At 40.9% G+C, this 132,490-nt stretch overlaps 1 protein-coding gene across 1 annotated transcript; it reads right to left on the bottom strand.

Moving 5' to 3' along the window:
* Positions 1-25,061: 25,061 nt before the first annotated feature.
* Positions 25,062-121,778, bottom strand: HOMER1 (homer scaffold protein 1). The gene is made up of 9 exons (XM_065406548.1): positions 121,768-121,778; positions 118,641-118,797; positions 107,514-107,645; positions 100,014-100,106; positions 92,400-92,542; positions 49,890-50,046; positions 34,946-35,056; positions 32,978-33,058; positions 25,062-25,250 (listed from the first exon to the last, which is right to left on the bottom strand). The coding sequence occupies exons 3-9, from the start codon at positions 107,613-107,615 to the stop codon at positions 25,062-25,064; spliced, it is 876 nt and encodes a 291-aa protein (XP_065262620.1). The 5' UTR covers positions 107,616-107,645; positions 118,641-118,797; positions 121,768-121,778.
* Positions 121,779-132,490: the final 10,712 nt, after the last annotated feature.

Here is a 132,490-nt window from a genome sequence, read left to right as displayed (position 1 = left end):
TGAGAGCTTTTGGGACACTGCCACAGCTGGGAAACAAAATTTAGTGCAAGTACCACAGGTATTAAAAAGGGATGGTAGCCCAGCAAAACAAACAACCTGTAGTATTTTACTGTGATTACAAATCTTTACTAAATTAAAGCTATTAAATAAATTGTTATGCCAATTTAATATCCTATTCTAAATTAAAAAAAAGGAAAATAAACAGTTACCTCACTGGTAGATTAGCCACTAGAGAGCCATATCAGTTGATCTGTTTGATTTAGTTTTACTGTATTTCTCCTGATCCAGCTTTATTGCTAGGAAGTGTGAAACTGTCTTAAATCCAAAGGCGCAGATATGCTTGCATGCTGATGGAATGCACAGTCAAAAGCTGGTATGATCTGCAGGGCTGTCTGGCTCTCACTACAGTTGTTGATCACTCAGGATCTGACACCTGCCTCAAAACTATTATTAACTTCACAATGATTGCAGGTTTGGGTCCCTCATGATTTCCTATGGCCATTGTTATAATCAAACAAGATGATGTGGGCTGAATTACTTTTTTAGCATGTTCATTCTTCTGTCACTCTTCCTAGACATTTTACCAAACCTATTTCAGTGATTTGGTTTTATGTAATAGATTTGTAAACCTAATTTCGTCTTTTTGAATCTTGTTTTCCTCTTGGGAAGAATACTCTTTAAACCTCTGGATATTGTAAACTGCTTTCCTCAAAATCCTTCCCTTTTTTTTAATCTGAGGTATTGATAGGGCACCAGTTGCCATCTTCTTTTGTAAGCTAAACGTTACCTGAACCTTAAATACTCTCACTGTAAGTAAGTTGAAGGTGTTTAAGAGTCCAAATTCCATAAGATTCTAAGTTCCGCAGAGACTTATACACACATTTGGCATTTGCATTCTACCCCCTCCACACTCTGTTACCATGAAAATACTTCAGTGGGATGTAATTATAACTGACAGGTTTTTGATAGATTTGTAATGGTTTGTGTTTAAAAACAAACAAACCTTACAAAAACTAGGCTATGCTGAGGAATTGTATGAAATAATCTGATTTTAGGAGCAATAGACTGAAACATATGTAACACTATTCTGCTGAATTACTATTATTTTCACAGACATGACCCTACTTGATTGAATGTATAAATTGATTTAACAGAATTAATTACCTAGTACTTTAAATAATGGTCTACTGCAGAAATTTCAGAGCATGTTTTCTAGTACAAGGAAATCAGTTTAATGCCAGGACCTGTTAAAAGGATGACATTGTTGATTAAAATTACATCTCTGGGGCAAAATACATTACAAGAAGGTATTTTATACTGTAAATGGGCATACATTGTATACTGGCAGATATTATGAAACAATCATCTTCACTTAAATCTGTATAAGCTAAATTTTATACTGTAATTAATACTTCAAAAGCCTTAAGGCTAAATCTGATAGTTTATATGTTTGAAATAGAGAAAGTATCTTTAAATTAATACAATACATGGTAAAGAAAAGAATTAACTAAAAGGGAAAATAAGCAATGAATGAATGAGTAACAGTTTAAGGGATTTCCCTTTATAACTGCAGTCTGAGGATAAAACAATTTTAAAAGAATCGCCCTCACTAAGAAAAATTCTGTCCATGATCAATTAGAATAAAATCTGAGCTGACTTGGTAGAAAGGTGTCCCTTTGGTTGATCTTGGATACGTCTCTTCCTTATAAGGAAGATGGTAAAATGGTTTGTAAATGCTTTCTTTCCTCGAATACGGATAACTTAGTTATAACTCCAAATAGCAGTAAAGGTTTGGGGGGAAAAAAGTATAGTGGATGTGTAACAATTAGGGCTATCGATTAATCACAGTTAACTTGCGCAATTAACTCAAAAAATTAATCACGATTAATCACACTGTTAAACAATAGAATACCAATTGAAATTTATTAAATATTTTTGGATGTCTTCTACATTTTCCAATATATTGATTTCAGTTACAGAATACAAAGTGTACAGTGACCACTTTATATTATTTTTGATTATAAATATTTGCATTGTAAAAATGAAACAAAAGAAATAGTATTTTTCAGTTCACCTCATAGTACTGTAGTGCAATCTCTTTATCATGAAAGAGCAACTTACAAATGTTACATAACTGCACCCAAAAACAAAACAATGTAAAACTTTAGAGCCTACAAGTCCACCTAGTCCTACTTCTTGTTCAGCCAATTGTTTACATTTATGGGAGATAATGCTGCCCACTTCTTAATTACAATTTCACCTGAAAGTGAGAACAGGCATTTGCATGGCACTGTTATAGCTGGCATCGCAAGATATTTACATGCCAGATGCACTAAAGATTCATATGCCTCTTCATGCTTTGGCCATCGTTGTTTGGACATGCTTCCACGTTGATGATGCTTGTTAAAAAAAAAAATGCTCCATGGTTTTACCCGCATTCTGTCATATATTTCATGTTATAGCAGTCTCAGATGATGACCTAGCACATGTTGTTCATTTTAAGAACACTTTCACTGCAAATTTGACAAAATGCAAAGAAGATATCCATGTGAAATTTCTAAAGATAGCTACAGTACTTGACCCAAGATTTAAGAATCTGAAGTGCCTCCCAAAATCTGAGAGGGACGAGGTGTGGAGCATGCTTTCAGAAGTCTTAAAAGAGCAACACTGATGTGGAAACTACAGAATCCAAACCACCAAAAAAGAAAATCAACCTTCTGCTGGTGGCATCTGACTTAGATGATGAAAACGAACATGCGTCGGTCCGTACTGCTTTGGATTGTTGTTATGCAGAACCCGTCATCAGCATGGACGCATGTCTTCTGGAATGATGGTTGAAGCATCAAGGGATATATGAATCTTTATCCCATCTGGCATGTAAATATCTTGCAACGCCGGCTACAATAGTGCTATCCAAATACCTGTTTTCATTTTCAGGTGACATTGTAAACAAGAAGCAGGCAGCATTATCTTCTGCAAATGTAAACAAAGTTGTTTGTCTGAGTGATTGGCTGAACAAGAAGTAGGACTGATTGGACTTGTAGGGTGTAAGTTCAATTTTCATCATAAAGAGATTGCATTACAGTACTTGGATTAGGTGAATTAAAAATACTATTTCTTTTGTCTTTTATGGTGCAAATATTTGTAATAAAAATAAATATAAATTGATCACTTACACTTCATATTTTGTGTTATAATTGAAATCAATATATTTGAAAACGTAGAAAACCTCCACAAATATTTAAATAAAAGGTATTCTATTATTAACAGTGTGATTAATCACGATTAATTTTTTTAAATGCTTGACAGCCCTAGTAACAATGTTTATAAGTACTTCATAGGGTGCCCTGAGATAGATATATATATATATATATATATATATATATATATATATATATATATATATATATATTATCCTAATTTATTACTCATAGAGTCTTAAAAATGCATGTGTTTTCAAACAAAGACTAAGTCCTTGTCCCGGGGGCTTATAAAATAGGGTATGATAAAAAAGAAGGGTGACCTATTTGGGAGCTGTGGAGAGGGTGGAGTGAAAGGAGTATTGCTTTTTTCTTGAATTTTGAGGGGAAATTAGCATTTATACAAGTTTTAAGAGAAGGTGTGTGAATTGTAAAACTGAGAATTTAAAGTGGAATGTTTGGTTTCTCTACTAGTTTTAAAATGTAGTGTTCGCCTCAGACTAACTCACTAAGAGGGGAGTTGAAACTTCCATTTCTCATTCATATTTTCTTTGTCTTCAAATAATTACCTGTTTCTAAGACCTTAAATCACACAAACTGTCCCTTTAAAACAAAATGTCCCCCTCTTGCACTTTCTGAAGCATTTAATTTATACTTCCTTGCATGGAGTATAATCCTCTGTTAATTGTATGCTTATGCCATAATGAAATGCAAAAGTGGAATATCCATTCACTATTTTAAGCATTTTAGCAACCCTTGTATACTTTCTCAAGAACTTATTTTAGGAGTCCTATAGATGAGATTGTAATTTGAAAAATAGTTATAAATATTCAGAGTGAAACAACAAATGAAAGATTAAATCTGGTCTGTCACAGAGGTTCCAACTACCTGTTATATGGGTTAGCTTCTGAAACTAAATTTTTTCCATTGATGTCTTCCCTATAATTTCTAAATCTCACAAGACAATACATGAGTCAGCTGCATTCATTTGAATCACTACCAGAAGATGCAGTGGCGCACAGAAAATTGTTGATGCTCAGAAAATAGCCAGTTGGAAGTTTTAGATCCTTTACACTTTTCATTTTAAGATTGCATAGTCTCTGTTAAAGAAGTTTGTGTTGACTTGAGTCATCAATCAAATGCTGTAATAACATAAGAGCCCAGATTCTCAGCTGAGACCAAGGAATGCCCAGAGCAACTCAGGGATGGGGTGACTAAGATTTTTCTAGACTACCTTGATTTGGGGCCAGCTATGTGACAGTGCAGTCCCCTGTAGCAATTTAGAGCAGCCTGACTGTGCTCTAACTTGTGTTGGCTGCTAATAACCCCAAGAGGGCACAGTGAAGCCCTGGCTGTGCCCCATACACTTGTTGCTGGGATTGTTAGGAGCCACTATGATGGCTCTAAAACACTGGAATTAGGGAGAATCTAAGGGTATGTCTATACTTACCCGCTGGTTCGGCGGCCAGCAATCGATCTTCTGGGATCGATTTATCGCGTCTTGTCTAGACACGATAAATCGATCCCGGAAGTGCTCGCCGTCGACGCCGGTAATCCTGCTCTGCGAGAGGAGTAGGCGGGGGGAGCCTGCCTGCCGCATGTGGACCCACAGTAAGTACTTTTAAGTTCGAACTAAGGTACTTCGACTTCAGCTACGTTATTCACGTAGCTGAAGTTGCGTATCTTAGTTCGAACTGGGGGCTTAGTGTGGACCAGGCCTAAGTATTTAAAAATGCTGCTTAATGTATTTAATGGAGGGGATTTGTACAGTTGAGATTAAATTGTTTTTCAGTTATTCTTTGTTTTGTTTTTACACAGGTGACTAGCAGCCACTGAAGAAAGGAAAAAAACAACAACAAAAAAATACCCCACAGCTGGAGATCAATCTTCCTCTTCATTTCAGAAAATTCAAAGCCAGCAATTTTGACCATCAGCTGCATAGTAGAAAAAGGCTTCCTTTGGCAAATGATTGAGTATGTGAAAAAATGTGAAACATTGATTTTTTTCAGATTTTTTTTATTCATTCCACGAGTGCAAGGTTGGACAAAAAGCTAAGTTGTTTAGATACGCATTTTATATAACTGTAATGAGAAAAGGGTCTTCAGGATGTTTTCTCAATTCTTTAAGCACTTTTTACATTTGCATTAGTATATATGGCCAGTTAAGTGAGGGAACATTTTAAGTGGGAAGAATGCTGCATTGATAAAGCTACTGGGGGATGCAGTTGAAACATCAGGACAGCTAGGAAACCTACTTTTCAGTGCACTGAAAATATCATCTGCTTGAAAAACAAATTTAATAGCTGTACCACAATAGCTAAAATTCAGATAGAGGTGCAACTAAGATCTCTTTAGTTATTCTTCTCACTGCAAAGAAATGTATGTTAGTATGAAAAATAACAACAGATGGCTGTACAGTCTAAGTACCATAACAGTGGAATACATGTATTTAAGAATGTATGTGTTTACAATATGGTACACTTAACATGGCATATTGCAGCACCTTTTTAGAAGGTCATATATAATCTTACACCCTACATTTTAAAAGTAGATTTTCCATGCTCTTTTAAACAGTAATATTTAGGTGAGATGAACTGAGTTAATAGTTATACCATACATACAAATTTGTTATAAGAAGCAATATTTTGTAATTTGATAATACTTAAAATTATTTTTCTCTGTTAGCTTGAACTGTTCTTGTTTGATTACTGTAAGCAACCTTCTTTACTTTCTTATTTAAGGAGAATGCAGGACTTAAACATATTAACACCAGTTATGGAAGTTATGCTTCTCTGTTAGTTGTTAATATTTCCTTTAGTAGCTACAAAAAATTGTACATCATACCTAACAGCCTGTTTGGCTGAAAACTACACTTCCATTTAATGCTGGCTGTATGTGGCTCTAAAAGAGGGGAGGGTACAGTTTTCAATACAGTGAGAACTTAAAAAGAAATAATCCTAAACTGCGTGACTAATAGCTGCAGGCAGCTAGTTTTATAATGCCAGAGTACTTAGAGGTACATCGTATACAGAGTTCTAAGTAATCTTGTACTATGTTAAAGGCTCCATGTAATGTTTGTTAGTTGAGAAACGCTCAAGTTATATGAAAGTCTTGACCAGCGTTTTATTTTTATTAAAATTTTACGTACTGTTTGAGACACACCCCACCCCTTTCCTTTTACAAAATTGTATTTTTGTTCAGTATTCATTTTATGAAGGACAAATGACTGTACTCATTTTCATTTAGAAGCAGATTCATGAACTGCTACTGTTGTGTAATGGAGTACATATTCCTCTTTAACTTTTATAACAGTTCTTCTTAAAATAGTTGTGGGAGCAAGAATACGTACCTTGGCAATAGGTTATATAACCAAAATGAACCTCAGATCTTGGAACCTTTAGGCTGTTCTACAATTCTTGTCCTGAATAATAAAGATCTGTCATGTTTTGAAAGATAATTTGCCACTCTATACTTGGCATTGATAGGCATTTTTCTTGATTTTTTTTTTTTTTTGCCTTATTTATAATGTTTAGTGAAACATTTTCAAAAGGAATGCTTATGAGCAGCATTTTTCAGAAATGATACCAGTTTTGCTCCAGGTATCAGCTTTTGGGGCAGCATCTTTCTTGGACAGAGCATCAGTTCTATGATACATCCATCATTAGCTTGTCAAGGACCTGACAACCTAAGTTTCTTCCCAGTTTATTTCTATGGTTTTACATCTAACTAATCATTTCAAAATTTATCATGTGTAATCATTTAGCATAGATCATAAATGTAAGTAGTTTGTGTGCCGATGGTGTACAGGCATCCATATTCCAGATTACATTACACTATAAACTGGGTCCAGTGTATGAATTTTTAGCTGTAGCACAAAACAGAAGTATCTGCAAATTAGGATGATATACTATATGTGAAGCTGAGTGCTAGACCAACAGCAATGGTGTGACATCAAGTATGTCCAGTTTTTCTTGCTGAAAGAAACAAAAGTGCAAATTGGACAGTGTGCATAAAACACTGGCAAAACTTTTGAGTGGGGGGGGGGTGAATAGTGTAATTTGAAAAACAGGAATAATGTTCCTTCCCCTTACACTAAATTTATTATCCACAAATTTATAGGGAGATATTTAAATAGCTCTATACTGTGTTGTACTACAGAGTTCTCAGGTTTATCTACATATGATTTGTCAACTTTGCCTTGAAAACTTGTTCATGATTAAAAATAAACCTGTCCTTGATAGACTTATATTTAGTTAAAATATTAGATTCCTGACTGAGTCTGTATACATTGCTTATTCATAGGAATATCATATTTTATGCACATGCACACAAAAGATAGCTGCTGTGCTGAGCATAACCGTTTATATCAAATTCAAACTGCAACTTTAAAAAGGAAAGAAGGTGTGTGTTTTCTAGAGAATATTAAAAATCAGATTTGAATCTAAAGTAGTTACTGGATGTCACAGTTTCAAACAGTTCTTCAATTTAATAGCCATTTACAATTCCATGCATAAAAATACTCCCAGTGCTTTTAGATGATGATTTATACTGGTATTGCAATAGAAGTTATATGGGGAAAGTCCAACTACTTTCACAAGAGTTAGAGAAATTTACAATCCTTGCTAGTTTGGCACATCTGTAACTGACAGTAGATTTATTGAACAGCTCTGCACTTGAGAGACCATGGCAACCATCACTATGGGGATGGCATTAATACTTACTTGTGTACAAGAGGAAAAAAAGCTTGCACATAAAATGATCACTAGAGATTTTCAGTATTTGCTCTTCATGGATGCACTACATCAGATTCGCTGAATTGTTCTGTTCCTAGCCACTGATCTTCAACAATTGCTCATCTTTTGCGCATTCTACATGCCAGGAAAACTTGCTTGTTTATTCAAAATAGAGCTGTTTGGTAGTGAAATGGGTTCACTGAGGTAAGGAATTGGAATTTCCCAATCTGAAATACATATAAATTCAAGAAGCATGAGTATATACTGTACTTTGGGGACTGAGAATTTATCAGTGAGAAAAAGGAATTAAAATGGTTTATTTCTATTAGCAACCAAAAATGAAAGGTAAACAACAATAGTCTTTTGATCAGGAATGGGATTAGCATTTATTTGAATTTCTGTACCTCCCTCACTGTGGTCCCAAAATCCATTAAAAATGACTAACATTCTTATTTTATTCACTTTTGCATATTATGTTTGCGTATTTTGAGTGTGATTTAGTTTTAAAGCATAGATTAAAGTTTTGTTTCTCTTTTTTAAATGTTACTTTAAAGATTTCTTTAAAAAGTTTAGCAGCCTGTATTCTACAACACATAGCTGTAAAATAAGTAAACTTGATCAGATATTGTGTTGTTCAATGGCTGCATCAGGGACTTTGGGTTCAATAGACTTCATCAGATTCTTTGTAAAGAATCACTTTGCCTTTCAGCATCGTGTTCTGTAAAGTCAAAAATCTTCAAGCTCTGAGTGGTTCTTTATTGAAATGCAACCAATTGAGACGAGGAAGCAGAAACTTTCATTAGTTAATGTTCTCTTTTATTCCCTTTGTTGCACTGAATTTAAAGACTATAACTGTAAATTAAGGTTACTTGCAGTTTAAGCAGCTGTTTTCATTGTAATGCTTATGTACTTACTTTACCGGTGTTATTTCTGGTAATGATCCCATAAGCATGAAGCAAGATACTATGTATAATGTTAGAGAATCAATATGCTACAGAGAAGCAGTAAGAACTGGAAGCGTCTTATTGAGAGAGCATGTTGTATTTACTGAACGCTAATGGAGTATATCGGACAGTAGGTTCATTCTAAAAAGTGCTCTTTGGTATAGTGAAGCACATTGACCTGTATTGCTATCTAATGCTGTGTAAAATACAGCAGTGGCTGTTTTTATCCTATAAATATACTGTAATTTAAAGTTTTCCTACAAAATGAATTTATATTTAGTTGCTGCCTAAAACATCATGTATTAAAGGTTAGAATTTTTAGGAGGGGGCTGGGTATGCCAATGTATTTTGGGGTGGGTGGTGTTGTGTATATATTATGCTTTGCACTGCCCATTCAGTTACGACTTCGTCCAAAATTCCTGGCTTTGACCATGGTGAATCTGCAACTTGGGATTTACAGAACTTTATTGTAATTCACGTCTCCTAAAACCTGTGCCCTTGGGCCTCATAATATTACCCAAATGGTCTTCCTTCCATTCGCCCATGTGGATTCTCAGATATCTTTAAATATGGAATATGACCAATTTGTGACTTTATTGGACCTATAATTATGTGAATGAGGAAAGACTGCCTACAGCTGATAGAAAAGACCAACCGAGGGGGTGTCTGTTAAAAGAAAAACCTTGACTGGGAGCATATTGCTCGTTTATTGTCTCAGTGGGTAGGGCCCCAACAAATATGAAGCACAGCATCAAGTTTTTAAATAATTCATCATGGTTTTTATTCAGGTTCTGCTTGGTAATTCAAAGGTTCCACAGTAATTAATTTACTGGTAGAGTGGCTTGATTTTCAAGTCTTCACATCCATGAATTGTGGAGAGGTATGTGATTAGAGACAGACCCCCTGTGACCTCTCCATACATGTTTCTGTGGTTGCTGCCTACTTTACAAGTTATCTTGTGTTTCTAAGTGCAGAGCCTCAAAGTAGGTGAAATGCAGAAAGCTGCAGATTTGCATGAATAAAGGGTTAATAAAACTGACACTTTCTAGCTTGGTTGAATAAACAAGAAATAATCAAATGGAAAACTGATTCACCATCCACTAGCTTTGTGCAATATTATGAATAGAATCAAACACTAGCACATTGTGGTTGGCTTTAAGAAAGTCTTTAACACAATTATATTTAAATGGACATTTTAAATGCACATTGTATTATAAAACTTCTCCTGCAAATTTACAATACCTAATAATGCTCAATGTTCTAAAGTATTAAGCAACAAGTGTAAAAAATAAAAACTAAGTGAGCATTTCTAGCAATACCTGAAAACTAAAAAGAAAAAAAATATTGGTTTGACTGTTTGCCTTTTGCTCTCTTTCTTTAGTGCAACTTTTCTGTAATTATAATTATTCTGTGTATTTCATGTTTTTACTATCATGACTTCAAAGTTAAACCTGTACACAAAGTACTGAAATCACCTTTTTCTTGTACATGCGATGTAACAACATACTCACAGTTTTGGTGCTTAAAAATGATTTTTTTCTTTAATAAAGGATATTTATTTGAACACTTGTTTTATCTGAGATTGTTTTAAAAAGTGGAGGAGATACAATCAACACCGTTTAGTTCCTAAGATAATATTTATGTACCATTAGCCTTCTAGTTCTATCATATTCTCAACCGCTGATGGCAAAATTTAACTCTTACACCTGTGCTTCAGTTAGGCGCTGCTGAGATGCTAAATTCCTGAGTGTTTGTATTATCACTACACTGTTGCATCCGTGGATAATTAAAGAGAGACTGAAAAAATTCTGCATTTATTTTTTTCATCCCTTTATGGAACTAGGTAGCATCTACATCTTATTGTGGAACCAGAACAAGCCTCCAGCTGCCATTACTTGGTTTAAAAAGACCTGAGTTAGAATTAAAATAGACTAAAATACAAAAATGAGTTTTTGTGATTTCTATTGTACATATTCCAATAAGCAAAGGCAATCTTCCAGAAACAATTAAGAGACCAGATAGGTCTGTATTATATGAGTATGGATTCCTCCCAAATTAGTAGACACTAGAGATAGGTAGGCAGTTTTTGTTATTCCCTTATATTATTACAAAAAATAAATCTGCATTAAAAGGGTGTTATACAGGTTGCAAGGTCAAGCACTCAAATGTTAGGAAATCCCCATTCCGTCTTCTTTTGTATATATGTTATGATTGATCATATTTCAGCCACAGTATCCATGCCTAATTTCCAGTGCAGCATGTCTTGTTGATGTTTTTGCTTGTGCTTACATTAGAATGAAATTTGTGGTTTTGGCATGATTCAAAATTTTGCTGACAATGCAAGTGCCAGATGGAAAAGGTGATGTCTAACAGTTTGTGTCACCCAAACCTGAACAGAATTTCATGGGACAAAGAAAAGGCCTAAGGATCTTCTCCCTGCCCAATTTTGAAAGCAACAGTGGTGTGAGTACTTAGGTATCTTAAAATGGAAAGAGTCAGGCAGCCAAAATCTAGGGCTGGTTACCAGCTCCTATAGTACTGTATGTACAAAATGCTCTTATGGGTGAATCTTTTCAAAACAACCATTTGTTTTCTGGGGCGGGGGAAGGGGAGAGTGTGTGTAGTTTTTTAGCTAGAAACCCAGAAATAGGTACCGGGGTGAAATTTCCAGAGAAACTATTACCTTTTGTGCCAACTGGCTGATTTAAGTACCTCCACAAAATGGACAAAGATAATTTCTATGTATCTATTTTACAAAAATATTAAATTACTACATTACTGAATATGGCCATATACCATTTACTTATATATTGAGCCATTTTCCATTATACTTCTGTTTTGATATTTAGGATCCTACACCTATGTGAATCCACTTGCAGGAATCTGCTATTAAATTGTTAGCTTGTGGGGGTAGGAACTCTGCCTTTTTATATTTGCAAAATGCATAGCAGATTGTTGTTGGAAGCACCACAAAGATTGCTCAATTATTCCCACTTAAAAAAAAGGTGCAGTAAGGTTACATTGGATGTGCAGTTATACTTTGCAAAGTGTCTTTGTAAAAATACGGTATTCTTGAGTTCCTCTGTTGTCTCAACTTTCATATTAAATTAGCTCAGTTTACACTGAGATTTTGGAGGGCATGTCTGGTACTGTGGATTGTGCCTGGGATTTACTCAACAGATGCAATCATCTCTATATCATTTTTTGTGACTGATCTCCATCTGGATCACTCTTTTAACCTTAGGATACATCTCTACATGCTTGTCCCTGACTTGTGCACTAATGTACTTACTCTTTCCTGGTGTTTTGTACTTACTCCTTAGGTTCTACTGACTTTTCAGGCCATTCCATGTGATGAATCAGCAGTTGAGAGCAGCATGTGTAGAGATTGCAGGGTCTCTCTTCTGGAATAGGCTTGAGTGGATGAGCAGCTCCTCTGTGCACACTGTCATCTTAATTGATATGGCCCTATCTCAACAGTGTATTTTTAATTTTTAACAACAGAACCACTGCACCCTAGGAACTGAGCTACTTCTTGCAAGTTAGATTGTGTGAATTAGTGAATAAATCAACAAGCACACTAAGAAATGAAATGATTAGGACAGTGGTGATCTTAGCCACATTTGGTAATAGAGAGATGCTAGATACAAAGGATAACTACTCACTAGAAAGCCACTTTGTCACAGTCCTCTTCTTCCCAAACCTATAGGAATAAAGCATTACATCAGGCTGTCATCTCCACCAAAGGGGAATGTAGGTTAGCCACCTTCACAGCAGAAAATAAAAGAAGGGAAGGAAGTAGGAATGGGAAAGAAGTTTTATGCAAAACCAAACCACTCGGTTCCTTTTCCCAATGCTCCTCTTCCTGTTATTCATCTTGGAGAAAACCTATTCTGTTACACCTACTGCCACAGCAAAAGGAGAGTCTCTGGGAAACAAAGAATTTTTTAGGACACTTCCATACACACAAACTGGTAACATTTCAACTGATCGTGTGGTTGCTCTGCAGTTCCTGTCCACTAAAGCTTCAGCTTTCTGCTTACAATACACTTGTTTCTCTGCTCAGCAAAGTGAGTAGCCCTGCTTCCGTCACAATACTCTAACAGGGCAAGCTTCTATCCACTTTTCTACAGTGGAGGACTGCAGATGTCTTCCTGTCCTCCACTCACACCTAGATTCTCATTGAATCCTGTCACATTTTCTATAACTTGTCCAATTCTGCACCACCATTTCCATCCTAACTGCTAATACTCTCCTCCACACCTTTGATACTATTGTCTACACTGCTCCAGCAGTTCCACCTGCCTGCTCTCTAACCCACTCATGTTGTAGCTAGAATAAAATATTCCTTTCCTGCCATGCCAGTCTGTGTTAGCCCGTGCTCAACTCCCCTCTGGGCTTCCTGGCTCATTCCAGGAATCCCATCAAGGTCAAACATCAGTTTCAGGATCAATATAATTTTTTCACACACTGTAAGTAATCTGACAGCTGAATGAGACTCAGACCCTGGACTGATAATGTCAGAGAGGACATTAACCACTGCTCTGGGACTCGGTGATATTAAAAACTGGGAGTTTAGGATTCCCTAAAAAGCAACAGAGGGTCCTGTGGCACCTTTAAGACTAACAGAAGTATTGGGAGCATAAGCTTTCGTGGGTAAGAACCTCACTACTTCAGATGCAAGTAATGGAAATCTCCAGAGGCAGGTATAAATCAGTATGGAGATAACAAGGTTAGTTCAGTCAGGGAGGGTGAGGTGCTCCGCTAGCAGTTGAGGTGTGAACACCAAGGGAGGAGAAACTGCTTCTGTAGTTGGATAGCCATTCACAGTCTTTGTTTAATCCTGATCTGATGGTGTCAAATTTGCAAATGAACTGGAGCTCAGCAGTTTCTCTTTGGAGTCTGGTCCTGAAGTTTTTTTGCTGTAAGATGGCTACCTTTACATCTGCTATTGTGTGGCCAGGGAGGTTGAAGTGTTCTCCTACAGGTTTTTGTATATTGCCATTCCTGATATCTGACTTGTGTCCATTTATCCTCTTTCGTAGTGACTGTCCAGTTTGGCCAATGTACATAGCAGAGGGGCATTGCTGGCACGTGATGGCATATATAACATTGGTGGACGTGCAGGTGAATGAGCCGGTGATGTTGTAGCTGATCTGGTTAGGTCCTGTGATGGTGTTGCTGGTGTAGATATGTGGGCAGAGTTGGCATCTAGGTTTGTTGCATGGGTTGGTTCCTGAGTTAGAGTTGTTATGGTGCGGTGCGTGGTTGCTGGTGAGAATATGCTTAAGGTTGGCGGGTTGTCTGTGGGCGAGGACTGGCCTGCCTCCCAAGGTCTGTGAAAGTGAGGGATCATTGTCCAGGATGGGTTGTAGATCGCTGATGATGCGTTGGAGAGGTTTAAGCTGAGGACTGTAGGTGATGGCCAGTGGAGTTCTGTTGGTTTCTTTTTTGGGCCTGTCTTGTAGCAGGAGGCTTCTGGGTACATGTCTGGCTCTGTTGATTTGTTTCTTTATTTCCTTGTGTGGGTATTGTAGTTTTGAGAATGCTTGGTGAAGATCTTGTAGGTGTTGGTCTCTGTCTGAGGGGTTGGAGCAGATGCGGTTGTACCTCAGTGCTTGGCTGTAGACGATGGATCGTGTGGTGTGTCCGGGGTGGAAGCTGGAGGCATGAAGGTAGGCATAGCGGTCGGTGGGTTTTCGGTATAAGGTGGTGTTAACGTGGCCATCGCTTATTTGTACAGTGGTGTCTAGGAAGTGGACCTCCCGTGTAGATTGGTCCAGGCTGAGGTTGATGGTGGGGTGGAAGCTGTTGAAATCATGGTGGAATTCTTCCAGGGTCTCCTTCCCATGGGTCCAGATGATGAAGATGTCATCAATGTAGCGTAGGTAGAGAAGGGGCGTGAGTGGACGAGAGCTGAGGAAGCGTTGTTCCAGGTCAGCCATAAAAATGTTGGCATATTGTGGGGCCATGCGGGTGCCCATAGCGGTGCCACTGGTCTGGAGGTATATATTGTCACCAAATTTGAAATAATTGTGCGTGAGGATAAAGTCACAGAGCTCAGCAATAAGTTGTGCTGTGTCATCATCAGGGATACTGTTCCTGACAGCTTGTATTCCATCTGTGTGTGGGATGTTTGTGTAGAGAGCCTCTACATCCATGGTGGCTAGGATGGTGTTTTCTGGGAGGTCACCAATGCATTGTAGTTTTCTCAGGAAATCTGTGGTGTCACGGAGATAGCTGGGAGTGCTGGTGGCGTAGGGTCTGAGTAGGGAGTCCACATATCCAGACAGTCCTTCAGTGAGAGTGCCAATGCCCGAGATGATGGGGCGTCCAGGATTTCCAGGTTTGTGGATCTTGGGTAGTAGATAGAATAACCCCGGTCGGGGCTCTAAGGGTATGTTGATTTGTCCCTGTGTTAGTGTAGGGAGTGTCCTGAGTAGATGGTGCAGTTTCTTAGTGTATTCCTCAGTGGGATCTGAGGAAAGTGGCCTGTAGAATTTGGTATTGGAGAGTTGTCTGGCAGCCTCCTTCTGGTAGTCAGACCTGTTCATGATGACAACAGCACCTCCTTTATCAGCCTCTTTGATGATAATGTCAGGGTGGTTTCTGAGGCTGTGGATGGCATTGCGTTCTGCACGACTTAGGTTATGAGGCAAGCGATGTTGTTTTTCCACAATTTCTGCCTGTGCACGTCGGCGGAAGCATTCTATGTATAGGTCCAGACTGTCATTTCGACCCTCAGGAGGAGTCCATGTGGAGTTCTTCTTCCAACGCATCATCAGTGATCTACAACCCATCCTGGACAATGATCCCTCACTTTCACAGACCTTGGGAGGCAGGCCAGTCCTCGCCCACAGACAACCCGCCAACCTTAAGCATATTCTCACCAGCAACCACACACCGCACCATAACAACTCTAACTCAGGAACCAACCCATGCAACAAACCTCGATGCCAACTCTGCCCACATATCTACACCAGCAACACCATCACAGGACCTAACCAGATCAGCTACAACATCACCGGCTCATTCACCTGCACGTCCACCAATGTTATATATGCCATCACGTGCCAGCAATGCCCCTCTGCTATGTACATTGGCCAAACTGGACAGTCACTACGAAAGAGGATAAATGGACACAAGTCAGATATCAGGAATGGCAATATACAAAAACCTGTAGGAGAACACTTCAACCTCCCTGGCCACACAATAGCAGATGTAAAGGTAGCCATCTTACAGCAAAAAAACTTCAGGACCAGACTCCAAAGAGAAACTGCTGAGCTCCAGTTCATTTGCAAATTTGACACCATCAGATCAGGATTAAACAAAGACTGTGAATGGCTATCCAACTACAGAAGCAGTTTCTCCTCCCTTGGTGTTCACACCTCAACTGCTAGCGGAGCACCTCACCCTCCCTGACTGAACTAACCTCGTTATCTCCATACTGATTTATACCTGCCTCTGGAGATTTCCATTACTTGCATCTGAAGTAGTGAGGTTCTTACCCACGAAAGCTTATGCTCCCAATACTTGGACCCTCTGTTGCTTTTTACAGATTCAGACTAACACAGCTACCCCTCTGATATAGGATTCCCTAGGTGCTGCCCTCATACACTCATAGGCAACAACAGCAATGCAAGAGTAACGGAAGTTGATGAGGCCAGATGTTCTTATATCTATCACTGAGGCCGCGACTAGCATCAATCAAACTTTTTGACAAAAGATTTCCACTAGAAAATAATTTTGTAGAAATCAAAACACTTCATGGGATCATTTCAATTTTAATGAAACTTTCAACAGAAAAGTAAACAAATAGCTTTGACTTGTTTAATGTCAACATTTTACTTGATAAAATACTAACTTTGAAACAAATGTAATCTATAAATATAATCTTCAGGACGATTTGACTTCCTGACTTGATTTTTTTTTTAAACTTTAACTTTCTGTGAAGTTTTGATTTTTTGTTCCAATTTGGAACAAAAACAAATGTTAAGAATTTTCCATGGAATGAAAATTCTCTTTTCCAATCACTTCTGTCTATCCACGAGGCTAGACTATCCATCAGGCTATCAAGACTAACCCAAGAGTTACCTTAAACCAGCATTTCTTCACTCACCACACTGATGCCTGCCTCTAAAGGGAGTAGGACACATGGACCCGTTCATGGAGCCATAAATGCAATCAGGGTGGGGCATGTTCTCACTAACTTTTTCTCATAGTGGTGATGTTCTTCCCAACTTTGCCTGCTAAGTAAAAAATGAGCCAGGTCTGCTGTTCCCTACTCCTCTATCCTAAGAGGACAGCACTAGGAGAAGGAGGTGACTGGAAACATCAGGAGGTAGAGAGGATAAAAGGATTAAGACAGCCTGGGGAAGGGAGAGTATGAGGGTGGGTAAGAAGAGCCTCGGGAATGACACTATGTGGGAATTGGTGGGAGAGCGAAGAGGGTGAGCCTAGGGAGAGGTCCAGAAGGAGAAAGTGAAGAGGAAAGCAAGGAGGCAAAAAGCCTGAGTGGGAGAGTGTTTGGTGAGGGAGGAGAGTGAACCTGTATATGAGAGAGAAAATGAAAGGGGAGAGTACAGAAATTAGAATCAGGGAACACCAAAGAGTGCAAAGGAGAAGAGAGGGAGAGTGCGAAAACTTGAAAGAAGGAGAGACAGAACAAAAGGAAAGAAAGATGGAGGGGAAGAAAAGGAAGGAACAATTATCACACAATACAGAAACATACCGAAGGCTGCATTGATAAAAGATTTTTAAATTCAAATTAGAGTTATTTAAGACATTTAAAAAAACCCAAACCTATTAAATTGGAAATTATGGCAACCTATGTTGAAGCCTAAACTTACTATAATTTTTAAAATAATTTAAATTAAATAAATAATACCATTCAAGTGTTATATGTTTGCTGCCAAAGTTTTCAAGACAGTCAAGCTACTGCACTGGTGGAAGTTACTGGCTAATCACCTGGAAGCAGAGTCTGCTGAACTGCTAAACCAGCTTTTGACAGCAATAGCCTCTTGTAAAGGTGCAGGGAGAATATTTTCTTCATTGAGTTTACTTAACTAGTTCAGTCAAAGTTAATAAACTTACTGGGAACTGAAAAAGCAGGAAAACTTGTTTTCTTCTTGCAATCTATCATCAACAACAACTAGCTGTGAGACCATGAGAGCTGCTAGTTCTAAAATCTTGAAGGCCATGGCGACCAGAAACCATCAGTTCAGTTCACTAACTACGCATAATACTTTCCTTGTTTAGTAATTGTTTGCAGTGTCTTAGCCGTGTTGGTCACAGGATACAACAGTAACAAGATGGGTGACGTAATATCTTTTATTGGACCAACTTCTGTTGGTGGAAGGGACAAGCTTTTGAGCTACACAGAGCTCTGCATGTCTGTGTAGCTCAAAAGCTTGTCCCTTCCACCAACAGAAGTTGGTCCAATAAAGGAAATTAAACAACATAGGTGAGGTAATAAGTTAGTTTCAATGCAAAACATGTTTGGATAAACTGTTTTTCTTATATATCAAATTCAAGGTACTTTTCTTTTTTTTAAAGATTTTATGAAAATTTTAATTGAATTATAATTTTCATCCAAATACACAAATCATGAGTAAAACATGATCAGCTGGTAAATAAATGCATTATTCACCATTTTTCCTAACAATAAACATGTAAAAATTAAGAATCTGAATAAATATAAATTAAGCCCTATAACTGCTTACATTGTATATAGACACACTATATCCTCCTAGTTAGTAAAACCCCCTCCAATTTTAGTGTGAAGGGTATATTCAGTTGCAAATCAACATGTTTTACTGGTTACCTACCAATGGGAATCAACTTCTCTTTAGGAAAATAACTAAAATTAAAAATGCAAAACAAGATTCAAATCAATTATTTAAATCGTGATTAAAATCAGTGATATAAATCTATCCTCTCTGAGGGTAAAATAGACTGAAAAGGGCATAGAAAAAACAAATACAAGGGAGATAAAGTAAAATTTTAAGACATTTAATGTAATAGTGTGATGCAGAAATGATAGAACACAGAAGTCTGTGGTTATTTCTTTTTAAAGGGTGTGATAAAATATGCCGTGGGAAGAGAAATTTGCCTAGCTTGACTCCTGGCTGTCAATTCTGCTTCTCCCTTTTAGCGCTGCTGAACAAAATTCTCCCTCCTGGTCTCTCTCAATTTTTTTCTGTGGCTGCATGTATATGTATATACAAACCACACTAGAGAAGAATGAGGGGACTGAAGTATACAAAAAAACCTTCTCTGGGGGAGCTAACTTAGAACTAGAAACGGATGCCTACAAAAAAAGTAACACAAAACGAAAGTTTTAGAGGGGCAACCCAGAAGAGCAGCTGCTGGAGACAAGAAAAGGACAGCATATCCAGACAGCCAGACCTGCATAGGGGATGGATGTGGTGTGTGTTTGTGGCAGGGGTGGAGCTTGGTTTCTTTGCATCTACATCTGCTGGTTGGAGGATATAATATCCTCTTACTAGGCAGGGATATCAGGAGGATTTTTCCCTCCAAGAGATTTCTCTTATCAGGGGATGAATATCAATTAATGGTCTGAGAATTTTGAAAAAAAAAATTAGCACATTAACTTCTAAATGGCCCTAAATCTTATGGAGGAAAATTTGATTTCCCATCTGGTGACAGATACTTTGTTAATAGTAGATTTTTTTAAATCTTACCTGTTAATTGTGGTTCTATTTCTTCTCTCAACATCTCGGCGCGTCCTTCATTTGTGAAGGTTCTGGAACCTCTGCATTAGCTTCTGAGGAGGCTGGTGTTACCTGACCTACAGGAAGAATTTGTTCCTCATCAAAAATTTCCACATTCACCTAAGTGCAAGTTCTTTTCCACTAAAATATTTAGGCTGTTGGTCTATCGTTTTGTGCCTAGTGGAAGCAGTGCTTAACAGGTATTGGAAATCCTGAATAAACAACTGGAGGAAGTTTCTGCCAGTGGATCATCCTAAACTACCCAAAAATGGAAGGGAAGGGAAAAAATTAATCAATTAAAGAGCAATCTTCTGTCATGCTGATAGTGTAAAGGTGTGAGACAGGGGTGGCCTACAGCTGCTGTGACACCAAAATAGCAGAGAGTATTTAGAGACTATGAATGGCAAGACCACCACAAAAATACTTTCTGGATTTGTGGAAGCAGAAGGCCATGAGAAAATGGGGTTTGCAGGTACCAGGGTTCTCAATGGATTTATAAAATACATTCCATACTGAAGTATGTTTGATACTGCTCTCGGGATCCCTGGCTGTGTGACTCTTCCTCCTGGCACAGTGAGTTTCTCCAGCTAGGTTGGATGCACCCGAAGTTAGAGTGGCATAAGGAATTTGGAAGCGGTGCCTTCTTCATGAACCTGCTGTTGCAGATCCCTACTTCAGAAGTTGTATGTCCTGCCTGGAAAGCTATGAAACTTTGTCAATTTCTAAACTGTGTCATGTGACAGATTCTTGATGAGAAAGCTCTCAGGATTCTTTTACATTCTAAAATATTTTTTAAACCTGTACTTTTTTCCATGTCCACAAACTAACTAATCTAAAATAACATCAAGATCCAGATATAGTGGTCTACCAGAGCTCACCTTTATTCAAGATTGGACTATGAGCTGCAAATGTGGCTTTAAATCACATATATGCTCTCCTAATCCCAGGGCTGGCTGCCCATACCCCAAAGGGTCATTCTGGCAGCTAGGACATATTGGTTCCCCAAGTCTCCTTTGCTTTATGCCAAGACATGAGCAAAGTGGGGAGCACAGGAACCACTATTCCACCTATGGATTGCCCTACACATGTGGAATCCCCATATAGACTATTAGGCCAGCTTTCCAGTTCCTTTACACTGCCAGAGCAGTGGAAAGTAGCTGAACTAGGATCCAAGATCTAGCCCACAGACTCTACTCACTATCTTGTATTTAACATAGTGGGTCAAATTAAACTCTGATGTAAATTGGGTAAATCCAGGGGTTCGTTTTATTAAGCAGGACTAGGAATTTTAAAAATACTATTCAGCGATAAAGTCCCAGCTTTGTATCATTGAGAGTTGGTGCACGGATGTATTATCGTAAGAAAAAGCTCAACCAACCAATCAGGACATTGCTTTGCACAATCCAGGGCCTTGTTTAGAGAAAATGAGTGCATAATTGTGTGTCTAATTGGCATAGTCAGTTACTGACAGTGCACACACCTCTGGCCCAAGTGGGCTTGACTTTTTTAAAATTACTGCTCAATGTTCAGAGCTGTACTCTAATCAGATTCACATTTGGCCCTCTTCTAAGGTAATGACAAGTGAAGCAGTCAATATATTCTTAACGCTAATGGGCCAGATTTTGCAAGATAGAGAATGACAAGGAAGGATTGTAGCCTTTTTCTCCTTTGCTTCCCACCCTGAATTTGTGACAATAGCCTGATGCAGATTTTGCATATGACTCTGTAACTACCTCCCTCAAAGAATATGATGCATACAGGACATTGTTCAATAGCCTTTTCAGCACAGAAACAGAGAACATGAGGATGGAACCAACTGAGGTTCACCCATTTACTCAAATTAAACCTGGATTTAACCCTTAATTGATAGGCTAGAGAAGGAAAAGACGTGGGAAAAGAAAACTTTCCACGGCTGGCAACTGAAGGAGGATATTCAAAAATATTTTCCCTCAATTGATGCATTCTTCTCCACTCTCTTTTATTAAAAATTTACTTAATTAAAAAGGAATTATCTTCTCCAAATGCCACCATCACAATATTAGTCACAACCACCACTTCCTTACATTCAGTTTCAATTATATCTGTGTATTCACTACACTAAACTACTTCTTACCTGAAATGTGCTCTTCTTTGAGATTTTATAACAATTAATTATTCCATATCCTTCCCTGTACCATGTAAAGTCCACTGCTGATGAATTATTTTGTTTTCCTTTCCAGTTTTCTTGGAAGTTTGCTGAGAGCAGGAAATCATGCCTATATTACAGCTGACAGATTTTAATACGTCTGTATAGAAGAATACAACTTCGGGATCATTCCGGCCTATGGATTACGAGAGAGACACTCCAAAAACTAACTTTCCAGACGAGGATGTACTTATAAAACCTTTTATGTCAAAGTCAGGATTTCACAACATGACACGCCAATGCAAAATCCAGTAGCACCTGAAGGATTAAGGTAACTGCTGCCATCACTTGCACACTTTTTAATACTTGAAAAAGTTTTAAGAAAAAAATAAAGAGAAAAAGTACATTCTCCAGAGAACAGCAAGTGTATTTCAAAATAAAAATTATATTTTTGTGTTTTTTTTCCTTTTTCTTGTTGGGTTTTTTTTTTCCCGATTTTTTTTTTTTTTTTACAAGACTCCATAGTTGTCATATAACAAGTTATACACAATGTGATTGCTCTCCTCGCCTGTGTAGATTCTTCACATTTTCAGGCTACAGTACCCAACGTTGTTTTCTGGCATATATATTCCCACAGTTTTATCTAAAGTTAGATACAATGTATAATACCTGTCTCTGGGGAAAAATTAATGTTTCAAATATCTTAATACAGAAGTGGAGAGGCTACAGTAGGTATAACCACCTAATTATGAACTTTAGATTACAATTTCTACACACTCACCTACTGAAAATGAACATTTAAAATACTCTTAACAATAAGATTTTATTTATATGTGCACTTATGTCCACCTTATCCCATATCCATGTTTGACGACTACTTGGGAATTCAAAGGTGCAGCCCTCAGTAGATTGCATTATTTTAAAAAATGAAATCAAGCATCTCTACTTTATGAGAAAAGAAATTTTCAAATATTATTTTCCAATTTTAAATTTCATTTCACTAGGAAAATATTAAAAATGTGCACATCTAAATTTTTCCCATGTACTATATATACATATGTGTATGTATGTATACATAAAAATACTCATGTAACACACATATACAAAAAATTTAAGTGGAAATATTTTTGTAAGCTATTTTCCCACATTTAAATGATGACATTTTTAAAAGTTCTGATAATATAATTTTAAATAATATCACATTTATTATCCTATCAACTTGCTATTGTTTTACCTTTTACTTCCTCCTAATTAAGCCCATCCAGTTTTAATGGGCTTGATTCTCCTGGCACATAAACCAGTTTTAACCAGTGTAACTCCACTGACATGACTGAAGATTCTTCTGTGTGTAATCACTGGTGTAAATCACAAGAGAATCAGCCCCAAATATCTTCATATAAATTAAAACCTGGTGATTTCTGCTCACCTGATGAAGTTATCCATATCATCATCATTTAACATCCACCACATAAAAAATATGTAACTCACCACAGAAAGCTTTCAACCACACGCACGCTGAACTAAGCTTTTCCCCCCCTCTTAATAAATAAAATAGGTGAGAAAATACCCTAAAAATATGGAGGTGTGTACAGTACATACAGTATAATACATGATGGTTTAGTATTTGATCTAAACTGTTCTCCTGACTTGTCAGGGGAACCTGATAAATCACTTGTAAAGAAAAAATGATATTTTATAAACAAACCAGGTATTTTCTCTCTTTCTAATGTAAATTAGAATGTGTGTATTACACATACGGTACACACACACAAACCAGACCTACGTTTTCTAGTTTTGAATATCACTCTGTAAAAGTGGAGAAAATTGTCTGTTATACAAATTTAGTAATCATCTGGATTTTGTATGTAACATTCAAATTAATTTTGGGCGCAAACAAAAACTCAGTGCATCTTGAGACTCTTGAGTCTGATACTCATTCATACATTTAAAAAAAAAAAACCCTCTCCAACATTGCAGGCAATTTATGGCAACAACATACTTTGATGCACTTCCCATTCAATAAGCAAACATATGACACTTGGCTTACCTTTCAATGACTTTTCTTAAAATAAATATATTATATAGCGAAATGCATGTTTGCCAAAAGTCTGTTAAAATTACATCAAAACAACTTTAAAACCCATTCACTGAGGATAAGTGAATTCAGTTCCTCTTTTTAAACAACTATGTAACAGTTCAGAATATTGCCTGGTGTGGTTTTGATAAAGATGTGGTGTGAAGAACTATACAGAGAAAACATGTCTCCATTTCAATTTGCTATGACTACACAGCTTCTAAAAACATTTCTCTTGGCTGGGCAAGTTCAACGTAAAGATAATCTCCTTGTAATAGCGCCATATCCTTAACATGATCAATAAACAGTGTTCTCCACTAGCCATTATCACACAAAACTGAAATGCACTGATCATTCAGAAAAGATTTCTTGCAAAATAGGCTAATAAAACATCTTCAAGTAACTGCACATTCTAATTATATTTGATGTTTAATAAGGCCAGACAATAAATGACTGGCTACCTATATTTAGCTGTGTATGTCAAATTTTAAATTTAAAAATACTTTTTTCTGAGGAACTCACCTGCCTTCATTGGTTGGCTTCAAAATGTGTAATAAAATGGGACACAGTATCTCATTGTAAATATATGGAATTAATATGGAAAGTAAACCATACACTGGACAATATTATAGAACACCAGAGTGAACTTCATAAAGAAATACAGTATCTTCCAGTATAAAAAAAAGGAAGAACTCTATACAAGCAGTTCTATTAACTATGTTTCAATTAAAGATGCAATTCTCTCTCACTCCTGGCAAGAATTAATTGGTAATGGCACTGTTTCTCAACAGTGCAAAATATCCTGAGAAATTATTAAGATTACAACAAAAGACAGGGCTGTCATCACTAAGTTTTTGCACAAAACACATCAATTAGATATCTTAATTAAATAAAAAAGCAGATAATCTACATTGTGTCTAACACAAAAAGGGGATGTGACCTGGGACACTGCTAATTCTTCCACTGGCTAATAATTAGAAAATCATTGCATTTAATTACTGTTAATATCTTTCTTCAAGTTATTTATGGCCAATAATATACATGGAGGTAATTTGTAATTCAAGTGTTTTCTTTTTTAACTAGCTACAAGATGAATTCTAAATTTTACATTGAAATATACTATTCAAATTTAAAATAGGCCCTCTTGGAGGAGCATTTTTCTAATTTTGTGCAACTTTGATGCAGAGCCCAACATAGTCCTATGAAGAGAGACAGTGCATCTTTAAGATGATTGGCACTGAAATCCCATTTCTTTAGCTGCATTCTATTAGCTTGGCCAGGTTATCTCGTAATTCTGTTAGTTCAAAGATTTTTCCATCAAGAATTTCTAAAAGTGTCTTCAAGTTATTGCGAAAAGCTTCTTGCTCGTTCTGACTTTTCTCCAGACGTTGCTCTAGATCAGACAGCTGTCCTTCCAGGTCCTTGTTTCGAATTTCTACTTCCTTCAGAGAAAACATGTAGTATGTTAATGTACTGTTTATAAATAGAATGTAGTTTTCTCTTTCTGCTGTCATTCATGTCTGTCTTAGTTAATACAGGTTTTAAAAGACCACAATTAAATTATTTGCAATCTTTCAGTTACTGCTAACTAAAAAACAGGTTTTTGTTAAAGGCCAATGAGGAGTTTGAAAAAACACTATCTTCCTTTTATCTTCTCAGTAAAACATCCAAGGGACAAGACATTTGGAACAGAGTGATAAAATTATATAGCCACTGAGTGCCATATTGAATGCAAGACATTAACTGAAGTAAATCTGCTATTGTTTCTGATATATAAATATGCCACTTACTGAAAGTGGCTTCTCAAGGGATTATTTTAATCTTAGCCATTCTCCATTTTAGAATACATAGATTACTCAAGGACACACACCCCACTAAATAAAAAGAATGATCTCATATCTTAAACATTACTTCATGTGTGAATGAAAACTATTCCACTGTAAACCCACTGTATATGCTATTTCACACTATACACTGACCTATATAGAGTAAGACTAATATCAAGATCAAGATAACTGTACGAATGTATAAACAACCACAAAATACTAATTACATCTTTTATTTTACTGAAATATATGTTTCAGAGCTTCTCTCTGCTCCTGGGTGCTATTTGAGTAGTTTCTGAGCTGCCGTACATAGAAGCTGTTCCAATAGAACAGTGGGTAGGAGGGGAGACAATGTGTCCGCATCTCAAATGCAGCTCCAGGGGAATTACACCATGGCAAATGTCTTTTCTCATCTTTAAGGCAGAGGAGCAGCCCACAGTTGCTATAGGTCACAGAACATGATGCTGCTCAAATCCGGGCTGTCGGATCAAGATGCAGAACTGTATGCTCGGACCGCTAATCTCTGTGGGTCACGTATTAAAGAGGAGGGCAGCTATAATAAGCTCCATTTTATGCAAATTGCGTGCTGCCCTTGGGCTCCTGACAAGTTATCAACATGAGCCTCATTTGTGTCTGGTGTAGCTTATTGTTATTTGAGTATGTCTCAATTTTAAATTTCAATTATTTAAAAACCTTTTAAAAACAGCACAGGGAGTGTTTATATAATATACCTTCCACTATGAAAAACAGTTTTCAGGAAACGGACAAGAAAAAATATTTATATATTTATCTATAAACATTTTTTCATCATTTTGTGGGCTACTTGGACTTCCCCTCGTTCCTCCCATCTCCCAGAAACCCAGCTGCCCTTTCAGCAGCACTCTGTGACAGAACAGTCACTTTCAACTCAGTTGCATTTTATCAAATTAAATTTGGAATATTTAATAGTTCCCATTTTAGGATTTACGATGACTGGTTTCAAGCTGCTGCCGAAAAGCACTTTGAGACGGGGATAATTTATAGTGGCCACTTTTTCTCCTCCTGTGTGTCCTCCTCTCCCCTGCAGCTGCCTCAATTCACCACCTCCCCTCTCTGCACTGCCTGTTACCATTTCCCCCCCACACACACTCACTTAACCTAACAACTGTACTAATGTTTTCCATTGATATGGGCCCAGCCATACACCAGTGGGAGCTGGACGAGGACAATAAGTACCCACCTATGATGGGGCACCGAGTGGCTCAAAGCTACCCTAAAGTCAATGTAATCAGCTTCTCACTGCACAGGGAAATCCTTGGGTGGTGCAGATAACTGTATTGGCTCCTACACCGTCCCACCTCTTGACTACTGGTCACGGAGTGCAACTTGGGGAAAGGTGATGTGGCCAAAGCCCCTCAAGGCCCAAAGAACAGCCCCTGGAGCATGTGGCAGAAAGCACAGATTTCAGCAGCCCTTATGGGCCAGAAAGCCGCAGGATCAGGGAATCACAAAGGAGGCTTAAAACCACACTTACATGTATGCACAGCAACCCACCCTACGTGAGCATGTGGTCATGGGTTACATTAAAGTTAAACTGGAACCCTGTGCTTGCTTTTCATTTGTAAACAGATATGAGTATTAAAAAATCTTAACAAATCACTGGGTTTTGATTATTGTGTCTTGTACAAAACCCTATGACCCCCTTGCTCTCGGGGTCCACAGCAGAGTGCTTTTAGTCTGTTTATAACTGAATACGATAGTTCTGGAAGTACTTAGAAGGGAGAATTGACTGAAAAAGATGCATTTCAGATTTATTTATACTGAATGGAATTGCTTGGAGCACTTGGCATTGCTTTGTAGGCTCCTATTATTACTAGGTATGTAAGAATTGGCATAACAAAACAGACCAACTGTCCATCTTTGAATCCATATCTGTGCTAAATTCTATTGCCCTGCTCTTTAGTGTTTACACCTGTGCTGTGAAATGTGTAAAACTGTACCAAATTACATGTAAATGATTACACAAATGCAATGTAGTAAAGAATCAGCCCCCCTTTATCCAGATCATCAGTGACATATGCCTAAAAAGAAGGTGTTAACTCTTTAAAATTTTCTTAGCTGCACAATGTCTATTTCTTCTTTCCAAAGTGGAACTGATTGCTGCTCTTTCTCCTCTTGTCTTTCTGACCTCCTGGCAGAGCCCCTTCTCCATTTCCCAATGCTACATGCAGTGGGATGTCTTCCTTAACCCCAAGATCTTAACATGCTGTAAGCAGGGAGGGCAAGAGGATGTACTAGAACATTTTTCATATCTAATGATATTCATATAGATGGATGTGTGAATATCATCTAAATATTAGTAACCCTGAATATGTACATCATCCAGGTCTAAATAATGGCTGATTTGCCTATATCTAATATTGAACACCTTCCTCAATCTAGTCCAAAGTCCAACTGCTCTTACAAAGTTAGGAATTTTTATCTAATATCTAGCATAAACATTCCTTTCCTTACTGTGCCCTTGCTTCTTGTCCTAATATCTTCTGAGAATATGAATACTTACTTTCTTTCATTTAAATTATCTTGTGGGTACTTACAGACTGTATTTAAGTCCCTTTCTTGTCTTCTCTTTTCTAAACTATACACAGTTAGCTCCCCAAATATTTCCTCATATATATTTTCCTTCAATTCTTGCATCATATTTGTTTCCCTTCTTTGTATTTAGTATACTTAATAATCTGCAGGAAACAGAACTGCATGCAATATTCCAGCTCCTGTTGCAGAAGTGTTATGAAAATGTTATCTCCCTAGCTTTACATACAACCTTCCTATATATACACCCCAAAGAATAGCACTAGCATTTTTGGCACAGGTTTGCCTTGCAAGTTCATATTTAGTTTAGTGTCTGCTATTACAACTAGGTCTTTCTCACACTTGTTGCCTTCCAGATAGCTGTGTCTCTCCGTTCCTATCTGTAGGTATGAGATTTAACTTTATTAGTAATGAATCTCATCTTGTTATAATCAACTCACTCTTCTGATCTCTCCAGGTCCATTTGCAGCTATATTCTGTCCTGTGTTTTTGAGCTCCTCCTATAATGGTACTGTGATTAATTTTTTAATACATTTTTATTCTAAATGAAAAAAATATTAACACAACAAATAGTGTTTGTTGTTTTCATCATAATATAGTCCTGTGGCTCTTAGTGCAAGGTATGTAGTAAACAGATCAGAATTAAATAAATATACATGTTTTGAGTAAAAGCTATATTTATGAATCTGCTATTCTAATAAAGGAATACTTACTTATTGTGAGCTTATGTGATCATGGCTGATTGCATATGCTTTCTCTACATTATTAATGAAAATATTAACTAACAAGGCTCCCGATACTTACCCCTCTACTGTGATAGCTTATTTGATACTGTTCCCCATTGGAGTTCTTACCATTAATGGATTACTCTCTTTTTCATTCCTGTTCATCAATAGATTTTTATCTAGTTGATATGCAGGACAATGTGATATACTTTATTTTGTATAGCCTTTTTTATACAAGCTGTATTTCAAAACATTTTAGAGGAACACAATACATTAAATTGAAAATAAAAAATAAAAGAGAGAGGAGAGAAATGAACGGTTATGCAGAAAGGAGAAAACATCTGTTTTTAGACGAGATCTGAAAACAGGTGATGGATCAGAGACTCACAGAAATGTAGGGCTGGAAGGGACCTTGAGAAGTCACCAAGTCCAAACCCCTTTACTGAGGCAGGACCAAGTAAACCTAGACCATCCCTGGCAGATGTTTGTCCAACCTGTTCTTAAAAACTTCTAAAGATGGAGATTCCACAATCTCCCTTGGAAACCTAGTCCAGAGCAGAGCTACATAGTTAAAGCTTTTCCTCCTAACATCTAACCTAAGGGTATGTCTTCACTAGCAATGTTAAAGCGCACCAGCTGTAAAAAAACCACCCCCACAAGGGGAGTGACTACCAGTGCTGGGAGTGTGGCTCCCAGCGCTGGTGCACTGTCTACACTGCCACTTTACAGCACTGAAACTTGCAGCGCTCGGGGGCGGCTACTGGGAGCTGGGGGCAGCCGTGCCTGTGGACAGTCAATAATATGTGGAGATATACCTATCTCATAGAACTGGAAGGGACCCTGAGAGGTCATCAAGTCCAGCCCCTGCCTTCACTAGCAGGACCAAGTACTGATTTTGCCCCAGATCCCTAGGTGGCCCCCACTCAAGGATTGAACTCACAACGCTGGGTTTAGCAGGCCAATGCTCAAACCACTGAGCTATTCCCCCCCCCGCTTAGCCTGACGCGCCACATGTGGTAGGTTGCCAACTACCACGGGTGAAAGTAACTTAAAGGAATTACCGGTATGCCGGAGTCCAGAGCGGGGGTGTGGCCTCAACCGGAAGAGGCAGGGCCGTTCAAGATTTAAAGGCCCTGGGGCTCCCAGCCACAGCTGGAGCCCCAGGGCCTTTAAATCACCCCGGAGCTACCAGCTGCAGAGGCGGCTGGGAGCCCCGGGGCTCAGGGGTGAATTAAAGGGCCCGGGGCTCCGGCCACCGCGGAGCTCTGGGCCCTTTAAATCACCACGGGAGCCCGGCTGCCAGAGCTCGGGCGGGGATTTAAAGGGCCCGGAGCTCCCCGCAGTGGCTGGAGCCCTGGGCCCTTTAAATCCCCACCACAGAAGTCGGTCCAGTCCAGCACAGCGTACTGGCTCTTGCCAGTATGCCGTACCGGACCGTACCGGCTTACTTTCACCTCTGCCAACTACTACACTTGTCTGTTTTGAATTTCATCTTGTTGATTTCAGACTAATTCTCTAATGTGTCAAGGTCATTTTTAATTCTAATCCTGTCTTCAAAGTGCTTGCAACCCTCCCAGGTTGGTGTCATCTCCAAATGTTATAAGCATACTCTCCACTACATTATCCAAGTCATTAATAAAAATATTTAATAATACCAGACCCAGGACTGACTCCTCATAGAATCATACAAGATTAGGGTTGGAAGAGACCTCAGGAGGTCATCTAGTCCAATCCCCTGCTCAAAGCAGGACCAGCCCCAACTAAATCATCCCAGCCAGGGCTTTGTCAAGTCAGGCCTTAAAAACCTCTAAGGATGGAGATTCCACCACCTCCCTAATTAACCCATTCCAGTGCTTCACCACCCTCCTAGTGAAATATTTTTTCGTAATATACAACCTAGACCTCCCCCACTGCAACTTGAGAACTAAAATTCAGAGGGATCTTGATAAATTGGAGAACTGGGCTATAGACAACAAAATGAAATTAAACAAAGACAAACGTAAAGTGCTACACTTAGGAAAGAAAAACCAAATGCACAAATACAAACTGGGGAAGAGGGGGTAACTGGATGGTAGCAGCACTGCTGAGAAGGATCTGGGAGTTGTGGTGGATCACAACATCAACATGAGTCAGAAACGCGACGCTGTTGCAAAAAAAGTAAATGCATTTAGGTTGCATTAATAGATGCATAGCATGCAAGTCACAGGAGGTGATAGTACTGCTCTACTTGGCACTGGTTAGGCCTCAGCTGGAGTAGTGTCCCATTTTGGTCACCAATTTATAGAAAGGATATAGAGAAACTGGAAAGGATCCAGAGGCAAGTGACAAAGATGATCAAAGGGATGAAATGCACGCCATATGAGAGCAAAGGCAGAAGGAATTGGGCATGTTTAGTTTGAAAAAGAGAAGATTAAGGGGGACATGATAGCAGTCTTCAAATACTTGAAAGGCTGCCATAAAAGAGATGGAGAAAAGTTGTTCTCTCTTGCCACACAGGGCAGGACAAGAGGAAATGGGTTCAAACTACAGCATAGCAGATATAGATTAAATCTCAGGAAAAACGTCCTAATTGTAAGAGCAGTAGGACAATGGAACAGACTGCGTAGGGAAGCTCTTTCATTATAAGTTATAAAAAGGAGGCTGGAGAGCCATCTGTCTTGGATGGTTTAGACACAATAAATCCTGCATCTTGGTGGGGGTTAGATTAGATGATCCTTGCAGTCCCTTCTTACCCAATGGTTCTATGATTCTAACAGATACAGAAAAAGGCAATGCAAGCCTCTTCCTTGCCCTGTCTACACATTTCAATCTATATCTGTAGAGACCTATTCTAGGAATTTGATATGGGCCCAAGAGAGACAATTCAGATACGAATTTCAAAGCTCCTAAATTTTGGAGGTGTTTGAACACAGGGTCTTAGTTAATGCCCATCTCTGCTCAAAATAAAAGAATAGTTCAGTCACCAACTACATCTGGGCTTCTGCTGAGTCTGCCATAGGGTTTTCAGTTAAAGGGACAGACCAAGGCCACCGATTCATTTTACACAGGACTACTGAATTGTCATACTAATGATTTTCAAATTGGGGCTAAATTTAAACTGACTGAGAGATGAAAGGCTTCATGTTCCATTTCCAGTTTGCGGAGGCATTCAGCTCTAAAAACAATTTTCACAAACAAAACAAACACACCCCGATAAGACCCCCAACCCAAATCCTGGGTTTAGACACTCCTGAGAGAATGTTAAGAATTGTTGAGCTATTCAAACCAACAAGGAATAAAGAGATACTGTGTATATGGACACTTTAAAATCAGAGTACAGTTGCAATTTGATCTAGATTCATCCCAGTGTGTGCTAAAGAACCTGATGAAGGCACTCAATGGCAGCAGGTCTGCCAGACAGGGCCGGCTCCAGGCACCAACTGAGCAAGCAGGTGCTTGGGGCAGCCAAGGGGAAGGGGCGGCACGTCGGGCTCTTCGGAGGAGGGTCCCTATCCCTCTCGGAGGGAAGGACCTGCCGCCAAATTGCCGCCGAAAAAGAAAGCGGCACAGTGGAGCTGCAGCCGATCGCGATCGAGGCTTTTTTTTTTTTTTTTTTTCCCCCCCGCCACTTGGGGCGGCAAAAACCCTGGAGCCGGCCCTGCTGCCAGAAAGGCCTGAGAGAAGCCAAGAAGTGCTCAAAATGGGAACAGTGTTGACCAGTGAAGGAATGTGGCCAGAGAATGCATTAATGTGGTGCATCTCCTAAGCAGCTTCCACTACAGTGGCTTCTATGGAGCTCCAGCTGCAACTTAAAACTGCTCCCCTATGGAGCAGTTAGGTCAAATGGCCCAAGGGAGGGCAAATGGCAATTTGGTGTGAATTCCCCCTGGAGGACATGGGGTCCAGACTGGTTCATGGAGGCGTAAGTTACACCTCTCTCTGCCAGTTTGGGTGAACCTAGCCAGGAACAAACAAGCTGCACATATGATAAATATAAGTGTCTGCCTATTGCCCATCTTCCTTTTTCTCCTACATCTAAATTAAAATATATATAATACTGATGCTTACCTGGAGCTTCTGGGTCAAAGCATCCCTCTGTGCCTGAAGCTCTCTGGCATTATCAATTTCTTGTTTCAATCTTTCTATTTCCTGAGGGAGCAAAAACAATTCCTTTAACAACACATTACCGGATCTTAACTCAGTGCAAATAAGCCACTTATTCTCTTCCTGGCCAAATCATTCCAATTATACCAAAACTGACACTGAGCAGCTGCTTATCTTGACACTTCACGTGTGGAGTTCAAACCCCCCCCCCCCACACACACACACACTAATAGTATGGAATCAACAACTTCTGTGATTTATTCATCTGCATGTTAGACATTCATACACCAACAATGAGCAATTCCATCTTGAAAAGTGTAATAACTCAAACTACATATTTGCCATCAACGTTTAACCTTTGTGGAGTTTCTCTTACTCTCCCACCCCAGCAAGGCTGGAATATTTTTTCTGGAAAATTGAGGGTCATGGTAATTAAAAGTTCAATCCTGGTCTGTATTTATTTAAAAAAAATATTTTAGTGTACACTACTGTAGTCCTCCTCCTTTTCAAAAGAGAAATCCAGACTTCAGTGGGGAGCTGCTTCCTATATCATTAGCAAGGGATGAAGCCAGCAGCGGCAAGAGAGAGGGAACAGAAATTGCCTGAACACAAAGTTCTGACCACTGACTGCCATATGAAGAGAGACTGATAAGAATGGTGTTTTTAGTTTAGAGAAAGTATGAGGGGATGAAGGTGATAAAGGTATACAAAATAAACGGTACAGAGATTAGATCAGACATTTCTGTTCACTCATTCTCATGATACAAGAACAAGCAGTTAGTCAATGAAATTGAAAGGCAGCAACTTTAAAACTGATAAATATTTCCCCCACAATGCACAATTACCCTGTTGACCAATTTGCCACAAGATATCACTGAGGCCAAGAGCTTAGCAGGAATCAAAGAAGGACTGGATGTTTACATGGCTAACAAGAGCATACAGAATTACAATAGTAAGGATTAAAAAACAACAGGAAAAAAGAAACCAATACACATCCCCACATCTCAGGACACAAGCCGATCTCTTACAGGGGTTAGGAAGAAACTTACCCTGTGGGGAAGTTATTCCATAACTGCCAATGTCCGGGTTTCTTGCACTTTCTCTTAAACATCTGGTGCTGGCCACTGTTGGAGACTACTGGTCTGATCAAGTATGGCAATGCCAATGTTCCTATATACTGCTCGTTATAGAATCTTTGGTAATGGGGGAGCCACAAAAGCCAATTCCCGCCATAGTCAGCTCCCTTCCCCCTTGTATCCTCCCCCTTCAATATAGGGACAGTTAGCTATCCCTTTTGGGGGCAGGTGTGCTTCACTTTGGGGCAGCACAGGTGGCTTCTCTAATTCCCCATACCCTCCTACTGCTGGCCCAGACCCTGGCTGACGGCACAATAAGCAGCACTGAGTAGGGGGTGGAGCTTATTTAGAAGAAAGGGGCAGGGCCCTCAGGACCCCAAAATCAGCTATGTTAAAATAATCTTAACTCATAAAGATTGGTTTGTTTCTCACCACGAACTCACTTCCCCAATAAAGGAAAGCAGTGCTTATAGCTGCTTTTTAAAATAAATACTTGCACTGACATTGCTTGTCTATAAATGGGATTCACAGTGCTTCATTTTGACTGCTGCTGTGAAGAAATGCTGCATGCTTCAGTGCATGCTTCCTTTTGCAAAGAAAGGTACTTGGGAAGAGTGAACAGAAAAATGCAGATTTTTGGCTCAGATACACTAAAATCCACACAATAGCTGTGATTGACAATCTGTAAGAAAATGTATTAGCCTCAAAAAGGCTAAAAAATGGATTCTTCTTACTTTAGTCCATGCAGAAATCACCTCTGTGCTCACAAGCAGATTTAAGATTACATTACAAACTGTTATAAATAATATGATTTTTAAAGCCACTTTAAAATGTTATGAATAACGTTAGCAAATACCTCTTCTTTCTTCTTCAGTGTGGATTCTAATTCCTGTATTGTCTGGTTTAATTCTGTTTTATGTGTATGGACTGCATTTGCTTGACTGCTCACACACTCCAGCTCAGTCACCTGTAGAAATAAATGTCAGCAATAAATATAAAATTAAGTGACAACATGAAGAATTACAAGGTGCTATTGCCTCTTTGCATTAACACTTACATCTGAAATATACATCTGTTGAAATATACTTATTAACTCTAAAAAATATATATACGGATTAAAATGCTGAAAATATTTTTGTAAAACATTAGTATAAAATTCTTTACCCAATTGTTTTGTATAGTATTTCCCTCCTCTGAAATTTTAAATGTTGTTGCAATTTCCGATAACTGAAAAATATTGGTTCTGTAGTCTGAAAAAAGCCCCTTTTGCATGAAAATGTGCACTTAGTAATTTTGAAAATGTTCAGGGAAGAAGAGGCATTATCTCTCTAGAGTCAACATGGTCTAGAGGACTGATCACAGATTTGTCTAATCTGATCTATCTAATCTATCCATTGAAAGTTTTTAATATTGCATCATGTTAATCAATGCCCACCCAGTCCTCCAAAAGGCAACTACAATTTCTCAGACTGAATTTCTGAATTTGCATGCAAGGTGTAGTGCTGCATACTTACCTACCAACACATGGCTGCAGACATTTAACTCCTTTATATTTTCAGATCTCACCTTTAGGCCAGTGGCTAAATGGCACATTTTGGTACTATACAGTTCCCTTTATTAGCAGACAGAGTGCTCTGTCCATCTGTCTTTGGATGAAACGCATAGCAATGGCATGTACAATTTCGATTTGAAGAGATGTCAATATGCCTGTTGCTATACACAGACAAATGATCCTTGAGAGAACAATGGGTAACATTTTGTACATCCATGAATTATATTCTATACTATCATATTCTACTTAGAAACATTGTTGTTCATAAATCATTGAGAACACTGATGGAACCATTATGTTTTCTATCAATCCAGCTCTTGTATGTGTGAAGTAAGCTAAAAATATATTATGAATAATAAATAAAATGTTACTGAAAAATATTACTGCACAAAGCCCAACAACTCAGTTTTCTAAATAAATTATTTCCCTCTGAAGCTTAAGGCTCTAATTTTCTTTAAAGACCATAATTACAAAGAGTCTGCTTAATTACAGATACGATGTGCTCCTGATTTGCATGAAGCATCTTTTAAAAGGGCCAGATTTTCAGCAGTTTAAAATGAAGGTTACTTATTTGTAACCAGAGTTCTTCAAGATGGACTCTGCATATTCACACTCATCGGTTGTGCTGGCTGGTGCAGCCTGAACAGTGGAGCTTTCTCCTAGCAGTCTCCGTTAAAGGGACACTTCCCTCAGTGTTCCTGAATATTCTGACAGAAAGGCTATAAAAAGTGGAAGGAACTGCTGCTGCTTCAGTTCCTTCCACCCCTGTCTCAGAGGTAGATTTTATTAAGACTATGAGGAAGAGTGGGAGGGGGTGGAGATTGTGACTATCCAGAGCCCATCTCAAAGAACTCTGGTTACAGGTAAGAACATAAGAACAGCCATACTGGGTCAGACCAGTGGTCCATCTAGCCCAATATCATGTCTTCTGACAATGGCCAATGTCAGATGCTTCAAGGGGAATGAAAAGAACAGGGCAATTATCAAGTGATCCATACTCTGTTGTCCAGTCCCAGAGGCTTAGGGACACCCAAAGCATGGGGTTGCCTCCCTGACTATCTTGGCTAACAGCCATTGATGTACCTTGTGACAGGTTGGATCACAGAAACCCCCTTGGGGCTGCCAACTGATGTGCCATGACTACTTCTGCCCCTGCTTTCCCTGCCAGCCTGGGACTCCAGCACCCTGCTCCAACACAGACCCAGGGTCTGAATTACTTGCCCCAAAGCTGCAGGCTTAGCTGAAAGCAGCTTTCAGAAGTGTTCCTGTCTTTAACACTCAGATGCCCAACTCCCAATGGGGTCTAAACCTTATACAGTGTAAACTCATGAATTGTTCGCCCTCTATAACACTGATAGAGAGAGATGCACAACTGTTTGCCCCCACCCCAGGTATTAATACATACTCTGGGTTAATTAATAAGTAAAAAGTGATTTTATTAAATACAGAAAGTAGGATTTAAGTGGTTCCAAGTAGTAACAGACAGACCAAAGTGAATTACCAAGTAAAATAAAATAAAACACACAAATCTAAGTCTAATACAGTAATAAAACTGAATACAGATAAAATCTCACCCTCAGAGATGTTTCAATAAGTTTCTTTCACAGAATGGACACCTTCCTAGTCTGGGCACAATCCTTTCCCCTGGTACAGCCCTTGTTCCAGCTCAGGTGGTAGCTAGGGGATTTCTCATGACTGCAGCCCTCACTTTTGTTCTCTTCCATCCACTTATATATCTTTTGAATAAGGCGGGAATCCTTTGTCCCTCTGGGTTCCCACTCCCCCCCGCTTCTCAATGGAAAAGTACCAGGTTAAAGATGGATTCCAGTTCAGGTGACATGATCACATGTCACTGTAAGGCCTTGGCTACACTCGGGACTTCACAGCACTGCTGTGGCAGTGCTGCCTGAGAGAGCTCTCGCAGCGCTGTATGTACTCCACCTCTCCGAGGGGAATAGCTGCGAGCGAGCGTGCAGCGCTGCAGGCTCTGATTACACTGGTGCTTTACAGCGCTGTACTGTTGCGCTCAGGGGGGTGTTTTTTCACCCCCCTGAGCGCAGCAAGTTGCAGCGCTGTACACCGCCAGTGTAGCCAAGTCCTAAGACTTCATTACCCACTTGCCAGCAAACACGTATACAGGAAGATTTACAAGTAAAACAGAGCCATCTACGGACAATTGTCCTGGTTAATGGGAGCCATCAAGATTCCAAACCACCATCAATGGCCCACACTTTGCATAATTACAATAGGCCCTCAGAGTTATATTTTATATTTCTAGTTTCAGATACAAGAGTGATACATTTATACAAATAGGATGACCACACTCAGTAGATTATAAGCTTTGTAATGATACCTTACAAGAGACCTTTTGCTTGAAGCATATTCCAGTTACATTATATTCATACTCACCAGCATACTTTCATAAAATCATATAGAGTGCAACGTCACATACCTATCATCCATTAATTTATCTAATTCTTTTTTGAACCCAGTTATAATTTTGGCCTTCACAACATCCGCTGGCAATGAGTTCCATTGGTTGATTGTACATAACCTTCATTTCTTCTTTGAATGTCCTCTGCATATTTCCACTCATGGCATAGTTTGGAAAGCAGTACTCCATAAATGGGAGGTGGAACTCAGTGTCCTAATTAAATAAGGACTGAAGTACAACTCTACCAAACTGGGTGTCTACTCAAGGTGCCAGAACTAATATGTAATGTTAAGTAAAAGTATGTACAGTGCTCCAAGTGGCAGCCCTACATACCTTCCAAACTGGCACATGTCTAAGACATGCCAAGAATGTAGCCATGCTCTAGCAGAATTTGATATAATCCAGCAGGGGGAGAATAGTTGCTAATCTGTAGCTTTCCTGAATACACTGTCTCAACCCATTTAGATATTGTTTGTGTCGAGACAGCCTGTCTGCATAGGGAAAAAAGAGATTTAGGAAGCCTGTGAAATGCCTTAGTCTTACTCAGATAATAAGCTAGGGTTCTCTGAGCATCCAAAATATGTAACCTCGATTCGCTCTTGTGACTGTGAGGAATAAAACTGGTAAATTTACTGTTTGATTAATGTGAAATTTCAACACTAAGTAAAAATACTGGGTTAGGACAAAGCACCACCCTTATATTTGTGAAAAATAGTGAAAATTGGTCCAGTCACAAGGGTATGTAACTTGCTCACTTGCCCAGCTGAAATTATAGCTGTTATAAAAGCAGTTTTAATAGACAAATAGAATAGAGAGCACTCTGCCTAAGGCTCAAAAGGCAACTTTATGAGTTGCGCTAAGACTTAATTGAGATCCCATGGCGGAATTGAGTCTTTTACAGGTGGTTACAAATTGGAAAGTCCTTTCATATATGTCTTGACCGTACTGTGCGCAAAGTCAGATGTATTGTCTACAAAAATGGTATGCTGATATAGCTGCTACCTGGAGCCATAAAGAGGAAACTGACAGATCTGAAACCTTTAACTGAAATAAGTATTCCAGAATTGGTGTTAATACTGGTTCTGATTTGTTATGCATTCAGTTTACAAACCTCAGTTATTTAAGGCAAAAACATTTTCTGGTAGATTGTTTTATAATTGAGTAGCACCTGTTGCACTTCTGAAGGACAAGATGTTTTAAAGTCTGTTAAAATCCTATAGCCCAGGCAGTCAGATGTAGAGATAGAGTATCCAGATGGTAAATCCCGCCCTATTGTTCCAACAATAAATCTGGTAATGCTAGAATCAGTCTGTGAACTCAATAGCAGCAGTAGGTTGGTGTACCATTGTTGCCCCAGCCATGCTGGAGCAACTAAGATTATTTTGGTTCTATACTGTCTTATCTTTTTCAATAATTTCTGCATTAATGGCAAGTGTACAGCAGGCCTTTTCCACAACTCAGGAGAAACACATCCAATATGGATTGGGTGTCCTTTCTTGCTCTTGAACAGAATTAGTGACACTGTGTTGCGTCTGGTGGCAAATAGGTCTTTATCTGGACATCCCCAGAGTTTGAAGATGTTGCGTATTAGTTTCTTCTTTACTGATCATTTGTGTAATTGCATCATGTCTCTACGTAGCTGATCCACCAGTCATTGTGCTTTCCCATCAGGTGAAAGGGCTATGGGAAAAATGTTGTGCTGGACACACCAATCCTGCAACTTGATTGCCGCCCTGCACAATTGAGATGAATAAACTCTGCCTTGTTTATTGACGTCATACATGACTAACTACCTTCCCTTTGATGTGAGGTAGAAAAATTTGGCAGCCAGACATATCTCTCTCAACTCTAATGTGTTTATGTGTAGACTCTTTTCCTGAGAGTTTTAGTGTCCTCAAACTGACAGAGAGTTGAGATGATCCCCCTTCCACCTGTTGGAAGCATCCAATGTCACAGTCATTGATGGAGCTTAAGACTGAATAATATCCCTCTTACAACATTTGTACTCTGAGTCCAGCACATTAAGGTCAGCACATCTTTTTGTATGGTTAGAAATTTTCACATACTGTCTGTACTTGGTCTGTAATTTACTGCCAACAAGTACTGTAGAGTTCCCATTCTGAGAAGAGAGTATGGTGTGACATAAGTTGCTGAAGCCATTAGAGCCATACATGTGAGAAAAAACCCTCCTATGTGGATAAGTTGGCAATGAAGCCTACATATGGTTGCCTGAAGTTTCAGAAATCTCATCTGGCAGAAAGGGCCTGCCTTCTGGAGCATTTAAAATTGCCCCTATAATTGGGATTTTCTGTGGGAGACATAGACATGTCTTCTTCACATTAATTGAAATGTCCCAGGTCTTTGAAGAGGGAACATGTATACTGAATACCATGGAAAAAAATTTCATGCAATGTCTATTTTAGTAGCCAATCATACAATATTAATACACATAACTAGAGAGAAGCTAATTCATTTGTTTTTAAAAATGGAATGAAGAATAATCAGGGAGAGGGATATTTTGGCATAGTTTCTGTATTAAAAAAGGATGTCGAGATTTAAAATTATTTATTTAATGTAAAATAAATAGAAGACACTAAGGCCATTGTTTAAAGGCAAGGTTAGAAAATATTTATATAAAATAGAAAAAGCTTGAGTTTGAATGAAGTTTGAAATATTTAAAAAAAGGCAAAGGTATCTGTGACAGGTGGGGCTGCTCCACAGTGCCCCCGGTGGAGCCAAGTGTGGTACTGAGTCCACAAGTTTTGGCTGCAAGCTTGGAGAAGGGGGGCTTGTGCCCTATGCTTAGCAACAGTTCTAAACAGTTAAATATAAATAAACTCAGAATTTGGCTGTCTGTGCCTTTTAATAAACAAACAATAACAAAGTAAGCATTTATTTGCAGCACTTGAAGGCAAGGCCCTGACCTGGCATTGGGCTTGTGGGCTAGCACTGAGGAGCACAGTCTCTGCCCAGTCTCACCCAGCTCTTCCCCTGAGAAGAATCAGGGAAACATTCTTAACTGGCCTGCTGGTTCCTGATTGGTCAGTTCTCCTCCTTGCCTTTCTAGGGCTCTGGAGGACTAAGTCTTGTTGGTAGCCCAGCCTGACTGTGTGTGCGGATGTGTGTGTGGGGAGGGGGGTGTCAGGATGCCAACACCTCTAGTAGGGGTTAGAGAAGGCCTGATAGATCCCAAGGGCCCAATCTCCTCCTTCTAGAATATCCACACCACACCAGGAAAAGAAACCTGCATTCTAGCGCTGTGGACCTTGGTATTGCACACAAAAGGCATATGGTTGCAGTGCCAAATAACATTGAGTAATGCGAGGACTAGTGTCCTTCATCACCTGCAAACATTTACAGGGTGGATTGTCCATTATTAGGTCAAAGGGAGACCCTAAAAGATAATAATGTAATTCCCCTACAACCTATTTGATGGTCAGGCATTCTTGCTTGATGATGAAGAATCTAGTCTCTAGTGGCTGCAGCTTCTGAACTGCATATAGTATAAGATCCTCCACAACCTGAAAGTTTTGTGACACTGCTCCCAAATGTACTGCAGAAGCATCCGTTTGCAGTAAGAACTGGCGTGAGAAGAAGTCCAGACTCTGAAGTACAGGCTGCTGACATAGGATACTCTTTATCTTGATATTGGCTTCATCACAGTCAGTTGTCCACTGGACTGCTCTGGGTGCAGTGGCCTTTGTGAGGTCTGTCAATGGTTCTGCAAGGTTTGCGAAGTGGGGCATGAACCTAGTGTAATAGCTGGCCCACTCCCAGGAAAGCACTCCCCCTCCCCAATAGTCACACTATGTCCATCCATACCCTGCTCCAATGCTGTACTTATGAGAGGAAGGAGATCAAGGGAGCCCAGAGGTGTCCTTTAGGTGCTACCTGTTGGCACTGAGGTCAAGCCTCACAAAAATTCACTACTTCTTTGTGGACCCCTGGCTGATAAAATCTGCCCAGAACCCTCTCTAGGGTTTTGTCTCTGCCCAAGTGAGCAATGAAGGGACTGCATCTGCCAGCTGTAGCATTTCTTTCTGAATGTTTCAAAGCACCAGGATCTAGTGGCATACCTCACCTGGGCAGGAGTTCTTCTCCTCGCAATAGAGTAAGTCATTTTGCCACTTGAAATAAGGACATTGGGAGGTTTAAACCTCCTGAGAGATGGTTCCATTAACCACCACAATCTAGGTGTATGCCTCTCCAAGGATGTCATCTCCTTGTTCTTCTCAGACCAAATCAAAGGAACTGGCTAACAGCATTGGGTTGACGTTGGGAAGAGAGTTATCCCAAGGCTGTTCTGCTGAGCTGCCAGCCATCTTGTCAGCTGTCAAGGCTGTTTGCAATCAAGCAAGTTGTCACTGTTTCTGAGTCTTCTTGAATTGCAAGAAGCCATTACAGAGGTTGGAGCCCACAATCGGGAAGATGTCAGACAGATGGTGAGATCTGACGTCTGAGCTCTCTGAGTGGTGCAGTAATAGCAAAGAGAAACATTGCCAGTCCCTCCCAATTATTACTTCCCATGGCAAACTGGGTGTTACACCAACCTGAAGCATTCTGGTTGGTCCAATATGTTCAAATGTTGCCAGGCTATTGGGTAGGTATGAGTATCCCTGTGGACCCAGGTCACATACACTGGATCATCCTTCTGTTGTTCTCCAGAATCCAGTAAGGTCTCCCAGACTAGGGTTCAGAAGCACCTTGAGTTTATTAGCTCTGATACTGTTCAGCCCCATAGGACTACTGGATTTACAAATCCTTAGCAACAGTTCTCATCTGTTTTTCCTGAGAGGCCCTAGCACTCCATGAAACCACACTCTATGAAATCGCATGAGTGACTGATGTACCCCAGCTTTCCACAGTGGAAACAGATGATCATTGGTTTAGGGGAAGCTCCCTGACCTGCTCCCAGGTGCAACTCCATGTACTTCCTCTCTGATGCTCTTTTGGTGGTGTTGTGGGGTGCCTTATGGGGTCCATGAAGAGGGTACCCCTCATTCTGAGACTTCCCCAGGAACCCTCAGCCCTTTCCTGGTAGTTCAGGTCGATTCCTCGGGAGATTGGGGCCAGGCTTTTCTAGGCCTAGGTGGCTCACACTGGTTAGGCCAACCTAACAGCAGAAAGTCCTCTGTGACTAGGATGGCACCTTCAGTGGTGCTGGAGTTATGTCTGCATACAGTAGGTTTGAATGGTGGCTTGCAAAACCTCTAGATACTGTCTGAGCACTACAGACTCTACAATCTCGACTGGAGAGCAGGAAACCAGATGAAGCAAGTGGGTGGCCCAATCCTTTAGTTGCTGGGCCATGGAACAGGGTTGTGTCCCAAAGGAGAAAGTTTCTATCTGGAACCAGTGCTGGTAAGTCTCCAGTGATACCCCTTGTCAGTCAAAGATGGCAGCTTTCAGGGTATCATAGTCCTTTGTGGCTTCATCATTTAAGGCTCAGTAACCTGTCTGAGCTTCCCCAGACAGAAAAGGAGCTAGTCATGCAGCTTAGTAGTCTTTTCCCACTGAGCAGCGTAACATGTATCTCAAGATCATCATCAGGTCCCAGTTTGGTAAGGTCTATGCTTGACCGCAACAGTGTCACTCTGGAACGGGAGCGGCTGGTGATCCACTCATTTATTGCCTCCTGGAACTGTCATTGCTGCTATGGCTGCTGCCTCTACAGTAGCTTGAGGAGCACAGCTTGCTGCTTTTGGGTGGCCTCCTTGGCCTCCTGTTGCACGTCCAGGAAAAGCCTCTGCTGCAGAACCGGGAGTTATACAGTCTCCTCCATGGTTCTCCTTTACAGAAAGGAGGAGTCGATCCCATTGCTAATACCAAGTTGGGATAGGTGTGGCTGCTCCATAGTGCCTCTTGTGGGGCCAAGTGTGGTACTGCAGGTGTTCCCTGCCTTAGACCACAAGTTCTGGCAGCCTACTTGGAGCAGGGTGACCATGTCACAAACTCACCAACAGTCCCTAAAGAGTTAAATAAAAATAAACTCAGATGTTGGCTGTCTGCACCTTTAAATAAACAAACAACATACCTAGTTGCAGCGCTTGAAAACAAGGCCCTGACCTGGCCCTGGGGTTCTGGGCTAGTACTGAGGAGCTCCAACTCTGTCACAGTCCTTATCCGGCCTGCTGGCTCCCAATTGGTCAGTTTCTCCTTTTGGCCCTTCTAGGCCTCTAGAGGACTAAGTCTTGTTGGTAGCCTAGCTGGGCAGGTGGGTTTTAGAGTGCCAACACCTCCAGCAGAGTGAAGAAAAGGCCTGATATCATACTTATGATGTTTTACAGCAAGATAGACAGGCTAGGATTAATGAGAATAATAAAACATGAAAAAAGGGTTATATAGAACTGTAAAGACGAATGCTAATTATAAACATACTACATCAAGGTTCTGGTTGAATATAAAAATATACAGGAAAAAGGCAAGCAGTAACATAATTTTAGCAACAAAAACAATAGGGAAGGACTAAGTACAGAAAAATAAGGTCAAGCTAATAGTATGTAGCCCGTTGTTCAGTACGTGTGGTATGTCGCTTTTGTATTTGATCCACAGAGGATAAGAGTCTGCTACAGCTCCCAGCTTGAGGACTTAGGCCCCCATCCTGCAAACACTCACTTACTTAACTTTACTTAAATGAGTAATTCAATTAAAGTAAATGATCTTACACTTCTAAAATACAAATTATAATGCAGTTTACCAAATTGCATAGAAAATTTAATTTTCAAAACTACACTATGCATCATTAAACAGATGTAAAACAAGTCATTATTTCTAGAAACTCCAATTCATTCTTGTTTCTTTCCTTTCTCGGTAACAAATGTGATTATCCACTAGGGTTCTCCCTCTCACTATGGACACTGGCTTTTTTGTGGTTTTCTAGGACAATCTGATTGGTGTGTGAGCTTCCCAAGAGAACACAGACAGACACAGATATAAAAACCTCCCATGCAGGATGCTCTCACAGAAAAATCTTGTGTACAGAGAACCCATTTAACTACCCTTTAACATGCAAACCCGTACTGGGGTTTTTGCCTCCCCTTGAAATCTATCTTAATATGAATATTTCTAAAAATCAGGACTATTCATTACAGGAGTCTCTTTTCTTGACAAGGCTCTCTTGGGACCAAATAGCATGTTTCTTGGGAGCTTAATGGACAGATTTTTGGTCATGTTTCATCTACATGTCCTCTGAAGAAAGAGTCAGATTTAACAACCGAACCTAATATAATGATAATCCATTTGTCAAAAAAGGCACAGTCACTTAACCTCTGCTTGCCATCATATGCTGTAGCTAAAACATTGCCTCCTTGTCTCCTCCTTATTCCAATGTTTCAGCAGAATTTTAAGCACCAGTTTCTATCTTTATTATAGAGGGAGCTAACTGAGATGCAGTAACTTGTCAAAATTGTGCTTTAAAAAAATATGTCGCTGAATTAACTACCAAATCTAACAGCTTCTCCAGTTCCAAACATGGGACCTGACCCTAAAAGGTACTGACTGATTCTTGTAAAGTGCTGAGGGAAGTGTTGAAAGTGCTCAGAACCTTGCAGGATCAGGACCAGTCTAGATTAATGACCTGCATCCTCATTTGATCCACTTTTGCATCAATCATGCTGACTGCATATTGATGTTTGTTTTTTTTTAAAATGCCGGAACTCCATATACACCTCTACCTCGATATAACGCTGTCCATCTTACCGCGTTATAGGTGAAACCACGTTATATTGAACTTGCTTTGATCCAGTGTGTGCAGCCCTGTCGTCCCGTCCCCCCCACCCCACCCCCCCGGAGCACTGCTTTACCGCGTTAAATCCGAATTCGTGTTATATCGGGTCGCGTTATATCGAGGTAGAGGTGTATTTGCTTAGAGAGCTGGATTTATTGGGTCAGGTCTATCTCCATGCTTAGGAATTCCCAATGAAGACAGCATACTGGGTGAGATTCCACTGTCATTATTTATGACTACATACCTATAGACATCATACCATAACTACCAGCCAGCTGCATAACTGGAGCATCATGATTACAACTAATGTTCATATTCCCAGAAAACAGGTTTAGAAGAGCTAAGGGAGTAGCTCACTAAAAGAGGTAGCAAAGGAAACCTGTACATATACACAAGCAGACTCAACATACATTATTCCATGGAACAGACGGCAATAGGTATTCACATGCCAGTTTATAACACCAAACTAAACTGGAAGGATCTGACTTCTAAAACAGGGGTTCTCAATCTTTTTCTCTCTGAGTCCCCCCCTTCCTCCCCCCCCGCAACATACTATAAAAACTCCACAGCCCACCTCTTCCACAACAACTGTTTTTCTGCATATAAAAGCCAGGGCTGGCATTAGGGGGTAGCAAGCAAGGCAACTGCCCAGGCCACATGCCCCATGGGGCTCAATGAAGCTAAGTTGCTCAGGTTTCAGCTCTGGGTGGCGGAGCTCAGGGCATCAGGCTTCAGCCCCATGTGGTGGGGCTTCAGCTTTCTGCCCTGGGCCCCAGCAAATCTAATGCTGGTCCTGCTTGGCAGCCCCCCAGGGGGTGCCGGGCACCTAGTTGAGAACCACTTTTCTAAAACACCTATCTTTTCCAGTTGTGCTTTTCTTTCAGCATACTCAAGAGGATGGCATTTATGGAAGAAATGTATGGGTTATTTTAAACTGAGGTCACCTTCACAATATTTTCTAAGGTAACAAAAATTAATAAAATAGTAAACAAACCACTAAACAAGACACAGCTCCTTTCTGCAAGTACTGATGCTGCCTTTGCTTTCTAATTTATTCACAAATGTGGAAATATGATTTCATAAGTGCAGAAACACATTCCAGGCTGATCAGAGTGAAACTCCTGTGCCAACTTAATATAAAGAATAAATGATATTAAAATATAAATAATTACAAGAAAAAAGGAGAAATAGCACAATGCATATATTACAAAAACAGATAATTTCATTACTTCAATTTTGTGTCAACTTCATTCCTCTGTCATATCTCCCTATATCAGGCCAGATTCCCTATTCTGTCAAATTCTTTCTGCACTGCTTACATAGGAGGATATTTACTACTGAGCATATAGGTCTATGCATAGTAGTGTAAGAGTATGCAGGATTGGGTCTTCAGTGAGAATGATGGGCTTGATTCTCCAATGAACCCAAGTTTGCTCAGGTGCAGCGGAGAGAAGAGGCTGTCAGGAGGTTGGCTGTGACTCTCTGATTCTCAGCTGCCTCTCCGTGGTGCATGTAAAAGTTGTGGGGTAGGGGAGGGAGCTTTAACTTACACCACAGATGTAAGATACCTCAGGGACCTAACAGCAGTGGAGAGTCAGGCATAGCATTGGGGCAGGTGGGAGGTAAGATCTGTTGCAGAAAGTAGTGGAACTGACACAAAGTGAACCTAAAGCACCTGGAGAATGCCACTGTAGAATTTCTTCCCAGATCAGCTCTACCATTAGCTCCAGCACCTTCTGTGTCACAAACCCCATGTCAGTGGACAATCAAGCTCATCATGTCTAAGGATGCCATCAGGGCCCAGATCATCATCCCTTCCCAATTCCCATAGCAAAACCCTCAGAAGGAGACTATGAGGAGGAAATATCCACAAGGATCTCCTCCCTGAGATTCTCCCCAATTCCAATATCTACCTCACCACCACCTCCATGAAAAGGCTGCACCACCTCCACGCTTGGAAGGCCGCAGGTATCCACAGGAGGGACTGGGCCTCTGCAGCTACTCACAAAGAACCCCTAGCACAGGCTCCTTGGCACTACATTTCCTTTACAATCAAATTACCGGGCACTCCCCTGGTTGCAGCTGCTCAAGGACCCCCAGATGGAGGTTTTGTGGGAAAGATAATATAGGCAGGTGAGAGCAACATGTACCCTCCAAACCCTGCTTCTGACCTAACTACTCTTTTCTCCAGTCTGCCCAGTCTCCACCTCCTCACTGTGGATGCTGAGCACTGAGGAGGCAACCTGAGCCCTCTTCCACACAGCAGGAAGGATACCTGCATGCAAAAGGATATGTGGGGGTGATTTGGGCCCATGTCTTACTTGTCTGTACGCATGGGCGGCAGGTACAATAGGCCAGGGAAGGTTGGGCCTTCCCTTGCGCTGCTGCTGGACCCCAGGTTGCGGGTTTTGGCGGTTTCCATGTCTGGGTTTCTGCTGGAGGAAGTTTTTATTATGTGCCATGCAGTTTCCGGGGTGGCTGAGCAGGCAGTATGTGTTACTCAGCTTCCTGGATTTATCAGTAAACTCTTCGGAATCCAGGGAGATTACTGATGAACCCAGGAAGCTGAGTATCAGATACTGCCTCCTCAGATGCCTAGGAACCTGCATAGCACATACAAAAGCTCAGAGGCAGCTCCAAGCAGCCCGCTGCTGCCTGGCTGCTTCTCTCCTCCCCCTTGACCCCCCACTGCAGGTCCCTCCTCCCCTCTCCCCAGGATCTGGACACCTTTCTATAGAAGTACAATGGCCTCTGTGTACTATGCCCCCTTAATGCGGGGAGAAGCTGCCCGTGCCCAGGGAATGTGGAGCCACCAAGGGGCAGGGTCTGGGGCTGTGGGACTGCAGTGCAATGGAATTGGCTCCTTGTTATGACCCAGGAGGAGCTGGCTAGGAAGAATGGCTGGACTCCCTGCATCCCAGCAGCAGCAGGAAGTGAATTGCACTTCCTGCTGCAGTGACTCTGGGTCCCATGCTCCTTGCAAGGTCCCCGAGCCCTGGGGCTGCTGCTGGGGAGCCTGGAGCACTGGCTGCAGCCGGGAGAGATGAATCTTGAGCAGTATAATGTTCCTTTCTAACACAGTTTTACCACCCCCCCTCCCCCCATCTATTATGAGAGTGGCTTTATTGGGTTAGGTGAAGGAGGAGACTCTTCTAATTGAAGAGATTTTCCTTCCCACTCCTAGGTATCAGAATTTTGCGGACAAGCCTTTATTTCCTCCAACAAACCCCCTTGCTCTGAAGCTAAATGAAAAGTTGCTGCTACTTTTGAAAGAGGTATTCTGGACCTTCTCCATTTATGGAGCTTATATTGCACTCTGTGTGCTCTGAAGCAGGGCAGCTTGGTGTACCTCTTGCAGGGACAATCCGCATATCAGCTGTTCGGGGGTGTGAGCAAGAGGGGATTGAAGGGGAAACAAGGATGTGTGAGGGGGCAAGAGGCGGGCGAAGGGAGATGCAGGGGGCAGGATGGGATGGGGGCAGGGGCAGTGGGTGCATGGCATGGAGGATGGGCCAATGCAGGGAAATCAGGGGTCAGGGGGAGAATTGTGGAGCTCCGGTGGGAGGAGGGATGTGGGCGGGGAGAGCAATGAGGGGGGAAGGAGAGGAGGGATGTGGCAAGTGGGGAGGGGGCAGAGGTGGAGTGTGGGTGGGACCACGGGCAGAAGAGGTGAATGGGGAGCTGGCCTCCCCCAGGGGAATCGTCACCCGCTGCCCATGTCTATAAGGTGCCACACACCTCTACAGCACAGTCTAAGTGATATAAAAATATACACATTTCTTGTGACAATTTACAACTCTTCATGTTACAGAATACTTCGCTCCACCCTGGGGTTTTGAGTAAATTCCTAAGAAGAAAGTCAGTGCACACGTTAAGGTGTATTGCTCTCTCTCTCTCATTCTCTCTCTCACACACACACAGTCTCACAAAACCCTGCTTGGGTGCAGTTTGGCAACTGCAATATGAAAAGATAATCCCTTGAGAGATCACTACACTGTATGTTTGATTTACTTCAAAATAATCAAATATATTCAATAGCTCCTCAGTCTTATGGTTTTCAAGGACCTTAGCTGTTTGTCTGGACTCACCCGCTTATGTAGACGTTCTGCTTCCTCCTGATATGCAGCAAGCTGTTGTTTCCATTGTTTTACATTGGCAGTGGACTCCAGCAGAGCTGCTGTGAGCTTGGCATTGTTACCCTTAAGTGTGGCCAGTTCTGCCTCCCAGTGCTTGCTGATTGTCGAACTACAAACATAGAATAACAACAATCATAATAATGCAAATCACCATAGCATCACGTTTTTTCCCCCCTTTTTGGCTCTTCATTGCTAAAGTGCTGTCTTTCAGAAAACAGTCAACATACAGAAAATCAAAGGGACTAATTAAAAAATCTCACTCCATTGAAAGCTCAAATGAGAAAGGTACCCATGCTGGTTTAGTTGCTCAAATAGTTCAAAGTTCTAATTCTCAAAACACTTAAAATAGATTCCACCATGGAAAAGTATAATTATAAAAAACCTTCAAAGTCCACTTTATCCTACCACAAATAGATGCTGAAGTCCAGGACTGCGTTCTAAAAGTAACTGCATGTGATTTAAAAAACGTATTCAACATAATTCCTAATGATTTAAATATATATGCTTTATATGTAACTGATTTTTTTTAGCTTCAAATTTTTGAAATATATTTTAAAAAAATTCACGCAACATATTGATTTCAGAAAATTAATACAGTGGTTTGGAGCTACAGTTTAGTCAGCCTAATTACGATATCTCTAGTACAGGAGTAAATCAAACCTGAAGAATATACTCAAACATACATTCAAACATCCTGAATTTATTGGGAAGCTTCTTCTAGGAAGTCCATCCCTGACCTCCTCAAGAATAACTTTATGGGGAATTAATATATTTCCATAAATATGCATCCCTATTTCTAATGCTGCAATTCTGCTTTCCTGTCACCTGTAGATAATAAAAATCAGGTACACTTAGGGTGACCAGACAGCAAGTGTGAAAAATCAGGACGCGGGTGGGGGGTAATCGGACTCTATATAAGACAAAGCCCCAAATATCGGGACTGTCCCTATAAAATCGGGATGTCTGGTCACCCTAGGTACACTTCTCATGTATGTAACACTGTTCTCAACAGTATGAAAATCATGCATGTTTCTATAACCTTTTCTTCAGGTGTTAAATGGGATAAAAGATGAGGCCTCAGTTCACATAGTAAAATGTCTCAGCGATTACTTCTCAGATTTCATTACAAGATAAAAAAATCTTGTGTGGAGTCTGATGACCAAAGCTAAACAACCATAAAATTAATTACTATGACATTAGCTACTTTTAAAGGATTATTTTTTCCTGCACCAAGGAAATATTATGCAGCTAAATACTACCTGCAATAAGGACAAGATAGAAATAAAGGTCCCTCTTAGTCTTATTACCTCAGATGGAGATTAAGGCTCTCCTTCACTAAGGGTAAATCTCTCCTGGGATGCAGCTGCCTTCCCTGCACACACACAAGTGAATCAAGACCAAAAGGTTTATCCCACATTGGCTTCCCTGATCTACATTTATGGAGGTTAAATGTTGTCCAAAGGTCTACACAGGATTTTAAAACTTCAATATCATAGTTGTCTAAAACTAGAGTCCTTTTGACTTCTGTGCATCCATATAAAAATGATTTTTATCCAAATTATAAAAAGACCATTAGAAATACCAGTATTTTCTAGCTTTGCTTTTCACAAATGCTCTTCTATTCTAACCAACTAGTTACAGTACTGTGTTTTAACATGACAATATAAAATAATGTAATAGTGACATTAATTATCAAACAGAAAAGAATATTTTAGATATTTCTCTTTGTGCTTCACAGTTAATTCCTGTAGCAAAAAACCAGCCCAGTTAATGGCTTAAATAAAGAATCAATTGCCTCAGTCCATTCCAATGGACAAATTTCCACATCATGAAAACTATCACCATAACAATTACACTTTTGTCAGCAGCATCAGCACAAGAGACCAAAGACTGAATAGGCATGGAGCTTTTATCACTCTACCTCAGCCCTGGTCTACATTACAGAGTTAAGTCGAGGTAAGACAGCTTATGTTGACCTAATTCTGTAAGTGTCTACACTAAAATGCTGCTCCCACCGATGTAACTCACCCACTACACTGACTTAGGCCTGGTCTACGATACAGAGTTAGATTGATGCAAGGCAGCTTATGTCGACCTAACTCTGTAAGCAGCTACACTAAAATGTCACTCCCGCTGATGTAACATGCCCACTATACCGACCTAATAACTCCACATCTGTGAGAGGCGTAGCACTTAGGCTGACATAGTTAGGTCGATACAGTGTCAGAGTGTAAACACTGCATTACTTACATTGACTTTAGTGGCCTCCAGGAGGTTTCCCACAATGCCCTAACATGACCCCTCCGGTCACCATTTTGAACACCAATGCCTGGCGGCCAGGTAGACAGCCCTCCCCTTTAAAGCCCTGCAAACTTTTGGAATTCCATTTCCTATTTGTTCGGCGTGGAGAGTTCACCTAGCAACTGCCCAGCTGACCATGCTGGCTGCACACTGCAGACACATGCCTGCCTGGAGTACACAGGAGGTGGTGGATCTCCTGGGTCTGTGGGGAGAAGAGGCTGTGCAGGCACAGCTCCGATCTGGCCATAGAAACGTCTATATCTACGAGCAGATCGCTTGGGGCATGGGGAGAAGGGCGACAAGAGGGACCTGCAGCAGTGCCACGTGAACAGGGCCGGCTCTAACTTTTTTGCCGCCCCAGGCAAAAAAGAAGAGAGCCGCTCTGCCGTACCCCCCCCTGCGCGAGCGCCACCGAAATCCCCACCCCCCCAGCACCACGCCACCCGAAGCCCTGCCCCCGCAGCGCCGCACCGCCCGAAGCCCCGCCCCCTCCAAGCGCCACACCACGCCAGCCCCCGCCCCCCAAGACCCCGCCCTCCCGAGCACCATGCCACCCGAAGCCCCGCCCCCCAAGACCCCGCCCCCCCTCCGAGCACCACGCCGCCCGAAGTCCCGCCCCCCGAGCACCACACCGCCTGAAGCCCCGCCCCCTGAGCACCGCGCGAAGCCCCCAGCCCCCTCCGAGCACCGCGCCGCCCAAAGCCCCGCCCCCCCTCCGAGCACCACGCCGCCCGAAGCCCCGCCCCTGAGCACCGCCCGAAGCCCCCGCCCCCCTCTGAGCCCTGCCCCACCCGAAGCCCCGCCCCCCGAGCGCCGCCCAAAGCCCCCGCCCCCCTCTGAGCACCGCGCCGCCCGAAGCCCCCACCCCCCTCCGAGCGCTGCGCCGCCGAATAAATAAATAAATAAATAAATAAAAAATCGAGCGCCGCCCTGCCCCAAGGTGCCGCCCCAAGCACGTGCTTGGTCGGCTGGTGCCTGGAGCCGGCCCTGCACGTGAAAGCCAAGGAGCTGAAGCAGGCGTACCAGAAGACAACACAGTCTAACAGTTGCTATGGTGCAGAGCTGCAGACATGCCACTTTTACAAAGAGCTGCATGCCATCTTTGGCGGAGACCCTCCCCCTCCCCCCAGGGCCCCATGCATACTTCGGGGGGGCTGGAATCACAGGCCGCTGGAGTGAACAGTAAGGAGGTGTTGGATGAGTAAGAGGAGGAGTATGGGGGACAGGCGACTGGGGGATCCAGTGGTGCAGTGATCCAGAACATGTTTTTGACTCTAGAACAGTCAAGCCAGTCCCTACAGTCCAGCATGGGCAAGGCTGATGCCTGGAAAGGAACCTCTGGTAAGTTTGCAGTTTGCTTTGATATTGCAGGGACACATCTGTTCATTTACTCTTTATTAATCATGCTAGAAAAGGTAGTGAAATAACCAACAGAGGTAGACACACTATCTGCTTCTTATTCCCCTGTAGAGTTAGGCAGAGGGGGTCCTGCAGAACAGTTTGTTTATGTGCACCAGGATGCACCTTGAATTCAGAGATCTTGAGGAAACTTTTCTGAAGGTACACTGCAATCCTCTGCTGAAGGTTTCTAGGGAGGGCTGCCTTATTTTTTCTGCCGTGGTAGGACACTTTCACATTCCACTCAGCAATTACTTAAGCAGGCATCATTGCAACACACAAGCTAGCAGCATATGGATCCAGTCTACAGCCAGACATGTGCAGGAGCTGTTCCCTTTCAGCCTCCATTACTCTCAGGAGTGAGCTTTCAGCTAAAATCACCACTGGCAGTGGAAAACGGTGCCAGTATTCAGTTTAATTGCCCTATCTGCATATACTCACACCCGTCCCCCTCATTGTCCCAACTCGCTCTCTCCCTCACAGGCTACAGTCACCATGGCTGCTGGGACAGCCTCTGTGCTCTATGAATCCCAAAGAGAAGTGAGAATATAGTGCTTGCAACTTGTGTGGATGAAGGGGAGTGAGTTCAGTATACCACGTTTCCATTTATCTTGTGAATATATTCACAATAGTGCCTCTGTGCATTGTATCTTTTGCAGCTGGAAATGTGGCCTTGAGGGTCTCTCCATCCACACCAGTGGAGCAGCTCAGTCAGATAAGGAGGAGAAGATGCAGGATGACATGTTCTAAGAGATCCTCCAAACCTCTGGTGCGGTGGACACTGAGCACAGGGCGTGGAGGATCACCCTTATGGACAGAATGGACAAGGATAGAGGGGAGAGGAGAAAAGCACAGGAAAAGGAGAGAGACATGCAGCAGGAGATGCTACCGATTTTCAAGTGGCAAACAGACATACTGGAGACTCTTGTTGACCTTCAGGTTCAACAGACCTGTGCTCACCTCCCTCTGCAGCCCATAAAGAACTACATTCCGGGACTTCCTTTTTCCCCCACCCACCCACATTCCACCTGGTGTCTATTATGGAAACTTAATTCATTTTTATTAGTTCACAACATATGCTGGCTGGGGCTGACATAATACACAGAAAATAGCAACAGGCGCATTTACAATGTTATAATACTACACACACAACACTTATTACAAGGTTCATACTGGGGGGCAAAAAAAAAAAAAAAAAAAAAAAAAAATGCCAGGCAGAGCACACTACAGCAACACACATTACTGTGGCTTACTATTAAAATGGTCTTTCAAAGCTTCCCTGAGCTGTATAGCTCCCCATCAAGCTCTTCTTATAGCCCTGGTATCTGGCTGCTCAAAATCAGCAGACAGCTGTTCCATCTCTGCCCTCCACCGTGGCGGAAGCTTTCCCCCTTTTGCTTCACAGATACTATGAAGCATACAGCAGGTACCTATAACCATTGAGATATTTTTTTCAGTGAGGTCTAATCTCATGAGTAGACAGTGCCAGCAGCCTTTCAAACGGCCAAAAAAACATTTAACTGTCCTGCTGAGCCTGTAGTTGAAGCGCTCCTTGCAGCTGTCGAGGTGGCCAGGGTACAGCTTCATGAACCATGGGAGTAAGGGGTAGGTTGTGGGGGTATCCCAGGATCACTATTGGCATTTCAACATTCCCAATGGTCATCTTCTGGTCCGAAAAGAAAGTCTCTCCATGCATCCCTCACCATCCCGCATTGATGTCAGTAAAACATCCCTGGTGATCCACCAGTGCTTGCAATAGCACAGAAAAGTAGCCCTGTCTGTTGATATACTCAGGGACAAGATGGCCTGGTGCCAAAATTGGGATACGCATGCCATCTATCACCCCACCACAGTTTGGGAACCTCATTGCTGCAAAACTATCCATTATGCCCTGCACGTTGCCCAGAGGCACAGTCCTTCACAGCTGGATGTCATTAATGGGCCTGCACACTTGCATCACAGCAACCCCCTCAGTGGATTTCCCAATTGATTCCCAACTGATGGTAGCAATCTAGTGTTGCCAGGTTCCACACAGCGATCGCCACTTGTTTCTTCACTGTCAGTGCAGCTCTCATTCTGGTGTCACTGCGCTGAAGGGCTGTGGCAAGCGCCACACACACATCCAGGAATGTGGTCTTGTGCATCCAAAAGTTCTGCAGCCACTGCTCATTATCCCATACCTGCATAACGACGTGATCTCACCAGTCAGTACTTGTTTCCGGGGCCCAGAATGGTGCTCCACCATCTGCAGCTGCTCCGTGAATGCCAACAACCACCTTGAATTGTTTCTCGTAACACAAGAACTATGCAGCAGGTTTAAAACAAACAAAAGGAAGTATTTCTTCACACAACGCACAGTCAACCTGTGGAACTCCTTGCCAGAGGATGTTGTGAAGGCCAAGACTATAACAGTGTTCAAAAAAGAATTAGATACATTCATAGAGGATAGGTCCATCAATGGCTATTAGCCAGGATGGACAGGGGTGGTGTCCCTAGCCTCTGTTTGTCAGAGTGGGGAATGAGTGACAGGGAATGGATCACTTGAGGATTACCTGTTCTGTTCATTCCCTCTGGGGCACCTGGCATTGGCCACTGTCGGAAGACAGGATACTGGGCTAGATGGACCTTTGGTCTGACCCCGTATGGCTGTTCTTATGTTCTATGTCCCACAGTAAGCTACCCTCCAAGGAATTATAATGTTCCCCCTGGCTCCTCTGGCAGCTCCGCAAATACTGCAGGATCAGGTGTGCCATGCTCACAACGCTCATCACAATAGTGCAGAGCTGTGCAGGATCCATCTCACAGAGATGGCGGACACACAGGCTTGCATGGCTTTTGAAAAGAGGCATGAAACATTATGGGATGCAGATAAAATGGGATGGAGAAAACTGTATCATGGGACATTGAAACCATGTTCCCAGTCACCCGTACGTGACTCATTTGCCCCTATAAGGCACTGCAAACTCTTCCCAAAACACCCTGCGCTAGATGGTGACAAGTTGCACAGTGGGATAACTACCCATGGTGCACTACTCTCTGGATTGATGCAAGCACTGCTAGTGAGAATGCACACCGCTGACATTGGGAGCACAGTGTGGATATGCAAAAGTGACTTAATTGCTGCAGTGGCTGTAAGTTGATGTAACTTAGGTCAACTTAATTTTGTAGTGTAGACTTGCCCTCACATGGAGTAAGTTCATCCAGGTTGGGGTTGAGATATATTGGCAGAGCACTATAGAGAAACTGCCCCTGCCTATCTTGTAGTTTCTCTTTGGATAAATAGAAAGCTTCAGCCTCCGAGAGCAATCAATCTGGTATCATCTACAAGCCCTACATTAATATACAATACATACAAAGGAAGGAAAACAACATCTAAGATAGATACACATAGGTGAATGTATTAATGTACACAGTCGGGTATGTACAGTACCATAAACATACAGCCTTGCACAATGTTGGCATTATACAAATAAATAAAAAAATATGAAAGCATGGATTGAAAAGCATTTATTTTGCTCTGTGAGTATTATGTATTTTGCCTGTTTTGTTTTGTTTTTACAAGAGCAACAGCAACATTTAAAAACAAGTGCTCTCTGCCCAAGAAGAAAAGTGGGTTTGCATGTGGTTTGAACATTGCCTATATAAGCAGTAACTCATTCTGTGTCACTATTAACCTATCAGGTTTCCTTTTCTCATCCTATGCATATATGCAGCCTACACTGCTGCAAAACTTACATATGAACTGGCTGACAGATTTTTAAAAGATGTTTATGCCATTCTAAACCAGCAGCTGAGGGGTGCTTGTGGGCAATCCAGTACATCCTATGCAATACTTCTTAGCTTTAAACCTGCATTTCACTAATTACATATGGGTTCCCCCTACAAAAAGTGAATAGTGTTGTTGTTTTAAATAAATCACCCACCTCCCTTCCTATCAGAATGTAGAAAAAAATCCTCTAGCATGGCATTTCAGGATCTATTCAACTAATTAAAAGCTTACAATTTAGAAATGTCAACCCCCCTCTCCCAAACTGTTAGAGTAAAATGACTAAATTTTAAAACAATGAAAATCCTACTTTCAAAAGTATGAAGATTACAAGGAAAGGTTGTGACTCATTTCTTCCAGGGAAGTCAAGAGAAGTAACTATTGAAAAAGAACGTCTCATTCTTTGCTTCTGTGGGTGATGGTCAGATTTACTTTACAGTGGTGGCAGCATGACAGATGAGCAAAATCTATTAAGAACATGCTTAAGGAAGCCAGATCATTCATTTTAATAGGCATTACTTAATTATACATCATATGCATATTTCCTCCCTTATATCCTGATCCTGCACACACTTATCCAGCTAAGTAACTTAATGCATACAAGCAGTCCCACTGAACTTAACAGGACTAATCACGAGTACAGTTGCTCAAATGTGTGTTTACATTTGAGGCCCTTTCCTCCTTATGAAACAATTATATGTACAAGTTTTTATACGAATGTATTATAGCACATGAAAGCTCTTTTTCCAAATAAATATACAGGCTAATCAAAGACTGGATTGATTATTTTATATTTTAACTTAATGCAGCATAGGTAAGTAGAAATATTTGTTTAATTTTTATATATCCATCTTAATACTAGGTAAACTTATGAATTATTAAGATTTCAGAAGGTAGATTCCAGCTACTATAAATAATGATGCAAGTGTGATCTTTACTGAATGCATTGCAGCTGTACTTTTGTATCATCCCCTCACCACTATGCCAAGTAAACAGCCTTGGCCTGTTTTATTACTGCTTGAACACTAGGATATTGGCATTAAATATTCCTGAAGCATTCATTTTCTAGAAGATTAGATTCAGCATCAATTCTATTACTGCTCTAGCTATGCAGATCTAAAACTTAGACATTGTCCCTAGAACTTTTTATGTATTTAGAATGGGAATTTTCAATAGGACTGCACCAATATGATTTCCCAAGCATATTCTCAGGCAATAGATTTATACAGTGGACTTGAACATTGTTATTTTAATGCAGACTTTCATAATATACTGTTCACAACACACACTGGTATTTCTATAAAGGATTTTACTGTGCCTTCTGCCGATTTTTTATGATTACATAAAATAACTGGCCATATTCTTCCTTAATTTGTCTAGTTTTATTTTTGATGATGCAGAATAACTTCACAACTGTTTTGGTATTAGTATTTCCCCCTAATAAAATTTCACATCCTCTAAGGCCTGGTCTACACTACGGGTTTCATTCGAATTTAGCAGTGTTAAATTGAATTAACCCTGCACCCGTCCACACAACAAAGCTGTTTATTTTGAAATAAAGGGCTCTTAAAATCGATTTCTGTACTCCTCCCTGACGAGCAGAGTAGCGCCGAAATCGATATTGCCATTTCGAATTAGGGTTAGTGTGGCCGCAATTCGATGGCATTGACCTCCGGGAGCTATCCCACAGTGCACCATTGTGACCGCTCTGGACAGCAATCTGAACTCGGATGCACTGGCCAGGTAGACAGGAAAAGCCCCGCGAACATTTGAATTTTATTTCCTGTTTGCCCAGCACAGGAGAGCACAGGTGACCACAGAGAGCTCATCAGCACAGGTAACCATGCAGGCCGATAATCGAAAAAGAGCACCAGCATGGACCATACGGGAGGTACTGGATCTGATCGCTATATGGGGAGAGGATTCAGTGCTAGCAGAACTTCGTTCGAAAAGACGAAATGCCAAAACTTTTGAAAAAATCTCCAAGGGCATGATGGAGAGAGGCCACAATAGGGACTCAGATCAGTGCCGCGTGAAAGTCAAGGAGCTCAGACAAGCCTATCAGAAAACAAAGGAGGCAAACGGTCGCTCCGGGTCAGAGCCGCAGACAAGCCGCTTCTACGCTGAGCTGCATGCAATTCTAGGGGGGGCCGCCACCACTACCCCATCTCTGACCGTGGATTCCGAGGCGGGGGTAATGTCATCAGCCACACCTGAGGATTCTGCGGACGGGGAGGAGGAGGAGGAGGACGAGCTTGCGGAGAGCACACAGCACTCCGTTCTCCCCAACAGCCAGGATCTTTTTCTCAGCCTGACTGAAGTACCCTCCCAAGCCTCCCAAGCCAGTATCCAAGACCATGACCCCATGGAAGGGACCTCAGGTGAGTTTACCTTTTAAAATATAAAACTTGTTTTAAAAGCAAGCGTTTTTTAATGATTACTTTGCCCTGAGGACTTGGGATGCATTCGCGGCCAGTACAGCTACTGGAAAAGTCTGTTAACGTGTCTGGGGATGGAGCGGAAATCCTCCAGGGACATCTCCATGAAGCTCTCCTGGAGGTACTCCAAAAGCCTTTCCACAAGGTTTCTGGGCAGTGCAGCCTTATTCCGTTCTCCATGGTAGGACACTTGACCACGCCATGCTAGTAGCAAGTAATCTGGTATCATTGCATGACAAAGCCTGGCAGCGTATGGTCCTGGTGTTTGCTGGCATTCAAGCAACATCCGTTCTTTATCTCGCTGTGTAATCCTCAGGAGAGTGATATCGCTCATGGTAACCTGGTTGAAATACGGGAATTTAATTAAGGGAACAGAGGTGGCCATTCCTACTGGGCTGTTTGCCTGTGGCTGAAAAGAAATCCTTCCCTGCAGTTAGCCAAGCGCAGGGGTAGGAGGGAATTGGCCCTGAGCTTTTCGCGTTTGGCTAGCAGGGATCTTCCCTGATACAAGCCACGCGGTGGGGGGAGGGGTAAAGCAATCATCCCAGAGAATTGGTTGGGGGGGGGGGTTAGTTTGTTTTCTGCTGCTGAAGGTTAACAGGAAAACCGCAGCACTCAACGGGCTTTGCTTGGTATGTAGGAAAGTAGGGCACAGAAGCCGAAAGACAATGGCTTACCATGGCCGCATGCAAGCCGAATTCTGTTGCCCGGACCTGTGTCTGTGATCTCTAGCAGCAAAGCCACAGGCACTCAATATTAAGAGGCAAAACGTGACCTTGCACAGAAATCACATGTGCTATGTAATGTGAATAGTGTTGTTCACCGTGAAAGAGTATAAGCATTGTTCTGTAAAATGTATCTTTTTTAAAAATTCTCTCCTTTTTTCCCTCCCTCCAGCAGCTGCAAATTTTTCAAGCCTCCCTCCTCCGTCCCGAAGGCTATCTCAGATAAGGCGTCGGAAAAAGAGGACGCGAGACGAGATGTTCGCGGAAATCATGGAATCCACCCGCAATGAAAGAGCTCATCTGAATGAGTGGAAGGACACGATTTCAAAGTATAGGAAAGATGCCAGTGAACGTGAGGACAGGAGGGACCAACGTGAGGACAGAAGGGATGCTCGAGATCAGAGGTGGCGGCAGGAAGATCAGAGGAGGCAGGATGCAACGCTGGGGCTGCTGCGTGAGCAAACAGACATGCTCCGGCGTCTGGTGGAGCTTCAGGAACGGCAGCAGGATCACAAACTGGCGCTACAGCCTCTGTATAACCCCCCCCCTCACCATGTTCCATAGCCTCCTCACCCAGACGTGTAAGAACGTGGGGGGGGGAGGCTCCGTGCACCCTCCCATTCCACCCCAGTGGACAGCCCAAGCAAAAGGCTGTCATTATTTTAACCTTTTTTTATTTTTTAGTAGCCTTTTCCTTCCCTCCGATCCTCCTCCCAAACCCCACCCGGGCTACCTTGTCAGTTCTCTCCCTCTTTTTATAATCAATTAATAAAGAATAAATGATTTTTAAACGATAGTGACTTTATTTCCTTTGAAAGCAAGCTGTGATCGAAGGGGGAGGGTGGGTTGCCTACAGAGAATGAGTCAATAAAGGGGGCGGGTTTTCATCAAGGAGAAACAAACAGAACTTTCACACGGTAGCCTGACGAGTCATGAAACTGGTTTTCAAAGCTTCTCTGATGCACCGCGCTTCCTGGTGTGCTCTTCTAATCGCCCTGGTGTCTGGCTGCACGTAATCAGCAGCCAGGCGATTTGCCTCAGCCTCCCACCCCGCCATAAAGGTCTCCCCCTTACTCTCACAGAGATTGTGGCGCACACAGCAAGCAGCAATAACAATGGGGATATTGGTTTGGCTGAGGTCTGAGCGAGTCAGTAACATGTGCCAGCGACCTTTTAAATGTCCAAATGCACATTCTACCACCATTCTGCACTTGCTCAGCCTGTAGTTGAACAGCTCCTGACTCCTGTCCAGGCTGCCTGTGTATGGCTTCATGAGCCATGGCATTAAGGGGTAGGCTGGGTCCCCAAGGATAACTATAGGCATTTCAACATCCCCAACGGTTATTTTCTGGTCCGGGAAGTAAGTCCCTTGCTGCAGCCGTTTAAACAGAGTAGTGTTCCTGAAGACGCGAGCGTCATGAACCCTTCCCGGCCAGCCCACGTTGATGTTGGTGAAATGTCCCCTGTGATCCACCAGTGCTTGCAGCACCACTGAAAAGTAACCCTTGTGGTTTATGTACTGGGTACCCTGGTGCTCCAGTGCCAAGATAGGGATATGGGTTCCATCTATCGCCCCACCACAGTTAGGGAATCCCATTGCAGCAAAGCCATCCACTATGACCTGCACATTTCCCAGAGTCACTACCTTTCGTAGCAGCAGCTCAATGATTGCTTTGGCTACTTGCATGACAGCAGCCCCCACAGTAGATTTGCCCACTCCAAATTGATTCCCGACTGACCGGTAGCTGTCTGGCGTTGCAAGCTTCCACAGGGCTATCGCCACTCGCTTCTCAACTGTGAGGGCTGCTCTCATCCTAGTATTCTGGCGCTTCAGGGCAGGGGAAAGCAAGTCACAAAGTTCCATGAAAGTGCCCTTACGCATGTGAAAGTTTCGCAGCCACTGGGAATCGTCCCACACCTGCAACACTATGCGGTCCCACCAGTCTGTGCTTGTTTCCCGGGCCCAGAATCAGCGTTCCACGGATAGAACCTGCCCCATCAACAATATGATCTCCAAAGCGCCGGGGCCCACAGTTTGAGAGAATTCTGTGTCCATGTCCATGTCCTCATCACTCTCATCGCCGCGTTGCCATTGCCGCCTCCTCCTTGCCTCGTTTTTCTGGTCCTGGTTCAGCATAAACTGCACGATAATGCGGGAGGTGTTTACAATGTTCATGACTGCTGTCTTGAGCTGAGCGGGCTCCATGCTTTCCTGTTCACCCAGGAAACAAGGCGCGAAATGGTTGTCTGCTGTTGCTTTCATGGAGGGAGGGGTGAGGCTGTACCCAGAACCACCTGCGACAATGTTTTTTGCCCCATCAGGCACTGGGATCTCAACCCAGAATTCCAATGGGCGGGGGAGACTGCGGGAACTATGGGATGGCTATGGGATAACTACCCATAGTGCAACGCTCCGGAATTCGACGCTAGCCCCGGTACATGGACGCACACCGCCGAATTAATGTGCTTAGTGTGGCCACATACATTCGACTTTATACAATCTGTTTCCAAAATTCGAATTCTGTAAATTCGGATTAATCCTGTAGTGTAGACATACCCTAACAAAACTATGACAATATGGTTATTATTTCAAATTTCTTTTCCTTTAGACATTACCAGATTTGAACATATTTGAAGTTATATACCTAATAGAATCAGGACCTGATTAAAATAACCAGCATCAAATTACTTTGTTCATTTTCTTAACAATCACAGTGACATTTTGTGCAAACCTCTCCAGAATAACTTAATTATAGCCCAACAATGTCCTTCGATAGCAGTGCTGCAAATACAGGAATAACATCCACGAAAGAGAGTAAAAATGTCAAACAAGACTCCAATGCAAGCCATTCAGACTTAGGTTTCCCAACTACCAAAAGCAGGCAGATCATATCTACAAGTAAAGCAAACTGGCATTAACTACTTGCTGACTGAACTGAGGACATACCCGGAGAAAACCAAAATTCCAGATTTCCCTTGAAATATAGGGCTTGTCTAAACACAAAGGGGCAGAACCTCACATGGTGCAAACTGCCATAGCTCCACTGAAGTCAAGCTTCCGGGTTGAAGTAAACGAAGCAACAACAATTTACGCAGACTGAAGATCTGCCCCGATATTGCACCAGTTTAACTAAAGGTATTATTTTAAATTGATTGAATCCAAAGCAAAATGCTATTTGGATACTTATTTTGGATAAACCAGATTTATTTTGGATTAGTTTAAACCTGTTAGGAATCAGAGTGTCCACAATGGCATTTACACCAGTTTAACTAAATCAGTCCACATTTGTAGCCAACACCATAGTTAACTAATATCATGTCATTAGTCCCACAGGAAACATACATTCTTTGCATGCTCTGTGTGCACTCTCTGGTAGGATGGTAGGGCGTAAACCAAGGCAGGGGCTACATGGATCTATATACTTGATCATAAGCCGGTTTGTTTATAAGCCAACCCCCCCAAGATGGGTAAGTAAAAATGGAAATTTTTTATGACCCATTCATAAGCCTACTCTATAATTCAGGGGTCAGCAAACTATGGCTCCCGGGCCATCAGGATAAGCCGCTGGTGGGCCGAGACGGTTTGTTTACCTCAAGCGTCTGCAGGCACGGAGGTAAACCTAAGTAAACAAAGTGTCCCAGCGTGCCAGCTGCTTACCCTGACGGGCCGGGACAGCAACTGTTGGGGAAATGTTTTTGGGGGGGAGAAGCTGGGGGTCAGGGGAGTAACCCCTGTGACCACCCCCCACATGACCCCACCCCTAGCCCGGGACCCCCACACTCTCCCCATCCCATCCCTTCCCACCTTATCTGGGGAGGGCCAGGGGAGGATGTCTTTGGCCTGGCTGGAGCTGCTCCGGCAGGCTGGGCAGCGTGAACGCAGCCTGCTCCGGCGGGCCAGACCGGGCGGTGCAGCCACAGTGTGTTCCAGCGGGCTGGGCCGGGCGGCACGGCCACAGCGTGTTCCAGCAGGCCGGGCGGCGTGACCACAGCCTGCTCTGGGGGACGGGGCCGAGCGGCACGGCTGCAGCCTGCCAGCCCCGGAGCTGCAGCTGCTTCGGAGGCTGTGGGGAGAGCAGCGTGGCCAGAAGCGGAGAGACTCTGGCCCCGCCTCTTCCCTTCTGGCTCTGCTGCCTCTCCTTGCTACCTCTGTTGGGTGGAGGGGCTGTGTCCCACCTCTCCCTCTCTATACCCGTTCATAAGCCGACCCCCTTCTCTGGTGCTTCCCTTTTTTATAAAAAAATTCAGCTTATGAAGAGTATATACGGTAACTACATAGGAAATGCAAAGATGTTGCAGCCACAGTTCCAGACCATAGGGTGGAATATTGATCATGGAGGAGATGCACTACAGTCCTCCAGTTGATAACAGATGATAAAGCAGGAAAATTTTCAGCCTAACAGATGGATTTCAGAAAACAGTGAATGCCTGAAAATAGATTATAACGGAAGAGACTTTTCAACCATAACTATAGTAGTGCTACTTAGGGTTGCCACCTTTCTAATTGCTGGTAACTGAATCCCTAAGGCCCTGTCCCCTGCCCTACCTCTCCCCCAAGGTCCTGCCCCCTCTCTGCCTCTTCCCCCAGGCCCCAGTCCTGCTCCTCCTCTTCCCTTGAGGCCCTCCCCTCCTTCTCCCCCTCTCCCTCTTCCCCTAAAGACACGCCTCCATGGCTTGCTCCTCTCCTCTCCTCCCCCCATCGCTTGCTGGATTGTCTCCACTTCCCTCCCCCACTTCTCCCCCCAGCTAGGCTCCCTCTGCTCTGGGGCTGGGATGGGAGCTGCTGCAGCCTGACAAGGAGCCTGCCTGCAGGTAAGAGGCAGCTCCAGCTGAGTAGGGGCTGGCACGGGTTAATGACCTGGCGCCTCCCCCCACCCCGTGGTAACTGGGCTTTCCAGTTGAAAACCGGGCACCTGCAACACTAAATGGAACCCAGACACAGAAGCCAAAAAACGGACTGTCCGGGTAAAACCTGGACGGGTGACAACCCTAGTGCTATAGTAATATGGCCTCCAGGCATGTGGATAAAGAGGAAAACAGACCATAGTACTATGTAATAATAAAATGAGTGCTACTGTACAGAAAACCATGTTTATGCTATCACTTGCCTTTATGATCATAAACACATCCGGGAGAGAAAGAGTTTGAGTGTCCATTAGAAATCTATATGACACTTTCCTGGCTTTCTGGTGTAGATGTAGTGTATCTGCTATCTGGGGAATGAATCTTGCATTTCTCAAGGGGAGGGATTCAGAGTAATAGATTTTCTTCAATCTCAAACTTCTATGATTTATAATAATTTGATTGCAACGGTGTTGTAGCTATGTTGGTCCCAGGATATTAGAGAGACAAGGTGGATGAGGTAACATCTTTCATGGGACCAACTCCTGTTGGTGAGAGGATTTTACTTGGGTCATTAACCTTCCAGGATTGTCTTGGAGTCTCCAGGAATTAAAGATTAATCTTTAATTAAAGATTATGTCATGTGATGAAACCTCCAGGAACATGTCCAGCCAAAATTGGCAACCCTAATTTTAGTGTCTAGCAAAGTTTACTAATTTAAGGATTTTTCACGAAGCAATCACTCTATATCTGACCTCTCAGTCCTCATCCTCAGAGGAAATCAGCATAACACCTTCAAAAGATGGAAGCTTAAATTCATAACTGCTAGACACTAAGGTTATGTCTACACTAGCACGTATATTGGCAAAACTTATGTCACTCAGGGGTGTGAAAAAACACCCCACCAGCAACATAAGTTTCACCGACTTAAGTGGTAGAGTGCACAACGCTATGTCAGCACCCGGCATTGGCCACGGTCAGAAAACAGGATACTGGGCTTGATGGACCTTTTGTCTGACCCGTATGGCCGCTCTTATGAGAGCTTCTCCAATGTAGATAGCTACTGACGCTCATCCCGTCGGTATAGAGTGCCTACACGAGGGATCTTGCAGTGCCACTGTAAGCTGGCTAGTGTAGACATGGTCTAAGAATCATGGACTGACTAGAGACACGATTTATGTCTTATTATAATAATCTATAACCCACTAAATCCCCTCGCACCCTAGCCTTTTTCCCCCTCCTTCCCCCCCTATGACTGGAGAGGTATTACTGTTCACTTCACCTTCAACAGGGTCCCTTAAAATATGCTAACTACTTATGCTAAATACCTTGTATTTAGCTGTGACACTCTGAGTACATTTCTCAGACCTGAAGAAGAGCTCTGTGTAAACTCGAAATCTTGTTTCACAACTTTGCTAGACACTAAAAATCACACACTGATTAGACAGACTGGATTTATGGCTTATTACAACAATATATAGCCCACTAAATCCCCACCTCAGCCATTTTTAAATCACCCAGGCAGGTTGCAAGGCTCCTAGGCATACGTGGGGTGGTACCGGCGATGGTGAAGGCAGCCGGGCATGTGGAAGCCCTAGCCATGCCGGAAGAGCGCCCATTGACTGTTCTGCCCTGGGGTCCGGAATTGCTGTTGGCGGGCCTGGTGTAGATAGCACTGGGTCAACAGAAGAATTCTTCCATTGACCTACGCCTGCTCTACACTACAGAGTTAGGTCGACATAAGCTGCCTTACATCGACCTACTCTGTAAGTGTCAACACTAAAATTTCGCTCCCGGCAATGTAACTCACCTACTACACCGACTTAATAACTCCACCTCTGCGAGAGGCATAGAGCTTAAGTAGATGTAGACACTGCATTGCTTACATTGACTGTTGCTGCCTTTCAGAAACAGTCCCACAATGTTCCACGAGGGGCGAGAGGGGTCCCAGAGCTCGGGCTTCAGTCCGAACTCAAACATCTACACTGCAATTAAACAGCCTCTTTGTACAAGTGCCCCACAAGCCCGAGTCAACTGGCACCAGCCAGCCATGGGTTTTTAATTTAGACATACCCTGTGTAAGCTCAAAAGCTTGCCTCTCTCACAAACAGAAGTTGGTCCAATAAAATATATTACCTCACCTACCTTATCTTTTTCATAATTTGACTGTCAGTACAAAGCATGTAAAAACAACTGCTTACTTACATTGTTTGAAATAACCTTGATTCCCTCGCTTAGTATCAAAGTATATTCCACTGATCTTCTTTTTAGGCAACATGAACAATTAACATTGAGCCTGTCCTCATTCTTGTTGCGTATTAGTATTATAATTTAAGCAAATCACTAAGGAATAGCTTTGCTATCTGTCCATCTGTGACCCGAATACAGCGCCAGAGGCTATAAATGCATGCTTATTTTTTTCTGCAAACTAGGTCACTTAAGAACATTAATCCTGAATGCTCAAATCACCATATTTAGTTGTTTTTGCCTAAATAAAATAAATAAATAAATAAATTTTAAAAAAATGCTGCATTTAGTGTGAAGGATATTCCAATAGATGCCTTCTACATTTCAAGTCACTAGAGGATTATTCATTTGATTTGCTGCACTACGTATATAGCAGGGGTGGCCAAACTGGCTCATTAGCCACATGTGGCTCTTTTACAATTAACGTGCAGCTTGCGGAGCCCTACTCCCCCACTCTCTGCCTACCAGCCCGGGGGAGGGGGTGGGGAGCTCGGAGCTTCTGCCCTGAGGAGGGGTAGGGGGGCTAGGGGCTTCTGCCAGAGACAACTGGTGTCTGCTAAGAGTGGGGGGGGGGGGGACACAATTTAAAGGTTCACACACACACCCCCAACAGCTTGAGTCATGACCTCCCAGGCACATCCCCCCTCTTACTCTCAGCGGCCCCATCCTGCAGCTCCTAGGTGTTAGCTCCACGTGAAGTGGCAGTGGCAAACAGCTGGGAGCTGCAGGTAGGGGCCGCTGCTTTAGGTCCATGAAGAGAGGCAGCAGCAAAGCAGTGGTTCTCCCTGCATTCCCAGCTGTTTGCTGCTGCCTCTCCTCAGGGCCACAGCTCCCAGCTTGCTGGCTCCAGCAGCTGCCATGCAGGGAGGGGGCCTGGCAGCATCATGTGACCGAGTGGGGTCAGCAAACCCTTGCAAAAATCTGGGGGGGCATGTGACACCCCCCTCTATGTCACCTCTGGCTTCTACACAGTGGGCAGGAGGGTTTTGGAATTTCAGCCCGCAGGGCATGCCTGTCAGGGCTAAGGGCTTCAGCAGGAGTAGGGCGGAAGCTCTGAGCCCGGGCAGGTGCCTCCTGTGGGCCTGAAGCCCTGAGCCCTGGCAGGTGCCTCCCATGGGGCTGAAGCCCCGAGACCACCCTCCCCACAGGGCTGAAACCCCAAGTCCCAGCAGATGCACCCCAGCTCTTGAACTTCTGAAGACAGTTATATGCGGCTCAGAGGGTCAGTAAGTTTGGTCACACCTGGTATATACCAAGATAATATCAAAGTTTTGCTTCAAAATTGTAGAAATAGTTCATATGTACAGCCACTATGATTTTAATATCGTTTTTATAGAACCACACTTGTATGTGTCAATTTACAGAGTAATTACACATTTCCCTGCCCCAATACATTTATAATCTAAACCAAATAATATAAAGCAACGGACAAGTACGATGGGAGAAAGAATATAAGAATAATGGTTTCATTACATTTTTTTCTTTTTTTAAACCATGAGATAAGCTTTGGTTACTGGGTACTTCCTTCCTGTCTATTGTTGTGATTAAGTAGACACTGTACACAAAGGAGATCATATTGGATATTGATTGAAGTTATTGATTAATTGAAATTTTTAACAAAATATGGTCTCTTTAAAGATATAACCAAGGGATAAATACAGAGAACTTGCTTCAGGTTTAACACTTTAAATAAGGCCAGTCAAAGACTAATTAACTTTCAAAAGGACCCTTATCCTTAATTAGTGCATTCAAAAGAATCTTTAGCAAAGGAAGATAGTTCCCAGTGGGGTGGGGGAGGGGCAGAGGAGAAGGGAACATTAACTGTGAAAGATTTGTTCTTCCCTCTGCACTAAGGAATATTTATATTAAGTCAATGGAGCTATGCCAGTGTGAAATGGAGAAATACATTTGTGAATCAGGCCCCAAATTTCAGATTTGATCAGAGGAGAAAAGATAAAGGAAGTGTTATAAGAATGTCTTGATTACACGCAGGTTAAGGACAGAGAGACTTATCTATCGTACCACTTAAAGAAAAGCAGCAATGGCAGATAAACAGACTAAAGTCATTGGGCATGACCTTATCTGAGGTTCTTTTCTTCTTGACAAATTTAGAAGATTGGTCTCATTTCAGGACGTATGTGTTTCACATGGAAATTTTCTAGACAGTAACAGAAACTTTTGTACATTGGTCAATAAATGGGATGTATCAAAAGCTTTTGACTCAGGATTCTAGACAATACATGAAGCGACGCTGAAATAGGGTGAAAACACATTCCCACTGAAGGAGAGTATCTAGGGCAACCTGATGATTCAGAGTAGATTCCCTGGCCAACAGGGGTATCGAGAATCAAAAGCAGGCAAGATCCTGGGGCCACCAAGGTAATTTGAGCACTTTAGTTTCACCCTCAGACATGCTTCTTGAATCAAGTGGAATGGAAGAGAAGGCATGAAAGAATCTGTTCCTGTCATTTTGTTTTTTCCCTTTTAGTGGCAGAGATAAAACACCAACTCTTTTGGGCAAGTGTGTCAGGGTGGGTATTTGTGGAACTATTTCAAGCTTCTCTTTCAAGGGCTTTTGATATTCAGACTTACTATATTCATTTGCATTTAGCATTTAATTTGATCCAGGATCTCCAATTCTGGAAGGTCAGCCATGTAATCATGGTCCATAGAAAGGAGGAGAGTTGCCTCTGTGGAATTGTTATATCCATTGATTATCTCTAGTATTACATTTAGACTGTAAGCTCGTTGGGGCAGGGATCATATTTGTGTTGTGTGTGTACAGTGCCTAGCACAATGAGGCCCTGATCCATTACCGGGGCCCCTCAGTACTACCACAATGCAAATAATACCTTTCCATGCAGGAGTAGTACAGGGAACGTGGCTCTGCGTCTCCAGAGAGATAACTGCTCTCCATAACAGGATCCTCCTCACCAACCCCATATGGCATTCCAGAGCAAGAGAATGATGCCCTAGGGAAAACTGCCTTGTGCAGTTTGACCCACTGCCCAGAGAAATATATACCATCCAGGGATAGCTTCAGAGCCAGCAGACAATGAAAGAGAGCATGTGATCATAGGTCTAGAACCGGGCTCTCATGGGATCCAGAGTACTAAGAGAGAGTGCAGAGGCACAGGGCTTTTGCTGTGGAACTTGAAAGATCCACAGATTTGGCGACAAGACCTCTCACCCAAACAAAGAAGGGAGACATACCCCTCCTCCCCAACAGAACAATGCCGATCTCAGAGTTTCCTGTCCACTTCCATACAGGGTTTTTTCCAGTTTAGCTCTACCTGTTTTTTCACTGAACTTGTGCTGTAAGCAACATTGTCCTTTGTGTCTTTTGCACATTGTTTAGTGAGAAAAGTAAATATGCTGTAGTTATTTAACTTGCATTATAAGAATAAAATTTGGGGAACTCATGTCCTGTCTGGTGAGCTTGATTATTTCAAAGAGGTACTATACTTTAAGTTAGTAATTTAATTTATACGATACAAAGGATGCCAACACCTAGGTCACCATTGTGTGCCTCTGCTGAAAGTCTAGCTAGCATTAACAACTTTGTGTTATAAAGTTCTTGCTAAGCTTTCTCTCCCAAAGAGTTAAATATTTTCTAAACATTTTTCACTACTGTACTAACACTAAAGTCTTGTAAATGTAAAGTATTACTATATACTTTGAAAAAGTAAAAACCATTCTAGTACTCCATCCACAAATATCACTAGAATTGATCATCAATGCTGCTAGGATAGGCGTGTACTTGACTTGCACTTTTACCACAACTATTGTTTTCCACGATTTTGATGGTTACAAAGAATGGATACTTTAAGCTGCTCCAGACTCCTGGAGTTGGAATTCCCTTCAGTTGGTGTGGTACAAAATACTTTGTTAGAAATTATATTAATTAAGAATACAATTTCAAGAGCTCCTAAGTCACTTAGGTACTTAAGTCCTATTTTTTAAACTTGAAAGTCAATGAAAATCAATAAGAATTAGGCTCCTAAATAATTTTTTTAAATAATATTTTTAAATAAGACTTAGGAACCTAAGAAATTTGGCACTTTTGGAAATGTTATCCAAAGTGATCATTTATATATACACACACTGCTGCAATCCATGCACTACCAGGAGAAAATTACTTTGCTGTAAAGGAGGTTCCAGTTACTGTAGAGTTCCCTAACCTGGCCTCCCCTCATTTATTGTGCTAGAATTGTTCTAGGTTGTAAGTGCTGGGGCAAATTAGGTTCTCAATTACACCTGTGTAGATCTGAGAAATTCCGCCGGCTTCAATGGAGTCACTGAGAGCAGAATTGGTTCTTTTTTCTGTTAAATCCAGCCAAGATGGTAGAGACAAAAGGGCAAAATCTGCTCTCAATTCCACCACTGTAAACTTAAAATAACTCCATCAAAGTCAGTAGAGGTTCCCATGTTTACACTGGTGGAATTGAGAAGTGAATTTGTCCCTTTGCATCTACCATTTCTGGGCTGGATTTCAACACAACCCTGTGTATCAGGTGGTAGGCATGCACATTGCCTTACAACGAGCTCTGGGAGGAATTAGCAGTCCAGTATACAGGGGGACTGCATAAGCAAAGGGCACTGCAAAGGGGCAGATCCATCGTCCACCTTCTTCTTGCCTCCCTGCAAGTACAGTGCGCTCTTCAGCAAAGCCATGGGAGTAATTAACTGTGCTGTCTTGGAGTGCAGGAACTGCAGCTGACAGGCCCTACGCCAGCCAGGCAAGGGGGAGGGATAGAGTCTTCATACACTTCCCGGCTTGCACCCTTGTGTATGGGCCTATCACAGCCTAGCCTTTAGCCTACTGGTTACATTTCCACCAATGACAACACATTGACAGCTGCTACTAGTGGCTGATTTGGTTCAGTTCAAACAAGGACTAAGTTTAAACATTTATCTGAACCTTTTGAAATGCCCTCATGATAACCCTAACTGTGTCACACACGTTCCCTGGGTCAGTGCCCATCCTTTTACCTTTGGCACTAAAAATGCTGAGGCTAGCTGAAGCTCTGACACAGCTAGCAGGCCCCACAATTTTAGTACAAAAAGTAGAGGAGCCATACATGGGTTTGATTAGGTAGATGGCGAATGATTAAGAGTGGTTATTTTGACTGGTTTTGATGATGTTCCTCATCTCCTGTATATTCTGGGTTCTAGGCTATATTATAACAGTAATATCAAATAGCTGCTGCACTCATACTCATGTTGATTGTTATTTTACTTATCCAAATAAGTACAGTGACATATTAAATGCACAATTAGTGCACAAGATCTACTGGCATTTTGCACGCTGACAATAATATAATTTTATTCCACTAAGGAAGCAAAAGCTACATGAGATTATGGCAAATTTAATTAAGCCTAGTTATATCTCCCCTGATAACCATGCAATTTAAAGTCCGTAGCTTAAATAGACAGCCCAGACCTATTCTTTCTACTGAGTTGTTAAAAGACACTAACAAGTAAATGTTAAGGGATGTGAAAGAAACATAGTATTAGCAATGACCTGACTCACAGTGTTCAACCCTCACAAAGCCAACATAACTCAATACGGGCTTTCAACACCCTTGTGTGTTCAGATACTGAGAATTGTGCCATTTAACATCAGGATTTTACACTAGACTAAAACTATCAAATTCGTTTCACTTAAACCAAATCTGAGCCTAGGAAAAAGGCTACTAGGGGTCAAACTTTCACTTTTGCATCTAAAGATACAAGCTTCCTGGTAGAGAACAGTAGTTCTCAAATTATAGTCTATGGACAATTTCTGATCAGCAGAGACGTTCTTGCGTTCCCCACAATAACATGCTTTGAGAACCAAGTGTGTGTGGGGAGTGGTGTGTGTGTGTGTGTGGAGGAACTGGAGTGGTAATGGGAAGGTGGTTCATGAGAGGATTTATGAAGGCCTGGTTTGTCCCCTTCATTTCCTCCCTGACTGTCTTCCATACATAGTTGGGTACTACTTATTTTTTTTTAACCTAGTTACAGTAATATTGTGGGCAATATGAAATAAGCAAGGTAACATACTTTACATAACCAATGCTGGATCTTCATTCATTGGACTCTGATAGTTTCTAGTTTAATTTGATCCCTAGCCAAATGAAGGACCTTTAAGTGAAGTTGCAGGTCCTGAAGTATCTTAGATTTCTGTTAGCACCTTTTTAGAATAAATGAACTTGGCAGAGGCCAAGGCCTCTTTATCTGTAAACTACAGAATGAAATAGTTGAGCAAGAGTAGTATGTTCAACAGTCTATTGAAATAATAGTTTCGAAGAAACATGTAAACTATTACCAGTTTATGTCATTCATCTCTTGAAGTAAGTCATGGGAAACAGATTGGGTGGCAAATAGCCATCTGTACTTTTTGGATGGTTTGTAAGTTTTGGGCAAAATGAAATGATAGTTTCATCGAGAAGAGGATCTTCAGACCCCCCACCCGTCAGCCTCCAAAGCCTGGCCCATACTAACCTCTTTTGTCAAAAGTGTTTTCCACTATTGCTACCATTGTTTCTGCTTCACTGGCGAGATCGCTAGTGTGTGTGTGTGTGTGTGTGGGGGGGGGGAAATAAGCTCTGGCAGGTGGCAGCATTTTAACCTCCAATAAACAACATGCCAGAAAAATGCCCCAAGTGACAGAACTCATGGAACTTAAAGCCATTTTTCTCCCCTGCCTCCAACTGTAGTCAGCATGGGCTCACTAAGGACTTGGCCCAACATGTCAAGAAAGTAGTCAATACGCAAGCCTCTGGCAAGCATGACTTGACAATTCTACAGGACAGATACTGTCATTTCATTTTATTTTTAAAATTTGAAACTTGAGGCTGAATAAAGTGAAACAGCTCTTTGAACTGATCAATTAGATTTAGGTTTATGCTGACATGATGAGTCTACTTACATTTCATTCACCATTTTTAACTATGGAAAAGGAGAATAAGATCTCATTTCTGTTATGGGAAGATTTTATTTGATAAACTATGCAATTGGATAGTTTATTTTGAGCTTTAGAAGCATTTCAGGGTTAGCTTCCTTTGACTGACCCACACTGGCTTAATCAAATCACATGGTTTCCACTTGATTTGAATTTCACAAGATTACATTCAAATTCACATTTGGCATTTAAACTAGACCATTATGGGACATAACCAGAAAAACAGACAACTGACTCCTCCGGTCTGTTTGTTGTAATCCCCTCATCTCATTTTATATTTCAAATTGTAACCTCTTTAGAGCAGGGACTGTCTTTTTGTTACATGTGTAAACAATGGTGCCCTAATCCTTGACTGGGACCTCTAGACACTATACTCTAATTCTTGCTCTGCATGTGAGTTAAATGAGTTGGAAAGATATGCTAGACACATCATATGGATTAATACTGGATGGTTATGGTCATTTACAATTTTTAATGTCACTGTTACATGCAGGCTTTGGAAACCTATTTATAGTTAACTCTGATATTGTGGAACTGGAATTATTTTGGGGAAGTTCTCTCACCTGTGTTATACAGAAGATCAGAGTAGCACTAGATGATCACAATAGTCCCTCTAGCTTTGGAATCTATGAATTTATGTTTACAGTAAAGTGGAAATTCAAAGCTGTTTCAACCCATTTCAGTGAACTTTCACTCTTTGCTTTTTAGGGGCAAATCCAGCCTCCTCCTTCAGGTAGGGCCCCCCTTTTAGAGCAAAACCAAATGGGTAGGGGGAGAGGGTTGAGGGCATACAAAGTATAGGTGAGCCAGAGGAAGGCAAAAGTGGGTTTGGAGGATCTGTCGCTACATAGATTCCTACTATCCAATAAGGCCCAGTGGAGACTACTTCTACTTGGGTTGGAGTACTCTTCATGGAGTGGCTCCATATGCTATAGGTGGGAAGGAACCAGGTTTTGCCAAGTCCCTACACAAAAATGTAGGATGCCAATTATAAAAGTTTGTCATTCAACTTTAATACAGCTGTGCTATTTGCAAACACAGCACAGTTCTATTTCACTCAGATGAATAGTTTACTATCTTTAGATGCTACAATATTTCATATTTATAAACATACACATACCAGCAAAAAATAAATCTGATTTGTGTACTTGTAACAGTGATGATAAAAGTTGTAAATGACAATAGCTAAAAGAAAATTAACATTTTCTTACAGGAGGAAAAATAATTCTCTGCCTTAACGCTGTTTATTTAAACTTTATGCAAAACTTTATGAAATTCAAATGAAGTAACGCTGTGACAATCCCAGTTAGTAAGAACTTTGCAACAACAAAACACAATACTCAACTGAGGAGGCTACCATAAGGCACAAATAAATGCCTGATCCTCTAAAGAAAACTGTGTGGATGGATGAGTGGGGCTCTGTGTAAGTACAGGGGTCTGACTGAGCAGTTCTCTTTGCAGTTCCCCAAAGAATTTATTATATCTGTTAGACTCTTCTGCACAGGGCCGGCGCTTCCACTAGGCGACCCTAGGCGGTCGCCTAGGGCGGCAGGATTTGGAGGGCGGCATTTTGCCGTCCTCGGTGGAAATTCTGCGGTGGGGGGTCCTTCCGCTCCGGGTCTTCGGCAGAAATTTGCGGCGGGTCCTTCACTCACTCCAGGACCCGCCGCCGAAGTGCCCCGAAGATGCAGAGCAGAAGGACCCTCGCCGCCGAAGACCCCAGGCCCCCTGAATGCTCAGAGGAGGAGCGCTGCCGCCCAGGGCTGCAAAAACCCTGGTGCCGCTCCTGCTTCTGCAATAGCACATTTTCAAATTTGGGGGTGGGGAAGATCTTTAGGAATCCTTTAATTAATCTGACAAAAATAATAGAGTCCATAGAGTACCGTGCAATAAACTCTATGTGGGCCTTTTGAATGAGATTGTTAAAAGCAAGCTGTCTGCTTTGTGTGAACATTTAAGATCTCATGGGCCTTCATGTTATAACAGGAGTTTTTCCTAACACACTAGGGTATACTTTCTCTTCCTTTACTGTGATGCAAAGTGATCTCCTAGTATTAAAAAGTGCTATAGAGATGACCGATATTACATCCACTATTTCAAATGCATTTTAAAGGCAAAGTAACATCTTGATGAAGTTTAGCATTTATTTGACTCAAACCAAACAGCTCAAAAATTATTTCAATAGTTCCAATAATTTAATGTTCTTTTTAAAAGCGTTGTGCTTTTTTCCCCCCTCCAAAAATTTGGAGGACTCTTAAATGCAGGCGTCAGCACCATCATAAAATGAAAGTCTCTCTTTAAGTCTAGTTTTTAAATGTAAGATCTATCAAAGATGAGCAGTTTGGCAGAACCTCTTAGGTACAATTCTGCCAACACACATGTAGAGAGTTGGAGTTGGATTCTCCAGCCCAGTACAGCTGCTTTACACCATTGAGGCAACCAGAATGCCAACTTTGTCAATACCCGAGGGGTGCTCGCCCCCCGCCACCCGTTCCCCCAAGGCCCTGCCCCCACCCCACCCTGCTTCTTCCGGCCCTTGGGAGGCGCTGATCGGCGGGGCTGCTAGTGGGCGGGAGGCACTGGGGGGAAGGGGAAGGAGCTGATCCGCGGGATGCTCCAGCCCTGGAACACCCACGGAGTCAGCGCCTATGCAGGCAGCACAAAGTTGCACAGGGGAACTCTACTGCTACAAAGTTGGCAGAGGCAAAAGAGTCAGCTCCTGTGCTGGTCTCCCCCTCACCCCAGGTGTAGAGGGAGATAAGTGATGTTCTAGGGCAGAAGAGCATTCAGCTATACCATGTCTGATCTCCCACTGGCTTATAGTCACTGAAAGACTTTACACCAGAGGTATAAGATAAAGTTTCTCAACAGATCTAACGTGTGTGTGTGTGTGGGGGGGGGAATTGGGAGCTGCAATCAACTGCTGACAGCTCCTCTGCACAGTTCAGAATCCAGCTCAACCTATTTAATTTAAAAGAAAAAAATTCTTAATTTAACATTGATAATTTAGAAGTCATAGGTGGGGGAATTCTACAGCCACAGCCAAAGAGGAAACTTCCAACTAAGAAACTTGTTCTGACTCAAATACAGTTGATAGTCAAAGGAAGCTAACCCTGAAATGCTTCTAAAGCTCAATTTGGTAGGCCACGGAGGGTGTGGGGCACAGAGCTTGTGAAAACAACAGTGTTTTATGACTGACCAAAACACTTCTTCGTGAATTTCCTAAACAGAGTTTGGGTGAATCCCTGATTGAGAATTCACCATGAGAATTGAGAGTATCATCAATAGCTATTATTGATAGGGGGGTAAGGGATAGCTTAGAGGTTTGAGCATTGGCCTGCTAAACCCAGGGTTGTGAGTTCAATCCTTGAGGGAGCCACTTAGGGAGCTGGGGCAAAATCAGTACTTGGTCCTGCTAGTGAAGACAGGGGGCTGGACTCAATGACCTTTCAAGGTCCCTTCCAGCTCTAGGAGATAGGATATCTCCATTTATTTATTAAGATCATAGAACTATAGAATATCAGGGTTGGAAGGGACCTCAGGAGATCATCTAGTCCAACCCCCTACTCAAAGCAGGACCAATCCCCAGACAGATTTTTGCCCCAGATCTCTAAATGGCCCCCTCAAGGATTGAACTCTCAACCCTGGGTTTAGCAGGCCAATGCTCAAACCACTGAGCTATCTCTCCCCCCTTCCCCAATTACCCTTATGCACCACATGTGGTAGGTTGCCAACTACTGAAGTTCACTGTGGCATAAGCTTCAGTGTGAGACATATTGGGTAATTATAACTTCCATACATAATAGGGCCCTTATAAATGCCAATTGTGGTTAAAACAATAAAAATTTCAACCCTAATTATTGCAGCAGGTGGTGGTGGTGATTAATGCCGATCTCTGGCCTCGTCTATCAAAGTGTGGGGCATGTCCCTCCTCCTGGGGTACATTAGTGTACAAAGAATTAGCTGAAGGGGGTGGGAAAATGTCTAAATGAAGATGGTTAAGCCTTTAACAGCTTATGTTGGAAGTGAGGAGTGGGAGCACAATTGGTTTCATTTCTCTGAAGTGGCTCAGCTTTCAGAAGTCAGGAAAAGCTGCTCTAGATTCAAAAAACAGTTCCACTTGGTCAGCCACCCTTTAAGGTTTGGAAACACACAACAGCATGACAAATAGTCACCAACCACTCCAGGAACGCAAGTGAAATAAAAAGAGACGAAAAATTCAAAACCGGCAGTATTGTTGGAGATATCTGCTCAGAAATTTTGACCATGTTTGTAGGAGACCCTGAGATTTATAGTACATAACTAAACTTCCTTGATTCCAGCAAAATCATCATAATCTTTAAGATTCTAAGGTTTAATAGAGGACTCCTGAACAGTAAAAGATATCTGATTTTGTTTCCCTCTCTGCTATCCTCAAATAAAGTCAGTGTTAGTTGCCTAAAAAGAGCAATCCGTACAGTGGTTGGCATTTTAAAAGTCATCATTTGCCATTAGTTACCATATGAAATATCACAATCCCCCTTTCTTTACAATAAGAAGTAACTATGGCATCTGCTGGCAAATACTGACTATTAAAAAAAATGGCATGCATTGAAGTTTACCTGGACACATGATGTGTGCTAGATTGGCATGAAAGAAGCTTATATGAAGAACAAAGCCCTCCACTCGTCTTTTGAAAAAAGGTAAAAAACAAGAACAAAACCAAAAAATCAGGTTACAAAGAATATGGAGGAAGATACAAGATTCTAACACTCAATTTTGGTCAGATGACCCAGGTCCAAGCTGGAAACACTGTGGGTAATACTGAAGGAGCTAGGAGGGGTATATCCAACATTGGAATACAAGGCCATGTTATTTACTGTACTGAGCCTTAACCTCATTAAACCATACTTGGGAAACAGAGATATGTAGGGCTGCTGGATCTCCCTCTGCACCAGCAGCTTACTGGAAATTTTAAAGGGAATGTTTTCAAATATAGCAATTTCCAGTACAGTTAATTCATTGTCTAAAGAAGTGTATTGTTCTGACTTCCAGGCCAGGATGAACGTTTCACTGCACATCGAAGGAACTACTTGTGCTCCCAGACATAAAGTTTAAAGTGTTGAAATGGTTTCCCCAGAATACACATGGAAAGATGAGTTATCAAAGTTTCAATGTAAAATTGTTCTGTGCCCAGAAAGTAGAACCTTATTAATTCACCAAAGCACAAATTAAAAAGTGATCTCTGTTCAGGTAGCTTCCCTGTCAATCTTAGGGAAGGAATAAGTGACAGAAGAATTCTAATTAAAATAAACTACTCTCTGCTTGTAGTTGCTTTTCTGGATACATTCCTTTTGAGTTACACCAACCTAGCCTTCCTTAGACATACATACACTCACATTTGAATTTGGGCCCTGATCTCTGAAATATTTTATGTTGTTTCTTTAAAACAGCAGGATTCTAGCCAAACATAGCAAAGATTAACAGCAAAGTAGAATTATGTACTGTAGGACCTTGAGAGGAATAGGAGAATGGACAAACTGCAGTGGGTATGCTTGAGAGCAAAGGGATAAAAACATAAAACAACAAGGGAAAACAAAGAGCCCGCAGGGGGAGGGGAAAACCACTTATTTTAAGAAATGTGCACATACCAATCCCCATCTCAACCCGCTTCCCCCCGCCCCACACACCCCAACTTTATTTTGCATGACAGCCTCAGTTTTATATAAACCCAATGAAGCTTGAACCGGGTCCCTGGAGGACTGATCAGTACTCTAGTAACCAGAGAGGATTTTTCAGTCAAATATGAATTTTTAAAAATATATTAAAAAGGTGCAGCGCTAATCCATTAGCCCAGCTGTGATGAATGTGCAAGTCTGCATTTAGTACTATATCAATCTAGTGTAGACCATAACAAGAATAAAGCTTTTTTTTTTCCCCCCCCAAAAAAGTTTATTGTGCATGTGCAATAACAGATTTTAAAGTGTGAAACCTGACAGCCTTGTCTTTGCAAAACTTGACGCACACTAAATGCACACCACTTTAAATCAGTTTTCAACATAAATTACTTAAAAGCTGATTTGGAGCCTATGGACTCCTGGGAGCTGAAGAGTTTGTTAGGTACTGTTGCACGGTCCTTTACTGGTGAAACTAATCTCCTTTGTGAAGCACTTTGAGATGTGCTGATGAAAAAGCACTATATAACAGCTAGGTATTATTATTAAAGAACATTAGATGGAGGTTTTAGAGGCCTCAGACCTTGGCTAAATCAGACAACCGGAAATTAGGAGATGAATTTATCTTCTATGTATTCATAAAAAGTCAAAACCAACACCAAATTAACCTTGAGATTATACTGGATAGATAAAAGATAGTGAAGCAGTTATTTTGTAGCAGAAGTAAAAGGCTCTTAAGCCTACGAGCCATATCTTAAGCCTTTTCCTCTTTAAATTTATATGCCCTTCTGTTGGACTCCTTTCTAGTAGCCATGAGGAATACTGACATCTGAAATCTAAGTTCAAGCCTTTCTTCTGCTCCATAGGAACCAGACCATGATATAGAATCTAGTTAGGTACTTAGTTTATTGAGTTGGAGTTATGTAAGGGAAGATTTGTCTGGCAGCAGAGGCAATTATACAAATCTTTTCTCTTTTGTATTTGATGAAAACTTTTGCCCTTAGAGGTATCAGATGGTAAGCAAATAAGTCGTAACTTAATGGGTACATTGTTCCTTCATTTCATCAGTGCATTTCTTTTCTCCTAGTGTATTAAATTTGTAACAGGATGCTCAGGTATATTTTGGACAGCTCTAACTTGGAGAGGCAGAGGAAAGCAGGTATCATGTGAATGAGAGTTAAATATTCTTACCTGCAAGACAGATTGCAATAATTTTGCTACAAACAGTCAAATTCCAAACCTTTACGAGTTTCCCCACCAAAGTGAAGGGTGAACATGACCCCTCGCAGGTTGACAAAAGTCACCAGTTCATGGGCATCTTTCTGATGAGTACAAATGTTAGGCACCTCATTTCTGAAGACAATTTAAAGCATTTTTATAAGTATTATTATATTCAGCTAGGACTCTGAAGAGGCAGAGTATTCTGGTTATGAAATACTTTCACATATGAACTTCTCTAGCCAATTGGGATGCAAGCATGTTTACTACAATTTGATGAGTTAGGTCTGGTAAGAGATATGGTTAAACAGGTGTTGTGTGACCTGAGAGAGCAGAACCTTTATTTTTCATAAAAGGCATGTTTCTTAGAGAAGAGTCATGACTATCTTAATCCAGATAGCCACAACAATACTTAACATCTTTATCATAATTTTTCCTAATAGCTGCAAATTGTTTTATTAGTTTAATCCTTTTGGTGGAAGAAAAGCTTTCATTTGGCCTCTTAGGAGTTACCTTTGACCAAATACACATTTTTGGTTTCAGATTCAAGTAAGATGACATTCATTGTTACAGAAAATACACAGAAGTAAATTCTTCATCCCTCTTCCCACTGGTGACTCAAGAAATGTCATTTCCACAAAGGAACTGTGTATTTCTTGTTAAAAATGCTTCATGATAGTCTGCTTGATCATTCTGGAATACACTTTGCTAGAATTCACAACATTTACTTGGTGTCCATTTTCTGTGACAAGATTTAAATGTTTTAAGGTGTTTAGAGACATGTTTGACAGGAAAGATCTTTGTGACAAAAGTTGGAATCTTCAATTTAGCTCAGTGGAAAGTATCACAAATACAAGATAGATATTTGCTGAATGAAACAAGGCAGCTTGGAATCCCTAGTCCTACAATGAAGAAGGTCTATCATGCAGTTTAAATCTACTCTTTGCGGTGTTTGCAGTGTTCAAACAATGACAAAAAAGCTGAAAGATGGAAGTGTGTGTAAGGACACGACAAGGTGACATAACTATCTTTCATAGAAGGCTTTCCCTACAACTCATCCCCTAAAGATTTCTTAATTGGAAGGAAGATAAGGGTCACAGTCTTAAAACTCATGATATTGTAAACTGTGTACGTATTCTCACAGCATTTCAGACCAAACTGTCTCATAGAAGAACGCCAGAGGCATCACACATGGACAAACACAAAACAATCATATAATGTTACAACTAAAATAAAGACGTACTACGCTCAATGACATTTACTAGAAAAAACTATGATAAATAGTAATCAAACAGCAGGAATCTTATCACTAACCTATAATCTCAGCAAAATTTGAATGGAATAGAGCTCTTTCACCAATGCCTCAAAAGGACAAGAAACTCACCACTCTATATGTGAGAGTGGCATTTGAATAGGAATAATGAGTGTCAAATATTTGTATTCTTGAGACATGCCGGGGCAATTCTAATGGCTATGCTTAAAAGCAACTCTCTTAACCAATAGAGAACTCAGAATTTGATTCCTTATTTTTAAGTACCAAAGGACACAATCCAGGTTTATGGAACCATAAATAGTATTTATCATCAAATAAATATTTTTTTAAAAAAATACAGGGTTTGAGAGATCTGGCTTTTGAATGGTTGAAGACTGTGGCTGTTCCTGATATTAGAAATAAGTTAATCTGTTAAGCAAGCCATCTCCAACTTTTAATTTTTATATAGAATTCTTATGGATGTGATAAGCTGGAGGGGAAAATAGCATGACAATATAGATTGTATGAACATTCTTTTATGTAAACTACATAATGATTGTCTTTGTCTTCTAAGAATGTGCTTGATATATAAACAGTCTATTAGTCAAACAAATAGTGACAAATGATTATTCTAATGGTTTATGGATTTTAGTTACAGTTATCACCAGTTCCTACATTTGCTAAAATTAGCTCCAACCAATGCAGATTTCAGTTTTATACATGATTTTTCAAGGCACCTAGCAATGTATGCTTTATGTCTACACTTACAACAGTATGATTAAGCCTTCTTTCCCCCCCACTTTTGGAGTAACACTAGTGTAACTAAAGGTAAGTATCAAAGAGATCTGTATTAAATATTCAGTACAACATTTTCTGGTTTGAATGTCTTCATAGGCCTGACTATATAATCTAGAAATTCCTTATTACCTACTGGGATTGTCACAATTAGGAAAGTCTTTAGAAGAAATTCAAAGGTTTGAGTTAAATGAATTCAGTTAAAGTTGGCTAACATTTTTCTTTCAAATTAAGAACATAACACTGACAAACACTATGAATTTAATTTTTTTATTGATAGGAAACTCCTTAGGCTAAATTCTGGAAGCCCATGAGGAGTGCCAGGGAGAAGGGGGAAGCAGGAAGCTCTTCCCCGCTCCCTATGCACTTGTTCAGTGGGCAACCAGCATACTGCTCTTGAACTTCTTCTTGAGCACAAAGGATAGGAGGACAGCACACAGACAGGTGCTCCATAGTAGTGAAGGACAAGTTGGTTGAAGTGAAAGCCACATGCGGCTGGTCCATCCCCCCACTTCACCCTCCCCCACCCACTAGTGGCTGCATGCCAGCACTGGCAGGGAGAACACATTACGTCGTTTAATGGGTGAAGTAGTCACCGCTTTGAGCACACCTCAAGGGATTCTTTTCTCTTCACAACAAAACAATTGAATCCATTAGAGTTCTTCCAATACACACAGAACTTATCTTCAATGAAAAAGTTACCGGTCACTTATAGACTGTTTAATTTTATAAAAAGGCAAAACTTTTAAAAGAACCTAGCTCTCTTTAGGTTACTATTTAGAGAAGCTAGATCAACAATAATATTGTTTTATAAAAGGTCAAATTTAATCATTTCACTCAAAACTGTTTTTTTTAAGACCATGCAAAAGAAGCTAAAAATGACAATATAAAGGGAAAATATACATTTGGATTCCAGTACAAATTATCTCCATATGCTCTAAGTCAGGGAATGCAGTTATTTCAACTCTCAACTTCTCTTTTGTAATTCAGACAAACTTAGTAAGAATTCAACATAATCCATGAAATATAGTTTTACTATAATGCAGAAGTAAACCCAGAAATATTCAAGTCTTTTAGCAAAAGTGCAATTGTAACATATAAAATAAAGAAGCAAATTGATCTACTAATAAGATTTCTGCACACAACCTTTAATGAAAACCCATAAAAAAACAAGGACTAGCAGCAAGGTTTTTGTTGTTGTTACAGCACTGGATTTACATGCAACATTGTCAAATGGTATTCAGTCTAGACAATATAAGATCTAAGATATAACCAACATTTGAAATAAAAGCCTATTTTTCACTAAGGCAGTGAATCAAATTTTCTTATTAAAAACTTATTTGAATACAAAAATAGGAATTATATATATATATAATTATATATATATATATATAATACATAATGTTTTGACAGTAAACATATATATATATATGTTTACTGTCAAAACATTATGTAGAACACTCACTTCTTCCAAAATATAACACCATATATTTAAAGGTTCATTAAATTTAATTGGCATACCACAAATGTATTGTACTGAAATATATATAAAATTTTGTATTACATGAAATGTGAGGTAACAGCTTCAAGTCACGGTTGCTGAGAAAAAAATCTTTCAAGATCTGTCAAAAACAAAGTCCTCACCTATTTAGTAAAGCCTTTGAAAGCTCAAGTTTATCACATAGTTTTACAAGGTACTGAGAACTGAAATATATCCTGCTAGGAAAACAACACTTTATAAAGTATCAGGGGGTAGCCGTGTTAGTCTGTATCTACAAAAACAACAAGGAGTCTGGTGGCACTTTAAAGACTAACAGATTTATTTGGGCATAAGCTTTCGTGGGTAAAAACCTCACTTCTTCAGATGCATAGAGTGAAAGTTACAGATGCAGGCATTATATACTGACACATGGAGAGCAGGGAGTTACTTCGCAAGTGGAGAACCAGTATTGACAGGGCCAATTCAATCAGGGTGGATGTAGTCCACTCCCAATAATAGATGAGGTGGTGTCAATTCCAGGAGAGGAAAAGCTGCTTCTGTAATGAGCCAGCCACTCCCAGTCCCTATTCAAACCCAGATTAATGGTGTTAAATTTGCAAATGAATTTTAGTTCTGCTGTTTCTCTTTGAAGTCTGTTTCTGAAGTTTTTTTGTTCAATGATAGTGACTTTTAAATCTGTAATAGAATGACCAGGGAGATTGAAGTGTTCACTTACTGGCTTATGTATGTTACCATTCCTGATGTCCGATTTGTGTCCATTTATTCTTTTGTGGAGGGACTGTCCGGTTTGGCCAATGTACATGGCAGAGGGGCATTGCTGGCACATGATGGCATATATAACATTAGTGGATGTGCAGCTGAATGAGCCTTTGATGGTGTGGCTGATGTGGTTGGGTCCTCTGATGGTGTCGCCAGAGTAGATATGGGGACAGAGTAGGTAACGAGGTTTGCTACAGGGATTGGTTCCTGGGTTGGTGTTTCTGTGGTGTGGTGTGTAGGTGCTGGTGAGTATTTGCTTCAGGTTGGGGGGTTGTCTGTAAGCGAGGACTGGCCTGCCTCCCAAGGTCTGTGAGAGTGAGGGATCGTTTTCCAGGAAACAGTTACTAGGCAAACTCAAAGTAATAAGATAGGGTTCACTGACCTATTTATTAAACTTATAATTTTAGATCTGCTTTCTAAGACTGAACAAACAAAGTGCTCCTTCTTAACTGTCTTTCTTCTCTCTGGATGGCATTTTACAGTTAACATTTACAAATAAAACTCAGACTGAGGATGTGGAAAAGAATTAACCCCCCCCTCCAAAAAACAAACAAACAAAAAACAAAAAAACCCCAACACATCTGATGGTATTAAAAATCTTAGTCCTTTCTTGCCCCTTTCAAGTTAAGGGAGAAGATAATTTGTGCATTTTACTAGGTCTCATTTTACTTTACACATGACCTCTGGTTCATAAGTAGCTTCCTAAAAACTAGTTTGCATATACAGGATATACATTGCCTAGACAGGGCTGAGAAGAAAAAAGACTGGTGAAAAGTGCACCTTTAAAAGTGCATGATGCCAACAATTACTTGTGGCATCATAGGCCAGAAATCATTTTATTTTTTATCTTAGGTTTCAGTTACCAGAGCAAGGTTAATGCTATACTATATTTTAACTATTGCAAAAGGGAGAGATTGAACTGCAAAACAGTATTACTGGATCAGTCAATGCTAACTACAGTAGTCACTTTCATATTTCAAAGAATATGAATGGGGTTACAGCAATTTAGTGACAAGCAGAATTTGTCTCAATATTTATAATTATTATTTAACTAAAATAATTAAAAGTTAAAGTTCGCAAAATAGCCAAAACTCTGTGGTGTGGTGATTTACATGGTGCTGTAAGTTAGTATTTGGGTGCAAAATGCTACTTACACTTTTTTCTGACCAAAACAGTCTAAACTTATGATGCTGACATATTGTGTAAATGTGCAAAATAAAAGCAACTCCACTAACAGGCAAAGAGAGGAGTGTGTATATCTGTCAAAGGGAGTATAGCTGGACAAAGAGAGGGTGCATCATGAGAAAACTATAAATCAAACCTGTTCTGTAGATGTGCTAGCAGACTAGAAGTGACTAAAGGTGCAAACTAAAGAACCACCCCCTACACCTCTGATCATCCATTCTCATCAACACTCACATCCTCCCCATCCAATCCACACAACACTGCCACTAAAATCCCCTTCTTTGACTGTTATTCTTACATCGCCTCTTTGAATCCTTCTACTCTCTCTCTCCTGCTACTGGATCAAGTTCAAGCTTCTTGTAACCACCTGTAAAGTCTTTCATTCCCTCTCCTTATGTACCTGTCCTCGTCTCATCTGCATGGCCCTCCTGCCTCCTCAGCTCTGTCCATTAAATTAGCTCTGTCTGCCAATTTGTCAGCTTCTTCCACATTGCTCCCATGCCTTCTTCCATGAGCTGCATTTTCTGAGCTCAAGGCAATCACACTCCCTGCATTCACATCTCTCCTGAAGACCCACTTCTACTGTACCATCAGTGGGAAAACTAGCTGACTTATACTGTACATCTGGGAGTAATACACACACACACACACACACACACCCTATTTGCTGGAAAAATAAACTTGTTAAGCTAACCTTATTTTACCAAAATATGGCCCATCACTACTTTTACCTTGCTACTAATTTGTTGTATCCTTTCTCCCTACCCTCTTTGTGAACTCCTTGGAGAAAAGTTCATGGCTGGTTTTCTGTTTAGAAAGTACCTATCAAATTGTGGACACTATCAATAATAAAATAATAAACATTAAACATTTTAAAAATCCAGCACTACACATAAGAGCCTTTACATGCTCTCCATTGGTCTTCACAACCAAAAACACTGCCAAGATATCAACTTTGTCACTACACATTCACCAGGGAGACACCTGACAATTGCATAGTAGCAATAATTTCAGAAATGCACTACTGTGACAATGAAAGGGACATTCACTTTGTTCTTTACAGCAGTGCTATGGTCAATAACCATCACTAGTTATCTGTGCATCCGGAGTGGTGGGGGTTGGGTGGGGAAGCATCAGAATGATATATCAAGGTAGATTAAATCTGCCAAGTACTGAGAAATGCTGTCAAGATATAGCAGGCACTACAGGACTGTAATTCCTGTCTATAGTTCAGTTCTTGTGAAAATCCCAGATAATCTGCAACATTTAGTGTGCATTTTACACAAATGGTTTTCCTAGGGGCATCTGCAAGTTGAATTGTACAGCAAAACTGAACTGTCAAATCAATACAGCGTACCCTACCAACCAGTGCACCAAAAACTGCATCTGTCTAACTCGTCCATTCAACATTGTAGAATCCCATCTCATATTTGCACTTCTGACCATGACTACTTGCCTATGTAAGATCATTTTACATCTGTTTTGTACACGCACTACAGAATTTGGCCCATTGAGACTTCATTAAACCTAACACCAAACCATTACAGAAAAATCAAGGCAACTGATTTTCAAAATTTAGTTCTGTCATAGGCTGGGGGGGGGGGAAGATTTTACTTAATTGAGTTACTCCTGAAAAGAGGCAACTTTATATCTATCAGAAAAAATACTGAATTCCAGTATAGCAAAGACTGAGTTCTCATAATCCTCAATAAAAAATAACTTTCATATGAAACATTTTATACAAATAAAACTCCTTGAAGAATAATATTTCTCTCAATGTTAAATACCACTATATAAATATCTGCAATTGAGCTTTTTAGTAAAATTAGAAAAATGGCTTGCTGTAATCTGTATTGAACTACAGTATAAACTACTTAACCCAGAATAATTTAACTTCACAAGGTTACCTCCTTTGGATTTTCTTCTGAAAACACATGAATGGCTCATTGGCTAACTTGTAAGTAGCCATTAGCAAAAGAAACACTGGCTTTGTGAAAATTAACTTCATGAATAAGTGACACTCTAAAATACAGAGTCAATACTGGAAGACAAATCCTAGCTAGTAAAGTTAAACATAGTATAATAGAATATTAAACAGAAAACTCAAAATACATACATGAAGTAGACAGAAAAGAGAAATGCAGAAAAAGTTTTGTAACATTGTAGTTTCAGAAAAATAATTGTACATATGGTTCATTTAAAAAACGTCCAAAGTAATTTTTTCCATGCATACTCAGTGAAGATGGAGGTCCATTTACTATACTGGTGTAGCAGAAATGACTATTCATTATGTAAGGGGCAGTTCTTGCAATGATCATAATTTTCTTTTTTAAAAACACTGTGGACTTAGCCCTTTCCTTTTTCACACAAAATATTTATAGAAAATTTAAACATGCAAATGTAAAAAGTTTAAATAAACCCATTGAACCCTGTCTTCAGGATTTCAGAGAAATGCAATACAGTAGATGCTCATTAGTAGCAACTAGGGCTGTCAAGCAATTAAAAAAATTAATCACGATTAATACGCGATTAAAAAATTAATCGTGATTAATCATGCTGTTAAATTATAGAATACTATTTATATAAATATTTTGGATGTTTTCCACATTTTCAAATATATTGATTTCAATTACAACACAGAATACACAGTGTACAGTGCTCATTTTATATTTAATTTTATTATATTTGCACTGTAAAAATAAAAATAGTATTTTTCAATTCACTTAATACAAGTACTGTGGTGCAATCTATCATGAAAGTTGAATTTACAAATGTAGAATTATGTACAAAAATCCACCAATTCTACTTCTTGTCCAGCCAATTGCTCAGACAAACAAGTTTGTTTACATTTGCAGGAGATAATGCTGCCCGCTTCTTGTTTACAATGTCAGCTGAACGTGAGAACAGGCGTTCACATTGGACTGATGTAGCTGGTGTTGCAAGATATGCTAAAGATTCATATGTCCCTTCATGCTTCAACCACCATTCCAGAGGACATGCGTCCATGCTGATGACGGGTTCTGCTCGATAATGATCCAAAGCAGTGCCGACCGACCCATGTTCAGTTTCATCGTCTGAGTCAGATGCCACCAGCAGAAGGTTGATTTTCTTTTTTGGTGGTTCGTGTTCTGTAGTTTCTGCATCGGAGTGTTGCTTTTTTAAGACTTCTGAAAGCATGCTCCACACCTTGTCCCTCTCAGATTTTGGAAGGCATTTCAGATTCTTAAATCTTGGGTCAAAGTGCTGTAGCTATCTTTACAAATCTCACATTGATACCTTCTTTGCGATTTGTCAAATCTGCAGTGAAAGTGTTTCTAAAACGAACAACATGCTTGGTCATCATCTGAGACGGCTATAACATGAAATGTATGGCAGAATGCGGGTAAAACACAGAGCAGGAGACATACAATTCTCCCTCAAGGAGTTCAGTCACAAATTTAATTAACGCCTTATTTTTGGAACGAGCATCATCAGTCAGTATGGAAGCATGTCCTCTGGGATGGCGGCCAAAGCTTGAAGGGACATACAAATATTTAGCATATCTGGCACGTAATTACCTTGCAATATCAGCTACAAAAGTGTCATGTGAATGTCTGTTCTCACTTTCAGGTGACATTGTAAATAAGAAGCAGACAGCATTATCTCATGTAAAAATAAACAAACTTGTTTCTCTTAGCGATTGGCTGAACAAGGACTGAGTGGACTTGTAGGATCTAAAGTTTTACATTGTTTTATTTTTGAGTACAGTTATTTAACAAAAAATATACATTTGTAAGTTGCGCTTTCACGATAAAGAGATTGCACTACTGTACTTGCATGAGGTGAATTGAAAAATACTATTTCTTTTGTTTACCATTTTTACAGTGCAAATATTTGTAATAAAATATAAAGTGAGTACTGTACACTTTGTATTCTGTATTGTAATTGAAATCAATATATTTGAAAATGTAGAAAAACCATCCAAAATATTTAATAAATTTAAATTGGTATTCTATTGTTTAACAGTGCGATTAAAACTGCAATTAATCGCGATTGATTTTTTTGAGTTAATCGCGTGAGTTAACTGCGATTAATCGACAGCCCTAGTAGCAACATATTGTTATCCTTTTGCTATGTTGCTCCTAAGTGACTGTTGCTATGGGGAGTGTTGACAATTCACAGTAGAAAAAGTGGTCCCGGGGAAACATAGCTCATCAGCAATGGTTGCTTTTAACAAGCTGTTGCTGCAAACAAGCGTCTACTGTATTTTGAATATTCCTCCCTCAAAAACATAATTTCTCTCTCTCTCTCTCTCTCTCTCAAAAAAAGACCATTTCCTCTACAGACATACTGGGACTACACTGGTGACAGTTCAAATATAAAAATGACAACATACACAGTCACTCGTCAAAGAATTTTCAAGTGCAAAATGAGGAGTATTTTAGAGTTTGGAAATTTGTGAGCTTTTCCAGGTGATGTTAACACATTCTTCATAAGGAACACTGAATTCTTGAACAATTTAAAGTCCATGTCTCTGCTCATCCTGATTTCCCCGCACAAAATTTCAAAAGATTCTGTTGTCGCCCAGTCTCTCAAGCACAATCTTAGCAATTTAAGAGTTTTAAACTCTTCTTAAACTGAATCAAACTCATAATTTAAGAGAAATTTAATATTTCAAACTTTGCTTGACTTATTATGTATTTACCTAACTTTTTCCTGCTCTACTTATTCTGCTTGTAGAGAAAGAATGTCCCATTTATGATAATTTATAATATTCAAGCTAGATTCATTTTAGCTTAGAACTTTCAACTTTAAATAAAAACATTGTTTCAATCTTCCTAAGGGGCAGTGGAGCAAAACACGCTCAGTTTAATGAATTATAATTCATGCTGAAGCGCAAATGTAACTTTCTTCTTTATTTTGAAAAAAATATTGAGGAATATTTTAAATGGTCAGAGAGATGTTTAATTAGAAGGCTGCTTTAAATATAAGCACTTCAGGATTACATAGACACATTCATCTTCCAACAACTTATCACCACAAGGCTGAGTCTAATGTTATCAGTCTTTTAAAATAATTTAAAGTGAACAAAAAAAATGTAAGTTAATTGGAACAAGTTCTTTGAAGCAGTTAATTCTGCTGAGGTCTCAGGCATGTAAGTATTGCTTCCTGTTAAAGGGACACCTTGTGTTCAGGAATAAAGTGCTTGTACTAAAATATTCACATTGTAAGAGAAATTCCAAAAAACCTCCTCAGTAGATTTTCCTATACAATTTTTCTGTGAAAACAGACTGTATTGCAAACATGAAGCTGAGTCCTGTACTTTGCTTTTTAAAAAAGATTAGATTATTTAATTCATGACACTGCCATTTTGGAGCCATCTGAAGAAAAAAGGTCCCTTTAACAATGAAGTAAACATGTATTACTTAATTAATATGTGTGAACTGAATCTGTACCTATGTGTAAATGGCAATGCATTCTGGGTTGGTTCAGCCCTTGGTTCTGAGTTCTGTGTCACTTCTGGAGTTGTTCTTTCATCATCTGTTCCATTAATGCTTTCTGGTGTTAAAGGAGATTGAATGTCCCCTCCTGCTGATTCCTTTAGTTAAAAAAAAAAAAAAAAAAATACAATTATATACTAAGCTTATGCCACAATGTGCATATAAACAATGACAAAATTAACATTTTTAAGTGCATGGTTACTAATTTTAAAATGACATTAAGCTGAGGCACCCAAAATCATCAGTATACAAATTTGAAAAAAACAAACACACACCCAAGCTATCATGTGATATGATTTAGAAACTTAATATTACTTATATGAAAAGCTTGTACATATCAATATGTACAATATATCAACAAGTACGCAGTCTCCTGCTTATAGGGTTCCCTAGACCTCTTTTCCTTCCCTTATCTTCTACCTACACATTAGTACAGACTTTGTGGTTGAAAATTCTTCACAACCATGACTACAACTCTTAACCTTCACTTTGTATTTTACCATAGGGCAACCACCTTGAAGAAGTATTAAAGCTGTTTCTCATTTTACTTTAATAAAAAATGGAAGTTGAAAGTGGAAGCGTCACTGTTGGTACAATCACAGCTTCAGCTGCCCACCAATTACAGAAAAATCTGTACAAGAGTCTATCTGCAAACCTTGTTCAACCAGGGTGGCCTGGACCTAGCTAGTGCTGGCCAAGAAAGCTAGTTTATGTATTGACTCAGCCCATCGGTGGCAAGTATAAGAGGCCAGGGGAGGCTAAGTTTCTCCAAGCAGCCTGCCCACCAAGACCCGGTTCCGCTCGCCCTCTTCCTGTCCCCACTCCGCTTACATGGGAGCCTTGCTGAGGGTGAAGAGGTGTGCGCAAATGGTGAGTGGCCAGCTGGTGTATGTGTGTGTGGGGAACACGAAGAGGTGCGAGCGGCAGGCAGGAGGACTGGGAGAGAAGAGGTATGTGAGCAGCTTGCCGGTGGGTGGGGGGCCTGAGGGAAGGGACGAAGAGGCATAAGCAGTGTGTGTGTGGGACCTTGGGGATGGGGCCGAACGGGGCTGGGGCGTGGGCGGGCCTTCCAGGGAGAAGGCTGAGAGTGGGTGGGCCTCGGGGCAGGGCCACAGTCCAGGTGCATGCAGCCTCCCCAAATGGAGAAGTCACACACCGCCCATGACTCAGCCCGTCCCTTGAGCAGTCTCCACTAGTGTGGGTCTCTGGATCCCTGACTATACTTAAAGATGTCCACTGCTGTATTGCACTGGTACAATCTCCATCACCCTACACCACAACACAGGTACATTAGTGTTTTGTGGTCTCTATCAAGCAACCAATATTTATTAAATCCTGGTCATTAGACATATTTCACTGTAATTTTAATTTTAAAAGGAACATTGCTCAGCCTGGATCCTAAATCTAGGAATTAGAGTTTTTCCACTCATGGTGTATCATTTCCCTGACATGAATAGGTTACAGGAAGCACCATGTTTTTCCTTGACTAAACACATCCTGTGTCTCTAGTGTCACACCCCAATGGCCCCCTCCCTCAGGGAGTCCTTGGGGAAGGTAGATCAGCATTGTATGTGGCTAACGCTGTTGCAAGCATCGCAAAGCATTTTGAGGAGGGTCATAGGTGTGTGAGTGGGGAATGGAAGTACTCTTGCAAAGGAATCAAGAGGCCGGGGGGTGGGGGGGTGGGGGGAAGAAAGAAAAAGCAGAGAACGGGTTAACTCAGCACTTTTGCTAGCTCCGTGTGAAGATAAGATGCTGGCCTCGGCCCAAGGTCATGGACGCGATGAAAAATCTACAGACGAGAAATCTATAGTTGCACAGTCATGAGAAGAGGAGAACTAAGTGGAGCAGAGCTGCAAAGATAGCACCAAAAACAGAGCGAATGAGGCGGCGATGGTGAAGGCCAACAGAAGGGAAAACAAATTCTCCGGAGCCGGTGTGTTTTGGGCAGCCGAGAAGGCCACAGCAAGCCAATTGGGACTGGTACAAAGAGCACCAGTCACAGAGGGCCCTGGACAACGACACCCCCAAAGGAACCCAAGACTTAAAAACCCTCCCGAGAGCTGGAGCAATCCGGAGATTACAGCGGATTCCCTGGACGACCTGGGCCCAGGGCAAGAACTCCCGTCCGCCCCTCCCCCTCTTCTTCTTACGTGACACCCAGGCCTGGCCAGTCATGGGTAGTGCGTGTGTGAATATGAAAGTGGGTTAGGGCTTGGGGCTCTAATGCTTTCTTTCTTCCCGAGTGACATGGGAGCATTCCCAGCACTCTCTGCTGTATTTTATTAATAAAGCTTTAAAACTTAGACCCTTTGGTGTGCTTCGTCATCTCCTCCCTGAAAAGATCCTGAGGCATCAGCCTGATCAACTGACGCCTTCAGGCAGATTGGTAACAAAAATCTGTCACACTAGCACTTCTTATACCTCTGAATTGAGGGTGTGGGGGAAAAGGTGTGTGACAAAAGCTATTGTTATGTAACCCCATGGGCTGGAGCTATGAAAAGGCTGCACTTGTAAGAGTAATGTCTATCCTCCCCTCTCCTCGATTACACTGACCTCAATGGGAACTGAAGGCCACAGCACCTTGTCCAAGGTGCTCATAACTGTAAAGCATGAGGCCCTTATTGTGCACATTCTTCCCCATTTAGTTTTACTCCCTTAAAAACAAACATCTAATTTACAAGCATTAGCCCTTTTGAGCTGCCACTTCTGAATCTGACCCAGTTAATCCAAGTCACTAAATCTGCAGGAAAAGTTGGCAAGGGTATTGAGACAGAAGCAGACCACAAAGTTCCAATTTCAGATGACAAATAACCTTAGTTTTCTTTAACCGGACTGAAAATGGAGGTTTCCTTTCCCTCCTCAGAGGCCAGATATTGTGTAACCAAAAATGTTCAAGTCAAAACTGTACATTATTTTCAACTTGACCTTTACAAGAGAGTCGAAACATGGTTGACAAATGCTTAATAACTGTTCACATTTTTCTTTTGATTCATATACAGGCAGTGTTTATATCTTAAAGAGTTGCAAAAGCGGCATGATACAAACTTACATTTTAACAAAGTTTTCTGTAATACTTGACTTATAGTTGTATTATGTTAAATGTTTTGGTTTTTTTTAAATCATGTAATACACAAGTATTCCCCTCCCTCCTTCCCACTCCAATCCAGAATGAAGAATCTATTAACTCAAATTATAGGGAGTACACGCTTCTCTCTTTCAATCTTGTTACCATTTCTGTGCCCAAAACTACTTCGTTTGTTTGCACTCTAGTGAAACTCAGAATTTAGTTTTAACTACAGTGAATATTAAAGGCAGAACAGTCCCAAGTGAGAAAAAACTAGTGTAAGAAAACAGCTGCCAGAAGGTTTGGGAGAAATACATATTTGCATATATTATGCTATTATATGTAAAATAGACAGCCCAAATTTTGTCCTCTGATATACAAAGTAACTTCTGCTGACATTAGATAAAAAGGCACAACTATCTGAGGTCAGAACTTATCTTAAACATGAAAATTTTTACTTCAGTTTAAGTAACTTAAAGAAATGCATAAATTACATTTAGCACCATTTTGGGGGTAAAGCAAGTTAATCTATTTTAAGTACAATGGACTTCTGTTGACAAATCAGTATACCTCATTTTAATTATTCCATCCAAATCCATATAGATCTCGGAGATGAAATCTATATCTTGAAAAGCTAGATCAGTTTCTAGTAGCCATTTTTCTGATAAGGTAGGTCAATCAAATTATAATTAGTGCTCTCATATAATTAGAACTTCCACTAGATATTAAATTATTTACCTGCAGCCAACTGGTATTCCAAAAGTGAGAAATTCTTTCCTGCCTTTGAAAATATCAAAGACTGTTTCTAATCTGATCCTTTCAAACAAATTCTCACCATTTTATCAGTATAGAAGTTAAATCAAATTGCCACATATGGGACTAACTTTTAGAAAGTACCATCAATATAAGTGATCGGTAAAAACAAATGCTACTGAACATAAAAGCAACAATTCTCTCTCAGCTGTCTGGGTAGTGGAGGATGCCCACTTGGGGTTGGGAAGGAATTTTCCCCCAGGTCGGATTGACAAAGATCCTGGGGAGTGTGTTAAGCTTCCTCTGAAGCATGGGGCCTGGGTTATTTCCTGGTTTGAACAAGAGTAAATGGTGGATTCTCTGTAACTTGAAGTCTTTAAAAATCAAGATTTGAGGACTTGTGGAAATGGCAGAAGTGCTAAATGACTTGTTTCAATTTTCACCAAAAAGGTTAGTACCGATTAGACAGCTAACATAGTAAATGCCAGTGAAAATTAGGTAGGATCAGAGGCTAAAATAGGGAAAAAACAAGTTAAAAATTACTTAGAAAAGTTAGATGTCTTCAAGTCACCAGGACCTGATGAAATACATCCTTGAATACTCAAGGAGCTGACTGAGGAAATATCTGAGCCATTAGTGATTATCTTTGAAAAGTCACGGAAGATGGGAGAGATTCCAGAGGACTGGAAAACATCAAATAGGGTGCCAATCTATAAAAAATGGAAATAAGAACGACCCGGGGAATTACAGACCAGTCAGCTGAACTTCAGTACCCAGAAATATAATGGAACAAATAATTAAGCAATCAATTTGCAAACACCTAGAAGATAATAAGGTGATAAGTTACATTCAGCATGGATTTGTCAAGAACAAATCATGTCACACCAACTTAATAGCTTTCTTTGACAAAGTAACAAGCCCTGTGGATGGGGTGGAAGCGGTAGATGTGATATATCTTGACTTTAGTAAGGCTTTTGATACTGTCTCGCAGGACCATCTCATAAACAAACAAGGGAAATACAACCTAGAAGGAGCTATTATAAGGTGGGTGCATAACAGGTTGGAAAACCATTCCCAGAGAGTAGTTATCAGTGGTTCACAGTCAAGTTGGAAGGGCATATCAAGTGGGGTCCCACAGGGATCAATTCTGGGTCTGGTCCTGTTAATATCTTCATCAATTATTTAGATAATGGCATAGAGAGTACACTTATAAAGTTTGCAGATGATACCAAACCGGGAGGGGCTGCAAGTGCTTTGGAGGATAGGATTAGAATTCAAAATGATCTGGACAAACTGGAGAAATGGTCTGAAATAAATGGGATAAAATTCAATAAGGACAAAGTACTCCACTTAGGAAGGAACAATCAGTTGCACACGTACAAAATGGAAAATGACTGCCTAGGAAAGAGTACTGCACAAAAGGATCTGGGGGTCATAGTGGACCACAAGCTAAATATGAGTCAACAGTGTAACATATTGCAAAAAAAGCAAACATCATTCTGGGATGTATTAGCAGGAGTGTTGTAAGCAAAATACAAAAAGTAATTATTCTGCTCTACTCCGCACTGATTAGGCCTCAACTGGAGTACTGTGTCCAGTTCTGGGTACCATATATTTCAGGAAAGATTTGGACAAATTAGAGAAAGTCCAGAGAAGAGCAACAAAAATTATTAAAGGTCTAGAAAACATGACCTATGAGGGGAGATTGAGAAAATTGGGTTTGTTTAGTCTGGAGAAGAGAAGACAGAGGGGACCGGATAACAGTTTTCAAGTATATAAAAGGTTGTTACAAGGAGGAGGGAGAAAAATTATTTTCCTTAACCTTTGAGGATAGGACAAGAAGCAATGGGCTTAAATTGCAGCAAGGGCACTTTAGGTTGAACATTAGGAATAACCACCCTGACAGTTAGGAAGTTTAACACTGGAATAAATTGCCTAGGGAGGTTGTGGAATCTTCATCATTGGAGGGTTTTAACAGCAGATTAGACAATCACCTTTCAGGGATGGTCTAGATAATACTTAGTCCTGCCTTGAGTGCAGGGGACTGGACTAGATGTCCTCTTGAGGTCCTTCCAGTCGTATGATTCTATGACATTCAGGGCCAGCCCCAGGGTTTTTGCCGCCCCAAGCGTCGGGGAAAAAAAAAAAAAAAAAAAAAAGCCGCGATCGCGATCAGCGGCAGCTCCACTGCGCCGCTTTCTTCTTCGGCGGCAGGTCCTTCCCTCTGAGAGGGACTGAGGGACCCGCCGCCGAAGAGCCCGACACGCCGCCCCTTCCCCTTGGCCACCCCAAGCACCTGCTTGCTCAGCTGGTGCCTGGAGCCGGCCCTGATGACATTAATGCCTTCGTTGCTACAGTAACTGAGAATCAGACCCTAAATGTCTACTTTGAACACCGACATGGCAGCAGACTATAAAACACTTTAAAAAAAGAACAGTAAACCTGGAGAAAAAAAGTCATTTTAAAAACACTAAGCAACACTCAGTATATTACTGAAACCTGCTGGGAAGATCCCTATTATTGGAACATGAACATCAATGGTTACGATCTTCTTAAGGAGGAGTGTGGGGGCAAAAGGGGAGGGGGAGTGACACTGTCAAAAAATAGTATTACAGTAGAACCTCAGAGTTACGAACAGCTTGGGAATGGAGGTTGTTCGTAACTCTGAAATATTCATAACTCTGAAAAAAGCATTATGGTTGTTCTTTCAAAAGTTTTACAACTGAACATTGACTTACTATAGCTTTAAAACTTTACTATGCAGAAGAAATATGCTGCTTTCCCTTTTTTGTAGTTTATGTTTAACACAGTACTGTACTGTATTTGCTTTTCCCCCCCTCTCTGCTGCTGCCTGATTGTGTGCTTCGGGTTCCAAAAGAGATGTGTGGTTGACAGGTGAGTTTATAACTGTGGTGTTCATAACTCTGAGGTTCTAATGTACTTGTTTCCAGGTCACTGACAACTCTGAAGCAAATGACCTTTAATGCTTATGGATTAGTGTTTTAACAGATAAAGCACAAGATGGGGTAACTAGCTGGTATCACACTAGAGAACAGAATGACTGGCTCCTTATTCACTTATCTATAATGCGTAGGAAAAAAGTTGCATTGCCACAGGAGACTTCAATCCAAGTGACATATGCTGGAGGTCTCTCACTGCCAATACTAAAACATCTTTGGAAGTTCTAAAAAAAATATATATAGATGTCAATTTCTTAACTCAAAAAGTGCTGCATCCACCACAGGGCAATTCTATACAGGACTTCGTCTTGACAGAGAACTGATCTCAGAACTCAAAATGAGTGGTTGCTTAGGTACAAGTAATCATGACTTAATTCTGTTTGTACAAGTTCAGTCAAATCCAAACCAGTAACATATGTGCTTGCTGCTTTAAAAGGGCCAATTTCATGCAGCGGAAAATAATTGTGAGCCAAGTCAGCTAGAAGAAAAAAATTTAAACAGAAAAATATTAATGATAATTGGGAATTGTTTAAGCACGTTTTACTAGATGCCCAAAAAGCCACAGTGGAGAAAGAAGGCTACACTGGTTTAAAATGCTCTAGTTCAAGAGCAGCTATTGGACTTGAAGCAGGAATTAAGTCCTATGGCCTGTGTTAGTAGTCTAGTGTGACCACTTGCATTACTCAATGGTCACTGCCTGCCAAATAAATTAATAAATCTATTAAGCTATAATAAACAAAATCTATTAAGCTATAAAGTTCTGAGCTCAGATCAAACCGTAAAACCCACCTGTGAAGGTGTACTTGTTAGCTCCATCTTTTCTTGGGATTTCTCCTTTGCTAATCGTGCAGCTTCTTTGAATTCCTGAAATTTTTCTGCAAACTGAAGGTACATATGTTTAAAAAGATTATAGTACAAATACAAAATAAGACCACTACAGATTCAGTCAGTCAAGGGTTTTTCCCCCTTAGTAAATGATCATTTAACCAAACTGTGCTGTATTATTTATGGTACATGAGTTTACATATGCTTAAAAATCCATTTGTATGTGGGCAATACAGACACACTCATCAGCAAACAACCACATTAAAATTGTGATATATCAACAAAATATAATGCTATACACAAATGATAGTGTGAAAAAGCCACCTCAAGCATGGGTATTAAGTGTGTTAGGTAGCCTTAAAAAGCTTCCTTGAAGTTTGAAATTCATTTTCCTCCTTACAGATGTTGAGATGTAAAACCCACTGAAGTCAATAGGAGTCTCTTGGTCTTCAATGGTCTTAATCCTTTCTCATGTGGAAAATATACTGATTTCTCCCCATATCTTGGCTAAAACTGAAACTCAAATGGGTGAAAAATCAACCAGAGGAATACTAAACCAAATTAATCTCTGATGCAGCTCCACTGAAGTCAATGGAGTTACATGAAGGATCAATTTGTTTCATTACGGCTAAGTAAATATTTAGTTAAGAATAATTTCAAGGATTACTATTCACATACTTTGTTTCATGAAGTTTCATAAAAAGGTCAATGTTTCCGGCACAGAGTCTTCTTCCTGAAAACTGTTCAACTAGTTCTAATAGTGATTGAGAAATTATTCTAAATTAAATGTTAAATTTAAACATGATGGATTAAATTAATCTTTTGAGCAACTTTATTAAAGTAATGGAATTACAGAGATGAATTTGGCTTGATGTGCCTAAACCTGATAAGCACGGCACTCATCGTAGTATCCAAGCAACTGTTTTTATTTGAATTATGATTTTCTTATTAAGACCTCCTTGAGAACAACTGGTTTTGAAGAAGCATCTGACTAAAGAGTTTGCAGAAATATTTTAATTTCTCTGATACTGGTATACTCGGGTTTTTTGTTTTGTTTTGTTTTTTTACACTGCATATGATCGCATAGATTTGGAGGGAATAGAAGATGTTATTGTATTACACAACTTTCTCACCCGTTTTCAAGCAAAACCTGACCTGTTGCCAAAGATCTAGAAATGGAGACAAAGAGGACACCAGTTTCTCAGAATGAAAGCAATTCTGAATAACTTAATCCAGAGGTCAACTGCTCAGCTACTGTAAATAAACTGTTTTGTAGATGGTCTACCAAAGTCTGGAGGAATGTGGTATCCTCCTCACTGGAATTGTATCAATTTTCAATAAAACTCAGATTTATTTTCCAGGAGATGTGAGAAAGCATTCAGAATTACATCTCCTTCCTCTCAAGTCTCAGGTGGTGGTGATTTAGAGAGAAAATGAGTCAAGAGTTTTTCAAGAAGTTTAGGCTTCTTTCCTGAAACACACTGCAGACTCCTAACAGGAATCTGATTGTAACAAGGATTTCTCTTTTCCTAGAGAAAGGTAAATTCAAGAAAGCTCATTCTGCCCTTCATATCCTAGTAGAAGAGGGCTGGTTCTCTCCTTCAGACAATAAAATATTTTGAGTTGAGTTCTTAAAAACCAAATATAAAAATTTAACAAAAAAAGAGCAAACTAGTGTCATCTAAAATAGACAGTCATTACTTCTTACACAAAAAAGGCAGAAAATGCCAATCATCTTGGAGAACTTGGTTCCTTCCAAAAAATCTCCCCCCAGGCACCGACCTTGAACAAAAACAGTGATGTACTCTAAATTGAGTGAGAGAGGGGATGGAAAAGACTGGTGACAATATGACCAAGTAGAAGCTGAGGAATGACTCCAAATGCAAATGTGGAAAGCCTCCGCAATCACTTGAATGCTGTCTGATGCAGTACCCCTTGTCAATATCCTCTCCTCCAGAAGAACTATTTGAAATAAGTGAGACCACCAGATTTTGGCTACAATTTCGGAGCGACAAGCTATGACTAGGACTTCTCACACTAAGGTTTCTTTCTTCTCTTTCCTTTGGATTCCAACATCCCCACCAGATTAACACTGTACCAGAAAACTAAAGTTCCCTACTCAGGAAATTGACCATTTCACAACTAGGACAAAATTTGTGGATTAAACATATTTCAACAAATTATTACATGATTGACAGCTTTGTGACTAATGGGGCACTGTGCACAAAGTTCCCCAAAGAGCATCACTATCCCATCTAGGTGCCTCATTGCCTTTAATATTACAATACATTTCCAATATTCCCTGAAGCTAGCAACCAACATCATGGGCACCTCAGTGTGTGCTAAACAAATAATTTGGCTGCATCCTTAGGAATTTTCCATACATAACAAAAATGAATAGTCCTCTCATTCAGCGGAGTTCTGTATTCTGCAAATCAGCTGCATTCCACTCTTAAGGAAGCAAAAGAGAATGTCATCTCTGTTTAAGTGACTCAAGCTTGAAAGATCAACTTTTTTATTTGGACATTCTCACCATATTCCTTATCTGAAGATTACTGGCTACATTCAGAAGAAGAGATTCTCCATTGCTGCACACATTGTGTAGTCATTCACTCTTGTGCAAAATGAGTACAAAGGGAGGATGTTCTGATAAATGCAAAACATGTAAAATGCTACCCTGTGTATGAATACGCAAGGTGCAAAGCAGTGGGAAATCAGGCCAGAAAGTCTAGATTGAAATTCCAACTACTAATTTTAGAAGTTTTCTTAGACCTTCCAAACAGCTAACAAGCCTGAGAAAATTTTCTTAAGAACATAAGAACGGCTGTACTGGGTCAGACCAAAGGTCCATCTAGCCCAGTATCCTGTCTGCCGACAGTGGCCAATGCCAGGTGCCCCAGAGGGAGTGAACCTAACAGGTAATGATCAAGTGATCTCTCTCCTGCCATCCATCTCCACCCTCTGACAAACAGAGTCTAGGGACACCATTCCTTACCCATCTTGGCTAATAGCCATTAATGGACTTAACTTCCATGAATTTATCCAGTTCTCTTTTAAACGCTGTTATAGTCCTAGCCTTCACAACCTCCTCAGGCAAGGAGTTCCACAAGTTGACTGTGCGCTGTGTGAAGAAGAACTTCCTTCTATTTGTTTTAAACCTGCTGCCTATTAATTTCATTTGGTGACCACTAGTTCTTGTATTATGGGAATAAGTAAATAACTTTTTCTTATCCACTTTCTCCACATCACTCAATTTTATATACCTTTATCATATCCCCCCTTAGTCTCCTTTTTCCCAAACTGAAAAGTCCTAGCCTCTTTAATCTCTCCTCGTATGGGACCCTTTCCAAACCCCTAATCATTTTAGTTGCCCTTCTCTGAACCTTTTCTAGTGCCAGTATATCTTTTTTGAGATGAGGAGACCACATCTGTACGCAGTATTCAAGATGTGGGCGTACCATTAATTCCACCAGAGAGGTCTTTTGGGGCCATCTGCCTGTCCCAAGTCAGGATAAAGGAGGAGGGTTGGGCATGGGGCTAGCAACTCCACCCCGTAAAAAATCAACTTGCTACAGAAATGCCAACAATAGAGATAACAGAAACTTTTAGCCTGGAAAAAGAAGGGTCTTCAACTCGAAGACGCATGACGCTGGGTGGTGAAAGTCGTGAGGAAGCCACTAAGCCGATTACCATCGGTACATGGCTGATAGCATAAAAATGGGCGATACCTGGAACCAGCTAGAGCAAATGGCCCAGGATAAAGGACTCTGGAGATCTGTGGTTGGCGGCCCATACCCCGAGTGGGGTGACAGGCATGAGTGAGTGAGTGGGTGTACCATTGATTTATACAGGGGAAATAATATATTCTCCGTCTTATTCTCTATCCCCTTTTTAATAATTCCTAACATCCTGTTTGCTTTTTTGACCGCCTTTTAACAATTATAGTAGTTTAGTTCCAGGAAGCATGACCTCATGTCCTGGATAAGAAACAAGTTCTCTTAATGACCTTTTGGAGCTACTGTATACAGTTCCAGTCCTCCTATTCTGTCAGCAAATTCTTTGGTTCAAGAAAATAAAGGGAGCTTTCCTTCAAGGGCATTTTTCACCTTAACCATCAGTAACAGATGCCTTTTCCCAATGAACAACTCAATTAACATATGTTTAAATGGAGATTCTTCACTTCATCCTCATATCTTAAGACTGATTTATAGCTTTTCTCTCTTCAAGGTTACATATTTGCCACCAGAGATTCCAGAGTCTGTTTCTTTCTTTCTCTTTTGTTCTTTTTCAGCATTAGTATGTTCAGTTTGGTGATTTTCACCAAAGTCATGATTACAATAGCTGCTCTGTGTTGAGGAAAAAGGCTATCCTGATTGGATGATTGGTTTGGGAGGGCAGTAATACCAGCAGAAGAGGAAGCAGTCCACAAAGTGAAAATACTAGTCTAATTTTTAGGATTTATTGTCAACCTAGAGAAGATGTGCCACCTGCTAAGGGAACAGGCAATGGTCAGGCAAGTAGCAAGTTGAGAATGCTACTTATTACGAAAAAGATACTTGTTTTACAACTACCTTGTCCTCCACAGCTCTGCTTGTCTGTTTCATCCATCTATAGTGTCTACTCATAAACCTAGAAAGTAAGCTCCCTGGGGCAAGAACTGTCTTTTTGCTATGTTTTTACAGTGGCTAGCCCAATGGGACTCTGATTAGGGCCCCTGTATACTGATGTAATTAAAATTATATAATGAAACAGCTCATCTAGGGGCACTGATAGTCACAAACATAGAAAAGGAATTTTAAAACTGGAATTATAGGTAACAAAGGAATAAATTGTTTCAGAAATTTCAGAAACAAATGTTAATATAAATTAATATTTCTCTGGCACCCTGAGGCCCCAGTCACAACTGAAGTCCCATTCCACTAGGCACTGTTCAAATACCTAGTGAAAGGCAGTCACTGTGGACAGGACACTGTGGAAGGGGACACAGCGACAGAGGAAGTGAGTTGCCCAAAGTCACACAGGAATTTAATAGAGCTGGATTATAACCCAGGTCTTCTATTGTCTCAGTCCAGTGTCCACTAAATAAACTTATTTCCCAATTCAAAAGTGACTGAATAGATTACGATCAAAAAGTGAAGATTTCTTTTCCCCGCTAAGAAGTTTTCATAATCTTTTCTTGCATTTTGCTATTTTAAAAACACACTGACAAAACAGCTTAATTTTAAAACTTCAGTCTTGTTTTGTGTGTGAGGTGGGGAGGGAGTCCTGAACAAGGATTGATGACTAACATATCTGTAGGTTTAATAATTAAGATAAGGAAGGCACCATGAAAATAGCATACTGAACATGTACTGAATGTTCATTATCACAAACTTCAGAAAAAGACAGTTTGATTTTTATACAAAAAGTTTACATATCTGCCAAAGAGCATGGAATTCAGGATGTGCACTGCTTAACAACTGCTTCCTACAATAATTCTAATTTTTTTCAATTCCTCATCAGCACATTGGTATCACACATGCAAATAATGATATAGCCAACATATACGCACATCCCAGGAGGATTAAGACACCACGAACCACAGAAAGGGGCAAATGAAGAGGCAGTATCAAGATGCTAGGGAAAAACAAACAAACAAAAAACATAAAACAGGAATTCCTGCTCCTTCTTCCAAATGTTGGAAGAAGGCTGAATACAAGGCACTCTTATTACGCTCGTATGAGATTCTGTTTTGAGAAATGAAGAGAGTGACCTGCAACAAACTACACCTCTACCCCGATATAACGCTGTCCTCGGGAGCCAAAAAATCTTACCGTGTTATAGGTGAAACCGTGTTATATCGAACTTGCTTTGATCCGCCGGAGTGCGCAGCTCCGCCCCCCCACCCCCCCGGAGCACTGCTTTACTGCGTTATATCCGAATTCGTGTTACATCACGTCGCGTTATATCGTGGTAGAGGTGTAGTACATTAGAAAGGAAAATCAAATCAGCACTCGTCAAATAACCCTTGTAAGTATTAGCAATGCAAGCTATACACCATGTTAATGAGTAATTGTCTCTTGGGTAGATATGGACACCAGTTTAAAACGATCTACATTAACTTGTTTTTTTAAGCTCACTGATGCAGTGACGTGTGAGAATGCACATGCATATTATATTATAATCAATGTCACTCCGAATTTTTTCCTTGGTTTTGTGTAACTTAGTAGAGATTGATGCTATTTGATTATGAAAAGCAAAATAATTTTAATAAGTAAATCACAATAATATCCAACTGGACAGATATTCCATCAGGAAATATTTTGAAGGGGGTGGGCACAAGGGAACTGTTGTAACTCCTTGATTTGGACTGAGGCTGGCTCTACACTTTCCTAAGTGTAGAGTGGATGCAGTAGTGCAGATAATCTGATTTAAGGGAGCTCCAAGGAAAGCAAAGGTAGGGTCTTCTGGAAGGCCCAAGGTTCTCTGGAAAACCAGGTAATTCAGTGAGAAAACCTTTCAGGAGTTTCTCTATTTCAGTATGCCCTATGAACTACTGCATACACTACTAACAACTCACAGTCTGTTGTTCAAATTGCGGCACTAAAGACATCAGGAATACTAACTGGGATTTCTCTGGGAAATGTGAGCAACTTACCTCCCACTATGAAAGTGGACTTTTATTTTCAAGCAGGCCAGCATAAAATTTCACATACTCCACAAGGTGTTTCTCAATATTGCTGGTAATCTATTTGAATTTTCTATACTCTAATAACAACAGTTTTATTTTTCCTCTACTGTATTTTTCTAACTTTCCCTTAAGTTTTCAATTTTTAAAATGTTTGTAATAAAATATTAGTTATATGGCAGAGAATGGAGGAAAAGATGAAAGAAGAATGTGGGTGAAAATTACAGTTGAAAAAAGAGTGTCACTGACTGAGCAAAAATTTTCCTGATCAGATCTAAATATAGCAAGAAAGAAACTATTTGAATTTAGGGCCTGAATCTTCTTCCTTAAAAGAAAAAAAGTAAACTGATCTTCCATGTAAATGTTTTGGTTTCCTACAGGGAAAAAATTCACTCTTATATGACAAAAGAGAAGAGAAAATCTGACATTTTACATTGTGCAGTAAGGTTTAAAAAAAAAAAAAATCTAAAATTTCTCCCTTAAAAAGAAAAATTAATGGGTATCACAAAGCAGTTTAAAAACTTGCTTCCAGGGTTGCCCTTCTCACTTCTCCATATTATAAAGGCTGGATTCAGAGAATATGTAAATATTACCTTAACACTATTGAGTGTCAAGGCTATACAAGATATTAATTTGGTTCTAGCTCTTCATAAATCATCCTGACTGTTCAGGAGGGAAAAGAAAAGACCAAAAAAACCAACCTCCCCCTCCCCCAAAATAAAAACAAAAAAACAAAAAACAAAAAAAAATTTCCCCCCCACATCTCTCGGGTATTTTTAAAAAACAGGTTTACTTACTTTTGAAAGATGATGTTCAGAGGAAAATCCCAAGCCATAGACAGTATTTGCCCTGCTGTCTGCCCACTGGCCAAACTTCTGGGATGTTTTAGTAAATGTCATGTTGGGGGTGATAGTGCTATTAATTATTGCCTGCAAAGAAAATGTAATAGCAGTCGTAAGAAGTTCTCACCACATTTTAAATAATGTAAGATCCATCAGCAAACATGCAGATATATCCAAATATTTGGGTATAGTTACATGGTCTCAAAAGAACTCTTTAGCAAAGCCATATAAACTGGTAGCCATGATTTAGAGGGGATACAAACTGTTCCAATCACATCTACAGTTATTAATATGCAGAGTGGCATTTTTTTCTAGGAGAGATGCCAATGGGGTCAGAAGGGAAAAAAAACAACAACAAAAACCCTACAGATTTTGTGATGGGTACGTTGATGCATCATTCTAAAGACATACTGCTAAGACAGCTGTTGTCTTACACTAAAATAAAAGCTTCGAAATGTGTGTTCATTTTGTAGTTTTCTGTACTCTTCTTATTGTTCCTTTATGTGAACATGGCTAGCATTAATGAGATGACACCTAACTATAAGAAAAAAACTCACATCTCTGTGTTTTAAATATCATAGAATCATAGAATATCAGGGTTGGAAGGGACCTCAGGAGGTCATCTAGTCCAACCCCCTGCTCAAAGCAGGACCAATCCCCAACTAAATCATCCCAGCCAGGGCTTTGTCAAGTCTGACCTTAAAAACCTCTAAGGAAGGAGGTTCCACCACCTCCCTAGGTAACCCATTCCAGTGCTTCACTACCCTCCTAGTGAAAAAGTTTTTCTTAATATCCAACCTAAACCTCCCCCACTACAACCTGAGACCATTACTCCTTGTTCTGTCATCTGGTACCACTGAGAACAGTCTAGATCCATCCTCTTTGGAACCCCCTTTCAGGTAGTTGAAAGCAGCTATCAAATCCCCCCTCATTCTTCTCTTCTGCAGACTAAACAATCCCTGTTCCCTCAGCCTCTCCTCATAAGTCATGTGCTCCAGCCCCCTAATCATTTTCATGCCCTCCTCTGGACTCTTTCCAATTTTTCCACATCCTTCTTGTAGTATGGGGCCCAAAACTGGACACAGTACTCCAGATGAGGCCTCACCAATGTCGAATAGAGGGGAATGATCACATCCCACGATCTGCTGGCAATGCCCCTACTTATACAGCCCAAAATGCCGTTAGCCTTCTTGGCAACAAGGGCACACTGTTGACTCATATCCAGCTTCTTGTCCACTGTAACCCCTAGGTCCTTTTCTGCAGAACTGCTGCCTAGCCATTTGGTCCCTAGTCTGTAGCAGTGCATGGGATTCTTCCATCCTAAGTACAGGACTCTGCACTTGTCCTTGTTGAACCTCATCAGATTTCTTTTGGCCCAATCTTCTAATTTGTCTAGGTCCCTCTGTATCCTATCCCGACCTTCCAGCATATCTACCACTCCTCCCAGTTTAATGTCATCTGCAAACTTGCTGAGGGTGCAGTCCATGCCATCCTCCAGATCATTAATGAAGATATTGAACAAAACCGGCTCCAGGACCAACCCTTTGGGCACTCCGCTTGATACCGGCTGCCAACTAGACATGGAGCCATTGATCACTACCCGTTGAGCCCAACGATCTAGCCAACTTTCTATCCACCTTATAGTCCATTCATCCAGCCCATACTTCTTTAACTTGATGGCAAGAATACCGTATCAAAAGCTTTGCTAAAGTCAAGGAAAAATACTACAATATAGAATAGTTCAAGTACAATTACAATATATTGTGGAATATTTGGGAAAGCAGACTCTCTGGAAGGAATAAGAAACTGGGATATAGGGTTTTTTTTTTTTTATATACTGTCTTTAGTAAAGCGGGGTGGGAACTGTACACCATCCTAAACATCTTGAACAAGAGAGGCACAAGGTGGGGGAGGGAATATATGTTACTGGATCAACTTCTATTGGCAAGACAGACAAGCTTTTGAAGTTACACAGAACTCTTCCGGTCTGTGAAACTTAGGGCAAGATCTACACTTAAAATGCTGCATCTGCGCAGATGCACCGCTGTAGCATTTTAATGAAGGTGCTCTACAGTGACGGAAGAGAGCTCTCCCGTCAGTGTAGTTAATCCACCTTCCCAAGAGGCAATAGCTATGTTGGTGGAGGAAGCTCTCCTGCCAAAATAGTGCGGTCTACACAGGAGTTAGGTCGGTATAACTATGTTGCTCAGGGGTGTTGATTTGTCAACCCCCTGAGCGACGCAGTTATACGGATATAAGTCTGTAGTGTAGATCAGACTTTGTATCACAGCTAAATACAAGATGGAACAGATTGTTTAGCATAAATAGTTAACACATATTTCAAGGGACCATTCAAGATGAAGGCCTGTTAACGGGCCATTTCACCTCGAATGGTTCCTTGAAATATGCGTTAACTACATATGCTAAACTATCTGGCTCATCTTGTATTTAGCTGTGACACTAAATAAGTTTCCAGACCTGAAGACCAGCTCTGAGTGGCTTGAAAGCTTGTCTCTCTTTCCAACAGAAGTTGATCTAATAACAGATGTTACCTCACCCACCTTGTCTCTCTAATGTCCTGGGACTGACATGGCTACAACTACACTGCATACAAAGAAACTTTGTGTCAAGGTCCCCAACTCAGAGCTCTACGGTGGCCAGAGTCTTCCACCATAATTATGTCAATCTTTCCTTTTTACAGGAGTGGGAAGAAAAATAACATCTCCTAAAACTAGTACATTTCTGCTGAGAAGTTCTTATTGGCTTAAAGATATATTTAGTGATTTCAAGGGCCTAAAAATAACAACAACAAAAAACCCAAAACAAAACCCCACAACACGCCTGGGGGGGGTGAACTCCTGGCCCCACTGAAGTTGATGGGAGTTTTGCCATTGACTTCAGTGGGGCCAGGATTTCACTCTTGTCTCTTACCTCTGTCTCTATGATCTTGCCTCTCTGAAGTTAGATCAATTAACTTGCTGTTTTGAAGGGAAGGGATGCTAAATTCTTTTCTAGGACCTCTGAAACACACAACCTACATTGTCCTTCTATACCGAAAGAAGGACAGGAGATACTTGATATGGTTTTATTCAGTCCGCAACTGTATTATTAGATGTCTGGGACTACCCCGCAAGGGGGGGGGGAGGGGAAGTGTACAGTACCCATAACTCCATGATCGTACAATAGCTACCCGGGGGCTTCCGCCAGCCCCTCCCTTTTTCCATCCAGGTCCTCCAGCCAACCCACTGCTGGGACCCTACCATCCCCCTCCCCCCAAATGAGTGTTTAGGTGGGCTATAAAGAAGGGGGGGGGTGGTTCCCTGCCATGCCAGTCGTATGAGCCCTAAGCACCCCCTCCCTCCCGGTTCCACTCTTTAACCAATACCGTCTAAGTCCTTTACCAAGCCATTTATCTGATCACTGTATCCCTTCCCTATGCACTGGACATCCGCCCCACACTTACATAATGAGCTGCGACATCATAACTTAACTCCCATCCCATCTCACCATAACAAAGCCCTTCCCGAACCCGCTGTGGGGAAAGTGAAAACCCCCCTACTCCACCTAAGCCAATCTGGTGGTGAGGGGAAAAATTTCTTCCCAGCACTCCTAGAAAGGAGCAGCTAGTGCAATGCCCACAGCAGGTTCTGACCAAAGCTGGTATTTTGCCATCTCAAGGGGAGGGAGGGTGGGTACTGCTCCACCTGGTCCGGGGAAAAGGGGCTTCTCCCACCAGGCTTGCCACTTTTCACTTCCCCAGCCCTTCCATCCCTGCGGATGAGTCAGCATCGCCATGCTGGCCCACACCCTCTTTTGTAGCAGCTTCTGAGCCCCTCTCTCACCTCCCCCCCGTAAAGTGCTATTCTCCTTCCCCCAGCAAGTTGGATAATGCCCCTTTCTGTTCCTCCCCCTCCCCACTTAAGGTGTGGCATGGTCATTTGCACTCCTGAACTCTCAAAAAATGTCTTCAGTGCAGCACCATAATAGAAAATAAATTGTGTAGTCCCCAGAAATAATTCCTTCTCAGAACAGTAGTTTTTCCTAAGACTACCATAATGGCAACATCAATTTCGGGTACAACAAATCTGAACTAATCTGGAGTTTACCTGTACTCATTAAGAATTACTTCATATAAATCAATAAACAAAAGATACGTAGCACTTACATAGCACTTTGCATATTCAAAGCACTATAGAACACCTGTTCTAAGACTTTTGCCAAAGACTAAATGAAGAACTAATCACCATTTTGCACTGGAGTTTATCATCCTCCACATGACTCAGAGTAAGCAAAACCTGATTAAATTGGGAAGTCGGTATCCACTAGTTTAAAGTAACAATGCTACATAAACCATCTATTCTTTCCTCTTTTCAATTGAAGAAGGGTGTGCTTTAGGCCTTATTCGGTGCATTTTACAAAAGCATCTTATTAACATATGGTCCAGATACCATTGTGTGTGGAAGCTACAATTTGGAAATTAGAGAAGGCTGAATTTAAAAATATAATTGGCTCTGGATGTACAGCTGACTCTTTAGAAAGAGTATGACCTGCTGCCTGATCAGTTCCTGAATATGAAGGTTAACTTCTTCAGGATTAGAAATAAAGACTGCTACAGAAGCCAGCTATTGCTATCCACCTCAATATCAGGAAGTGAATGCGTACTCACTAGTAGCCTAAATTGTATCTTACCTAACATATTACGTAATAGGAAGGCCCTTTTTAAAAAAAATACCTTTTACTTTCTTACCTCTCTTACTAAATTCCTTTTTTAAATATGAGAATGTGGGCTGCTAGACAGAAGGTTCACACTTTCCCAGCATTCACCATCTCTTCCTATTCTGGTCTTTCCTTGTTCCGGTCTTCTTTCAAGGAAACTTATTTGCTTATAGAACAGGAGTACTTGTGGCACCTTAGAGACTAACAAATTTATTAGAGCATAAGCTTTCGTGGGCTACAACCCACTTCTTCGGATGCATATCAGAAGTGGGTTGTAGCCCACGAAAGCTTATGCTCTAATAAATTTGTTAGTCTCTAAGGTGCCACAAGTACTCCTGTTCTTTTTGCGGATACAGACTAACACAGCTGCTACTCTGAAACCTGTCATTATTTGCTTATGACCCTTATTACTGTAGCAGCCCAATGACAGAAAATTTTAACTAGGGTGAAAGATCTTAAAATCTTCAGAGAGTATGCTGGTAGTGAAATAGCATGGGTTTAAGGTTTTGAAAATGGTACGCCTCTGTCAGACAGGGTGAAGTAGCAGTAAGTATGGAACATTTACCTCTTGAGCAAATGGAAGGAAGATATGCAATTTATTTTTGAGTGAAAAGACTCCAAGATTGTTACTTGGTGAGGTGGAGAAAAACCAGAAGGAACTAGAAGAGGAGCTTTTAATTTACAGGAGACTGATGCAGTGTGACTTATTTCACTTAACTCTGGTCATTCATTAGCCCTGCTGATGATGGTACCCAGGAAAAACCTTAACAGAATGTACAATAATGCAAAATAATGCACATTGGAAAACATATTCCCAACTATACATACAAATGAGGAGGTCTAAATTAGCTGCTACCACTCAAGAAAGATCTTGGAGCCATCGTGGTTAGTTTTCTGAAAATATCTGCTCAATGTGCAAGAGGGTCAAAAAAAAAAAAAAAAAAAAAAAAGGCTAATGATAGGAACCATTAGGAAAGGAATAGATAAGACAGAAAATATAATGCCACTATATAAATCCATTGTACGCCCACATCAGGAATACTGCATGCAGTTCTGGTTACCCCCATCTCAAAAAAGATATATTAGAATTGGCAAAAGTACACAGGATGGCAACAAAAATGACTAGGGGTTTGGAACAGCTTCCATACAAGTAGAGATTAAAAAGGTGGACTGTTCAGTTTAGAAGAGAGATAATTGAGGTCGATAAAATCATAAATGGTGTGGTGAAAGTGAATAAGGAAGTGTAATTTACACTTTCACATAGCACAAGAACCAGGGGTCACACAATGAAATTAACAGGCAGCAGGTTTAAAACAAACGTAAGGAAAGTACTTCACATCATGCACAATCAACGTGTGGAACTTGTTGCCAGAGGATGTTGTGAAGGCCAAAAAAAGAATTAGATAATTTCACAGAGGATATGTTCTTGATGGCTATTAACCAAGATGGTCAGGGACGCAATCCCATGCTCTGGGTGTCCCCAAACCTCTGACTACTAGAAGCTGAGACTGGACAACAGGGGGTGGATCATTCGATAAATTGCCCTGGTCTGCTCACTCCCTCTGAACCATCTGGCACCAGTCACTGTCAGAAGACAGGATACTGGGCTAGATGGGCCATTGGTCTGACCCAGTACAGCCATTCTTATATTCTTAATACACTAAAAACCTGATTCTTATGCACCAAAATCCAAATAGAAATCTGGAATGAATGGTAGCGGCAATCTAAGAAGAGGCTCACGTGAAAATTGGGATTGAATATCCTCAGACAGTCAATACAAAAATTCACTTTTATTCCATACCTCATATCGATGATCCAATAGAAGGCATTGTACAGGCCACGCATAGGATCACACATGGTCTTAGTAGGGATTGCCCATAAAAGTGTGTTTTGCATGCAGCAAAAGCGCACACTACTTTCTATATTCCCTCAGATTTATTCCAATTGATAGCCATGCCTTTTGGTCTGCACACAGAACCACTCAAGGCTCTGCCCACTTCTAACACACAAAGGAAGAGTAGCAGCCTCACAGAGGCTTTTCTCCATGTCCCCCACAATGTGAATAGCTTATGGGCAGGGCCGGTGCTACCATTTAGGCAAACTAGGCGGTTGCCTAGGGTGCCAAGGTTTGGGGGCACCAAAAAGCAGTGCCCCCAATTTTTTTTTTACATCGTTCCTACGCCCCCTCCCCGAGTGCGCAGTTGCCACTCCACTTCTCCTGCCTCCCAGGCTTGCAGCGCCAAACAGCTGTTTGGCGCTGCAAGCCTGGGAGGGGAGGAGAATTAGAGCAGGGGCGGCGTGCTCGGGGAGGAGGCGGAGCAGAGGTGAGCTGGGGTGGGGAGCTGCTGCACGGCTCCCCGGGCCGGGGGGCTGGGGAGCTGCCGCAGGGGTGCCTCGGGGGGGAGCTGCCGCAGGGCTCCCCACCTCTGCTACGCCCCCTCCCCGAGTGTGCCGTCGCTGCTCCATTTCTCCCGCCTCCCAGGCTTGCGGCGCCAATCAGCTGTTTGGCGCTGCAAGCCTGGGAGGGGAGGAGAATTAGAGTGGGGGCGGTGTGCTCGGGTAGGAGGCGGAGCAGAGGTGAGCTGGGGTGGGGAGCTGCCACACAGCTCCCCGGGGGGGGGAGCTGCCGTGGGGGGGGTGCCTCAGGGCAGAGGGGGGTGCGGGGAGCTGCCGCAGGGCTGGGGGGGGCGCAAGGTGGAAGTTTCGCCTAGGACGCGAAACTTCCTTGCACCGGCCCTGCTTATGGGAGAGTAAAGGAACACCTTATACCTCCTTACTCCTCTATGCAGGTAAACCTAGGGTAAACCAAGATACTTCCTTCCCTTAGGCTTTTTTACACATCCTGAAGAAACAGAAAGAACCTAAAGGCAAACAGGGGAAGGGAAATAAGGGAATGCTGCAGAAGTAAACTAAATAAATTTTCTATAAACACCTCTTAAGAGATTCTAAGACTTGTATAGGAATGATTTAATAATTAGACTTGTAACATTTTTTTCCTATGGTCTTCAAGTAGCCAAGATACATGGAGAGTTTTCAGATATAAAGCAAAAAATGGAGGTGCAAGAGAAAGTTTTTGATATATTTCCTTAAAGAAAGAAGTTTTAAATGCAAGGTATTACCTCAAGCATCTCCAGGAACTAAGCTTTATAGATTTTTTCCCTCCTCTAATTTAACATTTGTCTGACCAATAGAGAAAGGCTCTACAAGCTCAGATGACAACAATGAGTTATTGACACCCAGCTATACAGCTATATCCCAAGTAGCAGAGATCTGATCTGGATACGATTTGAACTTAAAGTTGTGATATATCTGAATTGTGTGCTTAGCAATATATGTATATTACACACACACACACACACACACATACTTAATGGGCAGGGGACAAGACTAAATATAGCTTAATTCCTAGAGATACATCTGGGTAATATCCTGAATGTAAGATTCAAACTAGAAATTCAATCGTCCACTAGTGCATTATTTACACAGGTAGAATGTGTGTATTTCAGTGTTTGCAGCGGTACCCAGCTCAATGGGACCTTGATCCTGACTGGGGTTTCTGGGCAACAAGTAAAAAATTAAAATTAAAAAATAAATAGCAGTAGCAGCCCATGTATTTTCTGCCAAGATCTCAATGAGTACTGTATTATTGATGGAATGCTTGAAGAGGAAATGATAATTATTATTGTGAGCTGCCCCCATACATAAATACACAAAAGAAAAGACCCAATAGATAAATATAGATATTACAACCTTCAAATGCTAGCAGTTGGACAACACAACTCAACAACTATTTTGGGACTGTTGATGCTGTTACACAATGAAGCCTCTATACATAAAGGAAAAAAATGGTGAACATATGAATAAGGATTAGTGCTGCAAATAGATTAAACAAATCTAGGTATAAGAAGATTATTTAATTACTACCTTTGCTCTTAACATAGCACATTCCATCTAAGATCTTCAAATACTTTACAAAACATTGGCGAATTATAGCTCAACAGTTTTGTGAGGTAGAGAAGCATTATCCCCTAGCGAAATGGAGAGAGATACCAAATGACTGAAGATCACACAATAAGTCTGTAGCAGAGTCAGGAAGAAAGCCATACATCATTCTCCCTTCTATGTGAACAACGGCTAAGTAGAGTAGCCGCAATAAAAATAAATACTAGAGAAGTCTGCTAGAATTCTTTTGATACCCCCTTCTAAACTTGCCTAAAGTGGTGTCATACAAAACATCCATTTAAAAACCCTACAGGTTTCTATAAAAATAAGGTTTTCATTTTTTTTTAATTTAAAAACATCAAGAATGTTATTTAAGAAATGCAGAGGTTCACATTTTAGGTTTTATTAAAAAAAGAAAATACTCTAGAAACTGCACTTTGCTCAAATCATGCTACTCAATTTGCACTACTTTAAGTCTCCCCCTACCTCCCAAGCTGGTGGCTTTTTTAATTATGCAAATCAGATCCAAATAAAATCCAAAGCAGAAAAAGCTGTCAGTACAGATGTGAGCGTTATGTTGATTTGGGTATTTAAGCAAACTGATATTAATACAATGTAAACAGAGCTTTGAAGCAAATATTGTCATATTACTATTGATACTTAATTTATTATTTTGTCAATGTAAATATAAAAACATCTGTAAGCTTCATTTGCATCTATTGTAATTTTCAGAGTTCTGTTGTTTATAAGCTTTTGTTCACCTTACATATCTGATATGAAACCATGTCAATTTTGGTCAGAACTTACACTTATTTTTATTCAAAATTATCTGTATGCAAATTTATTTTACTAGGGTTGGCCTCTGATCTCTGTGACCAGGGCCGGCTCCAGGCACCAGCCGAGCAAGCTGGTGCTTGGGGCGGCAGATTGAACGAGGCGGCATTCGGCCCAATCTTAGGGTGGCACGGCCGCTTTTTTTTGTTGTTGTTGTTCCGCTCCGGAGGACGGAAGCACCCTGCAGCAAGCCCGGCAGGGCAGTCCTCGTCCTTCCCTCCCCGCCGATCGGAGCAGAGCCCTCCCGGCAGGTGGCAGGCGGCGCGGCGGGAGGGGCCATGCGGCGGCGCCCCACTGTAGCCCTGGCCACCCCCCTTCTCTCTCTCTCCCGCCCGCTCCCTCCCCCAAACCCCCGCTAGCCGGTTCCCCTGCACCCACGCTCCGGCCGCGCCACAGGTTTTTTTTTTTTTTTGCTTTGCCATTCTGGCCGCCCCATTTTTTTTTTTTTTTTTGCTTGGGGAGGCCAAAAAGCCAGAGCCGGCCCTGTCTGTGACTATGCAACACCCTGTTGACTTCAATGGGAGCTCATGTGGGCATGAAAACTCATCCAAATAGAGTTTGACTCCTACTATAGTGCTCTATCCATTGGATCACACTGCCAAACCCTACAACGTTTTTACAAAACACAGTAAACCTCAAGTAATACAGAACATTCATTAAGGAATTAAAACAAACTCTACTGCATCATGCAATTAGCACTGGAATAGGCCTTAAAACGTTGGTTAAGATACACGTCATCTGTGCCGCAGAATTCTTGGGTTGTTTTTGCTATACCCCTATTTTTCAATTCAGTGAAGCCCACAGAAGTTGCAACTTCTTTGTAAATTAAGTCTTTCGGGAAAAATTCCAGCTTTTAATTTTTGAATTATGCTTTGCACTTACGTAGTACCCTTAGCCCACAGATTTCAAAGCACTTTACAAATATTTAAAAGCGCACAGCTCCATGTCAGTATTTTAATATGTATTTTACAGATGGGTAATATGAGGGACAGACAAGGGTCTTGATCACATCACACAATAGAACAAGATTCCTGATTCTTAGTCCTCTAAATCCAGGTACTAGACAATTTACAATGCCTAATCAAAATATGTATTGAGTTTTGATAAGAGGTTACTTTTGAAAGCATTATAGGAGAAAAGTCATCATTTCCCCCCCCATACAGAAAATGGAGGATTATATGCCAAACAAGGATTTACTGAGCGATTATGATCACTGAACAGATGTCCTTCATAATGCCAAGGAACTAGCTATATTAATACTCCATAGAAAACAAATCTGAAAACTGATATGATCATCACCTACACATAACTTCCAGTATCTTTTACAGTAAATGCACTTTTTGAGATTGCCCAGTGACTAAAAGGCAATTCCTGAACTTTGGTAATAGATTTTTATATTAATGTATTGACAACAGCATTTTCTCATGAACAATTAAACATTGTAAATAAAAGTGTTCCCATTTTAAAACTCCAACAATAAATTTCCTGTTGGGAGAGATTGTGACATAGGACACATTTCTAAGAATGTGTGAAATATGCCAGACTGAAACATAGTTAAAAAGTTGATAATCTTAAAATAAATAGACTTACCTTTGAGCCATCCAAGCTGATTATCCTATAGACATTTCTTGTGCTGTCATAGAAGTAGGACACAGTAACAGCATGCTTGCTGGTGGGAACCCAGTTCTTCTTAGTGTTTGGGTCAATCTGGAAGACATGAGCTCGGGTGCTGAAGATAGGTTGTTCCCTGAAGGACAGAAAGTAAAAGTGATGAATCTGGTTTGGACACAGCATGGTTTTTTACCTTAGTGATCTGACAATTCTGACCATCGGGATGTACATATTTTGCTTTGCATGAGTAATTTTCCTCCACAAAAATTGTTATGTGAAGTGGGATACAGCAGTTTTAAGTGCATTAACACAGAGAGAAGGGCAAGATTTTTAAAACAAAATCAGTGGCCAGCCGTAGAGTCAGATAAAAAAGGATACACAGTAGATATCTAAATATAGATTCACCACTGATCCACCACCACCTCAGCTCCCACCCTCCATCTGTCTACCCCTTTAAACACTAGCAGTCATTAATACCAGTGTAATTACATCTCAGTATACTGAGCATTGCAGAGTGCATGGACTTCAAATCCTTCTTTTCCTTAAACTTTTTAATACTCTGATTATTCAATAATGGTCTGTCATCTGAAACTGAACTGGCCTGCTTGATTTAATTAAGCTACAGATGACATTCATTGGTGATAGGAACATGTGTTGTGAAACCCTCATCCTTTGGAGTTTATTACTTGAATGTTCTAACAGAACCATGTAATTAGCCAATGGCAGCACAGTTCCAAGTGAAGTCTGGGGAGAACATGAAACAGATCAGTACAGGATGCCAGTCCTCCACACAGACACCACTGCATCCACAGTATTGGGTCATCCCTTCCCCAGGATTCATGGGGTTGGAAGGCTGTTTTCCCTGACCAAAATTCAGCAGCTGAACTCAGAAGCTAAAAGTCATCTTCCTCATCATTGGTCCTCATATCATCCCTTCCTTCTGAATCATTTCACTTACTCCACTTGTCTAGCATATCATGTTTAAACTTCTGGCCCTCATTCAATACCTGACCCAAAATTTGCTGCATCTACACCTGAACTGAATGCAATAGAATTTTGCAATGGCACAAATCCAGTTCTCTCCAGTGTTCAGAAATTTAAAAACCCATAAAAACAAAATTTTTACAAATCTTTATAAACAGCTATTTGGGAAAGATCCATTTTGGGATGGGGAAAAATACTTTGGCATCATAAATCCAACTTTTAGGTATACTAATAACTACTATAAGAACAGCAGGCCAAATACCCAATAGGAGCACTGTTCCTATTCAATTCTATCAAAATGGAAGATTTTCCCCCCAATATATCATGAGTCAGTACCCTGGTACGTAAACTGTAGGTATTTACTGTTAAGTACAGAGCAGGGCCTATCAAGTTTCTTTGCACTGTTTTTAATGCTTTCTGTAAATTAAAGCAAGACTGCTCTTTCCATCTTGTTCGTTGTAAAGCTGTCTGTTCACCAGAAGGGCGAAGAGAGGAAGCTTAAAAAAAACCCAACCCAATTTATACAACACATTAATCCATGCAAGAAAGAAATAGTAGCTAAACATAGTAGTAAATAGTACAGCCCTATTTGGTTAAACTAGTTGTGACAAACAATTTTGCCCAGCTATCCTGCTGATGAGAATCTCTTGCAGTGTCTAAAATGAAAAACAAGCCTTCTCAGAAAAATCAAAAACCTGAACCATGCCCCCATTTTCTGCTGGCATGCTTAATTTTTAGATATACCAAAAGTTATACTAAATTGAATGCGCAAGGGGCATTTGTCAACAAATCCAGTATTACATTAGAATAAATCTTTGCTTCCAAAAACAAATGGAAACTATTGAAATGTTATTTCTAAGGGGAAAATGTTATAGAATCTCAATTAGTCATTCAACATTAAAGCCTTTCAAAAGTTCCAGTAAAATAAAGTATTTTGTATTCATCTACAGTAGCATTAAAGCATAAAGTACATAACATAGGAGCTACTTACATTTATATTTACTAAGGGCATGGCTACACTTGCAGATGTAGAGCGCTGTGAGTTAAACCCGCGTTCAGAAAGCGCAGTAGGGAAAGTGCTGCAGTCTGTCCACACTGACAGCTGCTTGCGCATTGGCATGGCCACATTTGCAGCACTTGCAGTGGCATTGGGAATGGTGCATTATGGGCAGCTATCCCAGCATGCAAGTGACTGCAATGTGCTTTTCAAATGGGAATGGGGGGGTGGGCTGGAGTGTGACAGGGAGTGTGTTATGTGTATGTGGGGGAGAGAGAGTGGATTTGGGGGAGGGGGGGCTGAGAGCATGTTAGCATGCGGTCTTGTAAGTTCAGATAGCAGCAGACCCCCCCTCCCTCCCGCCTCTCTCTCTCTCTCTCTCTCTCACACACACACACACACACACACACACACACAGCATTCCACACTAATCTGTCTCGGAGCAGATAAGCAGCCAGCTGGCAGAAACGGAGCTTTCAAAACGGCATATCCACATTCCTACAGCAAGTTCAAAACAATGAGAAGAGTGGCCACTTGACTTAAGGGGATTATGGGACGTTTCCGGAGGCTGATCACAGCGCAGTAATGCAACACCTAGTCCACACTGGCACTGTGGTGCTCCAGCAGGGGTGCAGCAAACGTTATTCCACTCGCCGAGGTGGAGTACCAGCAGCGCTATAGCCGTGGAGTTAGAGTGCTCTACGTGCCTTGCCAGTGTGGACGGGGAGTGAGCTAGGGCACCCGGGGCTGCTTTATTGCGCTGTAACTCGCAAGTGTAGCCAAGCCCTAAGACATTCAGATACAATCAGCAGCTAACAAGTTTTAGTACTTGCCTCTAAAAACTGTATACAAGAGTCATGGCTTAAGCTGGTTAAACCTCTCTTCTGAGAGCTTTCGTCCAGTAACAGTGTAGGCCACGCTGCCCTATCTTTCTTTCTAACTTGGAAATAACTACAGTTAAAACAGTAATCAGTAACTTTCTACCTATGAGGTGATGACGAATATGTGTTTTAGCTACTTAAACACACACATGCAGTTTTGGCACCAGTATTCAGTGTGTTAAGTAGCTGATTTCGGGGCTTTTCTGCACATCAGTGATATTGTATGTATGCTCACAGAATTCACTGATGGTTTATACTGGATCCATCGACGGTTAACATTTCAGAAAGACTGAAAAACATCCTATCTTCTACCTAAATGTAGGCCCACACATACAAACTACATGAAACCTGAACAAAGTTAGTTCTGGCATTTACGTATATAGTATAATCAAACTGTTGTACTATCATTAATCAGAACCTCTTAGAGAGCATTTTTGTAGTCATATAGCTGAAAAGCAACTTATGTGCAATATAGATGAAGTATTTTCTATAAGTTCACAGCTAAATAACTTTTCCCCCCAAAGTCTTTGCATTGTTACATATGACAGCAGACGTGAGTAACCACCACTGTTAAATATAGATCGGCATGGGTTTCAATTTTAACTGAATGAGTTCTGAGACCTCTAAAATTTTGAAACAAAAAGTTAAAAAGCTACGTGCTTGTCTGCATGGATTGCTTTGAGGGAGAAAGGAAGAACTGTTTTTATAAAGAAAAGGTCTATAAGAACAGTTAGTCCCATCCTCCCCTAGCTATCGTTTTCCTATTTTCCGCTTGCTACTGCCTCTTTTACTGCTCCTCCACTATTATGAAGATGCTTTCTGTACTCATTAAAATGCACAAACCAGGAGTAAGGCAAGAGCTAGTTACTAATTACTAAGAACATTAATTCTTTTCCAGAAAAATCTTGACAATGAGCAACGGAAAGTGGAATTTTAAAGAAGTGACACAGTATCCGAGTTTAAATTTAATTTAAGTTCATCTGCATGTGGCAGACACACCTAGGCTAATCTGCTATCCTTAATTCACTTCATAGTGCCCAGATATTCCAATGGCCTCTACAGATTCACGAACTTAGGCCTGGTCTACGCCTAAACTAGCTACGTTACTCAGGGTGTTAAGTGAACCTAGGCTCCAGAGCAGACACTTCTGGGTCAACAGACGTATTCTTCCGTCTTCCTAGCTACCACCTCATGAGGAGGTGGATTTACTACAGCGAAAGAAAAAAAACCCTTCCATAACTGTAGCAAGTGTCTACACTAGAGCTTGCTCTACCACTACAGAGTTAGGTCAACATAAGGCAGGTTATGTTGACCTAACTATGTGTTTACACCAGGGTTTCTCAAACTTCATTGCACCGCGACCCCCTTCTGACAACAAAAAATTACAACAAGACCCCAGGAAGGGGGACCGAAGCCTGAGACCCCCGCCCTGGAGGACACCAAAGCTTGAGGGCTTCAGCCCAGGGCAGTAGGGCTTGGACTTTGGCTTCAGACCCAGGCCTCAGCAAGTTTAACAGCCTTGGTGACCCCATTAAAACAGGGTTGCGACCCACTTTGGGGTCCTGACCCAGTTTGAGAACCGCTGGTCTACACTACAGCCTTGCTTCCGCCAATGTAAGTGCCCTGCTACACCAACATAACTGTGACGTTGTGCAGTGTATATGGTTTTATAAAAATATGATAAGTGAATATAATGTAACTGGGATATGCTTCATGAAAAAGGTCTCTTGTAAGGTATCATTACAAAGCTTATAATCTACTGAGTGTGATCATCCTATTTGTATAAATGTACCACTCTTGTATCTGAAACTAGAAATATGAAATACAACTATGAAGGCCTATTGTAATTATGCAAAGTGTGGGCCATTAATGGTGGTTTGGAATCTGAATGACTCCCATTAACCAGGACCATTGTCTGCAGATGGCTGTGTTTTACCTGTGAGTCTTCCTGTATGTGTGTGTGCTGGCAAGTGGGTAATGAAGTCTTGCAGTGACATGTGATCATATCACCTGAACCGGAATCCATCTTTAACCTGGTGCTTTTCCCGGGGGGGGGGGGGGGGGGAACCCAGAGGGACAAAGGATTCCCGCCTTATGCAAAAGATATATAAAGGGGTGGAACAGAACAAAGAGGAGAGAGAACAGCCATCATGAAGAATCCCCTAGCTACCACCTAAGCTGGAACAGGAGCTGGAACAGGGGAAAGAATTGTGCCCAGGCCTGGAAGGTGTTCAGTCTGAGGAAAAACGTACTGAAGCATCTCTGAGGGTGAAATTATCTGTATTCAGTTTGATTAGACATAGATTTGCGCATTTTATTTTATTTTGCTTGATGACTTACTTTGTTCTGTCTGTTACTACTTGGAACCACTTAAATCCTACTTTCTGTATTTAATAAAATCACTTTTTAAATATTAATTAACTCAATGTATGTATTAATACCTGGGGGAGCAAACAACTGTGCATCTCTCTCTATCAGTGTTATAGAGGGCGAACAATTTATGAGTTTACCCTGCATAAGCTTTATACAGGGTAAAACGGATTTATTTGGGTTTAGACCCCATTGGGAGTTGGGCATCTGAGTGCTAAAGACAAGCACACTTCTGTGAGCTGTTTTCAGGTAAACCTGCAGCTTTGGGGCAAGTAATTTAGACCCTGGGTCTTTGTTGGAGCAGACGGAAGTGCCTGGCTCAGCAAAACAGGGTGCTGGAGTCCTGAGCTGGCAGGGAAAACAGGAGCAGAGGTAGTCTTGGCACATCAGGTGGCAGCTCCCAGGGGGTTTCTGCAATCCAACCCGTCACAGTAACAACTCCACCTCCACGAGAGGCGTAGGGTTTATGTCCGTGCAGACACTGCATTCCTTACATCAGCTATTGGCTCCCCAGTCACCCTGCTGCCAGGTCTCCACTCCAAGCCAGGCTGCCACCCAGGCTCTTGGCTTGGGCTGCCGCCTGGGCTCCCCACCAGGAGGCCTGCTGTCTCCTGGGCCCTGGCTCCCTGCTGTGAGCATGGCAACTGATTGGACTTCAGGAGCGGATCTCCCTGCTAGAGGTGAGAAGTCCCAGGTGGCTGTCCCCTACCCTGGCTCTCGGCTAGGAATGGGGAGGTGAGAAGCCCCGGGCAGCAGCTGGGCTCCCGGTGGGGAGCTGGGAGCCCTGGCTCTCAGCCTCCCCCCCACACCGTCTCTCTTCAGTTGGTGGAAGCGCTTCTGGCGAGGACATGCACCACCAACAGAAGGTGGGTAGTGTGGACAATAGCCACTGCAGTGATTACTGCGGTTGGTGTAAGTTAACCTAATATAGGTTGACTTAAGATTGTAGTATAGATGTGCCCTACGACACTACTGCAGCACCAGCTGCAGGGCCATAGCTGTGCCACTGTAGCATCTGTAGTGTAAACAAGCCCTTTACTTATTGCAGTGCCTACACATTAATAGACCAGGATTTTTAACAAGATGTTAACATATATATAGGGTGACCAGAAAGCAACTGTGAAAAAATGGGACAGGGGTGGGGGGTAATAGGTGCCTATATAAGAAAAAGTCCCCCAAAACGGGACTGTCCCTTTAAAAACAGGACATCTGGTCACCCTATATATATATATATATATATATATATATATATATATATATATATATATATATATATATATATATATATAGGAAGAATATCTGCTGGTTGTTTCCAGGCTTCAATTATAGATGGGTTGGTCCCATCTATTCTTAATTTCAAAGTAGCTGAGAACGTTTGCATGAAGGCTCCCTCTCAGCTATAGTTCCATTTCAAGCCCTGTCAAAAATTCTGCCCCAGAAAATATAGACTAGTTAATATAAGCACATAAAGCTTGGTCTATACTGAAACTGGTAAACGCTTCTAGAAAGGAAGCCCAAATTTACAGGCTGGAAAACTATAATCCCTTTTCTGTTTATTATCTCTACCAGTGTGCATGAGTCTGTCACACATACAGTCTCCACCCCAAAAAAGTTAGAAATAGGTCCATCGCTATAGGAAAACAATGGGGAAACAGTCTCCCTAACTCACTCACAGACTCTTAGCTTTCCTACCTCAAAGAGAATTAAGACCATCTACAAATTTTATTAATATGCAATTTGTCTCCATCTCCAGAACATTAAAGGTGTTAAAAGGCCAGACTTAACACCCCGCTAGACTGACCTCCTCCCAAGTTGATAAATTACCACTTTTATTGTTGTTTACAGGCTTTCAGCCAATTTTCTATCAGTGTGACAATTCTCATATTCACACTATTTTAAGTTAGTTTTGACAAGCCAAATTTGGGAGACCAAGAAATATTTTACTACAATCCAGTTTTTACCTCTGTCATTTGCCACTGATCCACGAGTGCTATAATTGTAACTATCAGTGTAGTTAAATATACGTGGCATAACTAGAAAGAACAATGTTATTAATTAAGCTGGAATTTGGCTAAGACATCAGAGAGAAAACCTTATTCTTACGAAGACTAGCATGGAGATTTTAGTCAAGACCTCATTTGAGCTGAATATGAGGGAAGAGTGCCATCTACTGAAACAGCAACACTCTTTGTAACACACAGGCTTTTCTTTGACATTTTCCATCCAATAATGAGTGGGTCCAATCCTGCTTACTATACATGATTGGATAATGACAAAGTACACAATGGTATTGTTGAAAGCCATATATATCCTGTAATTTCTTAGGCCTCTCGAATCTTATGCCTGAAAAATGTGTAACATCAGAAATGGAACAGGTATTAATCTATATTTGAGGCGTAGAAATATCATTTGGATCCTAAGGGTTTGTCTTGAACGCAACAGTTAGCTTGAGTTAGTACACTTGAGTTAGCGTATTTCAACTGAAAGCAGCCACACAGTGATCTGATTAGCAGAGAGACTGGGTTAGCAGCTGAGGAGTTTTAACCTAAGGTACTGCATCCCCACTACGTTACTAGCTTGAGCTTCAGTAGCTCAGGAGTGTCAACCCATACTCCCTAGCTGGTGCTTGAAACACCATTTAAAATAGAGATTTGTGTCTGGATGGGAGGTGGGCTAGGGGCAAAACTCAAGTTATACCTCAAGCTAACATTGTACTGAAGACAAACCCATTGACTTCCAGGCTCCTAAATCACCTAGGCATTTAAAAATTTTACACCACGTGTTTCTTAATTGGTTGAAGAAGTTGCTGTGGTTGTCATGCAAAGTGATCTATACCTATTAAACCTGAAGATTTCTAAAGCTATGCCAGATTTATGTGATGCCAGCTCAGTTGCTACCTGAATTTTGAAGCATATAACTAGATAAAAAAAAGTTAAATTATTTTCTTCCCAGTGAAGTAATTACACCAGGAACTTTATGAACTAGCTGGAGGTTGTTGCTAGCCCCAAAATGTGGAACAACATGCATATATGGGATGCAATTCATTGTAAAATGCATGAATTCTTGGCATGCTAGCCACATGGATATGTATAAACTAGTATCCCACAGAACTGTGGACATCAGAAACAACTTTGGTTAAATTAAGCAGATGAATTTCATCTTGAAATTAGGATGTTTTTAATCCTAGATTTGTTTTCTTTGAGTTTAGAATAGCTCAAAATCCTCTGAACTTTTTTGATACTACAAAGAATAGAGAATGTGTTATTCTTTTTCAAGTGGCAAATTTTGTGAGAATTCAATGCTCAAAAGGTGTCAAATGCATAACCCTGGGGACTGAGGTCCTATACTCACAAAATAGATGTAGAAAGGGCAGACTCAGTGGCAGTGCTCCATCAATGCAACTTAATCATGACTTGGAGGGGCCTCTTCTAGCAGTAAGAGACTATTCACTCTCCATGCCCCTTCAATCCTTGGCGTCTTCTGCAATTGCCAACAAGGATGCAAATAAATGGATGGAGTTGTGGTAGTACATTGTGGGACACGTACAACTGTTCACTATAAATTGAACTGACCCCGTGAAAATGTATGTCAGATAAACAAGTGAACAGCCATCCTATAGCAACAATTGTTTACTATTGGGGAAGGCTGCATTTCAACTTCAAATATTATTACTTGCATTTTGGCAGAACTTATGCCACTGACAGCACATATACATACACACAAAACTTAAAGCGGCTATCTATGGATATATAAAAAGACAACATTTTGAAAAAGCTAGCACAAACACTATCACTTTCTTTCGAGCCACTAGGTCACTGAGAATCCAAGCATAGACAACCAGCTCTAAAAACAATTCACTGAATTTTTGGAAAGCAAAGCACTTAGTCTATTTCTAGATAATGCTGCACTAGTACCTATCATCTGATATTGCTGAGTATAATTGCTATTAAAAACAGTATTACATAGGATTAGGGTCTTGATATTTTACAACCTTTATGGAAGCAACTACAATATACAGAGACATTCCCTGTACAGAAAAAAGAAGGTATTTAAAGATAACAGACATTAATCATAAGGATTAAGATTCATTAGACTATCTGAAAGCTTATTGGAGGCTAATATATCCGGTCTATTAAATTACAGAAAAAGCTAACAGATTTTGCTTTTTACACTACATACACCAAGTAACGTGTCAGAACTTTAAATGACTAATGACAATCTTAAAGATACAACTGCTCTTTTAGCTAGGTAGCCATATTAATCCTATTTCTGCAGTCTGTCACTTAATAAAAATCTGGAAGCTATAATCACAATCAAACATTTACTGAAAAGATTTTCTATACCATCGATTGACTGACAGAGTTTTGTCCTAAGTAGTTTTACACTTTAATTCTCGCAGCTATTCAATCTGAAATGGTGTTTGGCATGCAAACCTTCAGACTTGCTGACAGTCCGTAATTTAAAAGAAAGATGGTGTCTATAAAAGCTGAAAAGATAATTTAGAAAAAAATTCATTTTCTGACAGAAGTTTCACATTCATAAGCAGTTTTTAAAAGTGCGCTCTAATTCTATAGGGGTTTCAATGACTCAAGTTTTGTTTTTGTTTTAATTTAAAAGTTTGATTATAAGAGAGGAGTGCCACAATATGTCGTCTTGATTAATTTCCTAGATTATGTAGACTATACTTTCCCATATGACGTCTAGTTGCATAGGTCTTCTAGTAGTTGAAGTTTTATCACTAAGAAAGTTGGAATATAACTAAAATGAAAAACTGAAAATATTCACAAGAGGTGGGCAGTGATATGAGGGAGAAGTTGGCAATCTTGGATAGTTTTATGAAAATTAAGAAACCAAAACATTTACATTTACCAGGTATATAAATTCCTATGTGTGTGTTAATCATTAATAAGAGAAGCCTCAATAGCTGCTTTTTGATGATGGGTAATCACAGAAAGGAGGTTTCACTGATGTGCTGTACTTTAAGCACTAAACAGCTGTCAGGCCTGCTGGTTTAATCAGCTTTAGCTGGCTCTAGTGCTTTCCTGCTCCAGCTGTAAGTCATGGTTTAGCTTAACAGCATGTTTAGATTTATTATTTTAAAATAAGTTATCTGAAAAGCTTTTACTTTAGCAGAAACTCTGATACTTACCGTTACCTCTCTTTTATAAAGGACAAATTCAAAATTATTAAGAAGAGTCCATCTATCCCCCCACCCCCATTCCATCTTCTTCCTCATCCTGTAAGTTTGTTATTGGCTCCTCACCTACTCCTGCATCGTGAATTTGCTTTCAGTTTCAACCACTTTCTTCCTCCCCATCTGCTCTGTGCTATTGGCTTATGCCTGAATTGAAAAGTATACAGGGATTTGAGAAGAACAGGGAAGCTATTTAAAAGAAAACAGAAATATGTAGCATGATACAAAAACAGCTGAGAGGCCTATCCTCCCATGAAAACATAGGTCAGACTTGGTCTATATTTGAATTATTGAAAAAATTCCCCATTTTGACAATTCCCTTAGACGAAAAGTAACTTTAAAATATCTGAATTTCATGGAAAAAACTTCTGACTTTGAAAGGGAACAGAAATGGGCCTAATTTTTGCTGAATGTTTGTAGGATTGATTATGTATATATTTCATTGTTAAATTAGCTGGGCTAAAGAAAATATATTTGTGTACAGTGCAGGTCCTGTTAGCAGTTGTGGGAAGGCCTTGAAAGAATATGGTTTAATTGGAAAAATTGGACCTGAAAGGTAACTGATAAGATAGGAGGAAAAGTCCTTGGAAAGAAGGCCCCAGTTAAAAGGGATTATCATCACTTGTTTGAACAATAAAAGAGGTTTGTGTGTGTTGAGCCAGTAGTAATCCCTAACATACCACTATCCAAAATTGGTTCTTAACTAAAGTTAGCAATTGGCAGTGACATCACTTGATTGTTAAAAGGTGTGTGTGTGTGTGTGTGTGTGTGTGTGTATGTATATATATATATATATATATATATATATATATATATATATATATATATATATATATATATATATATATATATATATATATATATATATATAAAAATTACTAATACCTGCAAACCAAGCTGGAGCCAGCCAACATGGGTTTAAGCCCCCCTGGGTCTAGTCCTTATGTAAGTATTTGATCACTTCTTATAAATGTTTGTTACTATATAGGTGTAGTAATTGCTTAGTATTTAGGCTTTTGGACATGTTTAGAGCAACTTTATAAATACCATTTGGCCTTTGGATTTAATAAAGGAATTTATGGTTACATTAATGACTTATTCAGTATAAACAATTATATCAATACATTTCCAACAGCCTCCTTCCTATTTATGCAGGCTGAGTTATCTAAGTTGTCGGACTACAAACCAAGTTGTCTGACTACATGGAACCACTAGGTGAACTGGTCTGATATCATCTACATATTGCTGACGAGTCCATGTTACATAGCTCTACCTATCCTTCACCACAGACAACCACACCACTACCACCATGTTGAATTAGATCAGCTCTTGCATAAAGAGCAGCTGGTTGAAGTTGAACCAAGCAACACAAAGGTAATGCTGATGGGCAAAAGAGGAAAGTATTTTGAAGAGCTTGAGGCTATGATGCAGTCTCCGTTGATTGAAGATACACACCCACAATTGGTCAATTCCTGTAATCTAGGTCGGAGTAATCTTTGATTCCTTGCTAACACTGAACTCTCGCATAGCAGCGTCCACAAGTATTCTACCACCCTTGCTTGGCTAGAAAACTCTGTCCCATTCCGGTGGACAAAGACCTGGTCTCAGTTATTCACCCTTCAATCACCTTTCAGCTGGATTACAGCTGATTACAGCATAAAGCTTCAGCACTTCTGAACTAGTTAGTTTCCTAACTCTGCAGCACATCTTCTCAGCAAAGGAGGCTACCACAAACATATCAAACCTGTCCTCCACTACTGGCTTCCCAGAGAAGTTCAAGGTCTCAGTCCTTACCTGCAAAGCATTCCATTGCTTGGGCTCAGGATATATAGAAGATCGTCTAAAGCTCTGGAATGCAGACCATGGTCGACAGCTATGTCCTCCGGCACAATGAAACTCTTAACAAAAAAAGTAAAGCTCGTCTGTGCGTGAGACAGAACTTTATCCGGGGAGGTCCACAACTGCAGAATGAACTTCCCCAGGAACCAAGGACCATCACAAACCTCACCACTTTCTGCTCCAAGTAGAAGACGCATTTCTTGGACATTGTCTTCTCTAATGAACATATAGCAAAGCTATATTTATATTAAAAAGAGCCACTACCAAAACAAGACATTCCACTACACATTTTTCTCCCTCTGGGGAGTGGATGAGAGAACACTCACGACAATGTGCAGTTGTGCTGCTTTATGCACTACAGGAAGGTGTTTAGATATGACAATGAGCGCTGTATAAAAACCGATGTAGAATAGAATTGAAGTCCATTTAACACAGCAATACAACCACTACAATACTTGTCTGGCCTAGTTAACAAAATGAATGAAAATTCAGTATGCAATATAAACTTTAAATGTTGGAATGGTTACTCTTATTTGCCACAGGGACCAAACTGTGAGGGAGCCTTCAATTCATACTGAAGTCAATGCTAAACCACTTGCAGGATCAGACCCTATGGATAAAACAGTAGGTAGCACTAGGAATCTAAGGGGATCCAAAAATCCCAGAAGCTGCAACAACAAAGATATTGTCCTTCTATTTGTCATCATTTTAAAATATTTTTAATGATCCTTTATCAGCTTAGTCAGAGATATGAGCCAGGAAGATGACCCCATGAGCAACATTTTGAACGGACTGGAAGGGGCAACATGGCTGGCATTAAAGCCAGACAGCGGGAGATTTGTTGACTCTCATCATCTCATGTTGAGTCTACTATAGAGTCTTGGCAGTCTGAGCATAAAGGATTAAATCTTGGCATTATGGCGGTAGAAGTGGCAAGCCTCAGACAGTGCCTGGATGTGTGCATTGGGAAGGCAGAGTAAAAAGGACACACAGATTATGACGGGCGGGGCGGAAGGGGGGGGAAATCCATCATCTTATCTACAATGAAGACAATCAAAAGTTTGGCTTTGGTCATGTTGAGCTTAAAATTGCCAGATGAATCAATGTCAGAAGCACATTAGAGGTACAGTACTGGAGGGAGGGAAACTGTAATGACAGAAAGTCTCAGAAGTCTCCTTGTGGATGCTGAACTATTCAAATTGATAGAGATGCAGGGGGAAAGAGCAGGTGCTATTTCAATGAGACATTGAGCTGTTCCTTTCCTACCAATCTTTGCAGAGGGTGCAGGACACTAAATAGCCCAGAGTGGAGAAGTACTGGCTTGCTCTTCTCTTGCAGAATTTCTTTTTCCAGAGAGAAGAAGAGTATTGTTGGAGTTGTAACCAGTGGCTGTAGTTTCAATAATGCCTACTATATCAAGTTTCTTAATGAGAATTTCCAATTCCACTTGCCTGTTACCCAGACTCGTAGCATTTGTTTATAAGCAACTGAAAACTCTTCTCTTCACGTTCTTTGTGGCATGCTGAGTGATTTTTTACTGAACTCGTCTCCTTAACACCCTCCC

This window comes from Emys orbicularis, chromosome 6 (genome assembly GCF_028017835.1).
Source record: "Emys orbicularis isolate rEmyOrb1 chromosome 6, rEmyOrb1.hap1, whole genome shotgun sequence".
Classification (NCBI taxonomy): domain Eukaryota; kingdom Metazoa; phylum Chordata; order Testudines; family Emydidae; genus Emys; species Emys orbicularis.
The sequence above is the reverse complement of the archived record's forward strand: the minus strand, read 5'-3'. Positions and strand labels throughout refer to the sequence as shown.

Excerpts from the sequence above, each read along its gene's own strand:
- HOMER1 (XM_065406548.1), bottom strand. The coding sequence starts at position 107,615 with ATGACATTTACTAAAACATCCCAGAAGTTTGGCCAGTGGGCAGACAGC. Across the intron at positions 92,543-100,013 it reads TAACAAGTACACCTTCACAG|GAATCAGCAGGAGGGGACAT; the intron begins GTGGGTTTTACG and ends TTTTAACTAAAG. Across the intron at positions 50,047-92,399 it reads GCATTGCCATTTACACATAG|TTCGACAATCAGCAAGCACT; the intron begins GTACAGATTCAG and ends CTATGTTTGTAG.